The sequence below is a fragment of the Mus caroli genome, unplaced genomic scaffold (assembly GCF_978045245.1).
Source record: "Mus caroli unplaced genomic scaffold, Mus_caroli_1 scaffold_1, whole genome shotgun sequence".
NCBI classification, from domain to species: domain Eukaryota; kingdom Metazoa; phylum Chordata; class Mammalia; order Rodentia; family Muridae; genus Mus; species Mus caroli.
Window position 1 is genome coordinate 147,540,689 of NW_028227256.1, and position 128,646 is coordinate 147,669,334.

General features: G+C 41.7%; 2 protein-coding genes, 1 non-coding gene and 6 pseudogenes across 3 annotated transcripts; 3 read left to right on the forward strand and 6 right to left on the reverse strand.

The window, feature by feature from the left end:
- Window positions 1–8,158: 8,158 nt before the first annotated feature.
- On the reverse strand, window positions 8,159–20,610 carry LOC110288090 (prostaglandin G/H synthase 2-like). The gene is given in 12 exon segments (XM_021154538.2): window positions 8,159–8,475; window positions 8,750–8,897; window positions 9,274–9,560; window positions 9,739–9,984; window positions 10,095–10,179; window positions 11,049–11,080; window positions 11,083–11,229; window positions 11,770–11,913; window positions 12,533–12,676; window positions 12,806–12,838; window positions 12,841–12,921; window positions 20,559–20,610. Coding segments are annotated over 12 exon segments (1,716 nt in total).
- A 16,710-nt stretch (window positions 20,611–37,320) lies between these two features.
- Window positions 37,321–38,112, forward strand: LOC110288095 (N-lysine methyltransferase KMT5A pseudogene; annotated as a pseudogene).
- A 940-nt stretch (window positions 38,113–39,052) lies between these two features.
- Window positions 39,053–41,859, forward strand: LOC110288091 (ankyrin repeat domain-containing protein 40-like; annotated as a pseudogene).
- A 1,978-nt stretch (window positions 41,860–43,837) lies between these two features.
- On the reverse strand, window positions 43,838–44,508 carry LOC110288094 (GTPase KRas pseudogene; annotated as a pseudogene).
- A 3,833-nt stretch (window positions 44,509–48,341) lies between these two features.
- LOC110288092 (prostaglandin G/H synthase 2-like) lies at window positions 48,342–73,634 on the forward strand. Its single transcript, XM_021154540.2, has 10 exons — window positions 48,342–48,387; window positions 49,215–49,337; window positions 68,551–68,694; window positions 69,296–69,439; window positions 69,977–70,158; window positions 71,321–71,418; window positions 71,522–71,754; window positions 71,954–72,340; window positions 72,626–72,906; window positions 73,614–73,634. The coding sequence occupies exons 1-10, from the start codon at window positions 48,342–48,344 to the stop codon at window positions 73,632–73,634; spliced, it is 1,659 nt and encodes a 552-aa protein (XP_021010199.2).
- Window positions 48,461–48,567, reverse strand: LOC115030293 (U6 spliceosomal RNA). The gene has a single exon (XR_003835880.1). It is a non-coding gene; the product is annotated as a U6 spliceosomal RNA (small nuclear RNA).
- On the reverse strand, window positions 50,903–64,269 carry LOC110288093 (prostaglandin G/H synthase 2-like; annotated as a pseudogene).
- On the reverse strand, window positions 64,419–65,954 carry LOC147006153 (28S ribosomal RNA; annotated as a pseudogene).
- Window positions 73,635–77,368: 3,734 nt separating the features above from the next.
- On the reverse strand, window positions 77,369–78,353 carry LOC147006154 (Y-box-binding protein 1 pseudogene; annotated as a pseudogene).
- Between the last annotated feature and the right edge of the window lie 50,293 nt (window positions 78,354–128,646).

Sequence of the window (128,646 nt, forward strand, 5' to 3'; positions counted from 1 at the left end):
TTATCTACCCAACCTTCTGGTCATCTGAGATTTCTTTTCTTTTCTTCTCTTTTCTTTTTCTTTTTTCTTTTCTCCTTCCTTTCTTTCACTCTTTCTTTCTTTCTTTCTTTCTTTCTTTCTTTCTTTCTTTCTTTTATTTACATTTCAAGTGTTATCCCCTTATCCAGTTCCCCCCTTCCGGAAACCCCCATCACATCCCTCTACCTCCTGCTTCTATTAGAGTGTTCCTCCACCCAGCCACCCACTCCCAACTCCCGCCCTTAATTCCCCTACACTGAGGCATCTATGGAGCATACATAAGACCAAGGATTTCTCCTCCCATTGATGCCTGACAAGGCAATCCTCTGCTACATATGCAGCTGGAGCCATGTGTACTCCTTGGTTGGTGGTTTAGTGCCTGGGAGCTCTGGAGCATCTGGTTGGTTGATATTGTTGTTCTTCCTATGGGGTTGCTAACCCCTTCAACTCCTCACTCCTTTCTCTAACTCCTCCATTGGGGACCCCACACTCAGTGCAATGGTTGGCTGTGAACATCCCACTTTGTATTTTTAAGGCTCTGGCAGGGCCTCTCAGGGGACTGCTATATCAGGATCTTTTCAGAAAGGATTTCTTAGCATCCACAATAGTGTCAGAGTTTGGTGACTGTATATGGATGAAGATCTTTACCAATCCTACATCCAATAGAGTGCTAATATCCAATATATACAAAAAACTCATGAAGTTAGACTCCAGAGAACCAATTAACCCTATTATTAAATGGGAACAGAGCTAAACAGAGAATTCTCAACTTAGGAAACTCAAAGGGCTGAGAAGCACCTAAAGAAATGTTCAGCATCCTTAGTCATCAGGGAAATGCAAATCAAAACAACCCTGAGATTCTACCTCATGCCAGTCAGAATGGCTAAGATCAAAAAATCAGGTGATAGCAGATACTGGTGAGGGTGTGGAAAAAGAAGAACACTCCTCCATTGTTGGTGGGATTGCACGCTGGTGTAACCACTCTGGAAATCAGTCTGGCGGTTCCTCAGAAAATTGGAAATAGATCTACTTGAAGACCCAGTTATACCACTCTTGGGAATATAGCCAAAAGATGCCCCACCACGCCACAGGGGCATATGTTCCACTATGTTCATAGCACCCTTATTTGTGATAGCCAGAAGCTGTAAACAACCTAGATGTCCCCACAACAAAAGAATGGATACAGAAAATGTGGTTTGCTTACACAAGGAATACTACTCAGCTATTAAGTATGAAGACATCCTGAGTTTTGCAGGCAAATGGATGAAACCAGAAAATATCATCCTAAATGAGGTAACTCAGACCCCAAAGGGTTTGCGTAGTATGTACTCACTAATAGGTGGATATTAGCCACAAAGAAACAAACAAACAATCAAACAAACAAACAAAAACAGTACAGAATACCCAAGATACAATCCGCAGAACTCAAAAACCTCAATAAGCTGAAGTGCCCAAGTGAAGACACCTCATTCTCACTGAGGAGAGAGAAGAAAGCAATCAAAATTGGGAGGGAGAGAAGGACCTTGGAGGGAAATTGTACAGGGTAGGGAGAAGTGAAGGGGGAGGTCAGGGGGGAGAGGGAAACCTGATCTGGTATTGGGTGAAGGAAAAGGACTAAAATGAGGGCCAACAAAAAGAATGTAACAGGTAACCTCAGGAAAAAAAGAGGTTGGGGGAACCCCCAGAATGTACTAGAGACCTGGGAGTTGAGAGACTCCCAGGACTCAAAGGGATCTTAGATGAAATGCCCTGAGTATTATAGAGTCCACCTCCAGCAGGAAGACAGGGCATCAAGTGAGATAAGGGGTTGCTATCCCACAGTCAGTCACATCTCTGACCCATAATTGCTCCTGTCTGAAAGAATTACAGAGAGATGAAAATGGATAGGAGCCTGAGGAAAACAAGGTCCAGCAACAAGCCCAAAGTGGGATCCAGCATAAGAGATGGTCTCAAGGCCTGGCACTATTACTGAGGTTATGGAGAGCTCACAAAAAGGGACATATCACGACTGCCCTACAAAAGACCCAACAAGCAGCTGGAAGAATCAGATGCAAATAGTGCTCCCAACCAATGAACAGAAGCAGCTGAACCCTGTTGTTGGAAGGCTGAAAGAAGATGAAGAGAAGGGTGATCTTATAGGAGGACCAGCAGTCTCAATTAATCTGGATGCCTGACATCACTCAAACACTGGGCCAACAAACAGATAGCATAAACCAGCTGATATGAGGCCCCCAAAACACATATACTAGAGGACTTTCAGGTCTATGTTCATTCCCAGATGATGCACCTAACCCTCAAGAGACTGGAGGCACCAGAGAGTTAAGAGGTCAGGTGGGGTGGTGGGTGGGGGCATCCACTTGGAGACAGAGTGGGGTGGGGAGGTGGTGTTGGATGTAGAGCAGACAGAGTGTAAAAATTAATTAAAGATAAAATAAAATGTAAAAAAGAATGAGAAGAAGAAAGAGGGAAGGGAAGGGAAGGGAAGGGAAGGGAAGGGAAGGGAAGGGAAGGGAAGGGAAGGGAAGGGAAGGGAAGGGAAGGGAAGGGAAGGGAAGGGAAGGGAAGGGAAGGGAAGGGAAGGGAAGGGAAGGGAAGGGAAGGGAAGGGAAGGGAAGGGAAGGGAAGGGAAGGGAAGGGAAGGGAAGGGAAGGGAAGGGAAGGGAAGGGAAGGGAAGGGAAGGGAAGGGAAGGGAAGGGAAGGGAAGGGAAGGGAAGGGAAGGGAAGGGAAGGGAAGGGAAGGGAAGGGAAGGGAAGGGAAGGGAGAGTAAAACTGACCCTGGTTACTGGTAATGTTAATAATAACTCCAGTAGGGCAACACTGTAAAAGAGGAATACACAATTTATTAGTGAACTTAAATGAGAGGAGGGATGAAGAGAAGGGATCAAATGTTACATCAACATCAAAGTTATTTTTTCATTCTAAGGAACCTGAAATATGGAGTTATCATGTGAACAGACATTGAAAAGAAAAATACATAGAGATCAGATGTTACTGTTCAATATAAAAATGTAATTTATGGGTAATTTATGGGGATGGGGTGAATTTAGACAGAGTCTCAATATGTAGCCCACACTGGCCTTTATAGTCAAAGATGTCCTTCAACTCATGCTTGTTCTACTTCTGTCTCCCGAATCCTAGGTTTATATGATGGACCATGATGCCAGGGCATACGTTACTTATGAATATGTTGTACAGTGTCTATTGGCTCTTGAAGTAGGGAATTTAAGTATGACTTTTTAAATGGATAGTTCTGGATATACAGAAAAGATTGTGCTAGAAATAGAATTTGGAAGCTTTATAAATAATTCTAAACATATAGATCAGATAGAAGATCAGGAAACTAAATGTAAAATGATGGATTGAGAGTTGAAAGAAAGGAAAAACCATTCAAAGCCTGAGCCCTGGGTACATCTCTGTTCCTCATTCTAACAAATGTAATTGAATGACATGCATGCAGAGAATGCCAGGGAAATATGGTAAGCATCCGCAAGATGCTTACTGCTCAGGGAGGATGACAGTTAAGCACCAACCATTTGGCCTAGCAATGGGTAAGACATTTGTGATTCTGTGCTGCTTAAATTCAGGTAATTTTAAGAACTGGGAGGCAGAGGCAGGCATATTTCTGAGTTCGAGGCCAGCCTGGTCTACAAAGTGAGTTCCAGGACAGCCAGAGATACACAGAGAAACCCTGTCTCAAAACAAACAAACAAACAAACAAACAAAATAAAAAACAAAAAAACAAACAACCCCCCCTCCCATAAAGAACTGAGGTTAGAGTCTCCCTCCTCCTATCTATAATGATTACACAGAGGTGGACTAAGACACTTTCAGGATGTTCACTAACAAATCTACCATTTTGTGTTCATCCTCACATTTTGAAATCATTTTTCTACTTATCTGAGTGTGATTGCCAGTGTCTCTTATGCAATATCTGGCAAGGCGTAAAAACCTAGGGACATTATTTACCAAACACATAACTTAATTGAATTGTCTATGAATTGTGCCAGAAGTTAAACTTTTCTAGATTAAAGACACACACACACACACACACAGGGTGGGAAATATCAGGGAGTAGCCAAGTCTAGGGGAATTGTGACTCATCTATTGTTTACAAAATTCTAGTTTTTGCCTTATTTGGTTAATTTTGATTCAGAGCAGCTTGTTAGAAGGATCCAGAATGAATACCATCCTAGTGGAGTATCTAGGTGTGGCAGTTTCCTGAGGGCAAAGAACAGCCCAAAGCTAGCAAATTAGTTTTAAGTTGTAATTAGTGAGCTATGCCCACTCCAATGAGCCTTTATCAATGAACAGCTTGTAATTTTCCTAAACTTGTTATGGAGATTCTCATAGCTCAGTTCTCTGTATCTGCAAAACATGGAGGAGAGAAAGCAAGATCTTTGAAAGGGAAATGATTTGTAAACATACTTGTAACATTACATTGAGTAAATTAGTAATTATAAAATATGTTAGTGATAATTACATGAATAGTAGTCGTAGGTCACCTTACTTTATTACAATTTATTTATCATATATATATACAAACTAATCTCTCTCTTCTCTCTCTCTCTCTCTCTCTCTCTCTCTCTCTCTCTCTCTCTCTCACACACACACACACACACACACACACACACACACACACACATGGCTGTAGATGTGCCACAGCACACACATGGATGTCAGAGGACAATTTACAAGCATAAGTTCTCTCTTTCTACATCGTGGGTCCTGACTATCAAATTTAGTTAATCTGGTTTGGTGGCAAGTGAACCATCTCAACTGCCTGGGTCACTTTAATTTTGATCAAAGTAATAAATTACTAATGCCAACTAGTTCTATAGCCTTTGTTTACAGGACTTATTAAAGAGTAGTGAGATTAAATTTTCTGTGAGTGCATGTGAGTGGGTTTTGTCGACAGTGTTCATGTGTGTATGCTCATGTGTGTGTACCCATGTGTGGGTTCTGTTGTATCATTCTCCACCATGTTCCTTTGAGACTGGGTCACAACTGACCCATGGAACTACATTGATGACTAAGTCTCAGTAATCCTCCTGTCTCAGATCCTCACAACACTGAAATCACAGGCATAAATGACCACACCCAGCATTGTATATGGATACTCATGGTCTCACAATTAGGGAGAAATTGCTCTTTCCTACCCATCAGTCTGTCTCTATAGCTCATCTCTATTCACCTCTTGTCCATATGTCCACCTCTACATCCTTCCTTAGCTTTTCTATAGATGAGAGTAAATCACTGCTTTTGAAATTTAATATAAGAATTTAGTTTTCTATCAATAGTAAGCCAATATCTTACAGATTACAAGGAAGACTTTCTTTTAAAGGCATTTTCAGACCCAGCAAAAGGCTTATCTAGGAAAAACAACTTGCCAAAACACACTTTTTTTTGTCACTTCATGTATGTTCAGTCAATATGAATTGAATAGATAAGGAATTAATGAATGCAAGCTCAAGTGGTATGCAAAATAAAACTCTATAGATGTTATTATTTCTTCCCAAATGTGATTGCTGTTACCAAAAAGAAGTGAGAGGAGGGCTGGATAGTTGGTTAATAGGACTTGCTGCTCTTTCAGAGGATCTGTGTTCTTTTCCCAGAATGCATTTGTAGGCTTATCCCTATCTGTAAATTTGGTTCCGCTTTACTTTATCTTCTGAGGACACAGAGCACACAGTGGTACACACACACGTAGTCAAACACTCACATACATTTTAAAAGTAAAAATGAATAAAATGAAATACCAGAGAGTAATATATTTTATACCCAGTAAAATTTGAAGTACACTCTTAAGAGACTTTTTAATTCACATCATCTATTACTTATTGTCTCCTCTAGTTCCTTCTAAAATATCTCCCTAATTTCATATTGTATTTTAATTGACTTCTTGATTTCAGAAACAAGGCTAACCTAGAACTCTCTATATATGTTTCTATATAGGTAGACATGAATCATTGTTGCCTACAATTTCATTATGAACATAGAAAATAACAAGGCAACTGTGCCACAGTCCCTGGAGCTGATCCTGTGCCACAGAGCTCAATATACAAATAACACCAGGAATGATCTGGTCTCCCAGGAGTGCAGATACATCTGTGAGCACAGGTAAGACCACCACTTCAGCTAGAATTCCTAGCACAAGAAGAACCCACCCAGATCCAACAGGACTCAGGAACCAAGGAACAGTCAGGGATAGGATCCTTCTGGTTTCTGTCTGCACCCAGGAGCTGACCCTGTGCCACAGTTCTCCATACACAAATTCCTCCCTGAGAGAATTTGTCTCCCAGGAGTATATACAAACAGTCTTGTACGAGAGAAAAGCCACAGTCAGAGGTAGGAAGACAAGCTAACACCAGAGATAACCAGATGGTGAGAGGCAAGGGCAAGAACATAAGCAACAGAAACCAAGGCTGCTTGGCATCATCAAAAACATGTTCTCCCTCCACAGCAAGCCCTGAATACTCAAACACACCAGAAAAGCAAGACTCTCATTTAAAAGCACACATCATGATGATCATAAAGAACTTTAAGGCAGACATAAATAATACCCTTAAAGAAATACAGGAGAACACAGGTAAACAGGTAGATACCCCTAAGGAGGAAATACAAAAATCCCTTAAAGAATTATAAGAAAACACAATCAAACATGTGAAGGGTTTTAAGAAAACCATTCAGGATCTAAAAATGGAAACAGATGCAATCTATAAAGAAATCACAAAGTAAGATAACCTTGAACAGAGAAAACCCAGGAAAGAGAACAGGAGTCATAGATGCATTTATCACCAACAGAATACAAGAGATAGAAGAGAGAATCTCAGATTCAGAAGATACTATAGAAAACATTGTCACAGTAGTTAAAGAAAATGAAAAATGCAAAAAGCTCCTAACCCAAAATATCCAGGAAATCCAGAACACAATGAGAAGACCAAACCTAAGGATAATAGGTAGAGAAGATAGTGAAGATTCCCAACTTAAAGGGGCCAGTAAATGCTGCAACAAAATTATAGTAGAAAACTTCCATAACCTAAAGAAAGAGATTGCCATAAACATTCAAGAGGCCTACAGAACTCCAAATGGATAGGGCCAGAAAAGAAATTCCTCCCATAACATAATAATCAGAACACCAAATGCACAAAACAAAGAAAGAATATTAAAAGCAGTAAGGGGAAAAGGGCAAGTAACATAAAAAGGCAGACCTATCAGAATTACACCAGACTTCTCACCAGAGGGTAGAAGATTCAGGGCAGATGTCATACAGACCTTTATAGAACACAAATGTCAGCCCAGGATACTATACCCAGCAAAATTCTCAGTTACCATAGATGAAGAAAACACATTATTCCATAACAAAATAAATTTAGATATTATCTTGCCCCAGATCCAGCCTTATAAAGGATACAGATGGAAAACGCCAACACAAGGAGAGAAACTAAACCCCAGAAAAATCAAGAAAGTAATCATTTTTGAACAAACCCAAAAGGAGATAGACACAACAACATAAAAATAATGACAAAAATAAAAGGAAGAAACAATCACTATTCCTTAATATCTCTTATCATCAATGAACTCAACTCCCCAGTAAACAGAACAAAATAGAAACAGAAAGAATGCTAACAAATTCATTCTATGAAGCCACAGTCATACTGCATATTCTCCCCTGGAGATGAAACAGTTTCCATCTAATCAGTAACCTTTCATAGCTTTCTTTCATAGAGGACTTCATAAAGAGATTTTCTGTCTACTTTTATCATGTTTTCTGTTCCAAATATATTTTAAAAACTGGTTGAGTGAATATTACTTTTAGCTTCAGAAGATATGATGTATATGTAAGAGGCATTTAACTATTATAAATTATTTTGATGACTTAATGTCAATATTATGTTGTATATTTTGAAATAAATTTTATTAGTTTAATAAAACAAAACAAACAAATGAACAAGGGGGGGGGCAGTGATCGCGCATGCCTTTAATTCCAGCACTTGGGAGGCAGAGGCTAGCAGGTTTCTGAATTCAACACCACCCTGTCTACTCAGTGAGCTCTAGGACAACCAGGGCTACACAGTGAAACCATGTCGCAAAAATAATAATAATTAATAATAATATGAATAAAGCAAAAAAGAGAAAAATCAAAAACAAAAAAACCAAAACAACAACAACAGAAAGGGAAACCCCTTCACATTTTTGCAGATGAGAGACTGAATTGAGGCAGTATTGATGATCTTAAAACTCACTTCTCCACTGAAGGTGCTCAGCTTCAGGTACTGGGGAGAACCGACGGGATTACCCCTAAGTCCTTTCAAGGAGAATGGTGCTCCAAGTTCTACCATGGTCTTCCCAAAGATAGCATCTGGACAAGGCTTTCCTGCCAGCAGGGCAGGATACAGTTCTATGGCATCGATGGCACTGAAGAGAGCTTTCAACTCTGCAGCCATTTCCTTTTCTCCTGGAAGGTACCGAAGATAGAGACACAGATATATAAAACTGGGAACAGCTGACAATTGTCCTGGCTATTGAGCATAGGCTTTCCCCTGCTCACTAGCTGACCCCCATCCCCATTCCTCTTTCTCAATAAACTCGATCCTTTTCTATTTCCTGTATAAGAAGAAAAAAGGAGGAGGAAGAGGAAGTTAGTTTATCCCCTCACTAAAATCCCTCTCACCTTCTCTTTTCCCATTTAATCCTTGATCCTTTTAGAATCTTCAGAAACCATTTCTCACCTGTAAGTTCTTCAGATGATGTGTAAGGCTTCAGGGAGAAGCGTTTGCGGTACTCATTGAGAGACTGGTATTTCATCTGTCTGCTCTGGTCAATGGAGGCCTTTGCCACTGCTTGTAGGGCAATTAGAACATTTCTTCCCCCAGGAACCTGAGACAAGTGAATAACAAAATGAGATTCCTGAGGTCTTATGTCTTCACCTCATCACTTCCAGTCTGTAAGGAACAGGTCTTTTATGATTATAAAAAATGAGCTGGTAGACAAGTGTGAATATTTAATTCTGAAGTCTCTAAGATGACTGAAAGCTTTTAAAAGTATTGGTTTTAAGATAGACAGGTGTCATTATTTGCTGGATAATTTTAGAAGAACACTTTAGTCTTTCAGAAACCTTCCAGGAATCATGTAACAAGAACCAGTAGAACAGCTGACTATTCTTTTAGTAATAGGAAAAAAAAAAACCTGTCTCTATTACAAAAATCCTAAAGCCACTGACCAGGTGGTTCTTGTTTTCAGGAACAATGCTTACCCGGCCAGCAATCTGTCTGGTGAATGACTCAAAAAACTGAGTAAATCCTCCTTTGAGGAGGATGGAGTTGTTGTAGAGAAACTGATTGAAGCTGTATTCCTGGTCCTCAGTGTTGAAGGTATGGGGCAGCAGGGGTTGCCAGTGATAGAGTGTGTTGAATTCAGAGGCAATGCGATTCTGATACTGGAACTGCTGGTTGAAAAGGAGCTCTGGGTCAAACTTGAGTTTGAAGTGGTAACCACTCAGGTGTTGCATGTAGTCTTCCATCACTATCTTGCTAGTCTCTCCTGGTGCACAACACAGAGAGTGTAGTTTCCTTACAACAAACGGTAGGGATGTTACCAGATCACCTTCACTCTCCCTATTCACAAGAAGAACTCAAAACAGCAAACGCAAGAACTGAGTTTTTCTCTTTTTAGGGGTTTGGGGGAGGTGGTCTTGCTCTTTATTTTCTCTCTTGCTCACCTATGAGTATGAGTCTGCTGATTTGGAATAGTCGCTCATCCTCCCACTCAGGATGCTCCTGTTTGAGTATGTCACACACTCTGTTGTGCTCCCAAAGCCAGATGGTTGTATACATCAGCAGACCAGGCACCAGACCAAAGACTTCCTGCCCCAGAGCAAACTGCAGGTTCTCAGGGATGCAAGGAGGGTAGATCATCTCTACCTGAGTATCTTTGACTGTGGGAGGATACACCTCTCCACCAATGACCTAAATCACAACAGTAATAACAGAGTTAAAAGAAGAAAGAAAACGTCACAACAGTTTTAAAATGTAAGTCTAAATGGCAGGTTATCATTTTTAAACCATAAGGAAAATATCTGATATTTCAATTTTCCATCCTTGAAAAGGCATAGTTTATGTTTTCTGTCTAGAGTTACACTATAAATGTGATTTAAGTCTACCTAAAAAATTAATTATGGAGAAATTTCAATTTACTGATTTCTTACTATGATTTCTTATTCAATTTCGATGATTACTTTTTCCTTAAAATTCAACAAGTGATTTTTTTTAAAGATTTATTTTATTTTTAGGTATGAGAATTTGCCTGAATGTATGTATGTATGTATGTATGTATGTATATCATGTGCTTGCCTGGCACCCTAAAATGTCAGATGAATTTATCAAATCTCCTAGAACTGACTGGAGTTATAGATGGTTGTGAACTATCCTGTGGGTGTTAGGAACTTACACTAGGGCCTCTGCAAAAGCAACAAGTGTTATTAAACACCAATCTAGCAAGCTCTACAAATGACTTATTCATAGTCACAAAGTTCTAAAATATTTTTTCTGCCAAAAATAAAAGCATGTAACTGTATTTTGAATGATATTAGCATCCTATATTAGGTATACCACATGTTTACTAATAACCCTGATAGTTATTTTCCATTGTGTAAAGCAGCACAGTTAGGGGACTTTGTGAAGGTTGAGCCTCTATCTCAATAAGCAGAGTCCAGTGCACAGCAAGCACAAAATTCTAACATTAACTTCCCAATGCCACCAGTGACTACTTATTTACTTATTTATTTACAGAAGATATAGCCTTTTCATAGACTAAACTTTTTAACTAAAAATATAAGGAAATTACATTAAAATATTTCTCTGTATGTCTGCTCATTTTTAATAAACCAGCAAATAAAAATGGAACACCCATCATGGTTTTAGTAGACATGACATTTGGATACAAAAAAAAAAAATGGTGCAATATTTTTGGCATGGCAAGAGGTCAGCATTTCCTAAGGATTTGCTATAAATCTGAGTTAAGCCCACTTACTCCATGCCCCAGTCCTCGGGTGAACCCTGGTCTTGCTTCTGATTTGTCTTGAAAAACTGATGGGTGAAGTGCTGGGCAAAGAATGCAAACATCATATTTGAGCCTTGGGGGTCAGGAATGAACTCTCTCTGAAGAAGAACCTTTTCCAGCACTTCTTTTGAATCAGGAAGCTCCTTATTTCCTGGAACATGAAAACTCTGAAGTAAGTATCTATCCATTCACCTATTTGTTCAAGCAAACAGATGACTGTATAATACATGAGAGCATCCATCACTTAGAAGCACTGTCTCAAAGAGGATCACAACATCAATAAATCTGTTGTGTTTTGAGGCACAGTGTCAGGCTGGACTGAAACTCACTCTTTATGTGAGAATGGTCTTGAGTTATTGGTTATCCTTTGCCTTAGAGATTACTGGCAATAAGCTATCTGGCAAAGGTTATAAATTCTACTGTTCATATATAAGGGGGAGTGTTATTGAAATTTTATCAATTTTAACTATCATCAATCCAATTTAGCAAAACATAACAAGGTTAAAACATTGTACCAAATGTAGATTTACTTTCCCATACTACATCTGTACTTTTAATAAACCTCTGTGGATAACCATACTAAAGACAAAACTATTTACAGTTTTACATGAAGGATAATCTAAGGTCAACTTTTCTAGGTACACACCCAAGCCTCACTGCAGTTGCTATGTATGTATTTCTTTACACTCACCCTTCACACCCATGGGAGTTGGGCAGTCATCTGCTACTGGAGGAAAGGACCTGGTGTAGTAGGAGAGGTTGGAGAAGGCTTCCCAGCTTTTGTAACCACGGTGCATGTGGTACGTTGGTAGACTGTCAATCAAATGTGATCTCCCTGAAATTTTAAAGAAAATAATTATTGGTTTCATATGAAAACAACAACAACAACAAGGGAATATCAATTATCATTGTACAATGTAGCAAGTCCAGAGATTGGATTTCCTTCAGACAAAGATACCCTATTTTACAATGACTAAACTTTAAAAGGCACTGAAAATGCATCTTCAATAAAGTGTTAGCTTTACAGAGGACATTATGCTCCAGTAGTCTTGACATTTCAGGTACAACCCTCCCCCTGTTCCATAGCTTATGACTAACACAGATGGGAATGGCCCTCACTTAGAAAATTAGATATCTATTTCCCCTTCTGACCCAAACCCTAATCAACTATTTGTTTCAAAGTGTGCTGTATGTTCAGAACAGTTTTGTGAGCCATGGGTATTCAATGAACAAGCGAACCACACTTCCTCCACAGGAATGAAGGACACGGTTCATAACTAGGATCCAGACTACAGGTTTACATGCAGTATTTTAGACATTTCAGGTTAAAAATAAACAGACTAGAAAATGTATACTTCAAATCATTTGAAAAGGTCAGGATAGTTCTTAGGGTTGGGTTTTCAGTGCCTAGTTGTGTTGGAGGATGCTGGAAAACAAGGGAGGGTTGTACTTACATCTCAGCACATATCTCATGACTGAACTTCGCAGGAAGCGAATGTTGTTCACAATGTTCCAGACTCCCTTGAAGAGGCTCAGGGTGTAGTGCACTGTGTTTGGGGTGGGCTTCAGCAGTAACTCAATTCTTGTCTGAAATTCAGCTGGAGAGAAACAAGGCAGGAGGAAGAACTGAGCAGTCCCTATTCTCTCCCATAGAATACAAATCTACAAAATGATGGTAAACCATATGTGGCTCCTTCCAAAGGAAGATACAACCGGGAGAAATATATGTGTAGTACAGTTTTCACCATAGAATGCAGTACAGTGCAGTCACACTTATACTGATCAAATCCTATGCTCATACATTCACTGTGGTTTTGAAATGAGTTGGGACAGCAAGGATTTGCTACATTAAAACAGAAAACATCCTGTCTGTCACTCTTGGTTGTCCTCATCTTCGTTATTTAACTGTGTCACCATGGGTCAACTCTACAATGATAAGTTTGACAAACACACAGGTATTCCCAGAAAAGAAGTCTTTATTTTTAAATAAGTCTGTCTCATCTAATGGTTATAACATAGAAGTAGCAACTTTCTATTCTTAAGGAAGAAAAGCAGAAGACCTAACTTCATAGCTCACATTACCAACATTTTCTTTTTTTATTTTAATTAAATATTTACTTTATTTACATTTCAAACGTCTGGTTTCCCCTCAGGAAAACCCCCTATCCCCTCTCCCCTTACCGTGGTCACCAACCCATCCACTCCAGCTTCCTGGCCCTGGCATTCCCCTATACTAGGACATAGGGCATTCACAGGACCAAGGGCCTCTCCTCCTATTGATGACCAACTAGGCCATCCTTTGCTACATATGCAGCTGGAGCCATGAGTCCCACCATGTGTACTATTTGGTTGGTGATTTAGTCCCTGGGAGTTCTGCGGTTACTGGTTAGTTCATATTGTTCCTCCTAGGGAGCTGCTAACCCCTTCATCTCCTTCGGTACTTTCTCTAGCTCCTTCATGGGGAACCCTGTGCTCAGTCCAATGGTAGGCTGCATGGATTCCCCTCGGTATTCATCAGGCACTGGTGAATGTTCAGACTAGAATTGTTGAGTAGCCCTTTCAAAATTAAAATGGATTGACCAGCAGGTGCCCGGCGTGAACCCGGTGCCTCTATTGCGGAGCTGGTAACGTGGCACAGCCCGGACAGGTGTGAGCTCAGGGTGTTTCTGCAGGCTCTGTTCCTTAGGTGTATTGCATACACCTAAGGTGCATACACATGAGAAGACTTTTGACCAGCTAAGACCAGCTAAGAGAATTTGCTGCAAGGAATGAAATTAGCTTACAGCTTGCTGCTCAATGAAGAAGCATCCAATCAGCTAGGTGATGTTCAGAAGGCTGAGTTTATTTTTGAGTGGTTTTGATACTAGGAGAAGCTCTTGCTAGCAACAAACAGGGAGGACGTCAGGGAGAAGCAGAAGATCTTGTTGAGTAGCTCCTGTCGTTACTGAACAGCTCGCCGGGGCCTCCCACGCACAAGCTCCTTACTCAGAATCTGGCCATACTTTAAAGTATTGAAGACACATTCTCTGTTTATGAGACAATCGATAAATGTAATGATCTCATCCGGAGCAAAGATGACTCTCCAAGTTACCTTCCCACCAAACTTGCTGCTGTGGTGTGCTTGGGTTCCTTGTACAAGAAGTTGGATAGAATACTGGGTAACTGCTTCACTGACACCGTGGGGAATATTCTTAAAGCTATGAAGAGCGCAGAGTCTCAAGGCCACTATGAGGTCATGCTGAGTCTGCAGAGTATACTGACTGGGCTGGGTGCTGCCACTGCACCATGCCACAGGGATGTTTACAAGGCTGCCCAGTCCTGCTTAACAGACAGATCCATGGCTGTCCGATGTGCTGCTGCCAAGTGTCTTCTTGAACTCCAGAATGAGGCCATCTTTATGTGGAACACAGACCTGGACAGTGTGGCCACACTATGTTTTAAGGTTCCAATTATGATGTGCGGATATGTTTCAAAACTGTTGGGTACAGTGTTGGCTAAAGCTGTAATTATTAAGCATCCAGGAGCAGGTTCAAGGCAGAGTGTTCGCAGAGGGTCTCTGGAGGAAGTTCTGGAACTTCTGGGAGCACGGTTTCTGCATGGGAGTTCAGGATTCCTCTGAGCCAGGGAGATATGCTGAAAGGAAGCAGTTCAGTCCACAGAGACGTTCAAGTTGGAGTTACTCAGGCTTACGTGGTATTTATTTCAACATTAGGAGGAGCTTGGCTAGAGAAGAATCTTGCTGCCTTTCTTTCCCATATCCTAAGCCTTATATCCCAGCCGAATCCTAAAGCCACACAGACGCAGATTGATGCCATCTGCTGTTGCTGCTGTGTCTCATTCTTTCTTCAAGGGGCTCTAGGAGGCCTGCTTGGAGAGAAAGCTCAGATTTCTGCTGCACAGATCTGCCAGGCCATCTGGAAGCTAAAGAAAGTTATGGATGCCTTATTGCATGATGGTAATTTCCATGGATGTAGCCGCCAGCCAGCATGTGCTGGTTTGTGCATTACAAGAACTTGGAAATCTGATCCACAGCCTTGGCACTACAGCTGCCCCTTTACTCCAGGATTCCAGTACAGGTAGATCTGTTGTTTGTGACCATCTCGGTTCTGCATTTCACTTGTACTGGAGGAAGGAAATGTCTGTGATGTAAGCAAGCTGGAGTTTACTTAGAACTGTAAACCACTGGAGACTCATTAGATGTTTCATGAAAGTTTATAGTCAAGATTATTTTAAAATATAGATGTGTTTGAAGGCTGGAGGGATGGCTCAGTGGTTAAGAGCACATGATGCTCTTCCTGGGGACCTGAGCTCGGTTATCAGAGATCCTGGCAGGCTGTTTAGCTCCACCAATAACTAGCCCCAAGGGATCTAATGCCTTCTTCTGGCCTCTGAGGGCAAATGTACCTACACACACACACACACACACACACACACACACACACACACACACACGAGGAGTGGGTGCTAATGCTACTTGGATCAGAGGAACTTGGCCTGCGAGCATACCCAAGAGCAATGCTAGCATTCCACCCCAACCACACTGGGCCCCGTTTTGCAGAGGCATACGAGACTCTTTGCCTCCGTGGACTGGATGTCAATCCCCTAAGGCTGCTTGGGCAGTGAAAAAGTATTTTACCTTTTCTCCACACATCAGTACCACGTATAATCAAACATTTGCAGGTTATAATTGGACATATCAAAGCCCAGCACAGCGAGGGGCTAATAATCCTTTTAATGTATGGTTGTTATGTGGGGTAAATGGAAGCTGTACTGATTTGTCACCTGTAAGTATACTGATGGGAGGGGCCTGGGGAAATGCTAGTTTTTATTGGAACAGGTCTGATTTGTTTGAAAATTCTGTGAGTGTTTTGGCTTCGAGAAAAAAAAATATGTCTTTTGTGCCTACACCTGTGTGTGTTTGGCCCCCTTTTGTGTTTTTAGTATATAATGGTAGTTATGGTAATGAGTTTATTAATCGTAGTAATGATAATTGCTTTTATAGTATGTATTGAAATGCATCTGCATTTTCCTTGGCTGTGGTAACCCGTATGCCTAGATTTGTACTCTGGCTAGTGAAAGCTCCATCTGTGATGACACTGTTTAGACCTAAAAGAGATTTTGAGATTACCACTGCCATAGTCACAACAATTGCCATTTCTGCCACAGCTGCTACAGCCATGGCCATATCTTTGACATCCGTAGTGCAAACAGCAGTAGCGGTAAATAATTTGTTTGCTGGAGTAACAGAAGCTTTAGTTTTGCAGGGTAATATTAATAGTCAGCTAAAAGCACAAATTTTATTATTAAATCAGAGAATTGATCTAGTGCAGGAACAAGTTGATGTGTTGATGGAGCTTGGTCAATTAGGATGTGAGTGGAACTATTCGGGATTATGTGTAACTTCATTGCCTTTTCTTAATGCTAGCCATGCTGCTGGTGTGTCTCAGGATCTTTCCCGATATCTCACAGGGAACTGGTCACGTCAACTTGATGGTATGCTGAGGGATCTCCGACAGTCCATTGTTCACATCGTCACAGCAATATTGCACCTCAAGGAATGGGCTGGCATAGGAGGGCTGGCAATCATCTGCGTTGCCACAGGAGTAATGGCCCTGTGGTGCATTTGCCATATGCAAAAAAGGCATAGCCGTGTGCAGGCACTGTTGATTCAGGCTTTTGCAGCCCTAGAGCTGGGACAATCTCATCAAGTGTGGCTTGGCATGCTAGAGAAGTAATCAATGATGGGCAAGACTCCCTGGAGGTGTTACCAACCTAAGACAGGAACCAGACCACTGCTGTCTGTCCTCCTGATGATGGGTAAGGAGCATTATTGCAGGGGGGAACCTAAGACAGGCATTCTCTCTGCCAAAATAATAAATAAGGGGGAGATGTGAGGAGCGGGTGCGGCCACCACCCCAAGATGGCACCCAGGATGGCTGTCAGGTCTTATGACCTGCGCCTGACTTCCTCATTATCTCAGACTTAGCCACATCCCAGCACTGCACAGACGCCATGCCTTGTCAGCTCGCCTGAGGTGTCGTCACTTGCTGTGGACTGCTGTTATATGACTGGGGTGATTGGGAGGAGTCAGTAGGGTATTTAAGGCACGCCCCGGGGTTGTTTGGGGGATTCCGTTCCTGCACTGCAATGCTAAGTGTTCCTGAATAAACCTGCTTGAAGAAGGACAACATGGTGTTGCATCTTTCCTGCTGGTCAGGGTGGATGTGACACACACACACACACACACAACTTAAAGAGAGGAGAGGGCATTTTGGGTTTTTGGATCTTGTGTTTGTTTGCCATTTTCCCCTTTTGTAATTAAAGGTTCTGTGGCAAGGTGTGGCAAGGTGAGGCAAGGTGAACACCTTTAGTCTCAGCACTCAAAGGGCAAAGGCTACATAGTGAGATCCCATCCTTACAAAAACAAATTAGAAAACTCTTTTGTAATGCTGTCCTCATTTCTCTTTCTGAAGTGTAATGGAAAACTTCCAGAGAAATACGCCTGGATTTCCCTCCCCTGCAGTGAAACATCACTATCTGTGGACTAGATGCAGTCCATTCCTCAGGGGTCTTTTAAGTCATCTTTATTTCTTTCTGAAAATAACTTTCTGCCTTATAGAGTAATTTATTAGCATTGTGATATTTTCAGATAGCACGAAGTTCCCTCCTTTAAAATATGTTCTTCAGAGATTCACAGTTATATGACTACCACCATGCTTAAATGAGGGTGTTTGTATCAAAGGAGTATCAGCAGGATTGTCATCAGCAACCATGTCTGCCTGTACTTCCCAGAAGACATGGCGACTCATCTGCTCTCCATTCTGTCATTTTACATGCTTAGGCCATGAACTATCAGTGAAATCCACTAAGATGTGGTCTGCAGTGGCAAGTTCCTTTTTATTTTCCTGTCTGTGGCTTTGTTTCTGCCATTGTTCCTACTTACTGAGGACCTTCGTGTTTATATCATTTATATGTTTGTAAGCTCTTTAAATTTCTGTAGCAGTTGGCAGGAAACTTGCATGTTTCAACAAAGGTCTGTCATGAATCAATAAATAGAAACTTTTTTGCTGACCACTGCATTCCACTGTATTCTAACATGTTGTTAGTGGGTTAGACCACTGAAGTCCTGGCAAAACCTTGGTTCTAGAATTTGCTCTAAGATAAAAGCTGTGCAGTGGATAAGAAGTGTTTTAGCATATCTGTAATGTGCTTGAGAGATTTTTCTACAGGAGCAGTAAGCTGGAAAGATGACTTAGAGGTTAAGAGCACAAGGGCAAGTTCGATCCCCAGCACTCCTGTCAGGTGGCTCGGAGCTGCCTATAATCCAGCTCTGGGGATCCAGTGCTTCTGTGCTCTGTGGACGTCTGTTCTCACATGCACAGACACATACCTAAAACGAATTAAAATCATCTTTCTTCTAAAAAGGGGTTATGACAAGGTATGACTTTTTAACAGTGGTTTTCTTTTGTAGTAGCAATTGTAGTTCCTAATACAATGCTTAATTACTAATGATCTCAAGGTAAAATACAAAAGTCACTAGAAATAAAAATTTTCTTTTGTGCATTGACATAGCTTAAGTTCATTTTGATGAGGTAATACTAGAAGACATCTCTACATTAAAAACCCAAAAACAATGTAGTTATATCTCACTTCTTTCATTGTAATTTGGTTTCTCATAGAAGAAGTACATTTTATATGCAAGTGGATGTCCATCCTTTGACTGTCCTATTGCTGAAATGAGTTCTGTCTGTACACATAAGCCATTTGCTTTCCTCTGTCCTTCCAGGCCTTCTGAACAGCGTCATCTCAGTGGTTCTGCACCTTAGCATTTCTGTTCGCCTGGCTGCAGCCTGGTGCTTGCACTGCATTGACGTAGCCTTGCCTTCTTACCTGACACCTTGCTTAGATCGTTGCCTAGAAAGAAAGATACTCAAGTCTTCACCAGAAGCAGTGACTGGCTTTAGTTTTGTGCTGGCAGCCTTGCTAGGTACAGTGACACAATGTCGTTTGAGAATTCCTCATGGAAAGGGCAAGGTAATGATTTCCTTCTCTGTTCAGTGGTGTTCATATTTTTGTGAAATGTGTTGCTGGTAGTATGCCACCTACCACACTACAACAGGGTAGTGAAAGCCCTGTCAAAATGCAGCATGTCTCCTGAGTATTCTTTGTGTGTTGAACACTAGCCACACATTCTCTGAGAAAGGATGGTTGTCGCTCACTTTCCTCAATGAGTGCTTCCTGGTCTAGACCGCATGAATCAAAGATGGAGTCATGTTTAGTGGGTTTTGTTTCCAGTACTGGGGTGGGGAAGGGTACTTCCTGTGTTTTTCCTAGAAGGCTTTCTATGGGATAACAGAATTTGCAGGGTATCTAGCCTTGTCACATAAGTCTATTTAAAATCACACTACATACTCTGGTTTTTCATTATAGTACATATATTTTTGCCTTTTAAAATACCATTATAATCTTGTCTGCACTCCACCTTTAAGCTCATTTTTTTAGGGTCAGGAGTTGGAGAGTGGCCTCAACTACTTAGTGGAACTCTGTTCCAAAAATAAAAAAAGAATAGAAGGACAATTGGACTTATGAAAAAGCCTGAGTGTCATTTAATAAATTTACAGTTCTTGTCAATATTGTTGGGGTTACTTCTGAATTAGTTTACATGTAATTGTATAAAATAGATAAATAATGTTTTATGAGCTGAGATTTTTCTACATAAGAAAAGGGGGAGCTATAATTGTAGAATTGAGAAAGTTAAATAAAAGCCCATATGTTAAGTTGAAATTTTCACTATGAGCTCAATTTTATTTCTTTCAAAATAACTACTAAGGCCTCATTCTTTCTACTAAAGTGACTAGAAGCAATAATTAGCCAGTAATAGAGAATATCCTAGTGGTGACCCTGAGACTCTAAATGCCTTTCCCTACCTCCCTACAAAAGAAATCAGGGTTTAATCAAGAAGTTATATGTACGACTTTATAATATATCCTCTACAAAATGTCAAAAATTCAAATATCTTTATATTATCAGTGTTGTAATAAACTGATTGACAAGTTGAAAAAAATAGATCAACATAGTATATTTATCAAAATTTAGTGTAATGAAAATCAAAGTAAATCAGTCCAGTTTTAACATTTTGAATATACTTTTAAAAATTCCTTCTGCATTTTTCTGTGGGCAGAAGAGCTCTCACAGGCATTTAAAGCAACAAATCCTATTCAGTGGCCCACACATAAGCTTTTCACAAGTATTGAACGGATTCTGTCTCATCACAAACCCTTACGACTATTAGTTTTTAGGAAATGAGAGTGGTTCTTTTCTCAGTTGAGTGGTAGCCCATAACCTGAAAGCAGCTCGCAGTTCCTTAGACCAAACAGTCCAGGCTCTTTGAAAGAGACACACCCAGTCCCACACTCCTAGAAAGAGGGTCTGAGCTTGAGGAGTCCAGGGGTGCCTCAGGCCACAGAGGTCCTCACTCACCAGCATGGCTGAGCCCCAGGGCAGCACAGTGCAGCACAGCTTGGAAGAGCATCTCAGAGGTGGCAGCAGCTGTGGCTGTGGTTGTGGTGGTGGCTGCAGAGCTGGAGGGTCACGGACCTGAGTTCCTTGGTGAGCAGGGTCCTGAGGGTCCTGAAGCTCTTCACTTGCAGTTTGACAACTGGCTGCTCATGGGGAGGACCTTGCTTTTCTGTCTGTAAAGAGGGCACCACGTGACATTGTGTGGAATGTGCTCCTCAGCCTGGAGATGAAGTCCCCCAACATCTCTCCCCTCTCCCCCTTCTCATTAAGGCTACCAGCAGGGGGAGACAAATGCATGTGAGAGAGGAGGGAAGCCAGGAAGGTGCCCAACCCCAGATGATGCCAAATGGGGAGGATGGGAGGGACATGCTGGGAAGAAGGAGAGAAGAAAAAAAGTAAAATGAATCACTGATATCTGGGAAATCCCCGAATAGCTGAATATCACAAGATACATTTTAGTAACATAGGACTCAAAGACAAAGCTCAGAGGATATTAAAACTTATTTGAGTCCAACGAAACGATAACTTGAGATGTTTAGAATTCACAGAAAGCAGCACAGACGGTTATAGCACCAAATGCATGGATGAGCAAAGGAGACTGAAAGTCAGAAGTCAAGGCTCCCAAGTCATCAGAGTAGAAAGATCAATTAAACTGAGAGTAAATAGAAGAACAGGGACAACCGACATTTGAACAGAAATCAGTGAAACTAAAACCAGGAAATTAATAGAGAGTCAGCACAAACAGGCCCCTTTTGAAAGGCCAATAAAATTAATGTCTCTAGCCAGTCCACTAAGAAAAAATTAAGATTAAAAAGTATTCTAATCACAAAGACTTCAGGAAGATGAAGCCATCACCACAGAAACCATAGATATTTGGGAAGAAAAGTATTCTCTGAACAAGAGAGACAAGGATAGAGGACTGTGACATGTTAGAGGCCCTCCTGGTCTACATAGGGAGTTCAGGCCAGCCAAGGTTAACATGGCAAGACTTTGTCCCAAGAAAAGAACAACAAAAGAGGTGCACTATTAAAAATTACTATTCACTGACTTTATGGTCTCAATTGAATGTATCAATTTCTGTTTCCCCCGAATTCCTTCTGTGTGTGTGTGTGTGTGTGTGTGTGTGTGTGTGTGTGTGTGTGTGTGGTGCCTCAGTGTGCAGATTCCTCCTGCACACCTTTGGAGGTCAGAGAAGAGTCTTCTTTTGGAGGTCAGTGCAGGACACAAATGCCTTCCTCAATTGCTCCCTACCTTGTTGCCATGAAAGAGGGTATTTGACTGACTGTAAGTATGCTTTCTGGGCTAGGTTGACTGGCTGATGTGTTCTTTCATCCTGCTGTCTAGGGTTCCTGGTATATGATTGTCTAAATTTTTATGTGGGTGCTGGAGATTCAAATTCAGGCCCTCCTGCCTGATTGCCAAATAAGTATCCTTATCCACCAAGCCACCTCTCCAGCCTTTGTACCAATTATCTCTCATTCTCTGTCCCTCTCTTTCTCACTCTTTCTCTCTCATACATCATGTAACACAAATCATATTATATTATGTATTATTATATATTATACATGTACATACATTTTAACACACACATATGTGTGTATATGGTTACATTTACTTAATGTGTATGGGTATTTCACCTGCATCTTTCACTGTATACTACATGCATTATTGTTGCCTGTTGAGGCCGGAGGAGAACATCATACCCCCTAGAATTGTGGTTACAGAAGGTTATAAGCTGCCATGTTTGTCCAGGGAACTGAACTGGGGTCCACTGGAAGAGCAGTCAGTACTTTTAATCACTGAGCCATTTCTATAGCCCAATATACCAACATTTGAAAGCAAATTTTTTAAAATCTCATGTATGAAGAGAACAATCTAAGCTGGCTTTTATCTACTTAAATATTGAATCAATGTCACCCACCCTGACAAAAAGAAAGAATCTGTCTTATATGGGATTGCTGGTGAACTCCATCAAATGTTTAAAGGACATGTATCATGTCCACACAGTCTGTATCAGAAAATGGGGATAGAGGCATGACTGTCTAGCTCCATACCAGCATAACCATAACACTAAAATCTAGCAAATTACAGCATAATATTGAACATGAATATCCAAGCAAGTTTTAAACCCGTGGGCTGGACAGATTGCTTAAAAGATGGTTTAGAGCACCAACTGTTCTTCCCAATGGCTGTTGTTTGATTCCCAAGACTCACAAATCTTTTCACAATCCTCTGTAATTCCTACTCCAGGGGATTCAACATCCTCTTCTGACATCTGAGAACACTAGGTACACACATGTGGTACATAGACAAAACAGAGGCAAAACCACAAGGTAGGCAAACATATATCAATAAATAAACTTTTAAACACACCACTAAAAAAATCAAATCCAGCAGCCTGCAAATATAATTAGTTATACATCATGACTAAGTGGAATTTATTTCTGCTATGCAAAGCTATGTCACCATCCCAAATGTATATAGACAACCGTAAGGAAAAAAGATGATAGTCATACTCCTGGCAATTGGAAATGAAGATAAATGTCTTCAATCATGCCAAGATATACACAAAATCATAACTGGTAAGCTAATATCATAACTGGTAAGGAATTAGAAACATTTCCAGTAAAATCAAAACAAGACAATTTTGTGCGTCTTTGCTGCTGTTTTAAAAAGATTATTTGGTTTTTGGTTAGACATAGACATAGGCATAGACACAGGTTTGTGAATGTAAATTGATGCACCTATGTACCCCCTAAGACTAGAAGAGGGTGTCATGATGCTCAACTTATTACTTGAACACTGGGATCTAACTCACTTCTTCATGAACATCAAGCTTTCATAACCACTGAGCCACCACTCCAGATCCACTCCCTTGCTGCAGCTTTTAAACTGTATGCCAGCTGGGTATGGTGCTGCATATTTATAACCCAAGTCCTTGGGACTTGAGGCAGGAGTCCAGTACTCAGCTCAAAACAAGTTCAAGGTCAGCCTGCTCACATGATATGTTGTCTCAAAATACGTACATACATACATGCATGCATGCATACATACATACTTACATTCATACATGTGTATGAGTTATTTTCTTAGTAATAAAATAAGAGCAATAAAATCCTCTTTAACAGATATTTGCTCTTTTCTATGGAATGTCCATAAGAATCATCAGCAAAATCTTCCTGAAACTAAATTGGTAGATGTAGAGAAATTTTAATCCAGCAACATGGCTGTTCTACCAAGGCACTACATCAAAAGATCTTCTATATCTGTGTGATCTGACTGGAATGCAGTACATGCCTTTTAATCCCTTTGGCTACAACATAGACACACCTTTAATCCCAAACAATGAACGTGAAGTTAGTTTGTAGAAGGAAACAGCCATGCTTGAAAATGATGTGTGATTGAGAGTCAAAGTGAAGAAAAAGATTTGACAGGATGAATGAGAGATAAGATATATCCAACTCTCAGGAGAACAGCCTACATGGGACAGAAGAAGTTCTCTCATGTCTTCTGGAACTCTGGCCCCTGCCTAAGTTACCGCCCTCCATAGCCCCCCTCAAGAGAAGCATGGCTAGAAGTCATGTAGGCAATGGCCCAAGCTTCTGACCTTCAGGCTAAACTCCTCCCCAGTTACCTAGCAACAGTAAAGACCATAAAAATGGCTGTTCAGCCCCTGCTTGCTCTCTTACTTGTCTCTCTCTTACTTCTTACCCCTCACTCTCACCCTCTCACTCCTCTCTCTGTGTCTTCCCTCCTCTCTCCTCTCTCTTTGTCTTCTCCTCTCCTCTCCTCTCTTCTCTTCCTCTTACTCCCTTTCTCTCTAGCCTTTGCTCTCTCTCTCTTTTCTACCCTCTCTCTTTTCCCCTGCCCTTCTACAATAAAACTCTAAAACCATAGATGGTCTCTGCTCCAGTCAAGATCCACTGCGCCCACTCTCGTCAGTGTTAGGAACCTCTCTTTCCTCATCCCTCTCTCCTATAACCCCGGTGGCTTTAGCAAAGTAGCTCCAGGCCTCCCAGGTGGGGCTACCCCTTGCCACTCCCCAAAGAGTGGGTCAGAGGCTTAGATGCCCACCCAGGGATGAGTGGAAGGTAGATAGCAGCCCTCCCGTGCCTGACTAACCAGAGAATAGGTGGAACTCTGGTGGGGTGTGGGTCTTTCCCTTCCCCCTCTCCCCCCTGGGACTCCCCTCTTTAGTTCCCAACAGGAATAGTTCTTTGCTTCTGAGTGTTCAGCACAATGTCTCTTACATATATCCAGTCTCCAACTTGGTACTTGTGTGGAACCTCTGGGGTACCTGCATCATACAGGGCACTAAGTTTAGGCTACCATTCCAAATGCTTGATCTGGAGAGCTTGGAATCAAGCCATAAGATCCATGTCAGACTGAAAAGTCGCTCTGGGACTTTTCAAGACCCAAGGGAGTGGGTGTCCCATGCAACATCTCATAAGGGGTCAGGTTAAAATGGTAGGGGGTGTTCAGGGCCAAGGGAAGGGGCACCAACCAGTCTGAGCCAGTCTCCAAGGTCAATTTAGTCAAGGTCTCTTGTAGGGTTCTATTTATTTTCTCTACCTGCCCTCAACTCTGGGGACGACATGCACAAAGGGGCTTCCAATTAGTCCCCAATATCTCTGCCAATCCCTGACTTACCTTAAGAGTCAAATGCAGGATCATTGTCCAATCCAATTACCTTGGGCACTCCAAACCTCTAGAAATTTTCTTCTAATATCCTCTAAGTTACCATTTTAGCTGTTTCCTGCTTAATGGGGAATGTCTCAACCCATCCAGGGAAAATATGTACAAACACTAGAAGGTATTTATAAAAATATTTTCCTGGATTAACTTCTGTAAAATCGACCTACCAATAAACCCCAAGTTTTCTCCCCTATGTCTTTTGTCCTGTTTACTCTTGGCTGCATAAGCATTTACTTGCTAGCATACCTTACACTGTTCTATCTCTCTGGCCCAAAACCTGAGGTCTACTATATATACTTTACGTCCCTTAATTGCTTGGACAAGCTTTTTATTCCCTAAATTAGTCCATTGGTACATTTGGCCTATAAAGTCTTTTGCTTGCTTTCTGGGGAGTATAGTTCTCCCTTCTTGTGTGTGCTATTGTCCTACCTTCTCTTGGTAATAGTTGGTAAGGTGGCTAGCAATCTGAGTCCTTTCTTCTTTTTTTATATATTTTAAGTTATGTCATCTCTTAGCCCAGCCCCATTACCCAGCAGGTGTTCCTTGCAGACCCATAACTGGCATAGGCTCCTGCAGAGCCACTTGATCTGCCTGGTTATTTCCATGGCACACTGAGACTCTTCCCTTCTGATGTCTTGGGCAATGATTAATACTCACAGTTGCTGGCTCCATCAGATACAAGATTTACTGCTTGTTTCTTTGCCCTCTGATGTAAGCAGTCCTCTCTGTTGGTATATAGCCTCATGGGCGTGGGCTGTGGCAAATGCCTACCTGCTATCCATGTAGATGTTGATCCTTTTGCTTGCCCCTAGGTCCAAGGCTTTGGTCAGAGCTATCAGTGCTGCCTTTCAGGCTGCCATTCCCGGAGGATGCCGTTCTGCCCAGACCACCTGGCACCCATCCACAATGGTGGCCCCTGCCTTGCATTGTCCCTCCACCAGGTAGCTGCTACCATCAGTGAACCAGGTCACCTCAGCATCAGGAAGCAGCTGATCAACAGACAGGTCCTTTTGCTATCCCTGGTCCTCAGCTAGAATCTGCTGGCAATCGTGAGGTGGTGGGTCAAGGTTGGGATCAGGTAACAGAGTGTCCGGGTTGAGGGCCACTGGTGAAATGAAGGTCACCCGATCTGAACTTGGCAACAAAGTCTGATAATGGGTCACGCAGGCCTTGGTCAGCCATCGATCCAGGGGCTGGCGAACAATGCTCTCCAAAGCATGTCACAGTCAGGCTCTGCCCCACAGTCAATTTATCAGCAACTAGAACTGCCAATGCTGCCACTATCCATAGGCAAGCAGGCCAACCAGCAGTGACAGGGTCTAATTTCTTTGACAGGCAACTGGATGCTTCCAGGGGCCCAGCCGCTGAGTGAGCACCCTTTTGGCTATCCCCCTGTTCTCAGCCACATAAAGGTGGACCGGTCTACTGGCATCAGGCAGCCCTAGAGCAAGGACCTGCTTATTCATGACAAAAGTCTGTTGTCCTTCTTCCTCGGTTTTTAGTCAAGGGGTAGAGGGGATGGGGTAGTCAATTTAACAAACCTTAGGATCTAGCAGAATCTAGCCCTACCTACAAATTCCCGTGCCTGCTTGGTTTTTTTTTTTTTTACTGGCAGTTGGACCTTCTTGGCTGGGGCTATGTGTTTCAATCCTCCCAGCTCCTCGAAGAGGGATTTAGTGCCCTCTAGAGAGACCTCCTTAGTCTTGGGCCCCAGGTTTCTTCACAGGCAGGAAGGGAGTATTCCAAGCCATTTGGCACTTCCACAGGATCCCTTGTTCCAGGAGCCTGATAATGTGGGGCCAGATTCCATCCCAGGCCTCCTTCAACATCGGATATCGGTGCACAGACCCCAGGGAGGCTTGGGCTCTGAACTTCATATGGATAGGGGGCTGGTTGGTGGCCCTCCACATCCCTGCCATCTCAGCCCAGGCCTGGGGAAAGACTTCGAGCCACCAGTCTAGGTCCTGGGGTGCCCTGTCCAAGGTCTCAAACAACTTGCATTCACCCTCTAGCCTGAGAGTCAGGATTCTCTGTAGATTCTTTCCCTGTTGCAACACCCACTCCAGTGTAGTCTACTTGACAGGCCTAAAGGCTTGGACGCAGTCCCAAGGCAACGATTTTCATGGAAACTCAGTCTCCTGGAACCTTGGCATTCCCATAGCATGATGCTCCAAACCTGTACTTGGGTTAGTTGGTATATGGATCTGTGTGCTTTCTTTCAGTATTGTTTTATTATAGGTGCCTCTAAGAAATGATTTTACAAATACCTAAATCAGGTTGAACTTTACTCCCTGGCTTTCACCAATGTCCTAGGCAGTCCTTGAGCTGACCCTGGGCTTGGAATTAAGTAAGAATGTTACTTATTCAGTAACCTTCAGAATTACCTCTAGTATTGTAAGAGAGACAGGGAAAGAAATCAGGCATTACAATTTACTTGAATAGAGCAAGAAATCTCAGGGCTAGTCTACATAGTAAATACTTAGAACAATAGCCGAGTCACTCCCATACACAGGAATTTACAATGACCTAGGAAGAAGGAAGGTTGTGGTTTTAGGAAGAACTGAAGTATTGTATTATTCATGAAAGGGTTAGTAGAATGGAATTCCCCTGGTGCGTGTTTTTCACTAGGCCCAGTGGAATAGCATAATTAGGTATTTACTAAGGGATCCCTAGTGGTGGGTTTAACAATAGACTAGCATTGCATTAGACCATTCACCTGGCTCCTGTGTTTAGGTGATCTTAGATAGGGCTGTTTCTATCCCAGTTGTAAACACTGCTTTGCTCTGGCCATCTTTTTATGTATGCATTTTCTTTGTTTTATATAAAGAACCATTTTGCATCTCGCTGTACCTTGGCTGATATATTTGCCTAGCTTTCTTGGTTTTCTTCTGTATTATAAGTCTGGTGCTCGCTTTGAGAAATTACATTCAGATACAACACTCCCTTGTGTTTGCATCTGTTTGTCACCCATTTTGCTGACTCCCTGCCCCCCCCCCTGTACCAGGTACTCTGATTTCCCCGAGGAGGGGCCAATGAGGCCAGTCTGCTGCACCCTGTGGCTTTTCTTTCTTTCTCTGCTCCTTTTTCTCCTGTCTCCCTGTTATAGTAGACTTTCTCAGCAACCTGCATTAAATCTCTCAATGACTTATCCTGCCTTTCTAGCCTCTGACACTTTTTCCTGATATCTCTACTAACCTGGTCTATAAAAGCCATTATTCACAGTAGTTTTATTCTCTTTGCTACTGGGGTCATAGGGTGTGTATTGGTGCTCTAGAAAGGATACAGGTGACTCATCTGGTTTCTGCTTAATCTCACATACCTTGGTCAAATTTGTGGGTCATCATGAGACCTGCCAGTGGAGTCTGGTTGTGGACCTTTAAGTACAATGAGGTTACCCCTTTCCTTTTGCCATATTAAAGTCCCAGTCAGGTCTAGTCAGGGAAAGTCTGACTGTCCATAACAATCTTGTCAACTGATGGTGCCTCTGTGTCTCAGTCTTTCTGGCTTCTGGCTTCATTATAAATGAAACAGTCTCAAAGAGATTAACTGGCCCTAAGTAGGAAAGCCACCATGGTATCAAGGAGGTGGCTCTCAGACTGTGTCCCCATGGTGGGACCAGGAAGATTCCCCCACTAATTCCCCCCCCCCAGTAAAGGGGAGTGAAGTGGCTCTGGTCTCCTATGGGCTGAGGATCCCAGAACCTGTACTGGTAATAGTGGGGCCATGGGGAAAAGGGTAGGGAGATTTGGAGGAGGAGGGTGTTGGAGCAATAAGTCTGCTGGTAAAGGATCTTGGAGGATCGACTTCTTCTCAGGTCTGTGCTGCACACGAACCTCAATTGGGTCCTCAATCTGCAGGAAAATGGGGTTCCAGTGGTTACAGGCGAGCAAGGAGTCAGTGCAGATGACTAATAAATATGGACACAAGGGAGTGCTGTATCTGAATGTAATTTGTCAAATGGATCACTTTTAATACAGAAGAAAATAGGGAAGTAGTGACATATCGGCAAGGTACAATGAGGTTACCAGATGCTTATGACTCTAACACAAAACAGGGGAATGCAAACATAAAGACTGACAGGAACTGGGCAATAAAACAACTGAGACAAAGTCAGCTCTATCTAAGGTCAGCTATATTCTTAAAAGCCAGGTGTGAGGTCTTTACACTCCCAGGGCAAGGGCTTTCAAGCCCAAGTCATGGTTCTAATTAGGGAGCTCCACTCTAGCTAACCTTCTCATGAATAATGCAATACTCTAAAACCACAGCCCAAGTTACTTCCTAAACCATTGTAAATTCCTGTATATGGGAGTGACTTGGCTTTTATTTTAAGCGATAGTGTGGGGGGACTTTCTACTAATAAGTAATGTAGTCTGCCATACATAACTATAATAAGAATTCTAAACTTACTTTGCTAAGCGTGCCCTGAGATTTCTAACTCTTATGTAGTAGATAGTAATGCCTGATTTCTTTCGCTATCTCTCTTACAATACTAGAGGCAATTCTGAATGTCACTGAATAGGTAACATTCTTACTGAATTGCAAGCCCAGGGTCGGCTTAAGGCCTCCTTAGGGCATTGGTGAAAGCCAGAAAGCAAAGTTCGATTTTGCTTAGGTATTTGGCAAGTCATTGCTTGGAGGCACCTATAATAAAACAATACTGAAAGAAAGTACACAGATCCATTCACAAGGACAAGTTTGGAGCATTCATTATACAGGATGCCACGGTTCCAGGAGACTTAAGTTTCTGTGAACTTTTTGCCTTGGGACTGCATCCAGGTTTCTAGTCCTGTCACCAGAGTCACTACTGGAGTGGATGTAGCAGGTCTGAATCTCTCCTCCTGTGCTTCCTTCTTCCTGACAGCCAGAACCTGTGAGCTGGGTCTTGGAAAAGAAAGGCTTTTACCCATGAGAGGGGTGTGTTCCACTAGATTTTTTCAGGTAACTATATAAGGCACTTGGTCTGGGTGCCCCAGGGATCCTGGCCTAAAAACTCTCTCCTTTCCTACTTTGATCACCTGCAGTTCGAAAATCCCTACAGTTGGCCATTTGGAGGAATAGAGAGTACTAACATGTTTTTCAGTCTATCGAATGTCCAAAACATCTCCGTCAGTCATAGTCCAAGAACATAGAACAAGGTACCAACAAACGCAGAGAAAAACAATCAACCACACAGACAGCTCGACCCTGCCACAGGTGGTCGACCAAGAACACAGAAAAAGACAATCAACACATAGTTTGTCCCTTCCATGGGCCCAGTTACAGACACCAGGTGCTTCTGCCCATAAGGCAGGAGCCAGAAAAACCAGGTTATAGCAAGTGTCGGCTCCTGCAGATATTGTCTTGATGGTTCCAGAAGGAGCAGAGCCTTCCCGGCTCCCTCCAGGGAGAACTGAAGCATTCTCTCTTCCTGTGGTCACGAACTTAAGGCACATCTGCCCATCGCAGTTGGCCGCACCAGACATCATAGGCTCTCTGAGACTCCTGACGCTTGCAAGCAAAAGTTCAAACAGACTTACAGACTCAGACTTTGACGAACAGAAAGACAAACAGGAACCACAGTGAAAGCTCAAGACCTCTGATTCATGGCTCCAGTGTGTTCCCACAAGGAGTCGCTTCCCGGCCAACACACCAAATGTAAGACTCCGGGGAGCCTTAGCTTATCAGGAACCCCCTGAGTGCACCACATGGAGCCTGGATCCATGCAAAAAGTAAGAGTAATTTTTTGTTCCAGTGCACTGGGGCCATCCCAGAACTGAAGGAGAGGCAGGGACCCCCAGCACCTGTTCATCGAGTTTTTATATGGTTTCCAGGGGCAGAACAGAGCATCAGCAACTAGGCACAATATGATTGGCAGAACAGTGCATCCTTTAAACCAATTGGTGTTTAGGTAATGAGGTGACAAGGACTTCCCTTGTCTGAAGGTGAGCAATGGTCAACCCAGTGAAATGTGTCCCCACCCACAGATCTGTTCCCACCCTGTGGTCTGAAAAATGCTAATTAGCCTCTCCCTTCCAGGGGGGTGAGTGTTTTATGACCTTCCCAAAGTTCCTATGCCGACCTTTTCACACTAAAAAGAATGAACTCATTAGAGGACAGTTAATATTCATTTTTTTTGGCATTGCTCAGGATTAAATGGCTTATTTCCATTGACCTTTTAATTATATTCATTATACCAATAGATTTCTTAATGCTGAAAGCTCTTCTTTGGGAAAACCCCTATGAGTCATGGTACATTGATTATTTATTATTCATTTATTTATTATTTAGTGTCATTCTATCCTACTAAGCAATAGTCCAATCCCATTGAAAGTCTTGGGGAAGAAGGATCTGTCCTGGGTTATATGTGTTTTCTTTGTTTGAGACATGGGTTTGTTATGTCCCCACCTTCAGTCGATTCTATGTAGATCAATGTGGCCTTGAACTCATTGTACTCCTCCTGCCTCAGCCTTGAGACTGTAGTTTTAGATCATCTCTTTGTCAGTATCTGCTACTGAGGTTTGATTGTGTTTTAGCGTAAACTCTCATTTAGAGGAATCAAAAACGATTTCCAGCTGATGAAAATGGCTCCACACCAAAGGTGTGCCTTAGTTAGGATTACTGTTACTGTGATGAAACTGCATGACCAAAGCAAGCTGAGGAGGAAAGGATTTATTTAGCTTAAGTTCATTCACTGTTCATCATTGAAATACGTCAGGAGAGGAACTCAGACACATTAGGAACATAGAAACAGGAGCTGATGCAGAGGCTATGGAGGGATACTGCTTACTGGCTTACTCCTAATGGCTTAGTCATCTTGTTTTCTTATAGAACCCAGGATCACCAGATCAGGGGTGGTAATACCTACAATGGTCTGGGCCTTCCCCCATCTGTCACTGATTAAGAAAATACGTTATAGGCCTGCCTACAACCTGACCTTATAGAGCCATGTTTTCAGGTGAGGCTACCTCCTATCTGATGACTATCTTATGTAAAATTGACATAAAATGACCCAGTACATGTGTGGCACTCACTTAGAATCCCAGCCCACTGGGACCAAAGGATCACTGGGGTATAAATTGAATTGTAGGCTAGCCAAGACTATACTGTAAGACCCTGACTCAGAGAGAGACAGTCAGAGACAGACAGAGAGACAAAGACAGAGAGAGAGGACAAAGAAAAAGAAGAAGACAATGATGAAGAACAAGAAGGAGGAGGAGGAGGAAGAGGAGGAGGAGGAAGAGGAAGAGGAAGAAAAAGAAGAAGAAGAAGAAGAAGAAGAAGAAGAAGAAGAAGAAGAAGAAGAAGAAGAAGAAGAAGAAGAAGAAGAAGAAGAAGAAGAAGAAGAAGAGAAAAGGAGGGAAGGGAAATAGATAAGTAGAAAGGGTAATGGAGAAAGGAAGACAGGGATTCATGAGGACATTTGCAAGATTCTGGGAATACAAAATTAAAACTGGGAGGAGGTAACACACTTCAGATACTCCCTAGTGTGGAGACCACTGTGTTCTTGCCACCACCAATCATATTTAGGTATTACTCTGCCGATGCACCCTACAGAGCCCATATGGTACATCAGAGCTTTGGCCTCTGCTGTCTCTGGAGGCCAGAAGTCACTACAAATGGACCATCTTTCAGACTTCTGGCCACAAGCTCTGATCCTGAATAGCTGACTGATTCACACTGCATAGTGACCACATCTGAGTGGTGGATCCTGGAATTTTTGCTTAATCCTGGCTACAAAAGAGTCTGGGAAAGCAAATGTCTCTAAGTCACTGATCTGATGAAAGGAGACTTCTTTATTTGATGTGGATGGTTCTAGTGTTTGACAACACCAGAAGCAAACACACAGCTTGCTAGGTTGGTTTGAAAAATGGGGTGGAGAATTAAAAATTTGTAGGGTGGAGATAACTTAAATATCATTGAAATTGTTTTGTTAAAAACATATTCTCCCTATTATGTGTCTTTTGAGCCTGCAAGCACACATGGAGATCCGAGGACAAACGGATGGAGAGAATCAGTTCTTTCCTTCCACCAGAGGCTCACCTCAGGTCTTCAGGTTTGGCCACAAGTACCTCTATTCATTTTGAGTAACCAAATCATCTGTCTGTGAAGTTATAAAGATTTTTACACTTCTTTAGGAGCTAAGCCTTTGGCCACTGGCTCAGTTTTTTCCCCCTCATAATATACATTTGTCTGAATTTCTTGTTTAATTTCTTTTTTAGTATTTATATTTTTAAAACAATGCATAACTCTTTCAAATATTTACAGTTTTGAATCAAATAGAACAAGAATATAACTTTGATGATGAACTTGGAGCAGAAAAGTGGCTACATCCTGACTGTCCTCTGTTTTTTTTGTTGTTGTTTTTTTTTTATTGTTTTGTGGGAAAATCTGCTTTTTATACTTTGATTAGCCATGTTGACTAAGGGTTAGCACATTAATTAGTTTTTGCTAATTCATTTATGAAAATAGTGCATGAACTCACTATTTTGCTTATTTTCACACCATTAGATTCTGGAGAAACACACACACACAATTTACATATAAAGATTATGGGAATCAGTTCATGAAAAGTATAGGAGTTGAAAACTCCTACACTACATCCTGTGTAAGATGGAGCCCAGAAGCCTTATGCAGTTGTACATATCTTTAATCCAGGTGTTCTGGTGGCAGAAGCAAGAGGGTCTCTGTGAATTTAAGTCTACCCAGAGAGTTCCAGGACAGCAGAACTACAGAGATATTTGGAAGTTTCTAGAAATATGGAAAATTAAACTGGGAGGAGGTGGCCCACTTAGGTTCCTCCTCAGCAATGGAGACCACCTTGGTCTTGCCACTTCTGGGCACCACACATTAAGGCATTACACTGCCAGCTCACTGAATAGAGCTCCCATAGTACATCAGGAAAACAAAACCAAAGATGGAGACTTGCCAAGACCTCCAGTGTACAAACAGCAGAAGTTCTAGCTCATGAGAGAGGGGGTCTGTCCTCTACATTTCCTAAGTGGGCTGTCAATGTATTATGCTGTGGACTGGACTCAGTCCCTCAACCCGCAGGGAACCAAGGTTTCGGTATTCAAGTGGGCAAGGAGTTGGCGGGGTGACAAACAGACGCGAACACAAGGGAGTGTTGATCTGAATGTAATTTCTCAAAGTGAGCATCAGACTTACATTACAGAAGAAAACAAGGAAGTTAGGTGATACATTAAGGTCATCCAAGGTACATTGAGGTTACCAGATGCAAAATGACTCTTTACATGAAACAGAGAAATGCATACACAAAAGCTAACAGGAATCAGGTAGTGTTTACAACTGGGATAAAAATCAGTGTTTACAACTGGGATCAAAATCAGCCACAACTTAGGTTAGCTTATTCTTAGAAGCCAGGGGCAAGGGTTTCATTACCTTGCCATAGTTCCAATTCTAGTCTATTGTATAATTCACCTTCCATTCAGGCCACTGTAAATTTCTGTGTATGGGAGTGATTCAGCTGTTGTTCTAAGTATTTACTCTAGAACTAGCTCTGAGATTTCTCACTCTTTTTCCAGAACATTTTAATGCCTGATTCCTTTCACTGTCTAGACTGGAGGCATTTTGTCTGAATGAGTAGCATTCTTACTAAAACCAAACCCCAAGGTTGGCTCAATGATTTCCTAGGATATTGAAACACTGGTAGAGGCTAATCTAACTTAGCTATATGTTTAAAATCATTCCTTAGAGGCACTTATAATACAACAATATTGAAGGAAAGCACAAAGATCTGTTGACTAATGCAAGGACAAGTTTGGCGCATTCGTGCTATGGGATGCCAAAGCTCCAGGACACTGAGTTTCCATGAGACTGTTTGCCTTGGGACTGCGACCAAGCTTTTGGGCCTGCCACAGTTTTTACTGGAGTGGGTGTGGCAGTACTGGATGATGTTCACTCAAATACTGAAGGCAACTGTTCTGAATTCAGCCTGATGACCCAGATCTTAAGCTCTTCCAGGAACAGCCTCCCAGACACATCCAGCTGTCGTGGCTTCCCTTAGCCCAGGCAAGTTGGTACATGAAATGAACCATCTGTCAACTTGTGCTTTGGTCCTCCCTCCCTCCCTCCACCTGATTTCTCTTTTCTTCCTTGGACAGCAACTCATGTCTCAGGTGGGCCTCACACTTCCTATGCAGTGGAAGATGATTACTATGCCCAGTGTAGAGAATAAACCTAGGGCTTGGTGCAAGCCAGACAAACACAACATCCCCTGATTAGCACTTCTCTCTCTCTCTCTCTCTCTCTCTCTCTCTCTCTCTCTCTCTGTCTCTCTCTCTCTCTCTCTCTCTCCCCTTTATCTGTCTGTCTCTCTCTCAAATATGTTTATCTTCTTTCTGTTTTCTTAAAATTTTGCTACTAGCTTTGTGCTAAATTGATGGAATTTGTTTTATATATTCAGATATTTGAATTTGATTTTTCCTTTGTTTATTTGGTTTCTTGAGACAATGTCTGACATAGCCCAGGCCTTAAACTTGGTGTGTATCTAAGTTTCTCTCTCTCTCTTTCTCTCTCTCTCTCTCTCTCTCTCTCTCTCTCTCTCTCTCTCACACACACACACACACACACACACACACACACACACACACACAAAATAAAGATTTTAAGCATAACTTTTGCAGTGCAGTGGCTCTAAAATTAATGTATTTGTGTGACTCCTATCTAACAATCACAATTCACTGTTTAATGTTTGAAATATTTTCATGAAGCATGACTTTCTTATCTATTAAGAATCTACAAGGATACCATTATTTACAATGGTTTACATGTTTGAGTAGCTATAGATTATTTTGAGAGTTAAATATATGCATATACACAAAGCAATTAAACCCAACATACTTAAAACACAGAAGAAAATACGCTGAAATATACAATAGATTGTTACAGTTTTATAGATCTTGTGGTGATTAATCTCAGTGATTCACTTGATAAGGTATAAAATCAATTTGGAGATGGGTTTCTGAGCATTCTTATGAGGAGACAATCTTGACTGAGTTGACTGAAGTGGCAAGACCTGACCACTGTGGATGGCATCATTCCTTGGGATGAGAACTAGGATCTACATAAATAGAGAAAGTGAGCTGTACTCAGAAATCCACGGCCCTCTGAATCCTGAGGATGGATGCCACATGACCAGCTCCTCTAAGCACTGGCTGCTCCAACTCCTCTGCCTTTGAAAGAAAGATGAAATTTCAAGACATGTAAGTCATATAAAGTACTCAAAAATTGCTGGTTGTTTGTGAGCCTAGAGGCTGCCTGGGGCTGAGAAAAAAGAAAAACAAACCTGGATATGCCCCCGTAGTTAAAACATTCCGGGGAACAGCTTGACCATAAGATAAAGAGCAATGTAAAGACATAACAGGGCTATCTGAACTGAGTCAACAACTCACAGAACTCTGACACCCTGCACGTACATGTAATTTTTCTGCTGATGTTTGAATAAGCCAATAGTGTGTCGCTATGCTGAATTCCACACCCCTAAGCCCCTTACCCCATAAAAACCCCTAGCTTTCGAGCCTCGTTGGCCGACATCTGTTATCTCCTGTGTGGGATGCATGTGGTCCGGAGCTCCGTAATTAAATGACCTCATGTAATTACATCAAGATGGTCCTTATTGATTTTTTTGGGTGCACGCCGAATCCGGAATTGAGTGGGGGTTTCCCCACTAGGTTCTATCACAAGACTCTTGCAATGTGAGCTGAAATAACCCCCATCTCCCTCGACTGCTTTTGTTGTAATGTTTTATCAAAGCAACGGGAAAAGAAAGTAGCCCAGCGTTTAATTTATCAGCAGTAAATGTTACTGGTAATGTACTTTCTTTTTTTATTGCTGGCTATCAAGGCTAAGTCCTCACACACTCTAGACAAGTACTCTTCTTCCAAGTTGCCCTTCCTTGCCTTGTATAATTTTTATACATTTCTATGGCATTTCTCCCCATCTCCCCGTATGTCTATTTATCCTTTAAGAATCTTCTTTCGGCTCAGGGCCCCGGTTGCGGCGCGCGCGAGCGCCCGGCCTGCTGCGGGCCATGGACGAAGCGGGCGCCTTTGGGCGCCGCCGGCCCTTTCCCGGAGCGCAGCGGCGGCGCTGGTGGCGGCGGCAGCAGCAGCAGAGGAGGCGGCAGCGCTGGTGGCCCGGCCGCAGCGAGGGCGAGGGCGCCGGCCGCACTGCCATGGGCCTAGTCGGGCTGCAGGAGAACGTGTTTGCTGGGCAGTCAAAGATCTATGTAGCAGTCGCTAAGCAAGCCCTGAAAAAGCCCCTCAAGGGCAAGCAGGTCTCTCGGAAATCCCAGCAGAATAGAAAACTCACCGATTTCTACCCTGTGCGGAGGAGCTCCCTGAAGAGCAAAGCTGAGCTGCAGTCTGAGGGAAGGAAGAAAATAGACTGATTGAGAGCGGGAAGAAAAAGGCGTGAAGATCGATCTAATTGATGGGAAAGGCGGGGGTGTCGCTATCAAGCAGTTCTCCGAGAAGACTTTGTGGTAGAATACCATGGGGACCTCATTGAAATCACCAATGCCAAGGAGTGGGAGGCTCTGTACGCACAGGACCCCTCCACGGGCTGCTACATGTTCTATTTTCAGTATCTGAGTAAAACCTACTGCGTGGATGCCACTCCAGAAACGAACCGCCTGGAGAGACTCATCAATCACAGTAAGTGTGGGAACTGCCAGACCAAACTGCAGGACATCGATGGCGTGCCTCACTTCATCCTCATCGCCTCCCCTCCGAGACATCTCAGCTGGGGAGGAGCCCCTGTATGACTATGGGGACCGAAGTGCAAGGCCTCCATCAAAGCCTACCCTTGGCTGAAGCACTAACCACGTGGCCTCCCTGCCTCCCTGCCACCCTGCCTCCTTCAAAGGACAAAGTGCCCTCAAAGGGAAATGAATTTTTTACACACACACACACTTACTCTTAGCTAATTACTTCAAATGTTTTTTAAAAGTATATTAAAGATGCCTTTTCATGTAGTATTTAAATATCTGTTACAGGTTTCCAAGGTGGACTTGAACAGATGCCCTTATATTACCAAAACTTTTATATTCTAGTTATTTTTGTACCTTTTTGCATACAAGCTGAACATTTGTGCTTCCCGTGCAGTGTAAGACTCTGCACAGGTTTTAGAGAATGGTGTTGAATATGAACTGGGAAGCTGGGCCTCTGCTTTCTCCAAAGTTAACTGAGACCGGGGCTCGGAGGCCCGGCCAGGAAAAAAGACCTCTTCCACAGGCTTACGTCTTTTCCAGGCACCTTGAAGCAACAGGGTAGACAGTCAGACTAGAGGCGGGCTGGGAAAAGCACTGTTCTCCTGCTCAAGAAGGGCAGGTCTCCTGAAACTGCATTAATTCTTTATAGAAATGTGAACACTGAATTTATTTTAAAAAATAATAAAAACAAAACATTTTTTAAAAATAAAAAAAAATGGAAAAGAAAAACCCACAGAAAACAACTTAACGGGTATATAGGTTTTGAAGGGAGTGAAATTAATGTGGTTTTCTTTTCTTCTGGGGTTTATTATTATTTTTTGGCTTGGCTGGCTGGTTTGTGTAGAGAAGATTTGAGATGGTACTCTATTCTAATCAAAAGTGAGATTTTGTAGTGGGACCGGAAATTACTAAGCCCACCCCCCCCTCCCCAACCCCAGTTCTGCTGCACGGGAAGTTCTCTACCTGCTGTCAAGGCTGAACTCCTGGTATCCCGTGAAGATGCTGTCAGCTGTCAGTCTAGCACCCCTGAGCATCAGGCACCAGACACCTGATGTGCTTGGCACTAGGGTACCTGGCAGCCGAGAACCAGGATGATGCTTCAGTTTTGACCTGTGAGAGCAAGAGTAGGTGGCTTCCTTCTCCCTCCCTGGGGAGAACTCACCATTCGCCTTCAGTCCAGGGGCCTGGGGTTCAGGAGCCAGGTATAAGAAACTACCCTTGTCCCCGACACCCCCATCTCCCAGGCTCATGATGGTGCTACCCGCACCCTTTGCTAGCCCAGTCAGTGGTCAGACTTGGAGGAGGATCTGACAGGAGGGTGTAACTGTGAGATAAAAATGTCTTGGTTGTACCTGTTTGTGGCTTAGCTTTGTATTTAAATACAAAAAAAAAAAAAAAAAGGAAATAAACTTGAAACTTATTTGTCATCTTAAGAATAAAGCTAAATAAATAAATAAATAAATAAACAAACAAACAAATAAATAAATAAATAAAAATATTTATTGCCAGGCAAAAATAAAAAGATCTTCTTTCCCTCTACCATTTTGGTTTTTTTTTTCTCCAAAATGGCCTTTTGTTTTCTTTTTGACATTCTTTTCTTTCTATGCCCAATTTACCCAAATGATAGAAGCATTTATGTCTCTGTTTGGTAGTCTTATCTGAGTTCCAATGTCAATATCTAAAGGGATGCATATATCCTTTGAACACTTTAGTGATAAGTCATATGCAGCATGACCAAAGCAGATCTCATTTCAAACCCTCTCCACCCTCCTCCCTCATCTACTCTGCTTGTCTTCGGTTTCCTTTCCAGTAAATTATAGCACTATACTTCCATTACTTTACTTTCTGCAATTGTGTAATTTCTCTTCTCTATATGACCTGGGTCAAGTCATGATCTCTCTTTGTGACATGTTCTCTTTCTCTTTCCTGTCTGTTCACCATTTCATCACAAGCAATTATTTTTAGTAAAAGAAAATGGACAAGCCATCTTTGGCTTAAAACTCTAAAATGCTTAAGGATAACTCTCAGGGTAACAGGAGAAAAAAAGTATTATAATCACAATACTGAGTCAGGAGGTTTACTAGGAGTTGGAGTCCAGTGTAGGCTTCAGAGTGACGCTCTGTGTCTAAACATAAGAGAAGGAGCGAGATAGATGGCTCAGGGAATAAGAGTACAGGTCTCTCTTAGAGAGGATCTGTTATGTCCCAGCAATCTCAGGGTAGATTGAAACCATCCATAATTTCAGTGCTGAGAAGAGATCCCAGGTTCCTCAGCAAGATCAACAAGTGACCTTAACAACTGAGCAATCTCCCCACACCATTGCAACCATTTATTCATTCATTTATTTATTTACTAAATGAAGAACTTTCATTCTTTAGGTATCTATAAAAAAATTAAGGAATGAATTTTAATTGTAACACCTACATCATTGTATACTTTTTCCTCATTTTTTTCTTTTAAAGGATACACTTGACACCAAATAGGGTTCCCTGAGCCTGCCTTCAGAGGCGCGGCAAGGGAGGAGGCCTGGGCCTGAGGACCACAAGCAGCTATGGATCTGTCTATGGGTGGGCGGGAGCACAAGGCCCCTCCCTGGCCCAGTGCGGGCAGAGGCATGAGTGGGGCGGGCGAGCCCTCCACTCCCTCCCCATGGCCAGGAGCAGGCCACAGAGGCAGCAACTGAGTAGACAGGCTCAGGGCTCAGCGGCCCAGAACCCGGGGCCCTGGGGAAGACGAGCGCACTCCTAGAGCAGAAGGAGCAGTAGGAGAGGCTGCAGGAGGCAGAGGCCTTAGGGGATGTTCGGGAGGTGCAGAAACTGGTGGAGAGCAGGGTGGATGTGAACTCCCAAAATGAGGTCAATGGCTGGACCTGTTTACACTGGGCATATAAGCACAACCGTGGACAGGTGGTGTCCTACCTGCTACAGTCAGGAGCTGACAGAGAGATTCTTACAACAAAAGGAGAAATGTGGGTACAGTTAACATCAAGGAGAGAAATCAGGAAGATTATGGGAGTGGAAGAAGCTGATGATGATGAAGCTATCCCCCAGCTGAAGCAGGAATCAGAATGCCCCCCCTTTTTTTTTAAACTATCTGGCCAACCCAGCCTTCCCTTTTATCTCCACCCCTGCAACAGAAGACTCCACCCAATTGCAGAATGGGGGCCCCTCCCCACCTCCAGTGTCACCTCCTGCAGATGGCTCACCTCCATTGCTTCCCACCACAGAACCCCTCTGCTAGGGGCCTTTCCTAGGAACCACAGCTCTTTGGCACTGGTCCAGAATGGCGATATTTCTGCCCCCTCTGACATACTTAGAACACCAGAAAGCACAAAACCTGGTCCTCTCTGTCAGCCACCAGTGGGTCAGAACTGCTCCCTGTTCACTGTCCCATCCAAGCCCCCGGGTGTCTCTGGAGCCTCAGAATGGATGTATGTAGGCCCAGCGCCAGCATTCCAGCCATTTTTCTTCACCAGAGCATTTCCATTTAATATGCAAGAGCTGGTACTCAAGGTGAGGATTCAGAATCCATCTCTTCGTGAAAATGACTTCATTGAAATTGAACTGGATCGACAGAAACTCACCAAGACCTGCCCAGAATGAGTGGCTGTGAGCTGGGTGTTAATCCAGACCAAGTGGAAAAGATAAGAAAGTTAACCAACAAACACTCTGTTAAGAAAGGAAAAAGATTTGGGGGGGGGCGGGGGGCGGGAGGACAAAGATGTTGCCAGACTCCAGGGCTTCCAGCAGCTGGAACTGGTTCTGATGATAGGTGAAAACAATTTTCTGTTTAGAAAAGCTGCATCCACACTGACTGAGAGTCCTTGCTACAACCAGAGCTTCAAAACTGACGTACTAAAGCAGCAGGGACTTTATCACTGAGTATTGTGATAGTATGTCACAATACTGGACCTCTGGACCAAAGGACAAGCCGTTGATCCCAAAGCCCACCAGGGACTACGGTGCCATCGCATAGTGTTCACTAACACCCCGCCTCAGCAGGCAGGAGCCCCGGCCCCCAGCAGCGGTGCCACTCTTCCAAGCCTCTTGGTGCACAGTAAACTATTGCTGAATCTTTCAGCAGCTGGGAAGTCGTCTTGAGAGGCCGAAGGCGAAGGAACGAGAGCCAATGTTCAACGCGCAGAATGTAGAGAGTTGTCGAAGCAGAAGCTGAGAGCGCAGACCTGTTTCTACCCACTCCTGTTGACAGTGCGCCTGAAGGGCCTGGCGCACTTCTCTTAGTGTTGCATGTTCGTGACCACTCAAGAAATTTTGAATTGACGAGGGAGGAAGACTGGGGAAAGAAAGAAAGAAAGCACAGGTACTGTACAGAGGGATTCCAGTGTGACCTGTGGCTATGAGCTTTCATATAGCATAAATTATAAATGTTACTCAGGTTTAAAGTATTTGAAATATAGTTACCTAATTGTAAATAGGCCAACCAAAAGAGCGTCCCCTCCCCAAGTTTTCTTTTATGACCACTCATGACTTTTTTTGTTTTTATGACTGTCTCAGCAGTCATCTTCGCATCTGCTCCCCTCCACAGTCACTAGAGGGCCCTCTGATGCCCTCTAAAGGAGCCACCACCCTGCTCCAAGGCCACTCCTTGTTACCCTGTGTAATTGCACCATTCATGAAGAGCACAGGCTCTGCTGGACAAGGCTCCCATCACTCTCACTTCCACCAGGAACAAAGAGCAGCTTTTGAGCCCAGACTTGTTGCTGGTTTAAAGGTTATCGTGGGACACTGAACTAAAGGAGTTAGCATCTTTATTTTTGTATCAAAGATAAAGGTTATTTTGGAAATCATTAGGGTTTTTACATAACTCTGAAATCTGTGTAGCTTTTATAAACAAATTGTTCAATCTGAGGAATTCCCCATTACCTCCACAGTCAGTTGTGAGGGCCTGATTAGACTCTGGAGCGTGATGTACGAATCTTCTCCAAGAGTGCACTCAAGAGCTTCCCCTCCTCAGCATCATTAAAGATGAAAAGCCATCTCGGTTTGCTTGACTTTAGATAGAACCTGGTGCACACACAGAGGAGCAGGAGAGCAGGGCTGGAGCAGGTGTTGACGGGATCCCTGCTGTCTTAAGCTTTTCCCCCATAGTGCCTATAGTTTCCAAAGAAACTTAACTTCCTGGGTATTAACTTAATATTATTAGAACACTGCAGTTGACTGAAAACCTGCAGATGCACTGGAAGAGAACCTTGTGCTGAGGTAATGGCCTCCCACTGCTTCCTGAGTACTGAAATGAGCTTAAGGTGTTCTTCAAAGCCAGTGTCATGGGGTCACTGTGAGGTGACTGCATGGTACCTGCTCCTGACACAGCTGGTGACTTCCCTTCCACCTCCGGGGGATCTGACACCTCAGTCAGATTAATAGCAGTGGAAAGCTAGAGAAAGCCTTTGTGAACAGTCTGCCTACACTCCTGAAGGATGATAAACTCTAGGACATGCTGGACGTGAATCAAAGGGAAGCCCTAAGTCTGTGACCCCCTAAGTCTCAAGTGAAGCTGCGATTACTAATGAATCCATTTGATGACTAGATGGAACACAGAGCAGGCATGGTCAGAAGCTTCATTATTCTGGTTCCCATCAGTGTTCACAGTTGGTAAGAAAACTAGCAAGGAATCAACTGCATGCACCAAATCCCAAGACAGAGTCTCAGGTCTTTAGTCTCTTCCACGGGCATTGCTAGTTTAAGTCCCAAACCCAGGGAATACTGGCACTTAGAAAAAAGAAGGTTTCCACTGTTCTTTTAAAATAAGCATTTAAGATAAAAGCTGACAGTTCGCACGAACAGAAGGAAAAAAAAGATTAGGTAATGCTAAAACAAATGCTAATAATTTAGTGTAATGTACAAAAATCACACTTTTACTTAAGTGTGCTTTAAGAAAGAGTACAAACTATTCACATAACTATACACCTTGTCCTTGACTTCTTCTTCTTCTTTTTCCCATCTTTGCTCATCTTTTCTTTATGTTTTCGAATTTCTCAGACTAATGTATAGAAGGCATCGTCAACACCCTGTCTTGTCTTTGCTGAGGTCTCAATGAACGGAATCCCGTAACTCCTTGCTAACTCCTGAGCCTGTTTCGTGTCTACTGTTCTAGAAGGCAAATCACACTTATTCCCTACCAGAACCATAGGCACATCTTCAGAGTCCTTTACTCTTTTAATTTGTTCTCTATAATGGTGAATATCTTCAAATGATTTAGTATTACTTATGGCAAATACACAAAGAAAGCCCTCCCCAGTTCTCATGCACTGGTCCCTCATTGCACTGTACTCCTCTTGACCTGCTGTGTCTAGAATATCCAAGACACAGGTTTCTCCATTAATTACTACTTGTTTCCTGTAGGAGTCCTCTATCGTCGGATCATATTCATCCACAAAGTGATTCTGAATTAGCTGTATCGTCAAGGCACTCTTGCCTATGCCACCAGCTCCAACTACCACAAGTTTATACTCAGTCATTTTCAGCAGGCCTCTCTCCGCGCTGCGGAGCCGCCGCGCCTCAGGCTCCCGCCGCGCTCGCTCCGGGTCCGAAATGGCGCGGGAGCGGGACTCCGGGCCGGGCCGGCGCCGCCTTCCCCTGCCGTCTCAGCCGCCGCCACAGCGGCCGCCGCCTGCCGAATCGAGCCCGGAGTGCCTCCCTGGCCTATTTTAAGTATATGTTCCATGTAACTTAGAAGAGACTTTATATTGCTGTTCTTGAATGGCACAGCCTTGGATGTTGATCATGGCCAGCTGACTTACAGTTGTGCTCACCTCAGCTATCTGCTTTGTGATTATCAGTCATACAACTGCCTATCTCTGGTGAAGGGCGCACCATCTCTTCCCCCCTGCAGTTTTATTGTTCTGCCCTCATGTGTATGGAGGCTCCATTGTTATAAAGTGTCCATAAGGATCACTGTACCTATCCTTGAAGAACTGACTGCTATCAAATGCACTATTCCTCTTTATTACTTCTACATTTCTTTCCTCTAAAGAATGCTGTATAAAAACAAATAAAACTATTCTTCTTTTCCTCTATTACCACAATATAGCTTTCCTTGTACTTTTAACTTTCTCTTTGTTGCCTCATGAATGGGATATTGCTTAAATTAAGGAATATGTCCTTTATTACCAGGTGGTGGTGGTACAAGTCTTCAAGCCCAGCATGTCAGAGGCAGAGGCAGGCGAATCTCTGAGTTTGAGGCCAGCTAGCTCCATCTGTGGAGTGAACTCCAGGATGGCCATGACTACACAGAGAAACTTGTGTCAAGGAAAAGAAAAAGAATTAAAAATCAATAAAAAGGGCTGGTGAGATGGCTCAGTGGGTAAGAGCACCCGACTGCTCTTCTGAAGGTCCGGAGTTCAAATCCCAGCAACCACATGGTGGCTCACAACCATATAATAAGGAGATCTGAGTGAGTGTCTGAAGACAGCTACAGTGTACTTACATATAATAAATAAATAAATCTTTAAAAAAATGAAAAAAGAAAAATGTTTAAAAAAATCAATAAAAAGCCAAACCCAAAACAAAACAAAAATGTCACTTATTTCCAGTGCATGCATGAAATTTAAATTGAATATCAACACTGCATGTTTATTTATATAACAGCATTATAAAATTAGAACGAAAATCTACCTAACAATCTACCTAGCATCTTAGGAGAAAAAAGTTGCTGAAAATTCAAGCAGCAGAAGAGGGCAGTAAAACTCAACAGAATGTTCTCGTAGGTGTTAGTACATTTCCTTATTCTCCTTTTTTAGAATCTCAAAAATCTTTCATATACTAACAAAATATATTTTCTATAACAGACACTTAAATATGTGCCCAAATGTACAGAGAAACACCAAAATTCCTCACAGTTCATCACTACACTTGCTATATAATAAACATCTTATTAAGGAGCCTCATTACCATTGTGCTTTGCCATAGAGAACAGTTTGAACCATCTTGATTTGGTTTGGGACAGTTAATATTCCCCTGTAACCAGTATTCCAATTGTGCCTGTACAGTGTGCCCTGGCATCCCAGACTTCTCAAAAGCAGCCAATTACAAGATACTTTTCCCTTATGTCCTTATTTGGACTTCCTTTCAAAACTGCTCTTGTCCTCCAGGTCTAAGTTTCTTCCTGAGTTCTCCTGTCATTCCATAGTATATGGAGCTCTCCTTACATTTGAGGTTACAGATTAAATCAAACAACTGAACCATACAGATGATTTAATTGCATTTCCTCTATGATTATGTTTAATGTCTTTAAATGTCAAGTAGTCTGAAGGTGATTATTCTCTATGCCCTGTTTTCCCCCTCACTTTGATTTTGTAATGTTTTCTTTTTTCTTTTAGTTTTTGTGAGACAGGATTTCTCTGTGTATAGCTGGCTGTCCTGAAACTTGCTCTGTGGACCAGGGAAGCCCCAGAGATCTGCTTAGACTCCTTCATGGTCGATTTGATTCCCCCATTTGGATTTCTCTCCTTTCATTTTTGTTTTGTTTTGTTCTGTTTTGTTTTGAGCAGGGGTCGTGCTGTGTTACCCCGCCTGCTTCAAACCATTTTCCTGACTCAACTTTCCTGAGAATATAGTGTAATTTCACATTCTGTGTCATTTTTTTAATACATCCATGCCAAGAATATACAATTTAGTTGAATTTTTCTAGTTTCCTCCTTTTCTTTTTCTTTTTTTTTTTTTTTTTATGGTGAAAAAAAAGTGTATACTTAGAATTAGCCATCTGGACTCAGTTTAGATGATCCCAATCTTGTTGGCAACATGTAGGGCATCATAATCAGGAGCCAAGCGAACATATGCCTTCTTCTCTCCGTCGGGCCTTATCAGGGTATTGACTTTGGCCACATCAATGTCATAGAGTTTCTTGACAGCCTGTTTGATCTGATGGTTGTTGGCCTTGACATCCACAATGAACACAAGAATGTTGTCCTCTATTTTCTTCATGGCTGACTCAGTGGTCAGTGGGAATTTGATGCGCTGAAAGCGAAGAAGGAAGCTCCTACCCCTCCCAAAGCCGAAGCCAAAGCGAAGGCCTTGAAAGCTAAGAAAGCAGTGCTGAAAGGTGTCCACAGCCACAAAAAGAAGAAGATCCGAACGTCACCCACCTTCTGGCGGCCCAAGACCCTGCAGCTCCGGAGGCAGCCAAAATATCCTCGGAAGAGTGCGCCCAGGAGAAACAAGCTTGACCACTACGCTATCCTACTTTTCTTATTTTGCTCCTTTTCGCTACTCCATCCTCACACCCCCTCCACGGCCAACACAAACACAGTAGGAAGATATTCAACACTATCAAAAACATCACCTCTCTAGGCAAATATTTTTTTATCAAACACTGTTTCTAAATGAAGTGAATTTTTTAAAGGTTAGCGAGAATAAGGCTAGTTATGGAAAAATAGCTATTACCTTTTGATCTGTTGCCATAACATACCTTCATGTAAACATGGACAGAAAAAGTTTTTAAAAGGTACATTTGAAAACGTCCCGCCAAAAGAGTTGCTGATCAAAATGATAAAGCTATGCAACAGCAGGGGGAAAATACCTTAAAGCAATGCTGTGGACACTTAGCATCTGTCCCTGGGAAAGGCGAGTGCCCGGGGCTCCTGGAACTGCAGAACCCGGAGGGCAGTTCCATGAAAGACTTCAACCTAATTCCACCAGTACAGATGTGGACCCTGACAGAGGACACTCATTTCATTAAAAATAGAAGAAATTAAATAAACCGGTAGCTGTGTGTGTGCTCTGAGCAGGGAGCACTACAGACTGTGCCCCAGTGGAGTGAGGGAAGGGGATTTCCTTAGTTAGGACCTCAGATCCTGGAAGGGGAAGCTGTGACACTCTTGAGCTTCTAGGCCCCCACTGGATGCTGGACTGGGAGGAAACCAGAAACCCCAAAGATAGCCAGACTGGGCACAAACACAGTGAACCATAGGGCGCCTGGAGAGGGAGGTACAGCTCTCTTGGCACCATTACCTAGGGCAGCCAAGGGCAGCTTCTGGGATTGATTCATCTCTCATTTGCCTGGGTAAAAGTCTACCTCAGCGGTTCTTGAGCAACTCATTGAAGCTTCCGGGAAAAGTTGGTGGGGATGAGGAAAGCGGAGGCTGAAAAACACAGCCACCAAAAAAAAAAAAAAAAAAAAAAAAGAAAAGAAAAGAAAGAAAGAAAGAAAGAAAGAAAGTCAGTTGAGTCAGCTTTACATACTTAAAGCAAGGTTCTCCCCATTAGCAGCCAGTTGTCAAACTGCAAGCTAAGAGCTTCAGGAGTCAATCTGGATTCTGCTCAGGAAGGAACTCAGCACTGAGTCCTGCCAGCTCCTCTGCCACCACAGCTGCCACCTCTGAGATGCTCTTTAGAGCTGTGCTGCTCTGTGCCGCCCTGGCACTCAGCCAGGCAGCTGAGTTGAGCCCCGAGGCTCCCTTGGACTCCTTAGACTCAGAACTCTTTCTTTAAAAAAAAAAAAAAAAATTATGGAACACTTCAGGAATTTGCCTGTCATTCTTTCGCAGGGGCCCTGCTAATCTTCTCTGTATCATTCCAATTTTAGTATATGTGCTGCCAAAGTGAGCACTCAGACCCCCTTTCTAGCAGTGTGGGACTGGCTGTGTATTGGCAAAGATCCTGGACTGCTTAAGTCCTGAGGAACTGCAACCCACTTTCAGGTTTCTCATTTGCTAAAAACCAATAGGCTTACAGGTTGTCATTATGGTTAGACAATCTGATCGATACTTGTGAAAAGCATGTGTGTGGGCAACTGAACAATAGTGGTTGCTTTGAATACCTGTTGGAGCTCTTCTACCCACAGAAAAATCCAGAATACATATTTAAAAGTATATTCAAAATGTTAAAACTTGACTGTTTTAATTTGATTTTCTTTACACTAAATTTTGACAAATGTCGATCCATTTTAATATTTAAAGGGATACTTAATAATTCTAGTCCGTGTGTCCAAGTTATTTTGAGCATTAACGTTGGTAATGCGAACTATGAAGTTAGGTCCTCTGTGTTTCTTGCTTAAGAATACAAAGTTGCTTGCTATTTTCACATTACAATCATTTGATGAGACAGCCTAAATTAAAATAAAGACCTTTTTTTTTTTCTGGGTCTACCTGTGTATTTGTCAAACTTATTTTAAAGTTGACCTATAGTGACAGAATTAAATCCTTAAGTTAAGATGAGGACAACCAAGAGTAACTGAGAGGATATCTTATTTTTTTAATGTAGCAAATCCTTGCTGTTCCAATCCATGTCAAAACCGCGGGGAATATATGAGCATAGGATTTGACCAGTGTAAGTGTGACTGTACCTGGACTGGATTCTGCGGTGAAAACTGTACTATACGTAAGTTTTTCTTCTCACTTCTTTTTGGTAACAGCAATCACAGTTGAGAAGAAATAATAACATCTATAGAGTTTTATTTTGCATATCGAATGAGCCTGTATTCGTTAATTCCTTATCTATTCAATTCATATTGTCTGGACATACATGAGGTAACCAGGAAAAAAGAGCCTTGTTTGGCGATTTATTTTTCCTAGGTAATACTTTTGCTGGGCTTGAAAATGGCTTTAAAAGAAAGTCTGGGCCCCCCTGGCTTCTTTGAGTCCTCTGGGCGGGAGGGGAAGATGTTGGTCGCCTGTGTTGGGCTGTTCAAAGGGTGGGGTTGAGACCAAGCTCACGGGGTCAGTGATATAGGCTGCCTGCCTGGCCAGTCTTGGGGCACAGACCAAGGGTTCTGGGGCGTGGGCGGGTCGGAGGCCTGTCCTAGGTCCGTGGTGGCACAATGAAGATGAGGGGCCCTGTCCCAGGGCCCAAGATGGGATCTCAGGTAAACCGAGGGCTTGCCACTGGCCCTTCTCGCCTGCCGCACCGGGGAGGTGGAGCATGAGTGCATGCTTTGGGACCTGAAAGATGGTGAACTATGCCTGAGCAGGGCAAAGCCAGGGAAGGCTCTGGTGGAGGTTCATGGCGGTCCTGGCTTGCAGGTTGGTCGTCCGACCTGGCTGTAGGGGCGAGGGGCGAGCCATCTGGTGGCTGGTTCCCTCTGAGGTTTCCCTAAGGATGGCTGGCGCTTTCACACTAGACTGGGGGCCCACAGTTTTGTCCGGTGGAGCGGGTGATTGGAGGTCTTGGGGCGAAGACGTTGATATCAACCTATTCTCAGACTTTGCATGGGTGGGAGGCCCGGCTCGCTGACGTGCAGACGGGCGTGGAGTGCGAGTGCATCATGGGCCACTTTTGGCGAGCAGAGCTGGCGTTAAGGGACGTGCCGAGCGCTGGGTTGAGGCGAGCTATATCTACATTCATCTGACCGAGAAATGGTGTTGGTTGGCGTGGATGGCAGGACCGTGGCCATGAGGCTCACATGCTTAATTGGCTAGCCCTGGGGATGGATGGTGCTGGAGCTTCGGGGCCCATGCCCGGCCATCACTGGCAGTCGGAGTGGCCCAGGGTGCGCATCTCTCGGGGTTCGGAGTGCTGGGTGTCGGCTCCGGTCGGCTCCCCCACCTCTGCGCATCAGATTTCGCCCCCCGCAGAGTCAGGGCCGCCAGAAGCTGTGCTGAGAAGAGTGGGAGGCCCCTGCAGTGAGCCTTGAAGTCTAGGGCGCTGGCCCAGGTGGAGCCACTGCAGTTCCAGATTTTGGTGGTGGTAGCAGGTATTCAAACCAGAACTTTGAAGGCCGAGGTGGAGAGGGGTTCCATGTGAACAGCAGTTGAACATGGGTCAGTCTGTCCTGAGAGATGGGCGAGTGCCATTCCGAAGGGACAGACAGCAGGCCATCCCGGAGAGTCCGGGGGGGGGGGGGGCGCCAGGGTAGAGTTATCTTTTCTTTGTGAAGGGTAGGGCGCCCTGGACTGGATTGGCCCCTAGAGAGGGGCCTTGCCTTGGAAAGGGTTGCTGTTCAGGCCTTACAGGTGAGCTCTTGCTGGCACTTGAAAATTCTGGGGAGAGGGTGTGGATCTCGCGCCTGGCCTTACCCAGGTCTGCAGCAGGACTCCAGGGTGAAGAGCCTCTGACATATTGGAACAATGTAGGTTGGGGAGGTCGGCAAGCCGGAATCTTAGCTTCGGGATGGGGATTGGTTCTGAGGGCTGTGTCGATCTAGCTGGGGACTGAAGCAGGGCTGGGCGTGCTCCGCCGTCCCCTCCCACACCCATGGAAAAACCCTCCTTTCCTCCAGGGTCAGCCCTCCCCTTTCTCTTCAGGGCCCTGTTGTCCCCCGCGTAGTCGCGTCCACTTTTCGCATTTGTCCGTTCCTTCTCCTTGCGGCGGGGATGGGGGTGAGCGCGGCGGGGGCTCCGGAGCGGCGGGTCCAACCCGCTGCGGTCCGGAGATAGAGGAACCAGTAGCCCGGGTGGGGGTGGGGGGGGCGGTAGTGGTGGCGGTGGACACTCCAGGAGCTGCCGCACTGGCAACTCTGTACGAGAGTCCCGCACTTCCAGTGGATCGCGCCAGCTGTGGCGTGCTTGGCGGTCGCTCCCCGGGAGCCAGGCTGGTGCTGCCAAGGGCCCCGGCCTCCCCTCCCCTGACTGAGCAGCGGGGCGCTGGTGGGGGGGTGTTCTTTCCCCCTCCCGCCGTCTCCCAAGTGAGGGGGCGTCCGGGGAGCCTGGCGTTGGTGTTAACTACCCCCACCCTACTCACACACCGCCAGCCACGGTTTTCCAGGTGACCACTCCCCTAGGCCAGCTCCTAGCAGAGAAGACAGAAACTTCCCCTGCAGCAGAAGGGCAAAAGCTCCCTTGATCTTGATTTTCAGTAGGAATACAGACCAGGAAAGCTGGGCCTCAGGATCCTTCTGACCTTTTGGGTTTTAGGCAGGAGGTGTCAGAAAAGTTACCACAGGGATAACTGGCTTGTGGAGGCCAAGCTTTCATAGGGACATAGCTATTTGATCCTTCCATGTCCACTCTTCCTATCATTGTGAAGCAGAATTCACCAAGCCTTGGATTGTTCACCCACTATTGGAACTGGAGCTGGGTTGAGACCTTCTTGAGACAGGGTTCCCAGACTGCCCTTTGAGAATCAAATGGGGCCAGAAGCAAAGTCTTTTCCATAAAGCAGGGAGACTGACTACACACTGACCCCTTTGGGCTGCCTGGCTGCCTTCCTTCCCAAGGCATGAATCATCCCAGCACATGGGCCTCCCTCCCTCCCTCCCTCCCTCCCTCCTTCCCTTCCTTCCTTTCTCCCTCCCTTCCTCTGTCCTCTTTTCCATCCCTCCCTTTTGACACATTTTCACTATCCACCAATACACTCAATAAAATGAAAGGAAAAATAAAAAGGAAAGCCTGTCTTGTAATCTGTATGACACTAGCTTATTACTAATAAAAAACAGTTTCTGATACATAAGTTCAAAACCAGAGATTTACTCTCATCTATAGAGAAGCTAAGGAAGTATGTAGAGGTGGACCACTGAACAAGAGATGAATAGAGATGAGCTACAGAGATACATCGATGGGTAAGATTTTCTCCACAATGGTGAGATTGTGAGTACTGGTGAATAATGCTGGGTGTGTTCATTCATGCCTGTGATTTCAGTGTTGTGAGGATCTGAGACAGGAGGATCACTGAGACTTAGTCATCAATTCATTTCCACAGTAGGTGGTGACTCTGTCTCAAAGGAACATGGTAGAGAATTATATAGCAGAACACTCGCATGGGTACACAGACATGAGCATACACCATACACATGAACACTGTAGACAAAACCCACTCACATGCACACACGCACAGAAAATTTAATCTCACTACACTTCAATAAGTCCTATAAACAAAGTCTATAGAGCTAGTTGGCATTAGTAATATATTACTTTGATCAAAATTAAAGTAACCCAGGAAGGTGAGATTATTCACTTGCCACCAAACCAGATGAACTAAATTTGATAGTCAGGACACATGATGTAGAAGAAGAGAACTTACACCTGCAAACAGTTCTCTGACCTCCATTTGTGTAGCACATATGCAACCATACATATGTGTATATGTGTATGTGTGTGACTCCCAAGAATGGATGAGTGATATTCATTATATATATGATAATTAAATTATATATTAATTATATATATGATATGTAAATTATATATTAAACATATATATGATAAATAAAATTTAATAAAAGTAACCTATGAATACTATTCATTAATTATCAGTAACAGTATTTTATAATTACTAATTTACTCAATGTTATCATACAACTATTTTTACAAATCATTTCACTTTAAAAGATCTTGCACTCACTCATCCAAGTTTTGCAGATGTAGAGAACTGAGCTATGCACATTTCCATAAAATGTTTAGGAAAATTACATTACTGTGTGTAGGAGGGGGGGGGGGAAGGAAATCCTAGGCTTGAGAGAATTCGAGGAAAGGTAAACTATTTAAAAGAAACACATTTAGTTATAAAAATTATTTCCTTTTGACTTGGTTTCCTTGCCTGTTTTGTTTGAGACAGGATCTTACTCTGTAGCACTGGCCTGTAATTCACTACCTAGACAAAGCTGACCTCAAACTTCTGGGTTATCCATCTTCCTGCATTAGTGTCATAAATGTTGGGGTCTCAGATATATGCCCCGTGCCTGGCTAACAAGCTTACCTTTATATTAAGTATTAAATGAGTGTTTCTATGGAATCATTCTGTGATTAAAAAGAAAAGTCAGAGAGATCTGAGATGCTTCTACATTCATAGAATCAGCATTTCAAGGACTTTGGGTATTTACGGGAAGGGCGTGTGCTACTATCATTCAGCGGGCTTGGAATTCTAGGTCTGCTAATGTTCTCCATTGCTGGGATTATGGTGTACACTGTCATGTCCACCATATCCACAATATTTATTAGTATTATAAACTTTCAGGATATTGACCTTTTGGAACAAATGTGGGGATGCCCTGCTACCTTGGCTTCTTTTGCTTGCCTATCATATATTCAGTAGACAAGAACCAACCCAAACTCATAACGCATTTATGTTTCCTTACTTATATATTTTCCTCTTATACTAATGGAAGAAATGACTACCTGACATTTTCAGTGTTCTTGAGTTCCTGCCTCTGTTCTGTTACAGGAAGCTTGCTTCCTTCTCCAATTTCCCACCTATCCTATCCATAGTTAGATATCCATAGTTAGATATACACAGTCAGTTTTTCATCTAACAAAAGAGTATTCTGTACACAGCTTCATTTATCTTCTGCTTTCTTTTCCAACCCATGACACTGCACAGAATCTTCCTGTTGTCCCTCTGTCTGCTTCTCTTGAAAGCACTTGGACTAGCCTAAGTATAGCAATGTTCCAGGAACTATAACCAGACATCCCTCAGGGTTTGTTTTTACTGCCTACACCAAAAAAATGTCATGTTTATCAACATAATAGGAGGGTATGTTTTATGTTATCTCTTCATTTTGAAGAACTGTTGTTTGAGATGTCCAAAGAAGCAACATCACCGCAGTTGAGTGAAGTTGCTTATACCTCTAAAGGGAGCATGAAGGAGGTAAGGCAGCAGGATGGCCATGAGTTAGTTACAAGCAAGCCTGGTCTACAGAATAAGTGTGAGGCTAGCCTGGGATTCATGGCAAAAGGCTGTCTTTTAAAATCAAAGAGATGTATATACTTAGTTTTCATTAACTAGCATAACTTAACCACAGTCAGTCTTAAAAACCAACAGACTTTTTCTTTTCAAATACTAATTGACACTATATTCAAAGGAAGCTATCACTCTTCCTTCTACCAGTGAAAGCACTTCTGTGTTAAAATAAAAAAAGAGCATAACAGGACTAGGTAGTCATGCAATCATACTTATTCATCCCTTAATAACAAAGACTAATTCCCAAGATTCATTTAGGAGAGAATTATAACCCAAGTAATTCACTGTTTGAGGGCTGCTCTTGGCCTTTGAGTGAGGTATACGAAGAACTGATGTCTAAAACTCAGACCCATCTTACTAGTGAAAAGGAGAGACAGTTGGACAGTGATTTACAACATGACTCCGGAGACTGATGTTCAAGTCCTGACTTTCCAAGATTGTCATCTGTGGTTGGTTGAAGTCCTGAAAACAGAGACCACAGATGAAGAGTGTTGTCTATTGCTTGATTTACAAGGAATTCATAGCCATGCTATGCTGAAATGAAGTTCTCCGTATCTCCAGTTTCATAGCTTTGTTACTAAACAATGATGGCTCAACCATGTAAATGTACAACAGAGATGTCCTTCTGGCCTCCAAAACCACATCTAAACTGATTGTTGCATAGATATTTCAACGACTACTGAGTTCAATGTTTTTATAACTGTTCTCATTAGCTCTTTCCCTATTGAATGCAGAGCAGATCATCTGTGCTCATTCCACCATTTGCTCAAGTTACAAAATTAGGTGTGAACCTACTTTCTTATCTACTTCACCCACATAGAACCAAATCAATAGCTGGGTCTTCTCAAGTTTCAGGAGCATCCTAGAGTCCATACTAGCTAAAGCAGTGTGCACAAAGTAGAGAAGGAGGTAAGAACTTCGGTTGAGGGACAAGATGGGGCCATATCATAAGCCCTTTGTCTTTTCTCTTAATGAAGTGGGAAGCCATAGCAATTGGACACAGTAATGACTCCAAGTATGTAATCAGTCAGGAAAAATCAGAGAGAAGCAAAGAAGTGAGCAGGCAAATTAAGAAGTTACTAGAGCCAGGCGGTGGTGGTGCATGCCTTTAATCCCAGCACTTCCTAGGCAGAGACAGGCTGATTTCTGAGTAAGAGGCCAGCTTGGTTTGCAGAGTGAGTTTCAGGACAGCCAGGGCTATACAGACAAACCCTGTCTCAAAAAAACAAACAAACAAAATCCATTAGAATAATACAGACGAATTATAAAAGTAATTCTCCTCGTGTGTAGTGGAACTAACCTTTTATCCCAGGGTCAGGAAGTGAATGAGGATCTCTGTGAATGATGCAAGTCTGGTCTACAGGGTATTCCATACCAGTCAGGGGTACACAGTAAGACTGTGTCTCAAGAAGGAAGAGTTGAAGGAGGAGGAGAAATAAGTAAGAAAGAGGGAAGAGGAAAAGAACAAAGAAATCAAAAGAAAAGGAAAGAAGAGAAGAGAAGAGAAGAGAAAAGAAAAGAAAAGAAAAGAAAAGAAAAGAAAAGAAAAGAAAAGAAAAGAAAAGAAAAGAAAAGAAAAGAAAAGAAAAGAAAAGAAAACAAGTGTCCCTGGGTACTGGTAATGTCGATAATAACTGCAGTTCAGCTACATTGCAAAAGATGAGTATAAACTTTATTAATGAACTGATTATGGGACAAGTGGTGATGAGAAGGGATCAAATGTTACATCAATTTTTTTTTCATTCTAAGTAACCTGAAATATGGAGTTACCATGTGAACAGACATTGAAAAGAAAAGTACATAGAAGTCAGATGTTACCATTCAATATATGAACTTTATGTTTATGGGGATGGGGGAATTTAGACAGAGTCTCAATATATTGCTGAGACTGACGTTTATAGGCATGGATGTCCTTCAACTCATGCTTGTCCTACTTCTGTCTCGCAAATGCTAGGTTTATATGATGAACCATGAAGCCAGGGCATAAGTTACTTATGAATATGCTGCACAGTGTCTAGTGGTTCTTGAATAATGGAATTTAAGTATGACTTTAATTGATAGTTCTGGATATATGGGAAACTTTGTGCTAGAAACAGAATTTGGAGGTTGAATAAATAATTCTCAACATATGGTTCAGATAGAAGATCAGGAAACTGGATGCAAAATGACAGATTGAGAGTTAAAGAAAGGAGAAATCATTCAAAGACTGACCCCTAGGTGTATCACTGCTCCTCATTTTCACAAATGAAATTGGGTGACATACATGCAGAGAAGGCCAGGGCAATGTGGTTAACAACAGCAGGAGGGTGGAACACTGCTCAGGGAGGATGACAGTTAACCAATAACCATTTGGCCTAGTACTGGGTAAGATAATTGTGATCTATCCTGGTTAAATTCAGGTGAATTTAAGGAATGAGCTTAGATCCTGCCTCCTCCTATCATCCTGATTGCACAGAGCTTGAGAAAGATGCTTTCAAGATGTGCACTAGCAAATCTACCATTTTGTGTTCATCCTCAAGTTTTGAAATAGTTCTTGAATTTATCTTAGTGTGATTGCCAGTGTTTCTTATGCAGTATCTGACAAAGAATAACAGAGTAGGGACAATATTTACCAACATAACTTAATCGAATTGTTTATGAATTGTTCCAGAAGTTAAACATTTCCAGATTAAAACACACACACACACACACACACACACACACACACACACACACACAATGCAAAGGGTGGAAAATAGGGAGTAGCCAAGTCTAGCGAGAATTGTGACTCATCCATTGTTAACAAAACTCTTGTTTTTGCCTTATTTGCTTACTTCTGATTCAGAGCAGCTTTTTAGAACAATCCAAAATGAATACCATCCTAGTGAAATATCTAGGTGTGGCAGTTTTCTGAGGGCAAAGCTAACTAAGCAAATTCATTCAAAGTTGTCGATAGTCAGCTATGCCCACTCCAATGAGCCTTTATCAAAGGACAGCATGTAATTTTCCTAAAGTTTTTATGGAGATGTGCATACCTCAGTTCTCTGTTTACAAAACTTGGATGAGTGATAGCAAGCTCTTTTGAAGTGAAATGATAGTTTGTAAAAATAGTCTTAAAAGATAAGATTTAGTACAATAGTAATGATAAAATACTGTTACTCTTAATTATGTCAATAAATAGTAATCATAGGTCACCTTACTTTATTACATTTGTTTATCATATGTATATGTGCCACAGTGCATACATGGAGGTCAGAGGACAGTTTGTAGAAGTAAGTTTTCTCCTTCTACCTTGTGGGTCCTAAGTATCAACCTTAAGTCGTCAGGTTTATGGACAAGCACATTTGCCAGATGAACCATTGCACCTGCCTTGGTCAACTTTATTTCTAATCAAACTAATATATTCCTAATGCCAACTAGTTCTATAGCCTTTGTTTATAGGACTTATTAAAGTGTAGTGGGATTAAATTTTCTGTGTGTGCATGTGAGTGAGTTTTGTCTACAGTGTTCATGTGTGTGGTGTATGCTCATGTGTGTGTACCCATGGGCAGGTTCTGCTGTACCATTCTCCACCACGTTCCTTTGAGACTGAGTCACCACTGACACTGGAACTAGATTGAATACTAAGTCTCAGTGGTCCTCTGCCCCAACCTGCAGGACTTAAACAGCAGAGGATTTGAGGGAAGGGGGCGACAAGGACAAATTTGGGGTCAAGAGACTCGAAGGAAGAAGACATGACAAACAATTCTGTTCCAGTCTCATTTACTCTTGGGAAATGGAGGGCTTAGAAAGCTGAAACCCCAGACAGCATTTGCTTAGGTGCACAGGCGAAACCGGTGTTATCACTTGGTAATACACTGATGTCCAAGAAACGTCCCCATTGTAAAATGTCTGGAAATCCCCCTATAGTAAAATCTTCCCATTGCCCCTACTATAAAGTGACCCAAGGGAGTTATAGGAACAGAAGCAAGATAGTAGAAGAAACAAAGGAGTGTTAGTTAATAGATGATGGCCCAGGTACAAGATGGAGATTGAGATGCCAGGGGCTTTGGGCTCCAACACTCCTCCTATCTCAGATCCATACAACACTGAAATCACAGGCAGGAATGACCACACACAGCATTTTATGCATTTACCATTGGGGAGAAAATACTTTCTTATCCACCAGTCAATCTCTATAGCTCATCTCTTCTCATCCCTTGTCCACCTCTACATCTTTCTTTAGCTTCCCTATAGAGGAGAAGAAACCTCTTCTTTTGAACTCTTATATAAGAAGTTAGTTTTTTATTATTAATAAACAAGTATAATACGAATTACAAAGAACACTATTATTTCTTCCAAAATGTTATTGCTGTTACCAAAAAGAAGAGAGGAGGGCTGGAAAGATGGTTAATAGGGCTTGCTGCTCTTTCAAGGATGTGTGTTCTATTCCCAGAAGGCGTTAGCAGGCTCACCACCATCTGTAACTTCGCTCCAGGTGATCTGACTTTCTAATTTACTCTTCCAAGGATACCAAGAACACAGTTGTACTCACACATATGTAGGCAAAGATCCATACATGTTTTAAAAAGGAACAATGAATAAAATAAAATACTAAAGAGACAGTATCCAAATTAATGAAATCAGAAATGAAAGGGGAGATATACAACACAAGCTAAGTAAATTCAAAAAATCATCAGATTCTACTTCAAAAGGCCTATATTCATCAAAACTAGAAAATCTGGATGAAATGGACAATTTTTGAGACAGATACCAAATATCAAAGTTAAATCAGGAACAGATAAACCATCTAAACAGTCTCATAACCCCTAAAGAAATAGAAGCAGTCACTAAAGGTCTCCCAACCAAAACCAAGGCCAGGACCAGATGGGTTTAATGCAGAGTTCAATCAGACCATTAAAGAAGGCCTCATGCCAATAGTCTTCAAAACATTCCACAAAATACAAACAGAAGAAACACTACCCAATATATTCTATGAAGCCACAGTTACACTGCATATTCTCCCTTCGGGATGGAACAATTTCCATTTAATAAGGAACCTGTCACAATTTGCTTCCATAGAGGACTTCATAAGAGATTTTCTTTCTACTTCTATCATGTTTAACATTCCAAAAAATTTTTAAAAATGGGTTGAATCCTTATTTCTTTTAGCTTCAGGATTTATCAGGTATATGTAAGAGGCATGTAACTATTTTAAATTATTTTGATGACTTAAAATGTCAATATTGAGTTGTATATTTTAAAATAAATTTTAGTTAGTTTAACCAAACAAAACAAACAAACAAAAAGATGGTCAATGGTGGTTCACGCCTTTAATCCTAGCACCTGGGAAGCAGAAGCAGGCAGATTTCTGAGTGTCAGGCCAGTCTCATCTACAGAGTGAGTTCTGGGACATCCAGGGATATACAGAAAATTCCTGACCTGAAAAAACAAAATAAAACAAAACAAAACAAAAACAAAAAATTAAGCCCCGACCCCGACCCCCACCCCCACCCCCCAAAATAGAAAGAACTGAAGGAACACCCTTCACAGGTTTGTAGAGGAGAGAATGAATTGAGTCAGTGTTGATAATCTTAAAACCCACTTTTCCTCCAAAGGTGCTCGTTTTCCAGTATTGAAGAGAACAGATGGAATTACCCATAAGGCCTCTCAAGGGGAATTGTAATCCAGGTTCTACCATGGTCTCCCTAAAGATAGCATGTTGGTGAGGCTTTTCCACCACCAGGTTGGGATACAGTTCCATGACATCAAAGCCACTGGAGAGGGCTTTCAACTCTGCAGCCATTTCCTTCTCTCCTGGAAGGTACCAAAGATAGAGATAAAGGATCATCAAACTGGGAATGGGTGACAATTGTCCTGGCTGTTGAGCATAGGCTTTCTCCTGCTCACTAGCTGACCCCAATTCCCATCCCTCTTTCTCAATAAACTTGGTCCTTTTCTATTTCCAGGAGAAGAAGAAACAAAGGAGGAGAAAGACTAGGGAGATAGTTTATAACTTCACTAAATTCCCTCTCACCTCTTTTCCCATTTAATTCTTGATCCCTTTAGAATCTTCAGAAACCATTTCTCACCTGGAAGTTCTTCAAATGCTGTGTAAGGCGTCAGGGAAAAATGTTTGCAGTACTCAGTGAGAGACTGGTATTTCACCTCTATGGTCTGGTCAATGGAGGACTTTGCCACTGCTTTTAGGGTAATTAGAAGATTTCTTCCCCCAGGAACCTAAGACAAGTGAATAATAAAATGAGATTCTTAGGCATATTTCTGGGGTCCTATGTCTTGATCTCATCCCTTCTAGTCTGTAAAGAAAGGACCTTCTATGATTATAAAAATAAAGCTGACAGACAAGTATGAATATTTACTTGTGAAATCTATAAGATAAATGAAAGCTTTTGAACATATTGGTTTTAAGATAGACAGGTGTCATTATTTACTGGATAATTTTAGATGAACACTATAGTCTTTCAAATATCTTCCATGTGTCATGTTTCAAGAACCAGTAGAACACCAGACTGTTTATTACTAAAGAAAAAACTGCCTCTATATCAAAAATCTAAAGCTACTGACCCGCTGGTTCTTGCGTTTCAGGAACAATGCTTACCTGGCCAGCATTCTGTCTGGTGAATGACTCAACAAACTGAGGGAGTCCCTGTTTGAGGAGGATGGAGTTGTACAAAAACTATTTGTACTATTGTTATTCTCCAGATCTTCAATGTTGAAGTTGTGGGGCAGCAAGGGGTGCCAGTGATAGAGTGTGTTGAATTCAGAGGCAATGCAGTTGTGATAATGCAACTGTAGGTTGAAAAGGAGCTCTGGGTCAAACAAGAGTTTGAAGTGGTAACTGGTCAGGTGTTGCAAGTAGTCTTTGATCACTATCTTACTAGTCTCTCCTGTTGCATAACACAGAGAGTGTAGTTTCCTTACAACAAATGGTAGGTATGCTACCAGATCACCTTCATTCTCCCTATTCACAAGGAGGAGTCAAAACATAGCAAATTCAAGAAATGAGTTTTTCTTTTTGAGGGGAGTTTGGGGGAGGTGGTCTTGCTCTTTATTTCTCTCTTGCTCACCTATGAGTATGAGTCTGCTGGTTTGGAATAGTCGCTCATCCTCCCACTCAAGATGCTCCTGTTTGAGTATGTCACACACTCTCTTGTGCTCCCAAAACCAGATGGTAGCATACATCAGCAGACCAGGCACCAGACCAAAGACTTCTGGGCCCACAGCAAACTGAGTATCGACCTGAGTGTCTCTGACTCTGAGAGGATACACCTCTCCACCGATGATCTAAATCACAGAAGAATTCAGAAGAAGACATCAAATTTCCTAGAACTGACTTGAGTTATAGATGGTTGTGAACTATCCTGTGGTTTTTAGGAATTTAAACTGGTCCTCTGCAAAAGCAACAAGTGTTCTTAAACACCAATCTAGCAAGCTCAACAAAGGACTTTTTCATAGCCACAAAAATATTAAATAATTTATCTACCAGAGCTACAAGCCTGTGTCTTTATGTTGAATGATATTATTATCCTATATTAAATATGCCACATGCTTCATTATAACCATGATAGTTATTTTATATTGTTCAAACGGCACAGTCAGGGGATTTGTGTGTGTGTGTGTTGGGTGGGGGGGGGTTGTGGGTGAAGGCTGAGTCTCTACCTCAATACCAGAGTTAGTGCCTGGCAAGTACAAAGTTCTAATGTTTCCTTCCCAATGCCACTGTGGACTAACTATTTATTTATTTATTTATTTATTTATTTATTTATTTATTTACAGAAGACATAGTCTTCTCATAGACCAAACTCTTAAATGAAATATGTAAGGAAAATTACATTAAAATATTTCTCCATTTCTGTTCACTTTTACTAAATCAGCAAATGAAAATGGAACACCCATCATGGTTTTAGTAGAGATGACATTTGAATACAAAAGGGGGGGGCGGATACAATATGCTTAGGATGGGAAGATGTCAGCATTCCCTAAGGATTTGCTATAAATCTGAGTTAAGCCTACTTACTCCATGGCCCAGTCCTCAGGTGATCCCTGGTCCTGGCTTCTTATCTGTCTTGAAAAACTGATGGGTGAAGTGCTGGGCAAAGAATGCAAACATCATATTTGAGCCTTGAGGGTCAGGGATGAACTCTCTCCATAGAAGAACCTTTTCCAGCACTTCTTTTGAATCAGGAAGCTCCTTATTTCCTGGAACATGAAAACTCTGAAGTAAGTATCTATCCATTCACCTATTTGTTCAAGCAAACAGATGACTGTATAATACATGAGAGCATCCATCACTTAGAAGCACTGTCTCAAAGAGGATCACAACATCAACACTGTTGTGTTTTGAGGTAAAGTGTCATGCTTGTACCCCAGGCTGGACTGAAACTTACTCTCTATGTGAGAATGGTCTTGAGTTATTGGTCAACTTTTGCCTTAGAGATTACAGGCAATACTATATCTTGCGAAACCTATCAATCCAAGTGTTAAGATATGGGGATGGCGCACTTCTTGAAATTTTTATCAGTTTTAACTAATACCAATTCTATTTAGCATAACAGACTAAGGTTAAGACATTATATCAAATTCAGATTTACTTTGACATAATAGAACTGCACTTTAATAAGCCTCTCTCTGTGGATAACGAGACTAAAGACAAAACTACTTGCAGTTTTTACATAAAGGATAATGTAAGTTCAACTTTTCTAGATACACACCCAAGCCTCACTGCAATTACAAGGCCAAGGACAACAGAGACCATCACCCTGCCTTTCAGAATGGCACTTGCCTATCTCTAGGGACCAACTGACCCATGTTCAACTGCTGTTTACATGGATCCCCTCTCCACCTCAACCTTCAAAGTTCTCTCCTGAATACCTGCTACCAACACCAAGATCTGCACCTGAGGTGGCTCCACAAGGGCCTGAGCCCTAAGCTTCAAGGCTTAACACAGAGGCCCTCCTACTTGTCCACAGGGTCAGAGGTGTACCAATCTGCTGTATCATTCTCCATGTTCCTTTGAGACTAAGTAACCACTGTCACTAGAACTAGATTGAAGACTAATAATTCTCAGTAATCCTCCTGTCTCAGATCCTCACAACACTGAAATCGCAGGCAGGAATGACCACAGCCAGCACTGTCTATGGGTACTCACTCTCTCACCATTGTGGAGAAAATACTCCTTCTTACCCATGGATCTATCTCTGAAGCTCATCTCTACTCCTCTCTTGTCCAGGAGTCCACCTCTCCATCCTTCCCTAGCTTCTCTATAGATGAGAATAAATCTCTGCTTTTGAACTTATATATAAGAAGTTAGTTTTTATTAGTAATAAACCAGTATCTTATAGATTACAAGGTAGACTTCCTTTTTATTCTTTCATTTTATTGAGTGTATGGTGGAAGAGTGAAAATGTGTCAAAAGGGAGGAAGGGAGGGAGAGAGGGAGAGAGGGAGGTGCTGGGATGATCCATGCCAGCAAGTAAGACTCCACAACAGGAACGTTTATTGGGAGAGCATGAACTGTGTAGGTGAAAGACCAGGAGACCCAGAAATGGCGCTGCTTATATAGGCCTATATAGGAGTGACGTGTCCCTACCTGATTGGTTATGCTACCAGTACCTCATTAATGTGCCTCTGGCCAGGCAGTGACTAGGCAAAAAACTCTATGATACATGCGCACATTGGTTGTTTACCCATATTCATGGGCGTGGCTTACTGAAACCAGCGCCATCTTGTAATGGCGTTTGTGGCTTCCCACAGGGAGGCCCATGTGCTGGGATGATTCATGCCTTGGGAAGGAAGGCAGCCAGGCAGCCCAAAGGGGTCAGTGTGTAGTCAGTCTCCCTGCTTTATGGAAAAGACTTTGGTTCTAGCCTCCCATTTGATTCTCAAAGGGCAGTCTGGGAACCCCGTCTCAAGAAGGTCTCAACCCAGCTCCAGTTCCCAATAGTGGGTGAACAATCCAAGGCTTGGTGAATCTGCTTCACAATGATAGGAAGAGTGGACATGGAAGGATCAAATAGCTATGTCCCTATGAAAGCTTGGCCTCCACAAGCCAGTTATCCCTGTGGTAACTTTTCTGACACCTCCTGCTTAAAACCCAAAAGGTCAGAAGGATCCTGAGGCCCAGCTTTCCTGGTCTGTATTCCTACTGAAAATCAAGATCAAGGGAGCTTTTGCCCTTCTGCTGCAGGGGAAGTTTCTGTCCTCCCTGACCTTGCCCTGCTTTATCTTTTGACAGGTGTACTACCCCACTCAAACTCCCTACCTGGATGTCCGCTGAGTGGGTAGGGCCTGCCTGTACACAAGCAAGGATCTGTGTTTAGTCCCAGAAGTGAGAGACCCTTTGGGCTTGCTTCTTCCCCCTTCCCCAAGACTCACCTGGTCAGTAAAAAAACAAAAAAAAACAAAAAAAAAATACCTTGAAGCCTTATGGGGAAGTGGGGGCACCAGGGGTCTCCCACTTATTTTACACTTCTCATGTCTCTTCACCTTGCCAGACTTGAGTCAAGATCAACAGGGTCTTCTTTCCCAGCTGATTCTGCCAAGCCCTTTCCCTTGGCTGTGCTTTCCCTGGATAGTAGGTAGGGAGAGTGGGAATCTTGCTCCTCCATTTTTGCTAGTCACTAATTAGATCACCAGGCATTTGGCTACCTTAAGAGAGTCATCGTTACTCCTGCAGTTTACCTGCTCTTCATTTCATTTCTTCACTTTGACATTCAGAGCACTGGGCAGATTTCACTTCACCTCAGCTTGTGCCCCTTGCCTTCTATCAGCCTTGTTTTAATTATCAGTTGGATCCCCCTGGTCCCCACTAGTTAGTTTTAAGTCCTCTGCTAGGAGCTGGCCTAGGGGAAGGGCAGCTCAGAAGACAGTGGCAGGCCTGGGGTGGGACCAGGTGGAGGAACATTGACTCAGAGCCTAGGGGACCGCACTCCCTCAGGTGGCACCACCAAGCCCACCGCAGCTAGTTCAATTTACGATAAGGGCCAGGCTAGCATCCAGAGTCACCCCGCCCCCGCTGCCTCCCCCCACCTGAGTTCCCTGCCCCCGCCACTGGAGGGGCCCAGTGTTTCCTTCAGCTCCAGCCCTTAAAAGTTTGGACCTGCCTCCCCTTAGCCTGCACCATGCCAATCCCCACCCTCCACCACCGCCAAGACAGAGGGACAGACATGGAAAGGAGGGGGCGATGACTGGGATGGGGGAGCAACTGGCCCCAAGGGAAAAGAGCAGTGCTGGCCATGGAGGAAAGGATGGGGTCTCCCCAGGTGTGGTAGAGGGCAGTGGCGCCTTGTCCAGCTAGTGAGCCTGCCTAGCCCCACTTCTGCCCCAACCCCACCAACCCAGCCTTCAGTCAATCCCCATCCCGAAGTAACAGATCCAGCTTGCCAACCTCCCCCCACCTACATTGTTCCAACATGCCAGAGGTTGTTCACCCTGGAGTCCTGCTGAGGACATGCATACAACCCAGTGCCAGATCCCCACCCTCTCCCCGGGATTTTCCAGGGCCAGCAAGAGCTCACCGGATATGGATGACTCAGAAACCGCGATGCTTTCCAAGGCAAGGCCCCTCTCTTGGAGCAAACACATTCCAGGGCTCCCTGCCCTTCACAAAGAAGAGAACCCTACCCCGGAGCCCCCTGCAGGCATCTCTCTGATTGGCTGTGCCACTGCACAGGACACCCCGTGGCGCCCATCTCAGCCACTCCAGATTTGGGGATCAGAACTGGACTCCCTCTCAATCATCCGAGGGCAATGGAGACCATCGCTGGTCCCTTAGGAATGACCCTCACCCATCTCTGGACCGACTGACCCATATTCAACTGCTGTTCATGTCAAACCCCTTTCCACCTCAACCTTCAAAGTTCTTCTTGAATACCTGCTACCACCACCAAGATCTGCACCAGGGGCGGCTCCCCCTGGTCCTGCTCCCTAGGCTTCAAGGCTCACCCCAGCGGTCCTCCCACTTGTCCCACTTGTCCGCAGGGGCGAAACCAGGAGCGTGGAGGTGGGGGAGCCGACCAAAGCCTACACCCCGCAGCCTGGACCCCTAGAGAAGCGCACTAGGGACCGCTCCAGTCAGGCTCAGACCACTGCCAAGGGCTAGGCATGGGCTGGATGCTCCAGCGCCATCCTTCCTCAGGGGTAGCCAATTCAGCAGGCGAGCCGCCACTCACTCCTCAGAGGACTCCGACTCCCATGGCCACAGTCCTGCCTTCCACACCAACCAAAGTCCACACCAACCAACACCCTTTCTAGGGTCCGATGACCCTAGAAAGTATTGGGCGCTTCAACCCAGCATTCGGCCCATCCCACAGTGCCAGCTCTGCTCACCAAAAATGTCGCACTAGGCACTCACATTCCACGCCTGGATCCATGCCAGTGAGCTGGGGTGTAGGTTGAGATCCTCTTGGCTTCAAATCTCCAATCACCTGCTCCACCTCACAAAACTGCGGGCCCCAAGACTCCTGCGTGAGCACCAGCCATTCTGATGGAAATCTGAGAAGAAACCAGCTACCAGATTGCAAGACCCGTCCCTCACTCCTACACCCTGGGTTAAAACCAACCCGCAGGACAGAACCACCAAGGACCTCCACCAGAGCCTCCCCCGGCTTCTCCCTGCCCAGGCATAGTTCACCATCTTTCAGGTCCCAAGTCTTCGCTCCTGCTCCACATCCCCAGCATGGCAGGCAAGAAGGGCAGATGAAGAGTCCTAGGTTTACCAGAGAGGTCTAAAGGAGAGGACCTTGCTTTTATGTCTGTAAAGCAGGGGTGGGGTGGGGAGCTCGGCTCCACCCCACTGTGATGAGGAGCTGGGGAGGAGTCAAGCTCCCAACCCCGCCCCTGCTTTACAGACATAAAAGCAAGGTCCTCCCCATGAGCAGCCAGTTGTCAAGCTGCAAGTGAAGAGCTTCAGGACCCTCAGGACCCTGCTCACCAAGGAACTCAGCTCTGTGACCCTCCAGCTCTGCAGCCACCACCACAACCACAGCCACAGCTGCTGCCACCTCTGAGATGCTCTTCCAAGCTGTGCTGCACTGTGCTGCCCTGGGGCTCAGCCATGCTGGTGAGTGAGGACCTCTGTGGCCTGAGGCACCCCTGGACTGCTCAAGCTCAGACCTGCTTTCTAGGAGTGTGGGTCCAGCTGTGTATTCCCTAAGAGCCTGGACTGTTTGGTCTAAGGAACTGCGACCTGCTTTCAGGTTATGGGCTACCACTCAACTGAGAAAAGAACCACTCTCATTTCCTAAAAACTAATAGTCGTAAGGGATTTTGATGAGACAGAATCTGTTCAATACTCGTGAAAAGCTTATGTGTGGGCAACTGAATAGGATTTGTTGCTTTAAATGCCTGTGAGAGGTCTTCTGCCCACAGAAAAATGCAGAAGGAATTTTAAAAAAACATATTCAAAATGTTTAAAACTTGACTGGTTTACTTTGATTTTCTTTATCCTAAAGTTTGATAAATGTACTAGGTCGATGCACTTTAATTTTGAAAGGGCTACTCAACAATTCTAGTCTGAACAACCAAGCTATTTTGACAATGTTGGTAATGAGCTATGAAGTTAAGTCTGCTTTTCTTGCTTAAAAATACAAAGTTGCTATTTCTACATTATAACCATTAGTGAAATAGACTTAATGAAATAAAGACATTTTTTTCTGTAACTACCTGTGTGTTTGTCAAACTTATCATTGTAGACTTGACCAATGGTGACACAATTAAATCCTTAAGATGAGGACATCCAAGAGTGACAGTCAGGATGTCTTATCCTTGCTTTTCCAACCCATGTCAAAACCACAGTGGATGTATGATTATCAAATTAAATCAGTATAAGTGTGACTGTGCCCAAACTGAATTCTATGGTGAAAACTGTACTACGCATGAGTTTTTCCTGGGGTATTTTCCTTTAGAAAGAAGCCACCCGTATATGGTTATCAACATTTTGTAGATTTGTGTCCTATGGAGGAGAGGGGGACTGCTCAGTTCTTCCTCCTGCTTTGTCTCTCTCCAGGTGAATTTCTGACAAGAATTGAGTTACTGATGAAGCCCACCCCAAACACAGTGCACTACATCCTGAGCCTCTTCAAGGGAGTCTGGAACATTGTGAACAACATTCGCTTCCTGCGAAGTTCAGTCATGAAATATGTGCTGACATGTAAGTACAACCCTCCCTTGTTTTCCAGCATCCTCCAACACAACTAGGTGCTAGAAACCCAACCCTAAGAACTATCCTGACCTTTTCAAAGGGCTTGAAGTATAGCTTTTCTATTGTGTTTTTTGTTCCCCTGTACTGTCATGTAAACCTGTAGTCTGGATCATAATTATGACCCCTGTCCTTCATTCCTGTGTAGGAAGTGTTGTTCCCCTATTCATTGAATACCCATTGCCCGCAGAATGGTCCTAAAATCACAGCACACTTAGAAACAAATAGTTGCTTAGTGTTTGGGTCAGAAGAGAAAATAACTGTCTATAGTTCTAAGTGAAGGCCATACCCATCTGTATCTATCATCAGCTATGAAACAGGAGTGGGTGGTACCTGAAGAGTCAAGACTACTGGAGCAGAATGTCCTGTGTAAAGCTAAAGCTTTATTGAAGATGCATTTTCAGTGCCCTTTAAAGTTCAGTCACTGTAAAACCCGTATCCTTGTCTGAAGGAAATCCAATCTCTGTACTTGCTACATTGTACTCTGATAATTGATATGCCCCTGTTGTTGTTTTTTTCATATTAGGTCCCATAAATCTCTGTAAAATTTCAGCCAAATCACATTTGATTGACAGTCCACCAACTTACAATGTGCACTATGGTTACAAAAGCTGGGAAGCCTTCTCCAACCTATCCTACTACACCAGGGTCCTTCCTCCAGTAGCAGATGACAGCAGAACTCCAAAGGGTGTGAAGGGTGAGTGCAAAGAAATACAGACATAGTGATTGCAGTGAGGTTGGGTGACCTTAGATTGTCATTAAGGTAAAACTGTAAATACTTTTGTTTTAAGTGTGGTTTTCCACAGAGGCTTATATAAATGCATATCTATTACGTGAAAGTAAATCTGAATATGATATAATGTCTTAGCCTTAGTATGTTATACTAAATAGAATTCATATTAGTCAAAATTGATAGAAATTCAATAACCACCCCCCCCCAAATATCTTAACACTTGAATTTATAGCCTTAGCAAGATATAGTATTGCCTGTAATCTCTAAGGCAAAGGATAACCAATAACTCAAGACGATTCTCACATAGAGAGTGAGTTTCAGTCCAGCCTGAGGTACAAGCCTGACACTGTGCCTCAAAACACAACAGTTTCATTGATGTTGTGATCCCCTTTGAGACCATGGTTCTAAGTGATGTATGCTCTCATGTATTATACAGTCATCTGTTTGCTTGAACAAATAGGTGAATGGATAGATACTTACTTCAGAGTTTTCATGTTCCAGGAAATAAGGAGCTTCCTGATTCAAAAGAAGTGCTGGAAAAGGTTCTTCTACGGAGAGAGATCATGCCTGACCCCCAAGGCTCAAATATGATGTTTGCATTCTTTGCCCAGCACTTCACCCATCAGTTTTTCAAGACAGATCAGAAGCAAGGACCGGGGATCACCCGAGGACTGGGCCATGGAGTAAGTAGGCTTAACTCAGATTTATAGCAAATTTTTAGGGAATGCTGATATCTTGCCATCCCAAGGATATTGCTCCCATTTTTTTTTCAAATGTCATGTCTACTAAAACCATGATGGGTGTTCCATTTTCATTTGCTTGTTTAGTAATAATAAACAGACATACACAGAAATATTTTAATTTAATTTTCCTTACCTTTTTAGTTAAAAAGTTTAGTCTATGAAAAGGCTCTATCTTATGTGAATTAATTAATTAATTATTCATCATTAGTGACATTGCAAAGTGAACCTTAGAACTTTGTATTTTCCAGGCACTGCTTATTAAGGTAGAAGCCCAGGCTTCACTAAAAAACATTCCCTGATTTTGCTACTTTAAATAATATAAAAATAACTATCATGGTTCTAATGAAGCCTGTGGAATACTTAATAAATGATACTAATATCAATCAACATAAAGAACTATACAGACTTGGTGCTTGATTGACAAATTATTTTAGAATTTTGTGGCTATAAAGACTCATTTGTTGAGCTTGCTAGATTGGTGTTTACAAACACTTGATGCTTTTACAGAGGACCCAACTTAAGTTCCTAACACCCACATGATAGTTCACAACCATCTATAACTCCAGTCAGTTGTAGGACATGTGTCCTCCTTATCTGACATTTTAGGGTACCAGGCAAGCACATGCTATACATTCATTCATACATACATACATACATACATACATACATACATGCATACAGTCAGGCAAATTCTCCTTCACATAAAAATAAAAAAAAAAAATGGGAATGGGTGGGTAGGGAAATGGGGGAGAGGGGGGAGGGTATGGGGGACTTTTGGGATAGCATTGAAAATGTAATTGAGGAAAATACGTAATAAAATATAAAAAAAAAAGAAAAAGAAGAGAGAAGTCTCTAATTACATCATATAAAAGTTGGTAAAGAATGGAAATTTAAAAAAAATTAGTTATTTGGTAAGATGACTCAATGTTTTAAAATTCTTATTGTACAAGAATAAAAACCTAAGTTTATATCTTAAAAAAATAAAACAAATCTTTAAATAATAACTTGTTGAATTTTATGGAAAATTAAATCATCAAAATTGAATAAGAAATCATATGAAGAAATCAGTAAATTGAAATATCTCCCTAACTAAGTATTTTAGGTGGACTTAAATCACATTTATGGTAAAACTCTGGAAAGACAACATAATCTGTGCATTTTCAAGGATGAAAAATTGAAATATCAGATATTTTCCTTATGGTTTAAAGATGATTACCTTCTATTTAGACTTACATTTAAAAACCGTTGTGCCTTTTCCTTTCTTTTTTTTAACTGTTATTACTGTTATGATTTAGGTCATCAGTGGAGAGGTGAATCCTCCCACTGTCAAAGACACTCAGGTAGAGATGATAGACCCTCCTCAGATCCCTAAGAACCTGCAGTTTGCTGTGGGGCATGAAGTCTTTGGTCTGGTGCCTGGTGTGATAATGGATGCTACAATTTGGCTTTGGGAGCACAACAGAGTGTGTGACATTCTCAAACAGGAGCATCCTATGTGGGAGGATGAGCCACTATTCCAAACCCGGAGACTCATAGGTAAGCAAGAAAGAAATAAAGAGTAAGACCTCTCGCCCCTAGACTGACACTCCTTCTGCCCCCCCAAAAAAGAAAAAATAACTCCTTTCTTGGGTTTGCTCTGTTTGACTCCATCTCATGAATAGGGAGAGTGAATGTGATCTGGTAACATCCCTACCATTTGTTGTAAGGAAACTAAACTCTCTCTGTTGTGTAACAGGAAAAACTATGAAGATAGCAATCGAAGACTACGTGCAACACCTGAACAGTTCTGACTTCAAACTCAAGTTTGACCCAGAGCTCCTTTTCAACCAACAGTTGCATTATCAGAACCTCACTGCCTCTGCATTCAACACACTCTATCACTGGCAACCCCTGCTGCCTGACACTTTCAACACTAAAGTCCAGGAGTACAGCTTCAAACAGTCTCTCTACAACTCCATCCTCCTGGAACAGGGACTCACTCAGATTGTTCAGTCATTCACCAGACAGATTGCTGGCCGGGTAAGCATTGTTCCTGAAAAGCAAGAACCAGCTGACCAGAGCATAGAGATGAAATACCAGTCTCTCAAACAGAAGCCTTATACATCATTTAAAGAGCTTACAGGTGAGAAATGGTGTCTGAAGATCCTAAAAGAATCAAGGATTCAATGGGAAAAGAGAAGGTGAGAGGGAATTTAGTGAAGGAATAACCTAACTTCCTCTTCCTCTTCTTCCTCCTCCTTTTTCTTCTTCTTCTTCTGGGAATAGAAAAGGATCAAGTTTACTGAGAAAGAGGAGTGGGAATGGGGTCCAGCTAGTGAGCAGTGGAAAGCCTATGCTCAACAGCCAGAACAATTGTCAGCTGTTCCCAGTTTGATGTTCCTGTATCTCTATTTTTGGTACCTTCCAGGAGAGAAGGAAATAGCTGCAGGGTTGAAATCCCTCTTCACTGGCCTTGACACCATTGAACTCTATCCTGGCCTCCTGGTGGAAAAGCCCTGTCCAGATGCTATCTTTGGGGACACTTTGGTAGAACTTGAAACACCATTCTTCTTGAAAGGATTTAGGGGTAATCCCATCTATTCTCCTCAATACTGGAAGCCGAGCACCTTCAGTGGAGTAGTTCGTTTTAAGATCATCAACACTACCTTAACTCAGTCTCTCATCCTCAAAAATGTGAAGGGTTGTCCCGTTGTTGTTATTGTTGTTGTTTTCTTTGTTTGTTTATTTTGGGTTTTTCTTTTTATTATTATTATTATTATCATTATCATCATCATCATCATCATCATTATCATTATTATTATTATTGGGTTTTTCTGAGACAGGGTTTCTCTGAATAACACTGGAAGTCCTAGAGCTCACTCTGATGACCAGGCTGTCTTTGAATTCAGAAATCTGTCATCCTCTGCCTCCCAAATACAGTGATTAAAGGAATGTACCACTACTACCCTTCTTTTTGTTTGTTTGTTTCATTTGTTTTATTAAACTAATAAAATTGATTTTAAAATATACAACTAGATCTTGACATTTTTAAGTCATAAAAATAATATTTAATAGTGAAATGCCTCTTACATATACATGATAGCTTCTGAAGCTAAAAGTGATATTCACTCAACCAGTTCCTAAAATCTATTTGGAACATAAAACATGATAGAAGAATTAGTTTGAACATTTGGTCTATCTCTTTATTAGCAATTTTATTTCATTTATCTTTTATTTATCTCTTGCTTCCCTATCCCGAAGTGCAAGTTGACCGAGTGAGTAAAGGATTCTTGGTGAATCCTTGTCACAGACCTCTTATCAGTACAAGAAAACACTCCATCCATTTGGCTTGTGTGTTTGTTTTCATTGTTGACTGGTTTATTGGCTGGAGACATGTTCTCACTCTGTAACCTTAGTTTGCTTCCAACGTGTGGTAATTCAACTCTCTTAGTTCTAGGTTGACAGGTATGATCTATGGTGTCTGACTGAGAATATTTCTTTTAGGATGATACTCATTCTTTTTATGACAAAGGACCACTTTGAATACTTACTTAACATGAAATTATAGGAAAAATTCCATAAGCAGTGTTATAATTTTTCCATTTGGCTACAAAAGACCCAAAATTTATTCCATTAACCTCGCAAATTGTTTATCAATAACTTTCAGTCACTCATGAGCTAGAAAAGGGGTTTTGATATTTTTAAAATTATTATCTTTGATAAAGTCTGTATCTATACCTATCCATAGGCTCCCAAACTACCTTATTATCTTGAGTACCAGGGTCACAGGCATGCAGCAATAGTAAGCCTGTGTACCTGACACCACATACTATTAAATTCATATATGCCAGATTCTTATTAACCTGGTATGTATTAAGAAATTTGTTTCTTAATGTAGGGTTTATTTGTTTATAAGTTTGGTTTTGTAGCTTAGTCTGGCTTCACCTTTTACTATGTAGCTGAAGATGACTTTGAACTTTTGATTTTCCTGCCTGTACCTACCAAGAACTGGGATGATAGATTGAATTGTGCCATTTTTTTATTAGATATATTCTTCATTTACATTTCAAATGCTATCCCCAAAGCCCCCTATACCCTCCCCTGTCCTGCTCCCCAACCAATCCACTCTGGCTTCCTGGCCCTGGCATTCCCCTGTACTGGGGCATATGTTCTATGCAATACCAAGGACCTCTCCTCCCACTGATGGCTGACTAGGCCATCCTCTGCTATATATGCAACTAGAGACACAGTTCTGGGGGGTACAGGTTAGTTCATATCGTTGTTCCTCCTATAGGATTGCAGACCCCTTTAGCTCCTTGAATAATTTCTCTAGCTCCTCCATCGGGGCCCCGTGTTCCATCCAATAGATGACTGTGAGACTTCACTTCTTTATTTGCCAGGCATTGACATAGCCTCACAGGAGAGAGCTATATCAGGGTCTTATCAGCAAAATCTTTCTGGCATATGCAATAGTGTCTGGGTTTGGTGGTTGTAAATGGGATGGATCCCGGGTAGGGCAATCTCTGGATGGTCTTTCCTTCTGTCTTAGCTCTGAACCTTGCCTCTGCAACTCCTTCCATGGGTACTTTCTTCCCCATTCTAAGAAGGAGTGCAGTATTCACAATTTGGTCTTCTTTCTTCTTCAGTTTTATGTGTTTTACAAATTATATCTTGTATATTCTAAGTTTCTGGGCTAATATTTGCTTATCAGTGAGTGTATATCATGTTTTGTTTTTTTTTTTGTGTGTGTGTGTGTGTGTGTGTGATGGCGTTACCTCACTCAGGATGATACCCTCCAGATCATCTATTTGCCAAAGAATTTCATGAATTCATTGTTTTTAATTGCTGAGTAGCACTCCATTGTGTAAATGTACCACATTTTCTGTATCCATTCCTCTGTTGAGGGACAAGTGAGTTTCTTCCGGCTTCTGGCTATTATAAATAAGGCTGCTATGAACATAGTAGAGCATGTGTCCTTATTACCAGTTGGAACATCTTCTGGATATATACCCAGGAGAGGAATTGCTGGATCTTCCAGTAGTATTATGTCCAATTTTCTGAGGAACTGCCAAACTGATTTCCAGAGTGGTTGTACCAACTTGCTAACCCACCAACAATGAAGGAGTGTCCCTCTTTATCCACATCCTCACCAGCATCTGTTGTCACCTGAATTTTTGATCTTAGCCATTCTGACTGGTGTGAGATGGAATCTAAGGGTTGCTTTGATTTGCATTTCCCTGATGATTAAGGATGTTGGACATTTTTTCAGGTGCTTCTCAGCCATTCCGTATTCCTCAGTTGAGAATTACTTGTTTAGCTCTGTACCCCATTTTTATATAGGGTTACTTGATTTCTGGAGTCTATCTTCTTGAGTTCTTTTTTGATATCAGTCCTCTATCTGATTTAGGATAAGTAAAGATCTTTTCCCAATCTGCTGGTGGCCTATTTGTCTTATTGACAGTGTCTTTTGCCCTACAGAAGCTTTGCAATTCTATGAAGTCCCATTTGTCAATTCTTGATCTTAAAACACAAGCCATTGCTGTTGTGTTCAGGAATTTTTTTCCCTGTGCCCCTATCTTAGAGGCTTTTCCCCAGAATTTTCTTCTCTATAAGTTTCAGTGTCTCTGGTTTTATGAGGAGTTCCTTGATCCATGTAGACTTGCCCTTAGTACAAGGAAATAAGAATGGATTAATTCGCATTCTTCTACATGATAACCGCCAGTTGTGCTAGCACCACTTGTTGAAAATGCTGTCTCTCTTCCACTGTATGGCTTCAGCTCCCTTGTCAAAGATCAGGTGAGCATAGGTGTCTGGGTTCATTTCTGGGTCTTCAATTCTATTCCATTGATCTACCTGTCTGTCACTGTACCAGTACCATGTAGGTTTTTTTGTTTCTTTGTTTCTTTGTTTTTTATCACAATTGTTCTTTAGTACAGCTTTAGCTCAGGTATGGTGATTCCACCAGAGGTTATTTTATCATTGAAAAGCATTTTTGCTCTCCTTGTTTTTTTGTTATTCCAGATGAATTTTCAAATTAGTTGAAGAATTGAGTTGGAATTTTGATGTGGATATCTTTAAATCTATAGATTGCTTTCGGCAAGGTTGCCATTTTTACTATATTGATCCTGCCTAACCATGAGCATGGGAGATTTTTCCATCTTCTGAGATCTTCTTTGAATTCTTTCTTCAGAGACTTGTAGTTCTCATCAAACAGATTTTTCATTTCCTTAGTTAGAGCCACGCCAAGGTATTTTATATTATTTGTGACTATGGAGAAGGGTGTTGTTTCCCTAATTTCTTTCTCAACCTGTTTATTCTTTGTGTAGAGAAAGGCCATTGACTTGTTTGAGTTAATTTTAAATCCAGCTACTTCATTGAACCTGTTTATCAGGTTTAGGAGTTCTCTGGTGGAATTTTTAGGATCACTTATATATACTATCATATCATTTGCAAAAAGTGATATTTTGACTTCTTCCTTTCCAATTTGTATCCCATTGATCTCCTTTTGTTGTCGAATTGCTCTGGCTAGGACTTCAAGTACAATGTTGAATAGGTATGGAGAGAGTGGACAGCCTTGTCTAGTCCCTGATTTTAGTGGGATTTCTTCCAGCTTCTCACCATTTACTTTGATGTTGGCTACTGGTTTGCTGTAGATTGCTTTTATTATGTTTAGGTATGGGCCTTGAGTTCCTGATCTTTCCAAGACTTTTATCATGAAGGGGTGTTGGATTTTGTCAAATGCTTTCTTTTTATTATTATTATTTAAGACTTTTATTAACAGGTGCTTGCAGTTTGTTCACTTTTTTGAAAAAAAACAAGTTGTAAACTTTATTACAAATTAAAAATGAAGTTCTTAAAAATCTCAACTTGATCAGATATGAAACAATTTTAAAACCGTTAAAGGTGTATTGAGAAAAACCAGGCCTTTTTTTTTTTCTTAAAAAACACGTTTGTCATTACCAAAAAGAGACATCTTCAGGTAAAAATAATAAAAACCCCATGCTGCATAGATAATGCAGATAGTTCTAATGTTATCTGGTCAGCGGGCAAAAGGCAAGCACTTAAGGTCTTCAGCTTCAATCTTCGTTCATTTCTTATTGCTGGAATTTCCTATTCATTTCTTCTTGTTGGATGACCAAACTGGATGATGGTAGAGATGGTAACCTGGCGTTTACTCAGCCCCACCCTGCTCAGCCTCCAGAAAGGATGAATTCTCAGCTGGTGCATCGGCTGCTTTTGTCTTTTTGCCACTTTGTGGTTTAGCGTTCTCTGTGTTCTCTGTGCATCTTCATCGGTAATTGAAGTTGTGGCGATACGGACGTTGAGGTGGCTGCTGACCTTGGGTATCATCTCCTTGGTTTTCTTTGTCCTCTTCATTGCCATCCTCTCTAGGCTGTCTTTGGCGAGGAGGGCCCCTTTGGAATCGTGGACTGTAACCCCATACATATTCTGTCTAACTGGTCTACCTTGCTCTCCTGCACCCTGGTTGTCAGCACCCTCTATCACTTCTCCTTGCACAGGGGGGTTGGAATACTGTGGTCCATGAGCATAGGGTCTCCGCATGTAGTAAGGTGGGAACCTTCGCCTGCTATAGGACCAGCTTTGTTGGGCCTGGCCTTCAGGAGCGCTTTCTGATCCCTCGTTCTTTTCCCCACTCTCACTATTCTGGTAATTTTGCTGGTAATTGTGTGGTAATTGTGTGGAGGACCCCTACGACGTCTATAATGGTTATGGTCTGCTGCGTATTTACTGCCTTGAAGTGGAACTCCACCAGGGCCTGTAACATTTGCTGCCTCCGCACCCTTTTCTCCTTCAACAACATCAAACTCCACAGTCTCTCCATCACCTACACTGCGAAGGTACTTCCTGGGGTTATTCTTCTTTATGGCAGTCTGGTGTACAAATACGTCTTCTTTGGTGTCATTCCTGTTAATGAAACCTTTTCCATTCCTTACATTGAACCATTTGACTGTTCCCAAAACCTCCCTTGCAATGAAGTTCTTGTCTCCGCGGGCGGGCGCCACCAATGTGAGGTCCCCAGGGCCACCACTAACCTCACTCTCACTGCTGCCCATGGAGCTGGGCTTGGTGAGGACGGCTGCGGGGGGGGGGGGGGGGGAGGGGGGCGATGGCTGGGTCTTGGCCTCGCTGCTCATGGTTGCAGTGATGATGCCTGGGGCCTGTAGAGATGGTTGCAGCTGTTCCCTGGAGTGATGACAAGGCCAGCAGCACTGCTGGGGTTCTCAGGGCTCTCTAGGATCCCTCTTTGGCTACCAATCGAACTGTCAAATGCTTTCTCAGCATATAATGAGATGATCATGTGGTTTTTGTCTTTGAGTTTGTTTATATAGTGGATTAAGTTGATGGATTTCCATATATTAAACCATCCCTGCTTCCCTGGAATGAAGACTACTTGATCATGATCGATGATTGTTTTGATGTGTTCTTGGATTTGGTTAGTAAGAATTTTATTGAGTATTTTTGCATCGATATTCATAAGGGAAATTGGTCTGAACTTCTCTATCTTTGTTGGGTCTTTATGTGGTTTAGGTATCAGAGTAATTGTGGCTTTGTAGAATGAATTGGGTAGAGTACCTTCTGTTTCTATTTTGTGGAATAGTTTGAGGAGAAGTGGAGTTAGGTCTTCTTTGAAGGTTGATAGAACTCTGCACTAAACCCATCTGGTCCTGGACTTTTTTTTGGTTGGGAGACTATTAATGACTGCTTCTATTTCTTTAGGGCATATGGGACTGTTTAAGTCGTTAATCTGATCCTGATTTAACTTTGGTACCTGGTATCTGTCTAGAAAATTGCCCATTTCATCCAGGTTTTCCATTTTGTTGAGTATAGCCCTTTGTAGTAGGATCTAATGATGTTTTGCATTTCCTCAGGTTCTGTTGTTATGTCTCCCTTTTCATTTCTGATTTTGATAATTAGGCTACTGTCCCTGTACCCTCTAGTTAGTCTGCCTAAGGGTTTATCTATGGTATTGATTTTCTCAAAGAACCAGCTCCTGGTTTTGTTGATAGTATATAGTTTGTATAGTTCCTTTTGTTTCTACTTGGTTGATTTCATCCCTGAGTTTCATTATTTCCTGCCATCTATTCCTCTTGGGTGAATTTGCTTCCTTTTGTTCTAGAGCTTTTAGGTGTGCTGTCAAGCTGCTAGTGTTTGCTCTGTATAGTTTCTTTTTGGCAGCTCTCAGAGCTATGAGTTTTCCTCTTAGGACTGCTTTCTTTGTGTTCCATAAGTTTGGGTATGTTGTGGCTTCATTTTCATTAAACTCTAAAAAGTCTTTTATCTCTTTCTTTATTTCTTCCTTGACCAAGGTATCGCTGAGTAGAGTGTTATTCAGGTGCCATATGAATGTTGGCTTTCTATTATTTATTTTGTTATTGAAGATCAGCCTTAGTCCATGGTGATCTGATAGGATGCATGGGGTAATTTCAATATTTTTGTATCTATTGAGGACTATTTTGTGACCAATTATATGGTTGATATTGGAGAAGGTGCCATGAGGTGCTGAGAAGAAATTATATCCTTTTGTTTTTAGGATAAAACATTCTCTAGATATCTGTTAAATCCACTTCTTTCATAACTTCTGTTAGTTTCAAGGTGTCTCTGTTTAGTTTCTGTTAATAGGATCTGTCCAATGAGGAAAGTGGGGTGTTGAAGTCTCCCACTATTATTGTGTGAGGTGCAATATCCTTTGAGCTTTACTAAACTTTCCTTAATGAATGTGGCTGCCTTTGCATTTGAAGCATAGATATTCAGAATTGAGAGTTCATCTTGGAAGATTTTACCTTTGATGAGTATGAAGTGCCCCTCCTTGTCTTTTTTGATAACTTTGGGTTTGAAGTTGATTTTATTTGATATTAGAATGGGTACTCCAGCTTGTTTCTTCAGACCATTTGCTTGGAAATTTGTTTTCCAGCCTTTTAACCTGAGGTGGTGTCTGTCTATGTCTCTGAAGTGTGTTTCCTGTATTCAGCAAAATGTTGGGTCCTGTTGGTGTAGCCAGTCTGTTAGTCTATGTCTTTTTCTTGGGGAATTGAGTCCATTGGTATTACGAGAGATTAAGGAAAAGTAATTATTGCTTCCTGTTATTTTTGTTGTTAGAATTGGGGTTCTGTTCTTGCAGCTGTCTTTTTTTAGGTTTGTTGAAGGATTACTTTCTTGCTTTTTCTAGGGCATAATTTCTGTTCTTGTGTTGGAGTTTTTCCTTTATTATCCTTTGAAGGGCTGGATTCCTGAAAAGATATTGTGTGAATTTGGTTTTGTCTAGGAAAACCTTGGTTTCTCCATCCATGGTAATTGAAAGTTTTTATGAGTATGGTAGCCTGGGCTGGCATTTGTGTTCTCCTAGGGTCTGTATAACATCTGTCCAGGATCTTCTGGCTTTCATAGTCTCTGGTGAGAAGTCTGGTGTAACTCTAATAGGTCTGCCTCTATATGTTACTTGACCTTTTCCCCTTAGTGCTTTTAATATTCTGTCTTTATTTAGAGCATTTGTTGTTCTGATTATTATGTGTCAGGAGGAATTTCTTTTCGGGTCCAGTCTATTTGGAGTTCTGTAGGCTTCTTGTATGTTCATGGGCATCACTTTCTTTAGGTTAGGGAAGGTTTCTTCTCTAATTTTGTTGAAGATATTTACTGGTCCTTTCAGTTGAAAGTCCTCATTCTCATCTATACCTATTATCCTTAGAGTTGGTGTTCTCATTGTGTCCTGGCTTTCCTGGATGTTTTGAGTTAGGATCTTTTTGCATTTTGCATTTTCTTTGATTGTTGTGTCCATGTTTTTTTATGGAATCTTCTGCACCTGTGATTCTCTCTTCCATCTCTTGTATTATGTTGCTGATGCTTGTATCTATGTTTCCTGATTTCTTTCCTAGGATTTCTATCTCCAGAGTTATCTCCCTTTGGGTTTTCTTTATTGTTTATACTTCTATTTTTAGATCTTAGACAGTGTTGTTCAATTCCATTACCTGTTTGGTTGTGTTTTCCTGTAATTCTTTAAGGGGTTTTTGTGTCTCCCCTTTAAGAACTTCTACCTGTTTAGCAGTGTTTTCCTGTAATTCTCTAAGGACTTCTACTTGTTTAGTTGTGTTCTCCTGTATTTCTTTAAGTGAGATGTTAATGCTCTTCTTTAAATCTACCATCATCATGAGATATGATTTTAAATTTGGGTTTTGCTTTACGGGTGTGTTGGGGTATCCAGGACTCACTGTGGTGCACGAACTGGGTTCTGATGATGCCAGGTGGTCTTGGTTTCTGTTAGTAAGATACTTTCATTTGCCTTTCACCATCTATTAATCTCTTGTGTTAATGTTCTAGTTGTCTGTGGCTGGAGCTTTTTCCTCCTGTGATTCTTTAGCCTCTGTCAGCACTCCTGGGAGACCAACTCTCTCCTGCTTCCCAGTGGTCAGAACACTCTCTGCAGGCAAGCTCTCCTCTTGCAGGGAAGGTGTACAGAAGTTTGGAGCTCAGATCCACCTTCTGAGTCCTGGGGTCAGAGCCCTCCCTGGAGGCCTACTTTTCTCTGGCAGGGAAGGTGTCCTGAGGTCTGGGTCTCAGCTCTGTCTCCTGGCTGAGGATGAAGGTCCGAAGGGACCCTGTCCAAGAAGCTGTGTTGCTTCTGCACCCACGTGTTCTCCTGCATAGACTGGTCTCAGTGATCCCAAGATTCTAGGTGTGCTATTGCCTGCCTTTGTCCTTTGACCCTGTTGCTGCTAGCCCAAGACCCTCTGGGTTTTTTGGAACTGATGTTGCATTCCACTCACCAGTGATCTCAAGATCCCAGGTGTGCTAGGGTGTCTTCAGCAAGGAGAGTCCTCTGGGGACCTTGGGGCCTTCAGCTGAGATCGCTCTGAAGATGGTGAGGGGTTGGCGCAGAACAGAATGAACCCCAGCCACTGGTAGGGCAGGTGTCCTTTGTCCCTGTTCCTGCTAGCTCAGGCCGTCTGGGTTTTTTGGAACTGATGTTGTGTTCCACTCACCAGTGATGTCAAGGTCGCGGGTGTGTTAGGGTGCCTACAGCGTGTAGAGTCCTCTTGGTAGATTGTGCTTTTTAAATGTCAGTAAGATACTGAAACATTGCAAGCAATGAAGACTTATGCTTAAATACATGAAAATACTCTAATTGGGATGTATAGCATTCACTAGACTTTGCCAAAACAGCAAACTAGGTCTCTGCTTTATTTTCTGATTCATATTTTATCCTTAGTATTTGATACCATTCTTATAGACACAAAATGCTTACTCCTTGGTGAATGTGTAATTCACACAAATTAACTATAAGTGAAAGTAGCCCTTACTTTACCCATTTTGACTGATAAAGAGGCGTGTCTGTATTTTTTCCATCCTTATTTGAATATGGTGAAAACTTGTAAAATGGAAGTTCCAGATCTTGAGAATGTGTTTCAAGATCTTTTCATTAAAAAAACCATGTACTTTTAGTAATGTTAGTTATAAATTTATCCCACTGACATGGTCTCGGTTTTTGTTTGTTTGTTTGCTTGTTCGTTTGTTTGTTTATTTTGAGATAGGGTTTCTCTGTATAGCCCTGGCTGTCCTGGAACTCACTCTGTAGACCATGCTGGCCTCGAACTCAGAAATTCGCCTGCCTCTGCCTCCCAAATGCTGGGATTAAGGCATGTGCCACCACGCCCAGCTCTCTCATTTTTACTTTGTAAGTATGGAGAATACATTTACAGATTTTAACTGGGCATGGCAGCATCCATCATAGTCACAGCACTGGGGAGGTTGAGGCAGAAAGATCTTGCATTTGAAACCAGCCTGAACTCTGTGGTGAGATTCTGTCTCAATAAGAAAACTCTGAAAGCAAAATCAGATTAGCAATGAATGGGAGCAGGGGAGGTAACTGACATTCACGCTGTGGGAAGCCACATGTGCTGTTGCAGAGTGGCGCAGGCTACTGCTGGCCACCATGCATAAGTTTGGGCAAACAACCAATGCTTACTTATGCAGTAAAGTTTTTCGCCAAAACACTGCCTGGCCCGGGCATGATAATGAGGCTCTGCAAAGTACTAAGAGTTAACCAATCAGATGTGAGACATGCAAATGAGGTATGATAATGAGGTACTGAGAGAATAACCAATCAGATGTGAGACATGCAAATGAGGTATGTTAATGAGGTACTGTGAGATACTGAGAGAGAGTAGCCAATCAGATGAGGAACATGCAAATGAGGCATAGTGCATAACCAAACCGGGTTTGAGACACGCCTCTCCTAGGCCTATATAAGCAGCACCAGTTCTGGGCTCAGGGTCTCTTCGCCTCTACAATCAAGCTCTCCCAATAAACGTGTGCAGAAGGATCCTGTTGCAGTGTAGTTCTTGCTGGTCGAGTCGGATACGCGCAAGATCACGCCTCATAGATTTGCTCATATACTATTTAGATTTCTTCACTGTGGTAGAGCTGTGGCAGCATTGCCTTCTGTTTCACTTCCTGCCATTGCCTTGGCTCCTATGGGACTTTACTTAAGAATTTGGGGTCTTTGTTTACTTGTATTTCTGTTAAGAATCTTTTTGTGTGGTTGGCTATGAGAAGCTCAGGCTGGTTTTGTACTCATCCCTGGGCTGGCATCAAACTCATGGTAATCCTCCTGTCTCAGTCTCCTGATTGCTAGGATTATAGGAGTTGATCACCACTTTTAGAGACTTGAAAACCTATGACTTCTCAAGTCTATACAAACACACATGCTTTCCTATAAGACGGTGCTTATGAAAAGAGACTTGTTTATTAAAGGTTTATCTCATGAAACTCCTGCTTTCTTTTAGGGTTTTTGTGTGTGGGGAGGTCTTTGGTGTATCTTTCTGGGTGCCATAGGATTTATTTTATGGACGAGCCTGGCCTTGAATTGGCAGTAATACACCTGCCTCTGCCTCCTGAGTCCTGGGATTACAGCAGTATACCCCCATCTACTTGGCTTAATAAGGGTATGAACTGTTTTGGAAGCCCATAAGAAGTCATTGCAGTAGCCAAAATTATGCCCAATTTTAAATGGAATTTGTCCTTAATATATCATTTCTCAGTAGCCTTAAATTTTGGGGAGAGGTTGGCTAAGAACTAGAAGTATTTTTCTCTCTTAACTTTTCTTTGACATTAAAGAAAAACCCACATAATAAAAGTGTTACAAATGTAAATTTCCAGGTTGTTCCCTGGTTTATGATACATCTATGAAGCATGTGCTTGACATCATCCTGTGCCCTTTCACCTACCTCCAACTAACGCAACTATATTACTACTTTAAACATTTCATCACAATGTCACATTGTTAGGTTTTCTTCACTGCCCATACCTCCTCATTTTTGATATCTTTTTTTTTTTTTTGAAACTGTCCCAAGCTTTCCTAACAAATTCAAGAAGGACTCTGAACCTCCTAATTCTCTGCCTTTGCTTCCTTCATTACTGTTCCTGTGTTGGAGTCTGATCCCAGAGCTTTGACAAATATGCTATCAATTCAGATATATCCCCAGTCCACCAATAGATGTACTGATAAAATTTTTGTTTATTGAGAACGTTTTTTTGTTTGATATTATTTTTTGACTAGATTAAGTTTTTGACTAGATTAAGAAACTCCACTTATAGCCCAAGTGGGTCTGCATCAAACCCTCTCTTGATCCTCCTGCATCAGCCTCCTGAGTTCTGAGATTCACAGCTATTTGCCATTTTCTAACCACATATGCTGATCATATGTGGTTAGTATTTTATACTAGAGAATAATATAATGGTGTATTGTGACAATTAACTTTGTAACAGTGACCAGCAAGAACTGAAAGAGGAAGGCAGATGAGTAATTGACCCAGAAAGTGTTTGTCAGCATAGGCTGTATCAACAGTAAATTCACAAGAATTGAGATGAAATAGGTAAGGAAAGTGCTAGGATTGCATGAACCAGGGGAAGATGAAAATGACAAACATTGTTTGGTATAATGTATTCCTTAAGCAGCAGACTAGATTGCAGGAGAAAAATTCACTTTCAGTTTGTGGAAAACTTTGAAGAAGTTTCATAACATATGCTGTTTCTAAGTCAAATATATCAAGCATATTTTGCTCATAAGCTGAGTTTCATTTTATGCTTTTCTTTGGAGACAGTGTCTCACACTTTAAGTCAAGTTATCTTCAAATTCATGATGTAGGACATGCTGGCCTTGAACTCTCAGTGAGTCACCTGCTTCAACCCCCATAAGTGCTCAGTTAGTGGGATGAGTCACCATGCCTGACTATATCATGGTTCTTAATTGTAAAGTAACTTCTTTCTATAAGAACATTTAACCATTGTGTTAGTAATCTCACAACATACTCCAAATCTAAGACAGAGAACTAGATAGATTACACACACACCACACACACACACACACACACACACACACACACACACACACATACCTGAGTACTGACTCTAGGACTCTGCATATGCTAGACAAGTACTCTATGCTATGTGCTATGGCCCAGTCTTTTTTCACCTTTATTTTGAGACAAGTCATCAAAAATTGTCTAAATTGACCTTGAACTCAACTTAGTAACCCAAGCTAACACAGAACTTTGGAACTTCCTGCTTTGGCTTGTATAATTGTTTGATTGGTTTTGTTTTGTCTGCATCCTTTTTCTATAAACTCTCTTTTGATAGCCTTTGCTCCAGACTCAATATGTAGATCAGGCTGGCTTCACACTCATAATGATCCTCTGCTTCATCATGCTGGGACTGAAGGCATGAGCCATTGTGCTTCACAGCTCTGGAAGGGTGCAAGCCTTAGATGACCCTGCCTGGTGACTCAATTCTGAGACCACTCCTGAGATGATCTCAGACACTCCTAGACGCCAGGTACAAATGACTAAGATGAGCAAATCAATGGTGTAGAGACAGAAGAGAGAGAGACAGAAGGATGTGTGCACCATGAAGAGAGGCAGAACTAGAGATTTGAGTAGTGAGGTACAACCTGATGTGAGGAGCTGGGAATGCCACCTAAGACAATGATTAGCCCCTGGCCTATGCTCCCACCAAGGGCCATGCCAGGATCCTTCGCTGTGCAGCAGCAGCAGCAGAAGTTTGTTACCACCAAACGCCAGGTGGATATTTCTGGTCCAGGCTGCTAACATATTGATGTCTGAGGGTTGTGCAGACCTGGCTCTGCCCCTCACCTAAGCATCAAGGGAAAGCTCACCACCTCCCTCTCCAGCTACAATCTGTGGGAGAGCAACCACACCTAAGGAGCACACCATAGAGCTGGCCCTAGTTGCAGGAGTTGCAGGTGAGCTGGCCCCAGGGTGTAAGCATGGGAGGGCTGGCCCTGCCAAGTAGTGTCATGGGCAGGCAAGGGAGATATGCCCTCAAATTCTCACCACGTGCAGCAAGTGGGAGAGCTGGCTCTGTGGTCATGAGAGTAGAAGAGCTGTCCTTGACCCTCACTGGTTGCAATACTTGGGCTCTGCACCTCACCTGGACAGTAGAGTAGAGCTGGCCCTGGTTGTGAGGGTTATGGGTAAGCCAGCACCAAGGTATGAGATCTGGAGAGCTGGGTCTTCTCCTTGTTGGTTGGAGTGTTGGATGTTGGATAGACTAGTTGGGTCAGTACTGGAGAGTTCACCCTGGTGGTATGGGTGCTAGAGAGTTGGCAGACTGACCAGCCCATATATCACCCACACCAAGGCTTAGGGCTTTGAGTTGGTCTACCTAACATCTACCCATATAAACTGCTGGAGCACAGAAGGGTCCAGTCCTACAGATCCAAATCTGCATGATTCCATGACACAAGCCAGTAACAGGATATCTGAGAGGAGTCACAGTGAGGATCTAGCATTAATAAGAAAGTAGAAGCCAGAGACCTCAAAAAAGAACCAGTACAATAAACATTTGCAAGCAAAGAAGTGTGGATAAAGTGTCTGTTGTGGGACACACTCTGAATCACTTCAGCTTCCACAGTGAGTTTTTATTTTTATTTGGAGGGTAGGTTGCAAGGTTAGAGGGTACAAGGGAATGGAGAGATGAGTGGAGTTTGGGTACATGATGGGAAATTAACAAAGAATCAATAAAAAGTTAAATAAAAATTCACCCTTATTATAAAATTAGACAGACATTATATGAACTTATGTATCTCAACCAGTAGAGTAAAGTAAAAGGGAAAACAATAACATATAAGGAAAATGAGAACCAAAGAAAATAAATTGCATTTTCTTCAAAAAAAAAAAAAAAAAACACACTAAACCTCCTTGTACAAAGTAAAGGTTACACCAGTTTTTCATCTTTATCCTCAAAGAATTCTTCTTAGAAGCAAAACATCAAGAGTGAGACCAAACATTTTTACGTTCAAGTAATTAAAATTATGTTGCTTTGGATGGAAACATTTGAGCGCCTAATATTTAATAGCATTATGGTAGTATTTGGGGACATAGAAGATGTAATGAAGAGCTGCATAAGGATTTTAGACTCAGCTCTACACTGGAAGAACATCATATAAAACTGGTAGTGGCACTGGGTGGAGAGACACAGTCTGATATCCTAGCATTTGGGAGCTGGAGGCAGGGCAATCAGAAGCTCAAGGCGAACCTTGGGTTATATAGTAAACAGATGGCCAACTGGGGCCATGGAAAACAATGGAAACAAGGGCTGGAAAACCATTTTCCAAGCAAATGGTCCCAAAAAACTAGCTGGAGTAGCCATTCTAATATTGAACAAAGTAGGTCTAGTATGGTTTTGTTCATTTCCATCACCTGTTTGGTTGTGTTTTCCTTTTTTTCTTTAAGGACTTGTAACTCTTTAGCAGTGTTCTCCTGTATTTCTTTAAGTGAGTCATTAAAGTCCTTCTTGATGTCCTCTACCATCATCATGAGATATGCCTTTAAATCCAGGTCTAGCTTTTCGGGTGTGTTGGAGTGCCCAGGACTGGCTGAGGTGGGAGTGCTGGGTTCTGATGACAGTGAGTGGTCTTGTTTTCTGTTAGTAAGATTCTTATGTCTGCATTTCGCCATCTAGTAATCTCTGGAGTTAGTTGTTATAGTTGTCTCTGGTTAGAGCTTGCTCCTCTCATGATTCTGTTAGCCTCTATCAGCAGACCTGGGAGACTAGCTCTCTCCTGAGTTTCAGTGGTTAGAGCACTCTCTGCAGGCAAGCTCTCCTCTTGCAGGGAAGGTGGACAGATATCTGGAGTTCAGACTTGCCTCCTGGCAAATGATGAAGGCCCGAAACAGGGCCTGTCCCAAAAGCTGTTAGCTTCTGTAGTCCACTCTCTCACCTGTGCAGACTAGTCCTGGCGGGATCCAGGAACCAAGATGGCTCCCTCAGGTGCTCAGGCAAAGCCTTCCAGGGCAGGGCAGACACCTCTCCTCTGGCAGTGAAGGTGCCCGGATATCTGGAGCCTGAAACGGGGTCTGCCTCAGAAGCTCTGTGGCTCCTGCCTGTCCCAGAAGCTGTTACCTTCGGTAGTCCACACTCTCACTTTCGCAGACTAATCTCGGCGGGATCTGGGAACTGTCACTCAAGCTCTTAAGTTCAGATAATAATCACTCCCAAATTCATATTTTCAGGATTAACTTCTAATCAGCAGTTAGCAACAATCTTGTTCAATTTACAAATGGATCATTCATTTTTCATCTTAGCCTAAACAATATATGTACCATCTAGGCCAAACAGTAATTATTTCATGTTAATTAGATAACCAGCATCTTCTAATTTTAAGAAAACACTTGGTCTTCTCTCCCATACCTTACCTAGCAGCTATTCTGTTGACAGCATTCCATAGACAAATCAGAATTCTGTCGAGTTCTTCCCTAATCACACCAATATCACCCTAGTTAGTGTAACAGACTCTTGCATAAAACTAGTCCCTCTAGACCAGTCCTAAATGCCTATATAATATGATCCAGAGCTAAAGATTGATTGCCTGACCATTTCAATGTTATTATTCCACTTTTATAAATAAGGTTTGCTTGTTGCTAATCTCCAGAGAGGTTTTTCTGTATACGTCATAACTGCTTTTTTTTCCTTGCTAATCTGCATGGGGCAGTCCTGCCAGTAGTTAATAAAGGCTCAGCTTGAATTATTCAGGACTCTCTCAGGAGATTTTCTCTTTAGGTACCTCATGGCATTGTTGAATTGCTTGCCCCTTAGTTTAATTTGCCTTTTAAGTATTTTGGCTTCATGCACTTACAAGTATAAAAATGTGCCTTCCTCCACTCTCATGAAGGGGAGACTCTGGTCCTCTTCTGTCTCCCACAAAGCACCAGGATCCTTAAAATGGACATATATTGTGTTTTGTTTTGTTTTGTTTTGTTTTGTTTTGTTTTGTTTTGTTTTGTTGAGAGGATAGGTTTAGTTTTTAGAATGGTCAGATGAAAAGATCCAGGGGAAAATTAGACATGTGGCTTTTGAGATTCATGTGATAGGATAGAAAAGATGCTGTGAAGTGGCCATGATATCATGGGAGGGATGCAAACCTAGGAGACTGGAGGCTGAATCAAGAAGAGGGGAGAAGGTGTCTTCTTATAATACCAAAATTACAATTTTTGAAAACACATGAAACTCCAGAAGAAGGAAGATCAAAGTGTTTTTACTTCCATCCATCTTAGAAGGGGGAACAAAATACCCATGAAAGGAGTTACATAGACAAAGTTCAGAGCAGAGACTGAAGGAATTACCATCCACAGAATGACCCACTTTTGGATCAATTCCATAAACAACCACAAGTTGTGTCCACAAACTGAGACACTACTGAAGATGCCAACAAGATTTTGCTGACAGGAGCCCCATATAGTTGTTTCCTGCGAGGCTCTGTCAGTGCCTGACAAATACAGAAGTGGATACTGACAGTCATTCATTGGTCCCTAGTCATCCATTGGTTGGAGAACAGGGTCCCCATTGATGGAGCCAGAGAAAGGACCCCAGGAGCTAAAGGGGTTTGCAGCCCCATAGCAGGAACAAAATCATGAACTAAATAGTAACCCCAGAACTCTTTGGGACTAAATCACCAATCAAAGAAAACATATGGTGGGACTCATGTCTCTAGCTGCATATGTAGCAGAGGATGGCCTAGTCAGTCATCAATGGGAGGAGAGACCCTTGGTCTTATGAAGGTTCTATATACCCCAGTATAGAGGAATGCCAGGGCCAGGAAGAGGGAGTGGGTTGGTTGGGGAACAGGAGGAGGAAGGAGGGGATAGGGGATTTTCAGAAAGGAAACTAGGAAAGGGGATAACATTTGAAATGTAAATAAAGAAATATCTAATAATAATAAAAAAGAAAACACCACTTGTCAAATATGTGATTATTGCTCCCACGTCATATGTTGAAATCCTGTAGTAAAATACTGCCTCTCATATTGGTGTCTGAAGTTATTAAGGAAAAAAAAAAGGGACCATATAGTGCTTGATTCTAAAAGGCTGAATGTAGATTAGAACTTCCCAATTGTGCAGTAGAACCCACAGCTTATATGGGCCACTTGTAGTCTCTTTAATAGCCATTCATTTTCTGCCCTGTGGGCACCATGCTAATAACACTTTGATTGTCTTATAAAGCTTGTTCACATGTGTTCTTAGCAGACCCCCAGCTTCCTCCTTTCCCAAAGCTAAAAATATCATTAGGACACATGTAAAATCTGTGTTTCGAGTTTCCTTTGCTTTCCCTTAAGCCATCTATCTTTGGCCTGCACAATTATGTAAAAGCCCCAATTTATGATTCTCTTTGTTCTAGAAGTAGTAGTTTCATGTACTACGTCCATAGTACAGGGTATTCAAACTAACCCGAATTATTGTTAGTATAGGGCCAGGTCACTCATACTGGGCTCAGAATAAACAATCCCTTTTTCCCCTTTAAGGTATGAGTTATTTTGCCTCCACATTTGCTTAGTAATTAATATGCACTCATATTCTTCATTCTCTTTTCATGGATCAGATCTCATTTCCTGTTAGGTCTGAATAATACCCCAGGATTTTAATCTAACAGTTCCACTTCTCAAGTTGTTTCCAAGTCTGGGTAACAAAGAATGAAATTGTAAACATCTGGGCAGAGCTTGATCTTTTGATAAATACCCACCCTCATGGGTGCCAGATAATAGTAAGGGTCTGTTTATTTTGTGAAAAGAAATGCAACAGCTGCAAGCCTCTCCCACATGCTGAGCCATTCTTCATTCACACAGGCAGTGAGGGAGGGCTCCCTTTGCTCTGCAGTCTTTTCTGTTGGAACAACACTAGGTGTGTGTTGGGTTAATTGGTGTCTACCTTCTGCCCCTCCACAGGGCTAGGGCCACTAGTGGAGGCCCTAGGATGCAGGGAGGTTTGACTGTGTTTACCCCATGCTGGCATCGGGAGGGTGTTGGGCTATGAGAAGCCATGAGATATAGCTCTGGTTGTGGGTGAGCAAAGTCTGAGGTCCCTGGGGACCACTGGACCTGGCTTGGGGTCTCCGGACCTGCACAGAAGTGGGATCCTCCTAGTTCTCAGGCTCTTGGGCATCCCAGGCTCTGCTGGGAGCCCCAGAAGAGCTGAGAATGGAGTGAGAGCCAGAGGGGCTGGATCTAGCCAGGAGCTGAAGGGGAAAGGAAGGGAAAGCTCCAATTGGGTCCCTCAGGGAAGAGAGAGTCCTTATATTGCTAGGCAGGAGCCTTAGCTTGGTGGAGGCCTAGGTGGTGGGTGCTGACAGGACTTCTGGGGGAGATTAGTTGCAGTTCTTAAGGCTAAGACTCATTCTATTGCTTCCCATGGTGGAACCCGATAAAAAGAGACAGTCGATGGTTTGAAGGCATTTATTGTCATGGTTGAGAGTGGCAATGAGTAAAAAACGTACCCCATTTTCTCAGTGTGGACTTGAGGTTAAATACCTTTTGTAGAGAGGAGTGTCTGGGAAGCAGAGTTTATTGGCTAAGCCTCCAGGCCTTTAGATATCTCATTGCAGTGGAGATCTGTCTTGAGACTATGTCAAGTCCTCTACCTGTGGAGCAGCTTGGGGCACTGCCCTGAAGTGACTGATGGCCACAAAATTACGGAGGGCTCCAGGCCCCTGTCAGGAGCATGGCAAAATGTCTACCATCCCTTGCAGGAGTATCCCCTGCAGAGTCACCAGGGATTCAAGCCTGTGCTAGACCAGGGACCAGGCTGTCTATCACAGCTCCATAGGTGTGGGCCATTCTTAGAGGTACCATGGTTCATTTTAATTGTATATCTTTTGTGCTCGGGGCATTTGTTTTTATCCATTGTGGGTTTTTGTTGTTGTTGTTGTTGTTTGTTGTTGTTGTTTCAAGGCAAGATCTTTTAACTAGCTTAGGCTGGCCCTGAGATAAGTATGATATCCAAACTGGACTGGATCTCAATACTTCCCCCAGCTTCAGCCTCCTGAGACCTGAGATTACAGATGTGAGGCATTATAAATGGGTGTGTGTATGTATACAAATATATACATGTATTTAGTATGTATGTGTGTATGTCGGTATGCATGTATGTAGGTACATGTTATTTGTTCAGGTGCCTGTTTAGGTTTTTGACTCATTTGTTAGTAGGACTATTTAATTCACAAGGGACTACAAACCCTTTCAGCTCCTTTGGTCCTTTCTCTACCTCCTTCATTGGGGGCACTCTGCTCAGTCAAATGGTTGGCTTTGAACATCCTCTTTTGTATTCATCAGGCACTGGCAGAGCTTATTGGGAGTCAGCTATACCAGGCTCCTGTCAGCAAGCACTTGCTTTCCACAATAGTGTCTGGGTTTGCTAACTGTATATAGGATGGATTTCCAAGTGGGGCAGTCTCTGGATGGCCTTTCCTCCAGTTTCTGCTCCCCACTTTGTCTCTGTATCTCATCCCATGTGTATTTTGTTCCACTTCTAAGAAGGGCAGAAGTATCTACACTTTGGTCTTCCTTCTTCTTGAGCTTCATGTGGTCTCTGAATTGTATCTAGGGCAATCTGAGCTTCTGGGCTAATATCTTCTATCAGTGAGTGCATACCATGTGAGTTCTTTTGTGATTGGGTTACCTCACTCAGGATAACATTTTCTAGTTCCATCCATTTGCCTAAGAATTTTATGAATTCATTGTTTTTAATAGCTTAGTAGTACTACATTGTGTAAATGTACCACATTTTTCTGTAACCATTCCTCTGTTGAAGGATATCTGGGTTTAGTCCAGCTTCTGGCTATTATGAATAAGGCTGCTATGAACATAGTGGAGCATGTGTCCTTATTACAAGTTGGAGCATCTTCTGGGTATATGCCCAGGAGTGATATAGCTGGGTCCTCAGATAGTACTTTGTCCAATTTTCTGAGGAACCACCAAACTGTTTTCCATAGTGATTGTATCAGCTTGCAGTCCCACTAACAATGGAGGAATTTTCCTATTTCTCAAGATCCTTGCCAGCATCTGCTGTCACCTGAGTTTTTCACCTTAGCCATTCTGACTGGTATGAGGAGGAATGTCACGGTTGTTTTGATTTGCGTTTCTCTGATGACAAAGAATGCTGAACATTTCTTTTGGTGCTTCTCAGCCATTCGGTATTCCTCAATTGAAAATTCTTTATTTAGCCTGTACCCCATTTTTAATAGGATTATTTGGTTCTCTGGAGTCTAAGTTCTTGAGTTCATTGTATATACTGGATATTAACTCCCTATCAGATGTAGGATTGGTAAAGATCTTTTCACAATCAGTTGGCTTCCATTTTTGTCCTATTGACAGTGTCCTTTGTGTAAGATTTGTAATTTTATAAGGTCCTATTTATCAATTCTTGATCTTAGAGAATAAGCTATTGGTGTTCTTGTCAGGAAATTTTTCCCTGTGCCGATGTACTCAGGGCTCATCCCACATTCTTTTCTATTAGTTTTAGTGTATCTGGTTTTATGTGGAGGTTCTTGATCCACTTGGACTTGAGTTTTGTACAGGGAGATAAGAATGGATCAATTTGCGTTCTTCTGCATACTAACCACCAGTTCAACCAGCACCATTTCTTGAAAATGCTGTCTTTTTTCCACTGGATGGTTTTAGTTCCTTTGTCAAAGATCAAGTGACCATAGGTGTGTGGGTTGATTTCAGGGTCTTTAGTTCTATTCCATTGAATTACCTGCATGTCAGTGTACCAATACCATGCAGTTTTTATCATGATTGCTCTGTAGTACAGCTTGAGATCAAGGATGGTGATTCCACCAGAAGTTCTTTTACTGTTGAGAATAGTTTTTGCTATCCTGTGTTTTTTGTTATTCCAGATGAATTTGCAAATTGCTCTTTCTAACTCTATGAAAAATTGAGTTGTAATTTTGATAGGAATTATATTAGATCTGTACATTCCTTTTAAAATGGCTATTTTTACTATATTAATACTGTCAATCCATGAGCATGGGAGATCTTTCCATCCTCTGAGATCTTGGATTTCTTCCTTCAGAGATTTGAAGTTCTTGTCATACAGAACTTCACTTGCTTAGTAAGAGTCACACCAAGAAATTTTATATCTTTTGTGACTATTGTGAAGGATGTTGTTTCCCTTATTTCTTTTTTTATTAGGTATTTTCTTCATTTACATTTCAAATACTATCCCAAAAGTCCCCCAGACCCTCCTCTGCCACTCCCCTACCCACCCACCCCCACTTCTTGGCCCTGGCATTCCCCCATACTGAGGCATATAAATTTTGCAAGACCATGGGGCCTCTCTTCCCAATGATGGCCAACTAGGCCATCTTCTGATACATATGCACCTAGAGACACAAGCTCCAAGGGTACTGGTTAGTTCTTTGTTGTTCCACCTATAGGGTAGCAGACCCTATAGCTCTTTGTGTACTTTCTCTAGCTCCTCCATTGGGGGCCCTGTTTTCCATCCAATAGCTGACTGTGAGCATCCACTTCTGTGTTTGCCACTCCCTGGCATAACCTCACAAGAGACAGCTATATCAAGGTCCTTTCCGAAAAATCTTGCTGGTGTATGCAATGTTGTCAGCATTTGGAGGCTGATTATGGGGTGGATCCCCGGGTATGACAGTCTCTAGATGGTCCATCCTTTCATCAAAGCTTCTGTTAGGTGAAAGACAATGTCATTAAGACAAAAAGGCCACCAAAAGATTGGGAAACGATCTTTACCTGTCCTAAATCAGATAAGGGACTAATATCCAATATATATAAAGAACTCAGGAAGGTGGACTCCAGAAAATCAAATAAGTCCATTAAAAAATGGGGCTCAGAGCTAAACAAGGAATTCTCAACTGAGGAATACCGAATGGCTGAGAAGCACCTGAAAAAATGTTCAACATCCTTAATCATCTGGGAAATGCAAATCAAAACAACCCTGAGATTCCACCTCACACCAGTCAGAATGGCTAAGATGAAAAATTCAGGAGACAGCAGATGCTGGCAAGGATGTGGAGAAAGAGGAACACTCTTCCATTGTTGGTGGGATTGCAAGCTTGTACAACCACTCTGGAAATCAGTCTGGCAGTTCCTCAGAAAATTGGACATAGTACTACCGGAGGATCCCGTAATACCTCTCCTGGGCATATATCCAGAAGATGTTCCAACCGGTAAGAAGGACACATGCGGAGTAGGACCACAGGCCTCATCCGGCTGGATCAGCGCCGGGGTAGTGGGAGCGCAGGGTTGCCTGACACCCGCCAGCTACCCACGACCCCCGCCGCAGGATTTTGGGACTGCTGGTGAGTGGAACACAGCTTCAGCTCCAATCCAATTGTGCGGGACCTGAGACTGCATTAGTTAGGGAAGCAGAAATCAGCCTGAGTAGGGCCACAGGCCACATCCGGCCGGATCAGCACCGGGGTAGCGGGAGCGCAGGGTTGCCTGACACCCTCCAGCTACCCACGAACCCGGCCGCAGGATTTTGGGACTGCTGGTGAGTGGAACACAGCTTCTGTTCCAGTCCAATCACGCGGGACCTGAGACTGCTCTGGTTGGGGAGAGAGAAATCCGGCCTACATAGGGCCACAACCCTCTCCCGGTCAGAAAAGCACCAGGGCAGCTGGGGCGCAGGGTCGGCTGACACTCACCAGCTACCCACAACACCCACCACAGGATCTTAAGACTTCTGGAGAGTGGAACACAGCTTCTGCTCCAATCCAATTGCACGCGGGACCAGAGACTGCATTAGTTAGGGAAGCAGAAAAACGGCCTGTGTAGGACCACAGGCCTCTTCCGGCTGGACCAGCACCGGGGTACCGTCAGCTACCCACGACCCCCGCCGCAGGATTTAGAGACTGCTGGTGAGTGGAACACAGCTTCTGCTCCAATCTTTAAACAGTGACAACGATAACAACTAACCCCAGAGATTACCAGATGGCGAAAGGTAAACGTAATAATCTTACTAACAGAAACCAAGACCACTCACCATCATCAGAACCCAGCACCCCCACTTCGCCCAGTCCAGGGCACCCCAACACACCGGAAAAGCTAGACAAGGATTTAAAAGCATATCTCCTGATGATGATAGAGAACTTCAAGAAGGACTTTAATAACACACTTAAAGAAATGCAGGAGAACACTGCTAAACAGGCAGAAGACAATAAAGAGAAAGCACAAAAATCCCTTAAAGAATTGCAGGAGAACACTGCTAAAGAGTTACAAATCCTTAAAGAAAAACACGATAACATAATCAAACAGGTAGAAGTCCTTACAGAAAAACAGGAAAACACATCCAAACAGATGATGGAAATGAACAAAACCATACTAGACCTAAAAAGGGAAGTAGACACAATAAAGAAAACCCAAAATGAGGCAACACTGGAGATAGAAACCCTAGGAAAGAAATCTGGAACCATAGATACGAGCATCAGCAACAGAATACAAGAGATGGAAGAGAGAATCTCAGGTGCAGAAGATTCCATAGAGAACATCGGCACAACAATCAAGGAAAATGTAAAATGCAAAAAGATCCTAACTCAAAACATCCAAGAAATACAGGACGCAATGAGAAGACCAAACCTACGGATAATAGGAGTGGATGAGAATGAAGATTTACAACTCAAAGGACCAGCAAACATCTTCAACAAAATTATAGAAGAAAACTTCCCAAATCTAAAGAAAGAGATGCCCATGAACATACAAGAAGCCTACAGAACTCCAAATAGACTGGACCAGAAAAGAAATACCTCCCGACACATAATAATCAGAGCAACAAATGCTCTAAATAAAGATAGAATACTAAAAGCAGTAAGAGAAAAAGACCAAGTAACATATAAAGGCAAGCCCATCAGAATTACACCAGATTTTTCACCAGAGACTATGAAAGCCAGAAGATCCTGGACAGATGTTATACAGACACTAAAAGAACACAAATTCCAGCCCAGGCTACAATACCCAGCCAAACTCTCAATTAACATAGATGGAGAAACCAAAGTATTCCACGACAAAACCAAATTCACACATTATCTCTCCACGAATCCAGCCCTTCAAAGGATAATAACAGAAAAAAACCAATACAAGGACAGGAACCACGCCCTAGAAACAACAAGAAGGTAATCCCTCAACAAACCTAAAAGAAGACAGCCACAAGAACAAAATGCCAACTTTAACAACAAAAATAACAGGAAACAACAATTACTTTTCCTTAATATCTCTTAATATCAATGGACTCAACTCCCCGATAAAAAGACATAGACTAACAAACTGGCTACACAAACAAGACCCAACATTTTGCTGCTTACAGGAAACTCATCTCAGAGAAAAGGATAGACACTACCTCAGAATGAAAGGCTGGAAAACAATTTTCCAAGCAAATGGCATGAAGAAACAAGCTGGAGTAGCCATTCTAATATCTGATAAGATTGACTTCCAACCCAAAGTCATTAAAAAAGACAGGGAGGGACACTTCATACTCATCAAAGGTAAAATCCTCCAAGAGGAACTATCAATCCTGAATATCTATGCTCCAAATACAAAGGCAGCCAAATTCATTAAAGAAACTTTAGTAAATCTCAAAGCACACATTGCACCTCATACAATAATAGTGGGAGACTTCAACACACCACTTTCACCAATGGACAGATCATGGAAACAGAAACTAAACAGGGACACAGTGAAACTAAGAGAAATTATGAATCAAATGGATCTGGCAGATATCTACAGAACATTCTATCCTAAAACAAAAGGATATACCTTCTTCTCAGCACCTCATGGTACCTTCTCCAAAATTGACCACATAATTGGTCACAAAGCAGGCCTCAACAGATATAAAAATATTGAAATTGTCCCATGCATCCTATCAGATCACCATGGACTAAGGCTGATCTTCAATAACAAAATAAATAATAGAAAGCCAACCTTCACGTGGAAACTGAACAACACTCTTCTCAATGATACCTTGGTCAAGGAAGGAATAAAGAAAGAAATTAAGGACTTTTTAGAGTTCAATGAAAATGAAGCCACAACATACCCAAACTTATGGGACGCAATGAAAGCATTTCTAAGAGGAAAACTCATAGCTCTGAGTGCCTCCAAAAGGAAACTAGAGAGAGCACACATTAGCAGCTTGACAACACACCTAAAAGCACTAGAACAAAAGGAAGCAAATTCACCCAAGAGGAGTAGACGGCAGGAAATAATCAAACTCAGGGGTGAAATCAACCAAGTGGAAACAAGAAAAACTATTCAAAGAATCAACCAATCAAGGAGCTGGTTCTTTGAGAAAATCAACAAGATAGATAAACCCTTAGCCAGACTCACTAGAGGGCACAGGGAAAGCATCCTAATTAACAAAATCAGAAATGAAAAAGGAGACATAACAACAGATCCTGAAGACATCCAAAACACCATCAGATCCTTCTACCAAAGGCTATACTCAACAAAACTGGAGAACCTGGATGAAATGGAGAAGTTCCTAGACAGATACCAGGTACCAAAGTTGAATCAAGATCAGGTTAATGATCTAAACAGCCCTATATCCCCCAAAGAAATAGAAGCAGTCATTAATAGTCTCCCAACTAAAAAAAGCCCAGGACCAGATGGGTTTAGTGCAGAGTTCTATCAGACCTTCAAAGAAGATCTAATCCCAGTTCTTCACAAACTATTCCACAAAATAGAAACAGAAGGTACTCTACCCAACTCATTCTATGAAGCCACAATTACTCTGATACCTAAACCACAAAAAGACCCAACAAAGATAGAAAACTTCAGACCAATATCCCTTATGAATATTGATGCAAAAATCCTCAATAAAGTTCTTGCTAACGGAATCCAAGAACACATCAAAACAATCATCCATCCTGACCAAGTAGGTTTCATCCCAGGGATGCAGGGATGGTTCAATATACGGAAATCCATCAACGTAATCCAGTATATAAACAAACTCAAAGACAAAAACCACATGGTCATCTCGTTAGATGCGGAAAAAGCATTTGACAAGATCCAACACCCATTCATGATAAAAGTCTTGGAAAGATCAGGAATTCAAGGCCCATACCTAAACATGATAAAAAGCAATCTACAGCAAACCAGTAGCCAACATCAAAGTAAATGGTCAGAAGCTTGAAGCAATCCCTCTAAAATCAGGGACTAGACAAGGCTGTCCACTTTCTCCATACCTATTCAACATTGTACTTGAAGTCCTAGCCAGAGCAATTCGACAACAAAAGGAGATCAAAGGGATACAAATTGGAAAAGATGAAGTCAAAATATCACTTTTTGCAGATGATATGATAGTATATATAAGTGACCCTAAAAATTCCACCAGAGAACTCCTAAGCCTGATAAACAGCTTCGGTGAAGTAGCTGGATATAAAATTAACTCAAACAAATCAATGGCCTTTCTCTACACAAAGAATAAACAGGCTGAGAAAGAAATTAGGGAAACAACACCCTTCTCAATAGTCACAAATAATATAAAATATCTTGGCGTGACTCTAACTAAGGAAGTGAAAGATCTGTATAATAAAAACTTCAAGTCTCTGAAGAAAGAAATTATAGAAGATCTCAGAAGATGGAAAGATCTCCCATGCTCATGGATTGGCAGGATCAACATTGTAAAAATGGCTATCTTGCCAAAAGCAATCTACAGATTCAATGCAATCCCCATCAAAATTCCAAATCAATTCTTCAACGAATTAGAAAGTGCAATCTGCAAATTCATCTGGAATAACAAAAAACCTAGGATAGCAAAAACTCTTCTCAAGGATAAAAGAACCTCTGGTGGAATCACCATGCCGGACCTAAAGCTCTACTACAGAGCAATTGTGATAAAAACTGCATGGTACTGGTATAGTGACAGACAAATAGACCAATGGAATAGAATTGAAGACCCAGAAATGAACCCACACACCTATGGTCACTTGATCTTCGACAAGGGAGCTAAAAACATCCAGTGGAAGAAAGACAGCATTTTCAACAAATGGTGCTGGCACAACTGGTTGTTAACATGTAGAAGAATGGGAATCGATCCATTCCTATCTCCTTGTACTAAGGTCAAGTCTAAGTGGATCAAGGAACTTCACATAAAACCAGAGACACTGAAACTTATAGAGGAGAAAGTGGGGAAAAGCCTTGAAGATATGGGCACAGGGGAAAAATTCCTGAATAGAACAGTAATGGCTTGTGCTGTAAGATCGAGAATTGACAAGTGGGACCTCATGAAACTACAAAGCTTCTGCAAGGCTAAAGACACCATCAATAAGACAAAAAAACCACCAACAGATTGGGAAAGGATCTTCACCTATCCTAAATCAGATAAGGGACTAATATCCAATATATATAAAGAACTCAAGAAGGTGGACTCCAGAAAGTCAAATAACCCCATTAAAAAATGGGGCTCAGAACTGAACAAAGAATTCTCACCTGAGGAATACCGAATGGCAGAGAAGCACCTGAAAAAATGTTCAACATCCTTAATCATCAGGGAAATGCAAATCAAAACAACCCTGAGATTCCACCTCACACCAGTCAGAATGGCTAAGATCAAAAATTCAGGTGACAGCAGATGCTGGCGAGGATGTGGAGAAAGAGGAACACTCCTCCATTTTTGGTGGGATTGCAAGCTTGTACAACCACTCTGGAAATCAGTCTGGCGGTTCCTCAGAAAATTGGACATAGTACTACCGGAGGATCCAGCAATACCTCTCCTGGGCATATATCCAGAAGATGTCCCAACCGGTAAAAAGGACACATGCTCCACTATGTTCATAGCAGCCCTATTTATAATAGCCAGAAGCTGGAAAGAACCCAGATGTCCCTCAACAGAGGAATGGATACAGAAATTATGGTACATTTACACAATGGAGTACTACTCAGCTATTAAAAAGAATGAATTTATGAAATTCCTAGCCAAATGGATGGACCTGGAGGGCATCATCTTGAGTGAAGTAACACAATCACAAAAGAACTCACACAATATGTATTCATTGATAAGTGGATATTAGCCCAAAACTTAGGATACCCAAGATATAAGATACAATTTGATAAACGCATGAAACTCAAGAAGAATGAAGACCAAAGTGTGGACACTGTGCACCTTCTTAGAATTGGGAACAAAACACCCAGGGAAGGAGTTACAGAGACAAAGTTCGTAGCTGTGATGAAAGGATGGACCATTTAGAGACTGCTGTATCCAGGGATCCGTCCCATAATCAGCTTCTAAACGCTGACACCATTGCATACACTAGCAAGATTTTGCTGAAAGGACCCAAATATAGCTGTCTCTTGTGAGACGATGCCGGGGCCTAGCAAACACAGGAGTGGATGTTCACAGTCAGCTATTGGATGTATCACAGGGCTCCCAATGGAGAAGCTAGAGAAAGTACCCAAGGAGCTAAAGGGATCTGCAACCCTATTGTTGGAACAACATGATGTACTAACCAGAACCCTGGAGCTCTTGTCTCTAGCTGCATATGTATCGAAAGATGGCCTAGTCGGCCATCAATGGAAAGAGAGGCCCATTGGACTTGCAAACTTTATATGCCCCAATATAGGGGAATGCCAGGGCCAAAAGAATGGGAATGGGTGGGTAGGGAAGTGGGGGGCGCTATGGGGGACTTTTGGGATAGTATTGGAAATGTAATTGAGGAAAATATGTAATAAAAATATAAAAAAAAAAAAAAAAAAAGAGCTGAAAATCTGTCCCTGTGGACAAGCCACACAGTGTTCGTTGATGAAGTCACTAAATGCTCGATGTCTGGTGCCGTTGTGGCTGCAGGCTACGTGTATTAATCCAAATTAAAGTTTAATAAAATTAAAGACATCTTTCAGTTGCTTAGCCACAAAAAAAAAAAAAAAAAAAAGAAGGACACATGCTCCACTATGTTCATAGCAGCCTTATTTATAATAGCCAGAAGCTGTAAAGAACCCAGATGCCCCTCAACAGAGGAATGGATACAAAAAAGTGTGGTACATTTACACAATGGAGTACTACTCAGCTATTAAAAAGAATGAATTTATGAAATTCCTAGGCAAATGGATGGACCTGGAGGGCATCATCCTGAGTGAGGTAACCCAATCCCAAAAGAACTCACGTGATATGTACTCATTGATAAGTGGATATTAACCCAGAAACTTAGAATACCCATTATACAAGATACAATTTGCAAAACACATGAAACTCGAGAGAAATGAAGACCAAAGTGTGAACACTTTTCCCCTTCTTAGAATTGGGAACAAAACACCCATGGAAGGAGTTACAGAGACAAAGTTTGGAGCTGAGATAGTTTCTGTCTTTGACACTGAGGCATCTTTCCTCTCTGCAGCAAAATGTTAGGTCTTATTTAAGTAATCAGTCTGTTGTTAGTCTAAGTCTTTTTATTAGGGAGTTGAGTCCATTGATGTTAAGAGATATTAAGGAATAGTGATTGTTGCTTTCTGTTATTTTTGATATTATTTTTATGTTTGTGAGGCTATATTCTTTTGGGTTTGTTCAAGGAAGATTACTCTCATAATTTTTAGGGGGTGTGGTTTCCCTCCGTGTGTTGATGTTTTCCATCTATTACCCTTTGTAGGGATAGATATGTAGAAAGATATTGTTTGAATTTGGTTTTGTCATGGAATACTTTGATTTCTTCATCTATGGTAATTGAGAGTTTGGCTAGGTATAGTAGCCTGGGCTGACATTTGTGTTCTCATATGACATCCGCCCAGGATCTTCTAGCTTTCATAGTCTCTTGTGAGAAGTCTGATGTAATTCTGATAGGTCTGCCTTTGTATGTTACTTGTCCTTTTTCCCTTACTGCTACAAATATTTTTTCTTTATTTATTTTGTGCAAATGGGATTTTGAATATTAGTGTTGGGAGGGATTTCTTTTCTGGTTCAACCTATTTGGAGTTCTGTGGGCTTCCTGCATTTTTATGGGCATCTCTTTTTCTTTCTTTCTTTCTTTCTTTCTTTCTTTCTTTCTTTCTTTCTTTCTTTCTTTCTTTCTTTCTTTCTTTCTTTCTTTCTCTCTCTCTCTCTCTCTCTCTCTCTTCTTTCCTTTCTTTCTCTCTTTCTTTCTCTCTCTCTCTCTCTTCTTTCCTTTCTTTCTCTCTTTCTCTCTCTCTCTCTTTCTTTCTTTTGTTTTGTTTTTGGTTTGGTTTGGTTTGGTATTTTTATGAGACAGGGTTTCTCTGTGTAGCCCTGGCTGTCCTGTAACTCACTCTGTAGACCAGGCTGGCCTTGAACTCAGAAATCCTCCTGCCTCTGCCTCCAGAGTGCTAGGATTAAGAAGTGCGAAACCACTCCCAGCTAGGCATCCCTTTCTTTAGGTTAGAGAAGTTGTCTTTTATAATTTTGAGGAAGATACTTACTGTCCCTTTAAATTGGGTATCTTTAATATACTCTATACATATTATCTTTAGGTTTGATCTTCTCATTGTATCTTGGATTTCTGTGGTATTTTGGTTTAGAACCTTTTTACATTTTGCATTTTCTTTCACTGTTGTTTATATGTTTTCTATGGTATCTTCTGAATCTGAGATTCTCTCTTCTAGCTCTTGTATTCTGTAAATGATGCTTGCATCGATGACTTCTGATCTTGTTCCTGAGTTTTCTATCTCCAGGGTTATCCTTTTGTGATTTCTTTATTGTGTCTGTTTCCATTTTTAAATCCTGGATGGTTTTCTTCAATTCCTTCACATGTTTGGTTGTGTTTTCCTATAATTCTTTAAGGGATCTTTGTTTTGTTCTTCTTTAAGGGCAGGTAGCTATTTACCTGTATTCTTCTTTGTTCCTTTAAGGAGTTATTTATGTCTGTCTTGAAGTCCTCTATTGTCATCATAAGATATGATTTTAAATCATACTATTGCTTTTCTGGTGTGTTTGGGTAGTCAGAGATTGTTATGGAGGGAGAATGGGTTTCTGATGATGCCAAGTAACATTGGTTTCTGTTCTTTTTGTTCTTGCCCTTGCCTCACCATCTGGTTATCTCTGGAGTTACCTGGTCTTGCTGTCTCTGAAGATAGCTTCTCACTCCTACAAACCTGTGTGGTTGTACTCCTGGGAGACCAGCTCTCTCAGAAAAAAATCTGGGTATGGAGAGCTGTGGCACAAGGTCACCTCCTGGGTACAGAGAGAAACCAAGAGGTTCCTGTCACTGGCTGTTCCTTGTTTCCTGAGTCCTGGTGGATCTGGGTAGGTTCCTCTTGGGCCAGAATTTGAGCAGAAGTTGTGGTCTTACCTGTGCTCACAGGTATGTCTGCACTCCTGGGAGACCACATCACTCTCAGTGGTATTTGTATATGGAGCACTGTTTCACAGTATCAGCTCTGGGCATGTGGCACAGCTGTGCCGTTATTTTCTATGTTCCTAATGAAATTGTAGACAAGAGGGATTCATGTCTACACATATAGAGATCTATATAGAGTGTCCTAGGTAAGTCCTTTTCCTAAAATCAAGAAGTCAATTAAACTACAATATGAGATTAGGGAGATGTTTTATAATGACAGACAGGAAACCTTAAGCAATAAATGATGCAAAGCAAAAAAATCTTAAGAGCTCACTTCAAATTTTATTGAGTATAAAATATACTATTCTCCAGTATTTCATTTTATTCATTTGTACTTTTAAAATGTGTATGGGTGTTTTGCCTACAGGTGTGTAGGTACCACTGTGTGCTCTGTGTCCTCAGATGATAAAAAAGAGTGTCAGAACTAAAATATAACTAAAGTTACAAATAATGTTGAGCCTTCCCATGCATTCTGGGAAAAGAACACAGATCCTCTGAAAGAGCAGCAAGTCCTATTAACCTTCTTTCCAGCCCTCCTCTCACTTACTTTTGGTAACAGCAATCACATTTGAGAAGAAATAATCACATCTATAGATTCTTATTTTGCATCTCATGTGAGCTTGCATGTATTAATTCCTTATCTATTCAATTCATATTGGCTGGACATACATGAGGTAAGCAGGAAAGAAGAATCTTGTTTAGCAAGTTATTTTTCCTAGAAAAGCCTTTTGCTGGGCCTGAAAATGCCTTTAAAAGAAACCCTTCCTTGTAATCCTTATGATACTGGCTTATTACTAATAAAAAACTAACTTCTTATATATAAATTCAAACGCAGAGATTTACTCTGATCTATAGGGAAGCTAAGGATGGATGGAGTGGTGGACTCATGGACAAGAGATTTGTAGAGATGAGCTATAGAGATATATCGATGGGTAAGAAGGAGCATTTTGTCCAGAATGGTGAAAGTGTGAGTACCCATAGACAGTGCTGTGTGTGGTCATTCATGCCTGTGATTTCTGTGTTGTGAGGATCTGAGACTGGAGGATCACTAAGACTTAGTCATCATTCTAGTTCAAGGGACAGTGGTGACTCAGTCTTAAAGAAACATGGTGGACAATGATACAGCACATGGGTACACACATGAGTATACACCATACACATGAACACTATAAACAAAACCCACTCACAGGCACACACAGAAAATTTAATCTCACTAAACTTTAATAAGTCCTATAAGCAAAGGCTATAGAACTATTTGGAATTAATAATATATTACTTTGATCAAAATTAAAGTAACCCAGGCAGGTGAGAAGGTTCACTTGCCACCAAACCAGATGACCTAAGTTCAATAGTCAGGATCCATGATGTAGAAGGATAGAATTTATGTCTGCAAAATGTCATCTGACCTCCATGAATACACTGTGGCACATATGCAACCATATATATTTGTATATGTGTGTGTGTGTGTGTGTGTGTGTGTGATAAATAAAAGGTAATAAAGTAAGGTGACTTATGAATAATATTAATTCATGTAATTATCAATAAGAGTATTTTATAATTACTAATTTATTCAATGTTATCTTGCAACTATTTTTACAAATCATTTTTCTTTAAAAGATCTTGCTCTCACTCATCCAAGTTTTGCATATGTAGAGAACTGAGCTATGCATATCTCCATAAAAAGAGGGTATAGGGGACTTTCGGGATAGCATTTGGAATGTAAATGAAGAAATTATCTAATAAAAATTGAAAAACAAAAGATCTTGCTGTCACTCATCCAAGTTTTGCAGATGTATAGAACTGAGATATGCATATTTATATAAAAAGTTTAGGAAAATTACATGCTATCCATTGTTAAAGACTCATTGGAGTGGACATAGCTGACTTAAGACATCTTTGAATGAATTGCTTAGCTAGCTTTTGGCTGTCCTTTCCCCTGAGGTAACTGCCATACCTTGTTATTTCACTAAGAAGGTTTGCATTTTGGATTGTTCTTAAAAGCTGCTCTGAATCAGAAGTAAACAAATAAGGCAAAAAACTAGAGTTTTTGTCAACAATGGATGAGTCACAATTCTCACTAGACATGATGATTCCCTGATATTTTCTACCCTCTGTGTGGTGTGTGTGTGTGTGTGTGTGTGTGTGTGTGTGTGTGTGTTTAATCTGGAAAAGTTTAACTTCTGGCACAATTCATAGACAATTCAATTAAGGTATGTTTTGTATATATTGTCCCTACACTGATATTCCTTCCCAGATACTGCATAAGAGACACTGGCAATCACATTCAGGTAAGTACAAAAACTGTTTCAAAACATGAGGATGAACACAAAATGGTAGATTTGATAGTGCATATCTTAAAAGCATCCTTCTCAAGCTCTGTGCAATCAGGATGGTAGGAGGAGGCAGACTCTAAGCTCATTCCTTAAATTCTCCTGAATTTAACCAGGATAGATCACAATTGTCTTACCCAGTACTAGGCCAAATGGTTAGTGCTTAACTGTCATCCTCCCTGAGCAGTGTTCCACCCTCCTGCTGTTGTTAACCACACTGCCCTGGCCTTCTCTGCATGTATGTCACCCAATTTCATTCGTAAAAATGAGGAGCAAGGATATACCTAGGGGTCAGTCTTTGAATAGTTTCTCCTTTAACTCTCAATCTGTCATATTGCATCCAGTTTCCTGATCTTCTATCTAAACCATATGTTGAGAATTATTTATTTAATTTCCAAATTCTGTTTATAGCACAAAATTTTCCGTATATGCAGCACTATCAATTAAAAAGTCATACTTAAATTCCACTATTCAAGACAAATAGACACTGTACAACATATTCATAAGTAACATATGCCCTGGCTTCATGGTTCATCATATAAACCTAGCATTTGCGAGACAGAAGTAGGACAAGCATGAGTTGAAGGACATCCATGCCTATAAACGTCAGTCTCAGCAATATATTGAGACTCTGTCTAAATTCCCCCATCCCCATAAACTTAAAGTTCTTATATTGAATGGTAACATCTGACTTCTATGAATTTTTCTTTTCAATGTCTGTCCACATGGTAACTCCATATTTCGGGTTACTTAGAATGAAAAAAAATAATTTTGATGTTGATGTAACATTTGATCCCTTCTATTCATCCCTTATCTTATAATCAGGTCATTAATAAAGTTTATACTTGTCTTTTACAATGTAGCCCTACTGCAGTTATTATTGACATTACCAGTAACCAGGGACACTTTTACTTCTTTTCTTTTCTCTTCTCTTCTTTCCTTTGCTTTTGATTTCTTTGTTCTTTTCCTTTTCCCCTTTCTTACATATTCCTTCTCTTCCTCCTTCCCTTCCTCCTCCTCCTCTTCCTCACCCTCCTTTTCCTCTTCCTTCTTGAGACACAGTCTTACTGTGTACCCCTGACTGGTATGGAATTCCCTGTAGACCATACTTGCATCACTCACAGAGATCCTGCATTGACTTCCCGACCCTGGGATAAAAGCTTAGTTCCACCACACACAAGCAGAATTACTTTTGTAAGTCATCTGTATTATTCTAATGGCTTCTTAAGTTGTCTGCTCTCTGATTTCTCTTTCTTCTCTTCTCTCTGATTTTTCCTGACTGACCACATACTTGCAATCATTACTGTGTCGTTTTGCTATGGCTTCTCACTTCATTAAGAGAAAAGACAAAGAGCTTGTGATATGGCCCCATCTTGTCCCTCAACCAAAGTTCTTATTTCCTTCTCTCCTTTATTCACACTGCTATAGCTTGTATGGACTCTAGGATGCTCCTGAAACTTGAGAAAACCCAACTATTGATTTGGTATTGTATGAGTGAAGTAGAGAAGAAAGTAGGTTCACACCTAAATTTGTAAATTGGGCAAATGGTGGAATGAGCACAGATGATCTGCTCTGCATTCAATAGGGAAAGAGCTAATGAGAACAGTTATAAAAACGTTGAACTCAGTAGTCAATGAAATATCTATGCAACAATCAGTTTAGATGTGGTTTTGGAGCCCAGAAGGAGATCTCTCTTGTACAGTTACATGGTTGAGCCATCATTGCTTAGTAACAAAGCTATGAAACTGGAGATACCGAGAACTTCATTTCACCATAGCATGGTGTACTGGCTATTTTTGTGTCAACTTGACACACCTGGAGTTATCACACAGAAAGGAGCTTCAGTTGAGGAAATGCCTCCATGAGATCCAACTGTAAGGCATTTTCTCAATTAGTGATCAAGGGGGAAAGGCCCCTTGTGGGTGGGACCATCCCTGGGCTGGTAGTCTTGGGTTCTATAAGAGAGTAGGCTGAGCAAGCCAGGAGAGGCAAGCCAGTAAAGAACATCCCTCCATGGCCTCTGCACCAGCTCCTGCTTTCTGACCTGCTTGAGTTCCAGTCCTGACTTCCTTCGGTGATGAACAGCAGCATGGAAGTGTAAGCCGAATAAACCCTTTCCTCCCCAACTTGCTTCTTGGTCATGATGTTTGTGCAGGAATAGAAACCCTGACTAAGACACATGGCTATAAATTCCTTATAAATCAAGAAATAGACAACACTCTTCATCTGTGGTCTCTGTTTTCAGGACTTCAACCAACCACAGATGACAATCTTGGAAAGTCAAGACTTGAACACCAGACTCCAGAGACATGTTGTAAATCACTGTCCAACTGTCTCTCCTTTTCACTAGTAAGATGGGTCTGAGTTTTAGACATCAATTCTTCATACAGCTCATTCGAAGGCCAAGAGCAGCCCTCAAACAGTGAATTACTTGGGTTATAATTCTCTCCTAAATGAATCTTGGGAATTAGTCTTTGTTATTAAGGGATGAATCAGTAATGATTGCATGACTAGCTAGTCCTGCTATGCTCCTTTTCATTTTAACCCAGAAGTACTGTCACTGGTAGAAGGAAGAGTGATAGCTTCCTTTGAATATGGTGTCAATTAGTATTTGAAAAGAAAAAGTCTGTTTGTTTTTAAACTGACTGTGGTTAAGTTATGCTAGTTAGTGAAAACTACTTATATACATCTCTTTGATTTTAAAAGACAGCCTTTTGCCATGAATCCCAGGCTAACCTCACACTTATTCTGTAGACCAGGCTGGATTGTAACTCATGGCCATCCTGCTGCCTTACCTCCTTCATGTTCCATTTAGAGGTATAAGGAACTTCACTCAACTGCGGTGATGTTGCTTCCTTGAAAATCTCAAGACAACAGTTCTTCAAAATGAAGAGATAACATAAAACATACCTTCATATTATGAGGATAAATAGGACTTTTTGGTGTAGGCAGTAAAAACAAACCCTGAGGGCTGTCTGGTAACAGTTCCTGGAATATTGCTATACTTAGGCTAGTCCAAGTGTTTTCATGAGAGGCAGACAGAGGGACAACAGGAAGATTCTGTGCAGTGTCATGGGTTGGAAAAGAAAGCAGAAGATAAATGAGGCTGTGTACAGAACGCTCTTCTGTTACATGAAAAACTGACTTGAGTCTATCTAACTAGGGATAGGATAAGTGGGAGATTGGAGAAGGAAGCAAGCTTCCTGTAAAAAACACTGAAAATGTCAGGTAGTCATCTCTTCCATTAGTGTATGAGGAAAATGTGTAATTAAAGAAACATAAATGCGTTATGAGTTTGGGTTGGTTCTTGTGTAAAGAAAATATAATAAGCACACAAAAGAAGCCAAGGTAGCAGGGCATTCCCATACTTGGTCCAAAAGGTCAATAATACTAATAAATATATCCATAGTGTGTATATGGTGGACATGGCAGTGCACACCATAATCGCAGCAATGGAGAACATAAGCAGACCTAGAATTCCTAGCTTAATGATAGTATCACATGCCCTTCCCGTAAATACCCAAAGTCCTTGAAATGCTGCTTCTATGAATGTAGAAGCATCTCAGGTCTCTCTGATTGTTTTTTTTTTTTTTAATCACAGAATGATTCCATAGAAACACTGATTTAGTACTTAATATTGTTAGCCAGGCATGGGGCATACATTTGAGACCCCGACATTTATGAGACTGATGCAGGAAGATGACCCAGAAGTTTGAGGTCAGCTTTGTCTAGGTAGTAAATTATAGGCTAGTGCTACATAGTAAGATCCTGTCTCAAACAAAAGAAAAAAGAAAAACAACACAAAACAAAACAAAACAGGCAAGCAAACCAAGTCAAAAGGAAATAATTTTTATAACTAAATGTGTTTCTTTTAAATAGGTTACATTTCCTGGAATTCTATCAAACCTAGGCTTTTCTTCCCCACTCCTACACACAAAGGACTGTTGCAACAGTGGAGGGCCAGTGGTATCCAATGATAATCAAGGATGACAGTTCACTAATGAACATAAGAAAGTATAACAAAAATTATGAGACTTCCATATTAAGATGAGAAATTTGTAGGTCAATTTTCATATGCAATAAACAAATTATTCTATCCATGCCTGTGATTTAAGGAAGTTCACCTTCTAGACAAAAGTGGATGTCAGAACTAGAGAAGGATTCTTTTTTTTTTTTTTTTAGTTTTTTTCTCTGTTCAACTTTATTTTAGTTTTGAGCATATTTTCCCAACATGTCTCCCACCCTCTTCTCTGTACCCTGGTTTTTCCACTTTGTCCCCTACACAGTTTTGCTTCTGCTTTCAGGTCATATATACATACGTGTTTTATGTACTAATATAAAATCTAGAAATCAGTAATGACATAAAATGTGATATTTGTCTAAGGTAGACTTAATGTCATAGCCCTGCCTACATCCATTTTTCTGCAGATAGCATCTTTGTTCTTTTTTTTTTGATTTTTAATATTTTTGTTACATATTTTCCTCAATTACATTTCCAATGCTATCCCAAAAGTCCCCCATAGCGCCCCCCACTTCCCTACCCACCCATTCCCATTCTTTTGGCCCTGGCATTCCCCTATATTGGGGCATATAAAGTTTGCAAGTCCAATGGGCCTCTCTTTCCATTGATGGCCGACTAGGCCATCTTTCGATACATATGCAGCTAGAGACAAGAGCTCTGGGGTTCTGGTTAGTACATCATGTTGTTCCAACAATAGGGTTGCAGATCCCTTTAGCTCCTTGGGTACTTTCTCTAGCTTCTCCATTGGGATCCCTGTGATACATCCAATAGCTGACTGTGAACATCCACTCCTGTGTTTGCTAGGCCCCGGCATCATCTCACAAGAGACAGCTATATTTGGGTCCTTTCAGCAAAATCTTGCTAGTGTATACAATGGTGTCAGCGTTTAGAAGCTGCTTATGGGATGGATCCCTGGATACGGCAGTCTCTAAATGGTCCATCCTTTCATCACAGCTACGAACTTTGTCTCTGTAACTCCTTCCCTGGGTGTTTTGTTCCCAATTCTAAGAAGGGGCACAGTGTCCACACTTTGGTCTTCATTCTTCTTGAGTTTCATGCGTTTAGCAAATTGTATCTTATATCTTGGGTATCCTAAGTTTTGGGCTAATATCCACTTATCAATGAATACATATTGTGTGAGTTCTTTTGTGATTGTGTTACTTCACTCAAGATGATGCCCTCCAGGTCCATCCATTTGGCTAGGAATTTCATAAATTCATTCTTTTTAATAGCTGAGTAGTACTCCATTGTGTAAATGTACCATAATTTCTGTATCCATTCCTCTGTTGAGGGACATCTGGGTTCTTTCCAGCTTCTGGCTATTATAAATAGGGCTGCTATGAACATAGTGGAGCATGTGTCCTTTTTACCGGTTGGGACATCTTCTGGATATATGCCCAGGAGAGGTATTGCTGGATCCTCCGGTAGTACTATGTCCAATTTTCTGAGGAACCGCCAGACTGATTTCCAGAGTGGTTGTACAAGCTTGCAATCCCACCAACAATGGAGGAGTGTTCCTCTTTCTCCACATCCTCGCCAGCATCTGCTGTCACCTGAATTTTTGATCTTAGCCATTCTGACTGGTGTGAGGTGGAATCTCAGGGTTGTTTTGATTTGCATTTCCCTGATGATTAAGGATGTTGAACATTTTTTCAGGTGTTTCTCTGCCATTCGGTATTCCTCAGGTGAGAATTCTTTGTTCAGTTCTGAGCCCCATTTTTAATGGGGTTATTTGACTTTCTGGAGTCCACCTTCTTGAGTTCTTTATATATATTGGATATTAGTCCCTTATCAGATTTAGGATAGGTGAAGATCCTTTCCCAATCTGTTGGTGGTTTTTTTGTCTTATTGATGGTGTCTTTAGCCTTGCAGAAGCTTTGTAGTTTCATGAGGTCCCACTTGTCAATTCTCGATCTTACAGCACAAGCCATTACTGTTCTATTCAGGAATTTTTCCCCTTTGCCCATATCTTCAAGGCTTTTCCCCACTTTCTCCTCTATAAGTTTCAGTGTCTCTGGTTTTATGTGAAGTTCCTTGATCCACTTAGACTTGACCTTAGTACAAGGAGATAGGAATGGATCGATTCGCATTCTTCTACATGTTAACAACCAGTTGTGCCAGCACCATTTGTTGAAAATGCTGTCTTTCTTCCACTGGATGTTTTTAGCTCCCTTGTCGAAGATCAAGTGACCATAGGTGTGTGGGTTCATTTCTGGGTCTTCAATTCTATTCCATTGGTCTATTTGTCTGTCACTATACCAGTACCATGCAGTTTTTATCACAATTGCTCTGTAGTAGAGCTTTAGGTCCGGCATGGTGATTCCACCAGAGGTTCTTTTATCCTTGAGAAGAGTTTTTGCTATCCTAGGTTTTTTGTTATTCCAGATGAATTTGCAGATTGCACTTTCTAATTCGTTGAAGAATTGATTTGGAATTTTGATGGGGATTGCATTGAATCTGTAGATTGCTTTTGGCAAGATAGCCATTTTTACAATGTTGATCCTGCCAATCCATGAGCATGGGAGATCTTTCCATCTTCTGAGATCTTCTATAATTTCTTTCTTCAGAGACTTGAAGTTTTTATTATACAGATCTTTCACTTCCTTAGTTAGAGTCACGCCAAGATATTTTATATTATTTGTGACTATTGAGAAGGGTGTTGTTTCCCTAATTTCTTTCTCAGCCTGTTTATTCTTTGTGTAGAGAAAGGCCATTGATTTGTTTGAGTTAATTTTATATCCAGCTACTTCACCGAAGCTGTTTATCAGGCTTAGGAGTTCTCTGGTGGAATTTTTAGGGTCACTTATATATACTATCATATCATCTGCAAAAAGTGATATTTTGACTTCATCTTTTCCAATTTGTATCCCTTTGATCTCCTTTTGTTGTCGAATTGCTCTGGCTAGGACTTCAAGTACAATGTTGAATAGGTATGGAGAAAGTGGACAGCCTTGTCTAGTCCCTGATTTTAGAGGGATTGCTTCAAGCTTCTGACCATTTACTTTGATGTTGGCTACTGGTTTGCTGTAGATTGCTTTTATCATGTTTAGGTATGGGCCTTGAATTCCTGATCTTTCCAAGACTTTTATCATGAATGGGTGTTGGATCTTGTCGAATGCTTTTTTCGCATCTAACGAGATGACCATGTGGTTTTTGTCTTTGAGTTTGTTTATATACTGGATTACGTTGATGGATTTCCGTATATTGAACCATCCCTGCATCCCTGGGATGAAACCTACTTGGTCAGGATGGATGATTGTTTTGATGTGTTCTTGGATTCCGTTAGCAAGAACTTTATTGAGGATTTTTGCATCAATATTCATAAGGGATATTGGTCTGAAGTTTTCTATCTTTGTTGGGTCTTTTTGTGGTTTAGGTATCAGAGTAATTGTGGCTTCATAGAATGAGTTGGGTAGAGTACCTTCTGTTTCTATTTTGTGGAATAGTTTGTGAAGAACTGGGATTAGATCTTCTTTGAAGGTCTGATAGAACTCTGCACTAAACCCATCTGGTCCTGGGCTTTTTTTAGTTGGGAGACTATTAATGACTGCTTCTATTTCTTTGGGGGATATAGGGCTGTTTAGATCATTAACCTGATCTTGATTCAACTTTGGTACCTGGTATCTGTCTAGGAACTTCTCCATTTCATCCAGGTTCTCCAGTTTTGTTGAGTATAGCCTTTGGTAGAAGGATCTGATGGTGTTTTGGATGTCTTCAGGATCTGTTGTTATGTCTCCTTTTTCATTTCTGATTTTGTTAATTAGGATGCTTTCCCTGTGCCCTCTAGTGAGTCTGGCTAAGGGTTTATCTATCTTGTTGATTTTCTCAAAGAACCAGCTCCTTGATTGGTTGATTCTTTGAATAGTTTTTCTTGTTTCCACTTGGTTGATTTCACCCCTGAGTTTGATTATTTCCTGCCGTCTACTCCTCTTGGGTGAATTTGCTTCCTTTTGTTCTAGTGCTTTTAGGTGTGTTGTCAAGCTGCTAATGTGTGCTCTCTCTAGTTTCCTTTTGGAGGCACTCAGAGCTATGAGTTTTCCTCTTAGAAATGCTTTCATTGCGTCCCATAAGTTTGGGTATGTTGTGGCATCATTTTCATTGAACTCTAAAAAGTCCTTAATTTCTTTCTTTATTCCTTCCTTGACCAAGGTATCATTGAGAAGAGTGTTGTTCAGTTTCCACGTGAAGGTTGGCTTTCTATTATTTATTTTGTTATTGAAGATCAGCCTTAGTCCATGGTGATCTGATAGGATGCATGGGACAATTTCAATATTTTTGTATCTGTTGAGGCCTGCTTTGTGACCAATTATGTGGTCAATTTTGGAGAAGGTACCATGAGGTGCTGAGAAGAAGGTATATCCTTTTGTTTTAGGATAGAATGTTCTGTAGATATCTGCCAGATCCATTTGATTCATAATTTCTCTTAGTTTCACTGTGTCCCTGTTTAGTTTCTGTTTCCATGATCTGTCCATTGGTGAAAGTGGTGTGTTGAAGTCTCCCACTATTATTGTATGAGGTACAATGTGTGCTTTGAGATTTACTAAAGTTTCTTTAATGAATGTGGCTGCCTTTGTATTTGGAGCATAGATATTCAGGATTGATAGTTCCTCTTGGAGGATTTTACCTTTGATGAGTATGAAGTGTCCCTCCCTGTCTTCTTTATTGACTTTGGGTTGGAAGTCAATCTTATCAGATATTAGAATGGCTACTCCAGCTTGTTTCTTCATGCCATTTGCTTGGAAAATTGTTTTCCAGCCTTTCATTCTGAGGTAGTGTCTATCCTTTTCTCTGAGATGAGTTTCCTGTAAGCAGCAAAATGTTGGGTCTTGTTTGTGTAGCCAGTTTGTTAGTCTATGTCTTTTTATCGGGGAGTTGAGTCCATTGATATTAAGAGATATTAAGGAAAAGTAATTGTTGTTTCCTGTTATTTTTGTTGTTAAAGTTGGCATTTTGTTCTTGTGGCTGTCTTCTTTTAGGTTTGTTGAGGGATTACCTTCTTGTTGTTTCTAGGGCGTGGTTCCCGTCCTTGTATTGGTTTTTTTCTGTTATTATCCTTTGAAGGGCTGGATTCGTGGAGAGATAATGTGTGAATTTGGTTTTGTCGTGGAATACTTTGGTTTCTCCATCTATGTTAATTGAGAGTTTGGCTGGGTATAGTAGCCTGGGCTGGAATTTGTGTTCTTTTAGTGTCTGTATAACATCCGTCCAGGATCTTCTGGCTTTCATAGTCTCTGGTGAAAAATCTGGTGTAATTCTGATAGGCTTGCCTTTATATGTTACTTGGCCTTTTTCTCTTACTGCTTTTAGTATTCTATCTTTATTTAGAGCATTTGTTGTTCTGATTATAATGTGTCGGGAGGTATTTCTTTTCTGGTCCAGTCTATTTGGAGTTCTGTAGGCTTCTTGTATGTTCATGGGCATCTCTTTCTTTAGATTTGGGAAGTTTTCTTCCATAATTTTGTTGAAGATGTTTGCTGGTCCTTTGAGTTGTAAATCTTCATTCTCATCCACTCCTATTATCCGTAGGTTTGGTCTTCTCATTGTGTCCTGTATTTCTTGGATGTTTTGAGTTAGGATCTTTTTGCATTTTACATTTTCCTTGATTGTTGTGCCGATGTTCTCTATGGAATCTTCTGCACCTGAGATTCTCTCTTCCATCTCTTGTATTCTGTTGCTGATGCTGGTATCTATGGTTCCAGATTTCTTTCCTAGGGTTTCTATCTCCAGTGTTGCCTCATTTTGGGTTTTCTTTATTGTGTCTACTTCCCTTTTTAGGTCTAGTATGGTTTTGTTCATTTCCCTCATCTGTTTGGATGTGTTTTCCTGTTTTTCATTAAGGACTTCTACCTGTTTGATTAGGTTATCCTGTTTTTCTTTAAGGATTTGTAACTCTTTAGCAGTGTTCTCCTGCAATTCTTTAAGGGATTTTTGTGCTTCCTCTTTAATGTCTTCTACCTGTTTAGCAGTGTTCTCCTGTATTTCTTTAAGTGTGTTATTAACGTCCTTCTTGAAGTCCTCTACCATCATCAGGAGATATGCTTTTATATCCGTGTCTAGCTTTTCCAGTGTGTTGGGGTGCCCTGGACTGGGCGAAGTGGGAGTGCTGTGTTCTGATGATGGTGAGTGGTCTTGGTTTCTGTTAGTTCTGTTACGTTTACCTTTCGCCATCTGGTAATCTCTGGGGTTAGTTGTTGTCGTTGTCACTGTTTAAAGATTGGAGCAGAAGCTGTGTTCCACTCACCAGCAGTATCAAAATCCTGTGGCGGGGGTCGTGGGTAGCTGGCGGGTGTCAGCTGACCCTGTGCTCTAGCTACACCGGTGCTGTTCCGGCCGGATGAGGCCTGTGGCCCTACTCAGGCTGGTTTCTGCTTCCCTAACTAATGCAGTCTCAGGTCCCACACAATTGGATTGGAGCAGAAGCTGTGCTCCACTCACCAGAAGTCTTAAGATCCTGTGGCGGGTGTTGTGGGTAGCTGGCGAGTGTCAGCCGACCCTGCGCCCCAGCTGCCCCGGTGCTTTTCTGACCGGAAGAGGGTTGTGGCCCTATGTATGCCGGATTTCTCTCTCCCCAACCAGAGCAGTCTCAGGTCCCGCGTGATTGGACTGGAGCAGAAGCTGTGTTCCACTCACCAGCAGTCCCAAAATCCTGCGGCGGGGGTCGTGGGTAGCTGCCGGGTGTCAGGCAACCCTGAGCTCCTGCTACCCTGGCGCTGATCTGGCCGGATGAGGCCTGTGGCCCTACTCAGGCCGGTTTCTGCTTCCCTAACTAGTGCAGTCTCAGGTCCCACACAATTGGATTGGAGCAGAAGCTGTGCTCCACTCACCAGAAGTCTTAAGATCCTGTGGCGGGTGTTGTGGGTAGCTGGCGAGTGTCAGCAGACCCTGTGCCCCAGCTGCCCAGGTGCTTTTCTGACTGGAAGAGCTAGAGAAGGATTCTGTAGGCTGGATCACCCAGGTGCAGCACAGTGTTGTGAAACACCTTGGGGTGTTCATCTGAGTCATCACTGACCTCAAGTCACACTGTGCCTAGGTAGGAACAACAGTCTCTGAGCAACGAGAAGATGTGAGAGTGTGTGGTGGGGAAAGTGGAGAAAGTGGAGAAGCTTCTGCCTAGCTAAGACAAGCCATGCTCACAAACTGAATCCAAGAATACATCGAAATGATCATTCATCATGATCAAGTAGGCTTCCTCCCAGGAATGCAGGGATGGTCCAATATATGGGAATCCATCAATGTAATCCATGATATCAACAAACTCAAAGAAAAAAAAAAAACACATGAAAATTCCATTAGAAGCTGAGAAATCATTTGACAAAGTCCACCACCATTTCATCATAAATGTCTTGGAAAGATCAGGAATTAAAGGCCCATACCTGCAAACTCCTTCAGTCTCTTGGGTACTTTCTCTAGCTTCGTCAATGGGGACCAATGGATGACTGTCAGTATCCACTTTTGTTTTTGCCAGGCACTGACAGAGCCTCTCAGGAAACAACTATATTTTCCTGTCAGCAAAATCTTGTTGGCATCTGCAGTAGTGTCTGTGTTTGTTGGTTGTTTATGGAATGGATCCACATGTGGGGCAGTCTCTGGATGGTAATTCCTTCAGTCTCTGCTCCAAACTTTGTCTATGTCCTTTCATGGGTATTTTGTTCTCCCTTCTAAGTGGATGGAAGTATCCACACTTTAATCTCCCTTCTTCTGGAGTTTCATGTATTTTTGGAGAATTGTATTTTTGGTATTACAAGAAGACACCTTCTCCCCTCTTCTTGAATCAGCCTCCAGGCTCCTAGGTTTGCATCCCTCCCATGATATCAGGGCCATTTCACAGCATCTTTTATATCCTACCATATGAATGTCAAAAGACACATGTCTAATTTTCCCCTGGATCTTTTCATCTGACCATACTAAAAACTAAACCTATCCTCTCTACAAAACAAAACAAACCACACCAAACAAAACACAATATATGTCCCATTTTTAGGGTCCTGGTGCTTTGTGGGAGACAGAAGAGGACCAGAGTCTCCTCTTCATGAGAGTGGAGGAAGGCACATTTTTATACTTGTAAATGCATGAAGCCAAAATACTTAAAAGGCAAATTAAACTAAAGGGCAAGCAATTCAACAATGCCATGAGGTACCTAAAGAGAAAAACTCCTGACAGAGTCCTTAATAACTCAAGCAGAGCCTTTACTAACTACTGGCAGGACTGCCCCATGCAGACTAGCAGGGAAAAAAATAAAGTTATGTATACAGATAGACCTCTCTGGAGATTAGCAACAAGCAAACCTTATTTATAAAAGTGGAATAATAACATTGAAATGGTCAGGCAGTCAATCTTTAGCTCTGGATCATATTATATAGGTATTTAGGACTGGTCTAGAGGGACTAGTTTTATGCAAGAGTCTGTTACACTAACTAGCATGATATTGGTGTGGTTAAGGAAGAACTCAACAGAATTCTGATTTGTCTATGGAATGCTGTCAACAGAATAGCTGCTATGGAAAGTATGGGAGAGAAAACCAAATGTTTTCTTAAAATTAGAAGATGCTGGTTATCTAATTAACATGAAATAATTACTGTTTGGCCTAGATGGCACATGTATTGTTTAGAGATAGATGGAAAATGTATGATGGCATTTGTAAATTTAACAGGATTGTTGCTAACTGCTGATTAGAAGTTAATCCTAAAAATATGAACTTGGGAGTGATTATTATCTGAACTTAAGAGTTTGAGTGAAAATAACATGAAAGATATTATGGTACTATAAGGTATAGATACAGAATTGGAAGTGGGTTCTCTGTGCAAATGAGAAATATCAGGAAAACAGCAAACTGTGTGCCATGGTTACCGTGTGTGTGTGTGTCTGTGTCTGTGTGTGTGTGTGTGTGTGTGTGTGTGTGTGTGTGTGTGTGTCTGTGTGTGTGTCTGTGTGTGTGTCTGTGTGTGTCTGTGTCTGTGTCTGTGTGTCTGTGTGTGTCTGTGTCTGTGTAGATATACATGCCATTGGGCTCAATCCAACTGAAGAGCCAAATAAGTGTCAAGTTAAGCCAGGCACTGGAGCCTCATATGTAATTCCAGCACTTGGGAAACTGAGATGGGATTGTCACAACTTGACGGTCAGCCTGGGTTACAATATGAGACTCACATCTTGAAAAATGAAAAGGCAGGTGTGCCACAGCACCCAGAGCTGATCCTGTGCTCAGCACTCCATGCCCAAATACTGCTGGGAGAGAGCTGGTCTCCCAAAAGAACTGCCACCTGAGAGTACAGATAAGACTGTCACTTCTTCTCTAATACCAGGCCCAAATAAGACCTGCCCAGAATGATCTGGACACAGGCCCAAAGGAAAGCCAGGGACAAGACCCTTCTGGTTTCAGACTGCACCCTGGTGCTAAGCCTTTCCCACAGTTCTTCACACCCAAATTCCTCCTGGAGTGAATTATCACTCAGGAGTACTGACTGACACAAAGGCTTATAGGAGGGACAAGACACATTCAGAAACAGCAAGACCAGCTAACACCAGAGAACAGTAGATGAAAAGAAGCAAGGGCAAGAACATAAGCAACAGAAACCAAGGCTATGTAGATCAACAGAACCCAGTTCTCTCACCACACCAAGCCCTGTATATCCTAATACATCAGACAAGCAAGACTGATTTAAAATCACATCTCAAGGTGATGATTAAGGACTTTAAGAAGGACATAAAAGACTCTCTTAAATAAAAATAGGAGAAAACAGGTAAACAGCTAGAAGTGCATAAAGAGGAATCACAAAATCACTTAAAGAATTACAGGAAAACACAACCAAACAGTTGAAGGAATTAACAAAACTTTCTGGGAAATAGAAACAATAAAGAAATCACAAAGGGAGACAAACCTGAACATAGAAAACCAAGGAAAGAAATAAGGAGTCATAGATGCAAGAATCATGAACACATTACAAGAGATAGAAGAGAGAATCTCAGATGTAGAAGATACCATTGAAAACATTGACACAACAATCAAAGAAAATGCAAAATGCAAAAAGCTCCTAACCCAAAACATTCAGGAAATCCAGGACACAATGAGAAGATCAAACCTAAAGATAATAGGTATAGAAGAGCATTAGGATTCCCATCTTAAAAGACCATTAATATCATCAAAAAAAATTATAGATGTAAACTTCCCCGACCTAAAGAAAGAGATGCCCATAAACATACAAGAAGCCTACAGAACTCCAAATAGATTGGACCAGAAAACAAACTCTGCCCATCACATACTAGTCAAAACACCAAATGCACAAAACAAAGAAAGAATATTAGAAGCAGTAAGGGAAAAAGGACAAGTAACATATAAAGGCAGACCTATCAGAATTACACTAGACTTCTCACCAGAGACAATTAAAGCTAGAAGATCCTAGGCAGATGTTATACAGACACTTAGAGAACACAAATGCCAGGCAGGGCTTCTATACCCAGCAAAACTCTCAATTACCATACATGGAGAAACCAAGATATTTTGTGACAAACAAATTGACACATTATTTCTCCACAAATCCAGCCCTACAAAGGATAATAGATGGAAAACGGCAATACAAACTATACCCTAGGAGAAGCAAAAAGTAGTCATCTTTCAACAAACCTAAAAGAAGATAGAAGAAAAACATAAAAATGACATCAAAAAGATAAGAAAGTAACAATCATTATTCCTTAATATCTCATAACTTCAATGGACTCAATTCCCCAATAAAAAGACATACACTAACAAAAAGAATACATATATAGGACCCAACAATTTGTGGCATAGCAGAAATGCACCTCAGTATCAAATACAAACACTACCTCAGAATACAGGGCTAGAAAACTATTTTGCAAGCAAATGGTCCCAAGAAACAAGCTGGTGTAGCCATCCTAATATCAAATAAAATTAATTTTCAACCAAATGTTACAAAAAAGATAAGGATGGACACTTCATACTCATCACAGGAAAAACCTTCCAAGAATAACTCTCAATTCTGAGCAACTATGTTCCAATTCAAAGAGCACCCACATTCATAAGAAACCTTACTAATGCACAAAACACACCTTGCACCTCACACAATAATAGTGGAAGGCTTCAACATCCCATTCTCATGACTTACACACTATGGAAACAAAAACTAAACAAAGACATCTTGAAACTAACAGAAGTTATAAAACAAATGGATTTAACAGCCATCTAAAGAATATTTCATCCTAAAACAAAAGACTATACCTTCTTCTCAGCATTACATTTCTCCAAAATCGAACATATAATCCTTCACAAAACAGGCCTCAATAGATACAAGAAGATTGAAACATTCCCATGCATCCTATCAGTTCACCACAGACTAAGGCTGGTCTTCAATAGCAACAAAAGCAACGGAAAGCCTACATACACATGGAAGCTGAACAATACCCCACTCGATGATAAATAGGTTAAGGAAGAAATAAAGACTTTAGAATGTAATGAAAATGAAGGCACAAGATACTCAGGGTTATGGGTCACAATGAAAGCAGTGCTAAGAGGAAAACTCATAGCTCTAAGTGCCTCCAAAAAGAAACTGGAGAGCATACACTAGAAGCTTGACAGCACACCTGAAAGCTCTAGAACAAAAAAAAAAAAAAAAAAAAAAAAAAAAAAAAAAAAAAAAAAAAAAATTCTCCCAAAAAAGTAGATGGCAGGAAATACTCAAACTCAGGACTGAAAATAATCAAGAAGGAACAAAAAGAATTATACAAAGAACCAACAAAACCAGGAGCTGGTTCTTTGAGAAGAATCATCAAGATAGATAAACCCTTACCCAGACTAACCAGAGGGCACAGAGACCATATCCAAATTAACAAAATCAGAAATAAAAAAGGGAGCTCTAACAGCAGAAACTGAAGATTCAAAAATCATCAGACTCTATTACAAAAGCCTATATTCAACAAAACTGGAAAATCTGGATGCAGTGGACAATTTTCTAGACTGACACCAAATACCAAAGTGAAATCAGGATCAGATAAACCATCTAAATAGTCCCATAACCCCTAAAGAAATAGAAGCAGTCATTAATATCTCCCAACCAAAAAAAGCCCAGGCTCAAATTGTTTTAGGGCACAGTTCTATTAGACCTTCACAGAAGACCTAACACCAATACTCTTCAAACTATTCCACAAAGTAGAAACAGAAGGAACACTACCCAATTCATTCTATGAAGCCACAGTTAGGCTGCCTATTCTCCCATGGAGATGGGATGGTTTCTGTCTAATTGGGAATCTGTCACAATTTTCTTTCTATAGGACTTAATAGGAGAATTTTTTTTCTACTTCTAGCATGTTTAATGTTCCAAATAGATTATAAAACTCTCTGAGTTCATGTTGTTTTTAGCTTGAGAAACTATGTATATTTAAGAGACTATTGTAAATATTAAATTATTTTGTATATTTTCAAATGCATTTTAATAGTTTAATAGGAAAAGAAAAATAACAAGGCAAACATCATAAAAGGAAACATGTAGTTGGGCAGGACATAGTGTAAGTCATTGATTCTAATACTCAGAGATAGAGCATGTAATATCTGTGAGAGTGCAGCCTGATCAACTTAGTTGTATGCCATTCAAGGCTATATAGGGAGACCCCATATTTCAACAAAATGGCAGAAAGATAAAGATAGTTATTAAGAGGATGGATGAAAATATGTACTCTTATTTTCATGCAGAGAGAAGTAAGAGATGATAGGTTGGTAGATAAGGACATGCTGACAATGGTGGATCAATACTGGGCTCTGCATTTGCACACTTAAGTCAGGCACCGAGGCTTGGTAGGTACACTGAAATGTTGGGAAGTCAGGGAGCATGCTGAAAATTAAAGACTTCGAAGTAGTACAGCAAGTAATAGGGATGAGGTCAAGATGTAAGGCTAGAGGGATATTGTGGGAAAAGGTACCAGTGGACTAGAGGATGCCAAGGTCAGAAAGGGCAGATAAACTGTGAAACACATAAGCTGTGGAGCTATAGAAATTATCAAGATATGCTAAATAGGCAGACAAACAAAGCCATGTATAATGTTCTTCTATATGTTTTGTTTGTTTGTTCACTAGCTTTGTTTTTTGGTTTTGTTTTGTTTTGGGTTATTTTTGGTATTCTCTTTTATCTTGATAGAGTCTCACTATGTAGCCCTGGCTGGCCTGACTATATAGAAAAGGCTGGCCTGAAGCTCACAGAGATTCACTGGCCTCTGTCTTTTGAGTTACTGGAATTAAAGGCATGTACCAGCATGCTGGACTCTCTCTCCTCTCCCTCTCCCTCTCCCTCTCCCTCTCCCTCTCCCTCTCCCTCTCCCTCTCCCTCTCCCTCTCCCTCTCCCTCTCCCTCTCCCTCTCCCTCTCCCTCTCCCTCTCCCTCTCCCTCTCCCTCTCCCTCTCCCTCTCCCTCTCCCTCTCCCTCTCCCTCTCCTTCTCTTCTTCTCTTCTCTTCTCTTCTCTTCTCTTCTCTTCTCTTCTCTTCTCTTCTCCCCCATCCCCTCCCCTGCCCTCTCCTCTCTCCTCCCCATTCCATTTCTATCTCTCTTCTGCCCTCCACTCCTCTTTTTTTCTACCTTCCTTTTCATATTTTATACATCCTGTGTAACATAAATCTTAGGGCTATACAGAGAAACCGTCTCAAACCAAGAAAACAAACAAAAAAACCGAGACCTTGTCAGTGGGATAAATTTATAACTAACATTACTAAAAGTACATGGTTTTATTAATGAAAAGATCTTGAAACATATTCTCAAAATCTAGAACTTACATTTTACAAGTTTTCACCATATTCAAATGAGGATGGAAAAATACAGACCAGCCTCTTTATAGAGATAACTAATTAAAAGTCAAAATGGGTAAAGTAAGGGCTACTTTCACCTATAATTAATTTGTGTGAATTACACATTCACCAAAGAGTAAGCATTTTGTGTCTATAAGATTGGTAACAAATCCTAAGAATAAAATATGAATCAGAAAATAAAGACGAGATCTAGTTTGCTCTTTTGGCAAAGTCTAGTGAATGCTGTATCTCCCAATTAGAGTATTCTCATGTATTTAAGCATAAGTCTTCATTGCTTTCAATGTTTCAGTATCTTACTGACATTTCAAAAACCACAACCCTCCCAGAGGACTCTACACGCTGCAGGCACACTAACACACCCAGGACCTTGAGATCACTGGTGAGTGGAACGCAACATCAATTCCAAAAAACCCAGAGGGCCTTGTGCTAGCAGGAACAGGGACAAAGGACACCTGCCCTACTAGTGGCTGGGGTTCATTCTGGTCTGCGCACCCCCTCACAATCTTCAGAGCAATCTCAGCTGAAGGCCCCAATGGTCCCCAGAGGACTCTTCTTGCTGCAGGCACCCTAACACACCTGGGATCTTGAGATCACTGAGACCAATCTATGCAGGAGAACATGTGTGTTGCAGATTCAACAGAGCTTCTTGGACAGGGTCCCTTCGGACCTTCATCCACAGCCAGGAGACAGAGCTGAGACCCAGACCTCAGGACACCTTGCCAGAGAAAAGTAGGCCTCCAGGGAGGGCTCTGACCCCAGGACTCAGAAGGTGGATCTGAGCTCCAGACTTCTGTACACCTTCCCTGCAAGAGGAGAGCTTGCCTGCAGAGAGTGTTCTGACCACTGGGAAGCAGGAGAGAGTTGGTCTCCCAGGAGTGCTGACAGAGGCTAAAGAATCACAGGAGGAAAAAGCTCCAGCCACAGACAACTAGAACATTAACACCAGAGATTAATAGATGGTGAAAGGCAAATGAAAGAATCTTACTAACAGAAACCAAGACAACTGGGCATCATCAGAACCCAAATCGCCCACCACAGTGAGTCCTGGATACCCCAACACACCCAAAAAGCAAAACTCATATTTAAAGTCATACCTCACGATGGTGGTAGAAGATTTTAAGAAGAGCATTAACAACTCACTTAAAGAAATACAGGAGAACACAACTAAACAAGTAGAAGTCCTTAAAGAATTACAAGAAAACACTGCTAAACAGGTAGAAGTTCTTAAAGAGGAAACACAAAAATCCCTTAAACAATTACAGGAAAACACAACCAAACAGGTAATAGAATTGAACAACACTATCTAAGATCTAAAAATGTAAGTAGAAACAATAAAGAAAACCCAAAGGGAGATAACTCTGGAGATAGAATCCTAGGAAAGAAATCAGGAGCCATAGATATAAGCATCAGCAACAGAATACAAGACATGGAAGAGAGAATCACAGGTGCAGAAGATTCCATAAAAAATATGGACACAACAATCAAAGAAAATGCAAAATGCAAAAAGATCCTAACTCAAAACATCCAGAAAAGCCAGGACACAATGAGAAGACCAACTCTAAGGATAATAGGTATAGATGAGAATGAGGACTTTCAACTGAAAGGACCAGTAAATATCTTCAACAAAATTATAGAAGAAAACTTCCCTAACCTAAAGAAAGAGATGCCCACGAACATACAAGACACGTACAGAACTCCAAATAGACTGGACCCGAAAAGAAATTCCTCCTGACACATAATAATCAGAACAACAAATGAGCTAAATAAAGACAGAATATTAAAAGCACTAAGGGAAAAAGATCAAGTAACATATAGAGGCAGACCTATTAGAGTTACACCAGACTTCTCACCAGAGACTGTGAAAGCCAGACGATCCTGGACAGATGTTATACAGACCCTAGGAGAACACAAATGCCAGCCCAGGCTACCATACTCATAAAAACTTTCAATTACCATGGATGGAGAAACCAAGGTTTTCCAAGACAAAACCAAATTCACACAATATCTTTTCACGAATCCAGCCCTTCAAAGGATAATAAAGGAAAAACTCCAACAGAGGAACAGAAATTATGCCCTAGAAAAAGCAAGAAATTAATCCTTCAACAAACCTAAATGAAGACAGCTGCAAGAACAGAACCCCAACTCTAACAACAAAAATAACACGAAGCAATAATTACCTTTTCTTAATCTCTCTTAGTATCAATGGACTGAATTCCCCAATAAAAATACATAGACTAACAGACTGACTACACCAACAGGACCCAACATTTTGCTGCATACAGGAAACACATTTCAGGGACATAGACAGACACCACCTCAGGGTAAAAGGCAGGAAAAAAATTTTCCAAGCAAATGGTCTGAAGAAACAAGCTGGAGTACCCATTCTAACATCAAATAAAATCAACTTCAAACCCAAATATATCAAAAAAGACAAGGAGGGGCACTTCATACTCATCAAAGGTAAAATCTTCCAAGATGAACTCTCAATTCTGAATATCTATGCTTCAAATGCAAAGGCAGTCACATTCATTAAGGAAACTTTAGTAAAGCTCAAAGGATATTGCACCTCACACAATAGTAGTGGGAGACTTCAACACCCCACTTTCCTCATTGGACAGATCCTATTAACAGAAACTAAACAGAGACACCTTGAAACTAACATAAGTTATGAAAGAAATGGATTTAACAGATATCTAAAGAATGTTTTATCCTAAAAACAAAAGGATATACTTTCTTCTCAGCACCTCATGGCACCTTCTCCAATATCAGCCTTATAATTGGTCACAAAACAGACCTCAATAGATACAAAAATATTGAAATTATCCCATGCATCCTATCAGATCACCACGGACTAAGGCTGATCTTCAATAACAAAATAAATAATAGAAAGCCAACATTCATATGGCAGCTGAATAACACTCTACTCAGTGATACCTTGGTCAAGGAAGAAATAAAGAGATAAAAGACTTATTAGAGTTTAATGAAAATGAAGCCACAACATACCCAAACTTATGGGACACAATGAAAGCAGTCCTAAGCGGAAAACTCATAGCTCTGCTGCCAAAAACAAACTAGACAGAGCACACACTAGCAGCTTGACAGCACACCCAAAAGCTCTAGAACAAAAAGAAGCACATTCACCCAAGAGGAGTAGACGGCAACAAATAATGAAACTCAGGGATGAAATCAACCAAGTAGAAACAAAAAGAACTATACAAAGAATCAACAAAACCAGGAGCTGGTTCTTTGAGAAAATCAATACCATAGATAAACCCTTAGGCAGACTAACTAGAGGGCACAGGGACAGTAGCCTAATTAACAAAATTAGAAATGAAAAGGGAGACATAACAACAGAACCTGAGGAAATGCAAAACATCATCAGATCCTACTACAAAAGGCTATACTCAACAAAATGGAAAACCTGGATGAAATGGACAAATTTCTAGACAGATACCAGGTACCAAAGTTAAATCAGGATCAGATTAATGACTTAAACAGTCCCATATGCCCTAAAGAAATAGAAGCAGTCATTAATAGTCTCCCAACCAAAAAAAGCCCAGGACCAGATGGGTTTAGTGCAGAGTTCTATCAACCTTCAAAGAAGACCTAACTCCACTTCTCCTCAAACTATTCCACAAAATAGAAACAGAAGGTACTCTAACCAATTCATTCTACAAAGCCACAATTACTC

Excerpts from the sequence above, each read along its gene's own strand:
- LOC110288092 (XM_021154540.2), top strand. The coding sequence starts at position 48,342 with ATGCTCTTTAGAGCTGTGCTGCTCTGTGCCGCCCTGGCACTCAGCC. Across the intron at positions 49,338-68,550 it reads CGGTGAAAACTGTACTATAC|GTGAATTTCTGACAAGAATT; the intron begins GTAAGTTTTTCT and ends GTCTCTCTCCAG. Across the intron at positions 72,341-72,625 it reads ATCATTTAAAGAGCTTACAG|GAGAGAAGGAAATAGCTGCA; the intron begins GTGAGAAATGGT and ends GGTACCTTCCAG.